This window comes from Ictidomys tridecemlineatus, chromosome 10 (genome assembly GCF_052094955.1).
Source record: "Ictidomys tridecemlineatus isolate mIctTri1 chromosome 10, mIctTri1.hap1, whole genome shotgun sequence".
Taxonomy (NCBI): domain Eukaryota; kingdom Metazoa; phylum Chordata; class Mammalia; order Rodentia; family Sciuridae; genus Ictidomys; species Ictidomys tridecemlineatus.
In genome coordinates this window covers 33527900-33650706 of record NC_135486.1, presented here as the reverse complement: position 1 = coordinate 33650706, position 122807 = coordinate 33527900, and the positions used below count along the sequence as shown (strand labels likewise).

Here is a 122807-nt window from a genome sequence, read left to right as displayed (position 1 = left end):
TTTTTTGGGGTTGGTTGCACCGTGCGATCCCCCAAGAGAGGTCTGGAGGGCGACGTGCTGCTGCGTTTTAGCATTGCGGAGAGCCGGCTGCGGGGTAGGGGCGGGGGCTGCGGTCCACGAGACACATGGTTTGGGCATCTGCTTGAGGGACGTTCCCTGGGGAGCCGCTCCCGGGATCCATCCATCCCCCACTCGCTATATTTGGCGGAGAGGGGGCACAATAGGGATGTTTATCATCACTGCTCTCACCCCGCCCTTAAATTTGCCTATTGTATTGTTTTCATCCCTTCAGTGAGAGACACAGATCCCTTCCAGGATACTTGGTCGAGTCACAAACCTATGCTTACAGTCAGCCGCAAATGGTAAGGGGAGGGTGTGATCTGCCCCATCGCTCCTTCCCCCAGTTTAAGTACACACCTTAAGAGTCTTAGGTTTAGGCTCAGAAATTAGACAGTATTTCACATTAAAGGACAATAACGTTAGAGTCCTTTGATTACTGTGAATGAGTATTGATGTCAGGAAGTTGATACAAACGGAAGAATACGCACGTAAACATCAACCAAACGGCTCTAGCTTGAAGAGAGCAAATGTGGGTTACCGAGTTATGGGGAGTAGTAATAATGACTGTCCGGGTTCAAATCGCATACCTGCTGTGTTTGCAATGGATTTTGCTTATCCAGCAACCAGTGGTTCTCAAGGTGTGGTCCTTGGACCAACAGCATCAACAACCCTGGGAACCTGAGAGAAAAGCAAATTTAACAGTCTATCCGAGGAATTCTAACAGGTTAACTTCCAAAGAGCTTTGACCTAGACTGTGGTGAAAGGCCTTTCGAAGTCCGTGAGTCACAGTGACGATCTCTGAAGGATTTTATAGTTTACCAATCTTTCTCACACCCATTGGGCCATTGTACCCTCACTTCAGTCCCAGTAGTCTATGAGTTTCCTGACTCTGTCTTCTTCCCATTCCAACCACTCATTTTAATGTGTATCCTAGAAGAGACTAAGTTGTTAAGAATTTACTACATGCAGGCAGCCACTTGCTAAACTAAGCAGCTCCTTTTTTAGAAGACAGAAATTTAGGATGGGCTGGGAATGCAGAACCACCCCCCACCACATCCACTACACAGAATCAGGCACAATTCGGAAACAGAAAGCTATAATCTTTAGCATTTTCAATGATGAGGAATGGCAGAATGCCAGTGTAGATCGTGGGCAGGACTAGACAGAAATGGTGGGAGCAGATTTCTATGGTGCAAGGTGTAAGGCAGAGGAACATATTACCCCCTTCCAGAGTTGGCCCAGAGAAGTGCAGAGGCCCCACAGATCCTGGACAGGTCTTCTGTGACAAGTGGTGATGAATGAATGATGAGCACACATTGACAGTGTTCATAACCTGACTCTAAATTGAAGAGAAGTGGAGGGATTCTTTGTGAATTTCTAAAGAAACAGAGAGCATTATAATTTTGAATTATGCCTCATTTCGTCTCCTTCTCTTCCTCCTTCTTTTTTTCCCCCTTGCAGTACCAGTGATTGAATCCAGGGTTGCTCTACCATTGAGCTATACATCCTCAACCCTTTTGTTTTGTTTTCTTGAGATAAGATCTCATTAAATTGCTCACTGTGACTCAAGCTTTCCTTAAATTTTCAATCCTTCTGCTTCAGCCTCCAGAATAGCTGGGATTGCAGGCATGGTCTGCTTTGGCGGGCAGGTATACCTCATTTCTATAATAGATTGAATTTGTTCTTAAGTTCAATTTTTATGTTAACATATACTTAGAACATGATGCCCAAATTTCTTGTTTGTGGCCATATCTAACAAGGTGTGATGCAGATCATCAAAAGTCTGGTGTGTTTTGGGAGGGGGGGTCTGAGGATTGAACCCAGAGTCTCATGCTGCTAAGCAAAGTGCTCTGCCAATAAGCAACACCCCAACAGTAAAGTCTTTTTAAAAAAACTACATTTATTTTATTTGTTTATTTTTACATGGTGTTGGGGATTGAACACATGCTAGGCAAGCACTCTACCACTGAGCCATAACCCCGCCCTAAGACCCAGCATAAATTCTTTATATCCTAATTCTCCAGTAGTGATAATCATAATATCTACCTTTTAGAGTATTGGATAGTATATGTAAAACACTTAGACATTGCCTGGCACAGAGTAAGACCGTAGCTATCATAACAGATGTCCAGTTTCTAAAGGGTCGCCCATTTCATTCCAATGATTCTCTCCTGGGAGTTCAAATATGTCCCACTCATTTAAAAAAAATATGCTATTGCCCAAGAAGTTTGGGTGGGAAGACTGTGCAGAGAGCTAAGAGACCTGCAACCACCAGTTCAAAGTAAATGGCAAATTTTCACTTGCCATAGTAAACTATTGAGTATTTAAGATAAATAGAACTTGAAAATACTTTGACTGAACTTTTGTTTGAAGGACTGGGTCATTCTATTGTTCTATTTATTTAGGAAAATATAAACAAGCACAAACTATGTTTTGATATTCAAGATTAAGATAAACATTTGCAGATTTACAGTGTAAGTGGTTATATTTGGTTTTTTAAAGTAGTATTTCCATTCCATTTTGGCACATCTTGTTAATTGTAAGTAAATAGCATGGTGTAATGGGAAGAGTACTAGTCAGAAAACTCATATAAGAATTTTGGTTCTTGGGGTGGGGTTGTGGCTCAGTGGTAGAGTGCTTGCTTGGGTTTGATCCTCAGCACCACATAAATATAAAATAAAGATATTGTGTCCACCTAAAACTAAAAAATAAATTTTAAAAAAAGAGAGAGTTCTGGCTCTCAAAAAAAAATTCTATTTTTCTTACTTTTGGTCTGCTTAACCTCTTTTTTTTTGTTTGTTTGTTTTTATAGTTGTAGATGGACAGCATGGCTTTATTTTATTTATTTATTTTTCATGTGATGCTGAGGATCGAACCCAGTGCCTCACACATGCTAGGGAAGCGCTCTGCCTCTGAGCTACAGCCCCAGCCCCCTGCTTAACTTCTTTGACCTTTGTTGTTCTTCTCATCTACAAATAGGGCTAACGACATCTGTCCCCATATGGTTGCTGTGAAGATTAACTTGACAATGCATGTGAAAGCGCTTGACACATGATATATGCTCAGTAAACCTGAACAAAACAAACATAACTTGTTGAAGCCCTTTTCTCTGATATATGAAAAAGGCAGAATTAATCTACTAAACTCAAAGCTTTTTGTGAACCGAAATCTTGGTTAAAATAATGTGTTGGACATGGTGGTACTCTTGTAATCCCAACAACTTGGGAGCTAAGCCTGGGAGCATCATAAGTTCAAGGCCAGCCTGGGCAATTTAGCAAACTGTGACTCAAAATAAAAAATGAAAAGGGCTAGGGTGTATCTCAGTAGCAGAGCCCCCTTGGGTTCAATCCCCAGTACCAGTGGTGGGCTGGGGGTGGGGATGAGAACACTGCTGGTAGTATCAGATTTTGCTAAAACCAGTAAGTATATAAACAAGGATGATAAAGAGCAGGATTATGAAATCTTGCTCCCTTGCCAACATCCAGGTCATGTACTTTGATAAACTGATGATTCATTATAAGGTGTCAAGATCAACAGGTAAGTATAGGAAGTTTTTTTTTTTTTAAATATTCATCTTTTAATAAGAGCAATTAGGTCAGAGAAATAAAAGCCTTCTCTTTTGCCAATAATAAGAGGCTTGCAGATTATTCAAGAAGTTCTGTTTTCTACCCTGTAGTAGTACTTTAAAAAAATTTTTAACATCAAATGGATAAGTAGTTGTCAGCTATTTAAGACTTAACATACTGAGTAGAGTGCTTAGAATGTAAAAGTACTTTCGAGAGGAACTAGATATAATTTTGATCACTGTATTTTGATACCAATATTACTGCAAATATTTCTTTGTTAATGTGACTTTCTTCCTTTTCTGTTATAGATTTAACATCTCCATTCAAGGCTTTTCCTAAAAGAAATAGAATTCTTTTTTTTTTTTTTTTTTTTTTTTAAAGAGAGAGTGACAGAGGAGAGAGAGAGAGAGAGAGAGAGAGAGAGAGAGAGAATTTTCAATATTTATTTTCTTTTTAGTTCTCGGCAGACACAACATCTTTGTTGGTATGTGGTGCTGAGGATCGAACCCGGGCCGCACGCATGCCAGGCGAGCGCGCTACCGCTTGAGCCACATCCCCAGCCCAAGAAATAGAATTCTGTTGGGTTAGGAGGAGTAAACTATGCAAATAATCATCAAGGAGATTGGCTGAATTGTCGATGATGTCACAATCCCACCACCTAAGTATAAGGTTTTTATTGGCTATGGTAAGAGGCAGGGAGAGCAGGGAAGACTCTATATACCAGAATCAGAGAGGGCTCTGAGAGTAAACGAAATTTTATTTATTTTTTTATTGTACCTGGAAGCATTTTACATGTTATTATATTTTCTTATTCTATTCCATATGCTATTACTTAGTCATATTCTGTATTACTTAGTCATATTCTGTATATGTAAGTAAACATTTTAAGTGACAGCTTAGCCATCTATCAAGTGAACATTTCTTTCTTTTTCTTCTTCCTTTTTTTAATTTTAAAAATTTTTTTTGCAGTATTGGAGATAGAACCCAGGGGTGCTCTACCTCTAAGTTACATGCCTGTATATTTTTTATTTGGATACAGGGTCTTAGTAAATTGCCCAAGCTGGCCTTGAACTTGTGATCCACCTGCCTCAGCCTATCAAGTACCTGGGATTATAGGTGTGCACCACTGTGCCTGGTTCAGATCATGGTTTATTTAACCACTATCCACTTTATTCTTAGTCACTAAGAATTGTCTCAAATTTTTCTCTTTTTTTTTTAACCCCCTGCAGTACTTTGAATTGAACTGGGGACACTTGACCATTGAACCACATCCCCATCCTCCCATCTTTTTGAGACAGAGTCTTGCTAAGTTGCTGAGGCTGACTGGAACTTGACATCCTCCTGACTCAGACTCCTGAGACAATTTTTTTCGACTTTAGAAATGAAGCTGCAATTACTATATTTATGCAGAAATAGTATATGTTATTTCCTCCATAGCACAGAGTCTCTGACATTTAACTGGCAGTATTTCAAAGGAGAGTAAGCAAACCCAGACTGCCAGCTTGTAATAATTTTTTTCTCGAAACAGCCATAAGACCTACACAGGAGATCCCAGTGTCTTCCTCATGAGAGGCTGGTGAATCTTCTACCTATATGAAAAGCCGGAAGCTTATGCTTCTCATTTCAGGTAGGATACATATTCCTTATTCTGGGTGCTGGGTGTTCCTTAGAAATGTGAGGAGAGTCATGATTATCATTTGAACAGAGAAGGTCTATAAAGCATATATTTAAACCCTGATTGTACTGCTCTGTGTGAAAGCCCCAGACTGGTAAAATGGCTGTTTTGTGTCCTTTCCCATCTCTATAGGGAATCCATGCAAAATTCTAGACAATCTGTTACTTAAAGCTTAAAATTCTAGACTTTAAAAAGGAAGAAAGAGAAAATTCAACTTTGCTTGAAGACAATCAGTTGTTCATTATTTTGCATCTGGAGATAAGTATCTAAGGCAGTTCTATTATTCTATCTGGTACTTTTAGATATATTAGCAAGGGCAAGTGTCTTTCACTTAAAAAGAACCACAGGTAGTAGGCAGTTTGCTAGGAACCTTGTGAATACTCCTTACTTAATTCCCAACAACCTTTAAGGTGTTCTTTCCACCCTGCAATGAGAAAACAGGCTCAGAGAAGTTACAGAGCTGTCATGGGGCTGAAACCTACTCAATTCTATTGATTTCAAAGCCTGAAAGCCTAAATAAAGTCTCATCTTGTAATTCTGAGCCACTTTTATGGTGAAGAATTATCAGTGAGTATTAAAAATCCACAGTTTATATGTATATATATATGTGTGTGTGTGTGTGTGTGTGTACATATGTATGAATATGTATTCATTAAAATATATTTCTTATTGCATCTTTTCCCATATTATTATTGGTGCAATGTAGTTATACATATTAATGGAACTTGTGGTTACTATTCGTGCATGCACACAGTATAACAATATAATTTGACCAATATCACTCCCTAGCACACCCCTGCTTCCCTTGGTCCTTTTTCTCTCCTGATCTCCCTTTGATTTTTAGGAGATCCACCCCCATTTTTGTTTTCCTTTATCCTCTCTAGCTTCCTATTATCACAGAAAATATATGACCCTTAACCTTCTGAGTTTGACTTATTACACCTAACACGATGGTCTCTAGTTCCATACATTTTCCTGCAAATGCCATAATTTCATTTGTCTTTATGGCTGAATAAAATTTCATTGTGCATACATAACACATTTTCATTATCCATTCATCCACCGATGGACACCTAGGCTGGCTCTATAGTTTGGCTGTTGTGAATGGTGTGCTTCAAACATGAGTACGCATGTATCTTCAGAGTAAATACCAAGGAGTGGTATAGCTGGGCCATATGGTGGTTCCATGCCTAGTCTTTAGAGGAGCCTCCACATATTCATTAAAATATATTTCTGAAAGACATCATGTACAAAGCCTTTACAAGATGCTTGTGTAAGATATAGAACAATAAAAGGCATTGATCCCTGCCTTTGGACTTAGAATCCATTTGGAGAGATGAGACACAAATAAAGGGTAAAATATCGCAAGATTAAAATGGTAATATTTGTCAACACTGCAGGGGGGAGAGAAGTACCACAGTTTCGATGCAAGAGATTGGTACCACAGTTCAGAGGCGAGAGATCGCTGTGATGGATCAAGACAATTATAAAGAAAAGTGTTAGCAGGCATTTATCCATATTTTGAGGATTAAAAGAAGCAAATGTTACTTTAAGACAATTCTCATTCCTTTAAGCAGATGAGAATGACATAAATCATATTAAAATGGAATCATTCAATATTGGGATCTCTTTAGTTTTACATCTGCATGCTTAGAGTTTTTGTGGCATATTAGTGTCAGAAAACTATTTTCTTCTTTTTAGTCTCAGAGACTTCAGGGAAGTGTTTCTCAAAGTATGGTTCATAAACACAGCAACATATTCACCTTGGAATTTATATATGCAGATTCCCTAGGCCCAAACCATAGAAACAGTTTCCAGGGGTAGAGTCTGAAACTCCCTCTATAGACAAGAATTCTAAGTGATATTTACATTAAACTTTGAAAACGACTTCCCCAAGGGGAAGACTTGATTAATCACAGGATTATTATTATTATTATCAGTTACTAGGGATTGAACTCAGGGGCATTTTACCACTGAGCTACATCCCCAGCCCTTTTTTATTTAGAAACAGGATCTCACTAAATTGCTTAGGGCTGGTAAATTGCTGAGGCTTGTGATTGAACTTGTGATCCTCCCGACTCAGCCTCCCAAGTCACTGGAATTACAGGCGATTATAATCACGGGAGTATGGATAGATTTATGAATTAAGCACTATATGTGTGCTAGGCACTCTTATTTAATCTGTGAAACAAAATTTATAGACAAATATCATAACCTCTATTTTATAGATAATGAAATTGAATCTCAAAGAGGATAAAAACTTGCCTGAGGTAACCTGCCTGGTTAAGGAGATAGTCAAACCAGTTCTGCTGGCTTCAGTGTTCATTCCTTTCCCATGATGCCTACTGCACTGTTACCTAGAGAATACTATGGTTACCACATGTATTAATAATAATAACATCTATAATCTGATTTCCTATTATGTGCCATGTAATTTTAGTTGTTGTTTTTGATATGATGATGATGATGATGGTACTGGGGATTCATCCCAAGGACATTTTACCACTGAGCTATGTTCCCAGACCTCTTTATTTATTTATTTATTTATTTATTTATTTATGCTGAGTCTGGCCTCAACTTGGGATCCTCCTGCCTCAGCCTCCCAAGTTGCTGGAAAGACTGGTATGCACTAGAGGACCTGGCCATATACTTTAAATCTAAACCTTTCAATTGTCTCAAATGGTATTCTTACCATGTATAATAATTAAGATGGAGAGATTTCTCAAAATAGCCTTTGAGAGTTGCAACAGAGCTTTCCCTCATTTTTGTGACTTCCTGACAGTTCCAGAAACCCTTCCCAGCTGTCAGGACTTCTTTTCCTTGGCATAAGTTATCCCAACTCTTTTGCAAATTTGGAATGGGAAATCAAGTCTAACTTTCCTGTCTGGGTGGAGAGCTGGTATCTGATTCAAGACAAAAATGTCAGTTGCTTGAAAAACCTTCTGCTGATCTTATGACTTCTAAAAGACAATTTCATCAAGGCAGCCTCTCCTAGGAAGGGGAACTCCCACCCTCCCGTGTGGGTCTTCTTCTGGAGTATGCATACTTAGGTCATAAATCATTTTCAGGAATCATTATAAGATCCTGGGGGCATACCCACGCAGACAGAGCGACAAAGGGCTGTTTTCATTAGTGGTTCCACCCGAGCTTGCCTTATCTCTCTCACAAGGGGCTGGTGATAGAATATAGTACTTTCTTTCAAGATACAGTGACACAGTAGGACTCTTTCAGAGGACACTTAAGTAACATATAGCTAGAGCCAAATAGATGTTGACCTTTTGCCTAGTCATACCCTCCTGGGAATTTATCTCCAATAAATAATTCAAAAGAAGAAAACAGGCTACATGTATAACATCAGAAATTCTTATAGCCGCATTGTTTACAATAAAAACCCTGAAGCAACCTAAATGTCCAAGGGCAGAGAGCGGATGAGTAAAAATGGCATAACAATATAAGGGGATGTCATGCTGCTGTCAAGAGACAAATATGACAATATAGAGAAAGAGCCACCTAATCTAAAATGAAAGCATTAGAATGCAAAATTATGCTGTGTTAGAAGAATTAGGGCTTTGGAGTTAGACAAATCTGTGTTATTATATATATGGATTCACACAAATCATTTAGCCCAAGTCTCAATTTTCTCATCGGTAAAATAGGGCTAAAGGGGCTGAGGTTGTATCTTAATGGTAGAGCGCTTACCTAGCACTTGTGAGGTACTGGGTTCCATCCTCATCACCACATAAAAAGAAATAAATAAAAGTATTGTGTCCATCTGCAACTGAAAAAAAAAATTAAGTAGGGCTAAAAACATCCATCTTTCCAGGGTCATTATAAGAATTAAAGATGATATTAACCATATGGATAAATTTTTGATAAACTGTGGATAAAGACAATAGGGAGTGCTAAGAAATAATCTTAAATTTTATGCGAGGATATGGGACTATTTGAAATGAATTTGTTTTTATGTCTTAAATGTAATATTGGGGCTCAGTGGGAGAGTGCTTGCCTGGCACAAGTGAGGCACTGGGTTCAATCCTCAGCACCACATTAAAATAAATAAATAAATAAAATTATCATGTCCATATACAATTTATTTTTTTTAAGAGAGAGAGAGAATTTTATTATTTATTTTTTAGTTTTCGGCGGACACAACATCTTTATTTGTATGTGGTGCTGAGGATCGAACCCAGGCTGCACGCATGCCAGGCGAGCGCGCTACCGCTTGAGCCACATCCCCAGCCCCCAACTTAAATCTTTTTTAAATGTGATACTATTTTCTCCTTTATTCCTCCAGTCTTAGAAGTATTCATTCTGGGGGGGGGGGCTGGGGTTGTGGCTCAGTGGGAGAGCGTTCGTTCGCCTAGCACATGAAAGGCACTGGGTTCAATCCTCAGCACCACATAAAAATAAATAAATAAAATAAAGATTTAAAAAAAGAAATATTCATTCTCTGTATGTAAGAAATATGTGAATGTAGCCTAGAAACTTACCACCAACCCCTATGTTGAGAAGGGTGTTAGATCAGTGCTTCTGAAGTCAGATCTGGAAAAATACAACATAAATACCTGTGAAAAGGTGGCTCTGCTAGGTGCCAGGGACTCCCCTCTCCATATATGTGTATGTGTGTGTGTGTGTGTGTGTGTGTGTGTGTGTGTGTGTGTGTATCTCCATGGACCTTTTTAAAATTTTTATATACGTGATGCTGAGAATCAAACCCAGTGCCTCACACATACTAGGCAAGCGCTTTACCACTGAGCCACAACGCAGCCTAGGGACTCCCTTTTAAGCACTTGGAGGTGGAGGTCTCCTTCTGAAGTCTTAAAGTATGTTCTCATGTTCAGTTGCCTTCCATCTACCTGTTTCAGAATCCTAACAGAGCTAGATTTATGAGAAAGAGGGATAGATAAGGGGATAAAATGAATATTTTGTTTCAGTTGATACATATTGAGTATGCAGTTCATGTGAAGCACATATGAATAGATATAGACCCAGTCAGTTGGAATATGTTTGAAAAATCAGGCTTCTAGAAAACCTCTTCTGAATCTTCTAGAAAACCGTTACCAAGAGGCTGGGGTTGTGAGTCAGTGGTAGAGCGCTCACCTAGCACTTGTGAGGCACTGGATTCGATACTCAGCATCACATAATAATAAATAAATAAAATAAAGGTATTGTGTCCATCTACAACTTAAAAAAAATTAACAACAACAAAAAACCTCTACCAAGACACTGTTGACATAGAAAAGGGTATTTGGTAGGTTATCATCTATCCATCTTTCTCCATCCAGGATTGGCCCAGAGATAAGAACATAACCCATTGTAAAGTTTCATTCTAGGTAGGTAAGAAAATAAACCAAAGGTGGGTCCCACTGAACTGTCAGGTAACATGGTGGAGAAAAGATCATAACTCTTTACACTTGGAAAAACAATACTGATCTTTTAATTCTACTGATGGACAAACGAGTTGTGGCAAAACTATGTTCAAGGCTATTTCTGCAAAGTTTTGGGTCAGTTACTACAAAAAAAATTCTGGAAAACCTTGTTCTTCAACTTGGCAGTAAAACAAAGATTATCTCTGGGGTTATACCAAATTCCCTTTAATTGATTGCTTTTCCTCCCCATGCTCTGCCTCCTAACAGCCAGAGATGCCACTGATGAAATATTCAGCATTGGGACAATACTTGATGTATAATTAAATAGGATGCATTGTGCAGTTCAATTTTATAGACCTTTAATCTTCAAGATGATAAAACTTCATGTAGGGAATCTCATAAGCAAAACCAAAATATTCTTGGAAATACTATCCTCCTTGGAAAAACTATATAATCTTGAATGTGAGTAATTACTAGATAGAAGACATTTTTTTAAGTTTTTTTAAACTGGTGCATTATAATTATACATACCAGTAAGATTTACTGTTATATATTCATACATACATATAACATAATTTGGTCAATTTCATCTCCCCAGTATCTCTCCTTTCCCTTCCCTCCTCCTTCCCTCTGTTCCCTTACCTTCTTTCTAGTGGTCTCCTTCTATTTCATGGGATCCCCTGCATTTTCCCCTTTTTCCTTTCTAGCTTCCACATATTAGAGAAAACTTATGACCCTTGACTTTTTGAATCTGTTTTTTTCACTTAACATAAAGCTCTCAAGTTCCACCCATTTTTCTGCAAATAACACAATTCTGTTTTTTTTATGGCTGAATAAAACCCTGTCATGTATATACACACACCATATTTTGAGAAGAAGACATTTCTTAAGCATGTCTATGTCTATGTCTATGTCTATGTGTAAGGTGCCAACAGCTTTGTACATTTTCATTTAACCTTCCCAGCTCTGAGATTAATACTTCATCTATTTGGTGAGGTTCCAAGAAATGGAGTAATTTGCTTAAGATCATGAAATAAGCAAGCAGCACAGCCATGAATTGAACTCAGGCCAGAGTCTCTTCACAGTGATTCCTTGCTTTTCCCTAAAATTTTACAGGATTTCTATTGCAAAGCACTTTCATTTGCTATGGCTCAATTTAGTCGCCTAACAATCCAGTGATGTTGATCACAAGAGACAGGATTCTTCCTGGTAACAGAAGTCAGAGGATTAGGATTGATACTGCGTTCATCCCCATCCTCATTGTCTCAATTACGTTTACAGGATGGCCTTCAATGTGTAGACTCTGTATTAAGCAGTTTTTGCGGGGGAGGGGTGGTACTAGGGATTGAACTGAGAGGCATTCAATTACTGAGCCACATCCCCAACCCTATTTTATATTTAGAGACAGGGTCTCACTGAGTTACTTAGCACCTTGCTTTTTCTGAGGCTAGCTTTAACTTTTGATCCTCCTGTCTCAGACTCCGGAGCTGCGGGGATTACAGTCATGTGCCACTGCTCCCCGCTGTCCTAAGAATTTTATACACTTTTTTCACTTACTCTTCACAATAACCAGTGAGGTGGGAACTATTATTATCCCATTTGATTGACGAGAAAACCAAGACACAGAGGAGTCAATGCCTTGCTCAAGATTTTACAATAGCAAATTGGGACTAGAACTCATATTTGTAGGAATGATTATATAACTGATAAAAGTAGCTGCCATTTATTGAGTACTTACCATATGCAGATTCTGCTTCTTTTTTTAAGAAAATTGTTGTGATGTAGTCTGAGATTAGTTGGCACTGTTTTTTCTTAAGTTTTTTTTTTTTTTAAACAAGGGGCTAATTCTTTTTTTAAGAGAGAGAGAGAGAATTTTTTTTTAATATTTATTTTTTAGTTTTCTGCGGACACAACATCTTTGTTTGTATGGGGTGCTGAGGATCGAACCTGGGCCGCACGCATGCCAGGCGAGTGCGCTACCACTTGAGCCACATCCCCAGTCCCCTTAAGATTTTTTTGTTTTGTTTTGTAGTTGTAGATGGACACAATATTATTTTATTTCTGTGTGGTGCTGAGGATTGAACCCAGTGCCTCATACATGTCAGGCAAATGTGTTACCACTGCAGCTTCTTCTTCTTCTTTTTTTTTTTTTTTTTTTTGAGACAGAGCTTTGCTAAGTTGCAGAGGCTGGCATTGAACTTGTAATCCTCTTGCTTCAGTTTCCTGAATTGCTGAGAATACAGGTGTGCACCTCCATCCCTAACTGGTACTGTTCTTTTAATACGCACAATACCCCTACAGAGTACTATTATTCCCAGTTTATTGATCAGGAACTAAAACTCAGAGAAAAATAAGAAACATCACCAAGAGCAAATTGGGAAGCATAGAAGTAAGATATGAATGAGGGTTTCTTTAACTACAAGATCCATTTCCCTAGGGTGGGGTTGTGGCTCAGTGGTAGAGCGCTCGCCTAGCATGCACGAGGCACTGAGTTCGATCCTTAGCACCACACAAATGTAAAATAAAGATATTGTGTCCATCTAAAGCTTAAGTATAAATATCTTTAAAAAAAGATCCATTTCCTTAACCACGAGGCTTTTCTGACTCTAGTACATCCTTACATCCTCAATGTTGGCACCACTTGTTATAAATGTGGGCTCTCAAGCACCACCACAGACTTGTTGAATAAAAAATATGTATTAAGGGGCTGGAGCTGTGGCTCAGTGGTAGCGCACTTGCCTGGAATGTGTGAGGCACTGGGTTCGATCCTCAGCACCACATATAAGGAAATAAAAAAATAAAGATCCATTGGCAACTAAAAAATTATTTAAAAAAATGTATTAATAAAATACCTTTGTGATTCATGTGCATGTTGAAGTTTGAGAAGCACTGTTCTGCAATACTGTCAGCAATACAAAAAGCAGGATTGTCTAGAACAATCTAGATTTGGGCATTCTCAAACATCTGTCCTTGGAAATCAGTATTTTTTTTTTTTTAAAGAGAGAGTGAGAGAGGAGAGAGAGAGAGAGAGAATTTTTAATATTTATTTTTTTCAGTTCTCGGCTGACACAACATCTTTGTTGGTATGTGGTGCTGAGGATTGAACCCGCGTCGCACGCATACCAGGCGAGCGCGCAACCGCTTGAGCCACATCCCCAGCCCCTGGAAATCAGTATTGAGTTGGGATAAAGTATGTTTTTGGTGCTCAGTTTGATAAGTGATCTTTTCTGGAATTGTAATTGTATCTTCTCATCTTTTCTTCCATAATTTTCCTTTCTTTTTCAGAACCCAATTTTATTTACCTGTTAGTAATTTGAAAAGATGACAATCAAGACAGGCATAATTGCTTATTGTACTGGATTTGTGATTGTGTGTTTTCCAGTAGAGAATAGTCAAACTTTGTTAGTAAACTTATTCTTAATTCATATGAGAGGGGCTGGAGTTGTGGCTCAGCGGTAGAGGGCTTGCCTGGTGCGTGCAAGGCCCTGGGTTCAATTTCTCAGCACCACTAAAAATAAATAAATACAAATAAAGGAATTGTGTACAACTAAAAGAAATAAATATTTTTTAAAAAATCAGGTGCTGGAGTTGTGGCTCAGTGGTAGAGCGTTCACCTAGCATGTATGAGACCTTGGGTTCGATCCTCAGCACCACATATAAATAAAGGTATTGTGCAACTACAACTAAAAAATAAATAAATGTTTAAAAAAATTCACATGACAATTAAGTGCTAATGACCTTTTTTTAGGTGCGGAGGGCAGTGCTGGGAATTATTCCCAGGGCCTCATGCATGCTAGGCAAGTGCTCTACTACTGAGCCATATCCACAGCTCCTAAGTGCTAATTGTTTTTGGTATTCTACAAAAACCCCAATTTTCATCTACATGAATGGGAGGATCAGGGCTTCAGAATCTCTTTAGAAATCATCTAAATAAGAATTTTTAATAAAACATTATACTTTTCATCTATTCCCCTTCCTCCAAATACAACATTAATAAATATAAATATAACCTACTAGTTCTTTCTAGATACTAGAAATATGAGTGGTTTTTATTTCATCCTTTGTGCTTTCCTGAATATTCATAAATATAAACAATGAACATTCATTCATTCATCAACTATCTAATGTTTTTTCTAGGTGCTGGAGATATAGGAGTGAACAAGTCAGAAACCCCCCCCCACCCCCCACCCAAAACCCAAACCTCTCTCTCTTTTTTTAAAAAATATTTAAAAAATTGTAGATGGACACAATACCTTTATTTTATTTGTTAATTTTTTATGGGGTGCCTCACGCATGGTAGGCAAGCGCTCCACCACTGAGCCACAACCCTGGCTCAAAACCTCTCTCTTAACATCAGTGTCTTTGGGCCTTTCCTCTTGGGCTGTTCAGATTCTTTGAAGAAGATACTTCAAGGGGAGAGAGGGGAAGGAGGTGCTGGGGAGTGATATTGGCCAAATTATATTGTTATATTGCATATTGTGTGAATGTACCAATAAGTAATAACAAATCCCATCAGTATGTACACAATAATGCACCGATAAAAAAATGTGGGGAAAAAAAGAGAAGACACTTTGAGTTTCTTCTTTTGGTACCCTTGATAGTCAAAGATTCAGGGAGTGAACAGAGAAAAAGAACACCCACTATCCATACATTCACTTAACTCTTCCTGTTGAAACAGAGAGGTCCTATTTAATTATCTGGAGAATAAATACTTGTCCTTTTTGCAGGAGGTTGGGGTGGGGTGGGACACTTTAAGAGGACCTGAGGATTTAACTGCTCTTAAAAAACTTTTGAAATCCTTGTTTTAATTCCTGTTCAGGGTCCCTGCACAACCTGCACATGCAGCTCTGCTTTCCTATACTTCCAAAGTAGGCATGGGGCAAGGCTACTGCCACCAATTCTGGATACTTGGAAAAATTGGCAGTATAAATCTGATTGGGTCTGAGTTTTTCTCACTTCGTGTTTAGGATTCAAGTTTCTTTAGGATGCTATCTTAATTAATATTTTCTTTCCAGTTTCCATCAATTTATTTTTGCTAATGGCTGTTTTTATTATTGTGACTTTATTTTTTTAATATTTATTTTTTAGTTGTAGTTGGACTCAATATCTTTATTTATTTTTATGTGGTGCTGAGGATCGAACCCAGGGCCTTGCACATGCTAGGCGAGCACTCTACCACTGAGCCACAACTTCAGCCCCTATTATTGTGACTTTATGCTTTTAAAAATCCCTTTACTGTTATTTTAATAGTCTTCTAGGAGGGAGCAGAACTAGATCTGTGTGTTTGTCTTCATTAATTAACTCTTCACTTTCTTTTTTTTTTTTTTTTTTTTTTTTTTTTTTTAGAGAATTTTAACATTTATTTATTCTTAGTTCTCGGCGGACACAACATCTTTGTTGGTATGTGGTGCTGCTGAGGATCGAACCCGGGCCGCGCGCATGCCAGGCGAGCGCGCTACCGCTTGAGCCACATCCCCAGCCCCCCAACTCTTCACTTTCTGAAAACACTTTTCTTCTAATTTAATTTAAATTAATTTGCTAATTTAAATACTCTCTTCTTAAAATCCAAATACTTAACTTTCCCCTTTTGTCTTTAGAATTAAATGTTTGAATAAAATATGTATTTTTACTGATAGATCTTTGGATTTAAGAGGGTTTGCTGTTGCATCCTTAAAGATTTAAAAAAAAATTTTTTTTTTTTTTAGTTGTAGATGGGCACAATATCTTTATTTTTATTTATTTTTATGTGGTACTGGGGATAGAACCCAGGGTCTCACACATTCGAGACAAGCACTCTACCACTGAGCTACAACCCCAGCTCAAGATTTTTAAGTAGCAAAAATGATCCCTTTTCTCAGCAGATAAAAAATGGGGGTGAGTATATTTACACACATTCAAAATGATGATTATAGAAAGCTAGCTACTGCAGCATTGTTTGCAATATCAAAAGACTGAAAAACCCTAAAGGTCTATCAATAGACATTATATTAAATAAAATATGCCATCCATATGGTAGTATATTATACAGTTAAAAAGAATGAGGCAGATCTTTATGTTCTGCTGTGAAAGTCTTGACATACTCATAATAGAGTATGTATAGTATGCTATAATTTGTTTAAAATACATACATAATCTGTAGTATAGTGTTTCCTGGGAAGGAAATTAGGTGACTGGAAGACAGGGAGACTTAATTTTTCCTTGTACCCTTTGTACTATTTGAATTCTATACCACATTCTTATATCACTTATTTCAAACATTAATTTAAGATATCAGTGAATAATTTTTGAAAGGGTGGGCTCCAGCTTGCTTAGTATGCATGCGGCCCTGGGTTCAATCCCCAGTACTAAGAAAGAAAGAGAAAGAAAGAAAGAAAGAAAGAAAGAAAGAAAGAAAGAAAGAAAGAGAGAGAGAGAGAGAAAGAAAGAAAAAGAAAAAAGAAAGAAAGAAAGAGTATGTCATTCCTGAAATGACACTCTGGACAACTCCAGTGGAGTGCTCTCTCATTTGATCCTTTGCCCTTTGCTGGAAATTATTCTTCATGGCAAGTCATTATGCATCTCTTTGTTACAGCTCTCCCATTTTTTTTTTTAAAGAGAGAGAGAGAGAGAGAGAGAGAGAGAGAGAGAGAGAGAGAGGAGAGAGAATTTTTAATATTAATTTTTTTTAGTTATCTTCGGACACAACATCTTTCGTCTGTATGTGGTGCTGAGGATCGAACCTGGGCCGCACGTATGCCAGGCAAGCGCACTACCTCTGAGGCACATCCCCAGCCCCCAGCTCTCCCATTTTTAAAAGTAACATTAACATTCTTGTACAAAAATTCCACCCTCCCTTTTTTTGGTATTTGGAATTGAAACCAGGAACAGTCAAACACTGAACTATATCCCCAGCCCCCCACCCACGTTTTATTTAGATATAGGGTATTGCTGAGTTGCTTAGAGCCTCCTAAGTTGCTGAGGCTGGCTTTGAACTCAAAATCGTCTTGACTGAGCCTCCCCAGCTGCTGGTATTACAGGCGTGCCCCAGTGCTCCCATTTTGAATTTTCATTTTTAATTTACTAAGCCTTTTCAGGGTGCATGGGGAATACAACTTTGCAAAGAAGAAGACTAGCTAGTGGAAAATATGTGGCTGAATATAAGGGAGGGAGTAAATGGGAAGAAGCATGAGGCTCCCATCATTTACCAAGTACAGGTTAATTTGGATTAGTGGCCATTTTTTATAAAATGTTAAAAGTCCCTGGAAAGGTAGAGCAGGACTCACAGAACCTAAAAATCAACTAGTCCAAACCTTTATTCCATAGATAATGAAACAGGTCTTGCCTGAGATTTCAACGCAAGGTATCAGGGAAGTCCAGATCCAAACTCAAATCTCCTCTTAAATTCATTTGAGGAAGGAACTACACCGTCCAGCCTCTCAAAGAAGAGGTCTAGCTCGATTCAAAGATGGGATCTTTTCACATAAGACAGGCATAGTGGACTCTGTGCCTGGTGAGCATGTGAGAGAAAGCAGAAAACAGGAAAAGAGGTGGAGGACAAGTTTTGCCTCTTCATGATTGTGTCTGGCGATAGGAGAGTTTGTGTCAATGGAAGTCTTCTGTATTGGCAGAAGCCCGGTTAAAGATAATCAGAAATGGGGTTGGAAGGCTACAAACCTCAACTTCCTCTTCTCAAACCCGGTCTCCCTGCTTCAAGAAACCAACTGTACTTTAGTTTATAGCTCTTATTGACCCTTTCCCATCCCCCCTCTCCACATTTGGAAAAAGAAAATTGGAAAAGAAGTATGCAACCCAAAAGAGAGAGTTCTTTATTCTCAGGGTATTTTCAGTGGATCCTCAGTATCTGCTGTGTCCGGAAAGTGAGACAGCCATTTAGGTAACCATGGAGATAGTGCTGTCCTCGGTCTTGTTTCCTTCCTTTTCTTTGCTATTAAAATCTTTCCCTCTGATTTCAGTAATGCATCCCACCTCTGCAGGCATCTGGATTCCTCAGCTCCTCTCCCTCTTCAAAGGCATTCGTGTAGGGAGCAGAAACACATTTAGGAACACATAAAGCTGTCGATGGACCTTTATTTTATTTTTATTTCTATGTGGTACTGAGAATCGAACCCAGTGCCTCACACATGCTTGGCAAGCACTCTACCACTGAGCTATAACCCCAGCTCAGGAACACATTTTTAACACAGAAGTGTGTGTAAGCGTAAGAACGAGTGAGGTTTTTATCCAAGAGGGATCAGTCCCACCTAAGAACTCCGGAGCTTCAGCCTCTCAGCCTCGGGGCTCTGGTGCTCGGCCTCAGCCCAGACTACGAGTCCCAGAAGACCGCGCGGTGATGATGTGCTCCATCATCCTTCCCTTGCTCTCCCGGAGCGCTAAGAGAAAGGTTCCGTGAGCGGCGCACTGTGCGTTGGTTTGTTTGCAACGGCAGTGACGGAGGCTGGCAGCCCGGAGGACTGCAGGCGGGGGCGTCAGGAGGCGGATTCCGCCTCCCTGAAGCACTGGGGGGCGGGAAGGAGGGGGAGTGGATCAGCGGCCGAGGACCCGGCAGAGAAGACAGTGCGCTGAGGATATGGAGGGCGACGGGCTGCCATGGGGCAGCGAGCCGGTCTCAGGTCCTGGCCCCGGAGGCGGCGGAATGATCCGCGAGCTGTGCCGGGGCTTCGGTCGCTACCGCCGCTACCTGGGACGGCTGAGGCAGAACCTGCGCGAAACCCAGAAGTTCTTCCGCGACATCAAGAGCTCCCACAACCACAGTTGCCCCTCCTCCCCCACCGGCGGCGGTGGGGCCGAGCCTGGCCCTGCAGACGATGTCGCCGAAACCGGGCTGCAGGCCGGTAAGGAGGACAGGCCTGAGGGAAATAGCAAATTTGAAGGCGAACGCCCTGCCCCTGCCCCTATCCAACAACCCTGGGAAGAGGCGCTAAGTGGGATTTGGGCTGCGTGGCGGGGCCTCGGGGCCTGGGCCGGCGGGATCCGTGACGCGGTGGGAGGGCATCCCTGGGGGAGGGGTACCGAGGGCTCGGCCGGGGACCTGGGAGCCAGGGGCGTCCCGAGTGCAGGAGCCAGGACCCAAGGGACCCGGCTGTGCGCGGGCGGACTGGGAAGGGCTGGTGCGTGAGGAGTGTGGGTGTAAATCCGAGGAGTGGGGAAAGTTGCTTTGAGTTGGAGGGGAGCGGTTGTGGCTCGGAGTCCCAGTTTAGGGATGGAGGAGAGACAGCAGTCAAGGTGTCCCAGGGTCTGAGGAAGCCTCAGGACTACAGCGGTGGGTGGGTGTGTGTTCAAGTATATTAAATGCCTGTACATCCCTCTTGAGGCAGCTCTGTAGAGAAGGAATGTATTCTAATAGGGTTGGGTGTCACCAAAGGAAACCATATCTGATGGGTGCCAGGGAATTGCCCAGAGATGTTGCTTGTGCTTAATGGTGAAGAAGTTAGAGGTTCCTTCCCTAACTTGAGCTCTTCCCTAGTCCTGAGCTCTTGGAGAAGTAGTTACTATTGCCCTTGTTTACATGATTCTTTCTGGGATGTGCCCGATGCCCCAGAGCACTTAAAATAATGCATGGTCTTTAATCTTTCCTAACTTATTGTTTTGTTGTTGTTGTTGAACTGGAGGGTCAATTGACTTCTGTGTCTTATTAGGATATAGACTGAAAAGGAGAAGGGACTGGCATTCCACATAGATATTTCAGGGACAACATTGGTTTAATTTAGTGATTCTTAAACCACAATGCGTATTAAAATCATACCATGTCTCAGGCTTTGTCTCAGATTCTGATTAAATAATTGTGGTAAGGGATCCTAAAAATCTGATTTAACATGAAAAGACCCCGAGATTCGGATGCAGGTGTCTGCTAACACTATCAGAAACACGAGTTTAGATGCCGATAGCAAATTTGAACAACTATTATGTTGAGAACTTGCATGAACTGCTTTGAAGTTGTGTGTTAGATCTTATTTTCCCAAAAGTGTGTGTTTAATATCTTGAATTTGAAATTCCAGAATTGGTAATAAAAATGAGCTCCTATCAGTTGCATTGTGCACACACACAACTGTAATCCCAGCAACTGGAGAGGCTGAGGCAGGAGTACTGCAAGTTCAATGACAGCTTCTGCATTTTAGCCAGGCTCTCAGCAATTTAAGGACACCCTGCCTCAAAATTAAAAGGGCTGGGGATGTAGCTCAGTGTGTAAAAGTACCCCTGGATTCAATCTCCAGTGGAAGGGGAGAGCTTGTAACATTCTGATAGTATCCTAAATTATACCATTTCATTTAGTTGGCCTGGATATCAATTATTAAAAGCTCTTATTTATCTTAGGGGATAAGTGGGATTAGGATGATAACTAGCTTTTCTGAAGTTGGGTTTTTGACATCTTATGTCCGGGGATTTGCTGTTCTAGAAATGAACTTGCAGATGGAACTGTTTTCTTTGAGGGTATCAGAAAACAGCTGATAAAATAACTAATGGTTTCGGAGAGGATCCCGGGAATGTGTACTTTCACCTTCTCTCTTAGCAGTGTTTTCCAGCATCTTTCATGCTCAGAAGCTTTTCTCAAAGTTTATCTTAGAAAGCTCTCTATTGCTGTTTTATTTTAGTTTAGTTAATAAGTATTTAAAATTTCTTTTAAATTATTATTATTATTATTGTTGTTGTTATTATTATTATTGTTTAGTGCTGGGGCTCAAACCCAGGACCTCTGGCAAGCAAATGCTCTACCATTGAGCTACACCCCCAGCCAGGCTGTTTTATTTTATTTTACTTAATTTTACTTTTATCCCATTTTACCATTGAACCCAGCGCCTTGCACATAATAGGCAAGTACTTCTGATGTACATTCCCAGTCCTTTTTATTTTATTTTGAGACCCGATCTCACTAAATTGCCCAGGTTGACCTTGAATTTGAAATTCTCCTGGTTCAACCTCAAGATTACAGGTGTGCACCACCTCACTCAGCTCTTGCTGTCTTACGTTACACAACTATTTTAGAATTATTCCTAAGAAAATCAGAGAATAGAGTCACCTTAGGGAGATGGACGTTTTCAAGGCATCTTTGTTGGCTCTTGTTTTTATTTTTTAAAAGTCAACTTAAGCAATACAATTACACCTTTGTATTTTGCCTCATTGACTTTTCTAGTTGACTGCATCATGAACTAATTTTGCGTATTTAGCTGTCTTCATCCTCTGGAATCTGTCCATCCTAAATAAAAACTGAGAGGGGCCAGAAGACAAGACTGGGGGCAGTTTGATTTGTTCCATGAGACACTTCCCTTCCTGTCGGTGTGGAGGGTCTTGTTTTGGGGAAGTAGAAAACACCAGGGAAAATTAGATGATACTTGCTATGTGTATTTAGGGGTGCCATTTTATCAGCTATTTAGGTAATTATGTTAGGAAATAGAAACTGCTCTGTAAAAGACAACTAGCTCTTGTTCTCTCTTTTTACAGGCTATCTGTGTAAGGTCAATGTCATTCAGAGACTGTCTCAACATTCTTTTGTGAATGCTGGTTTCTGATTAATAGGAACCTGGAATGTTAAGGAAAGGAACACTCAATTCTTAAGAAACTTCAAAAAAGTTTTAATCATTTCAGAATGGCAGTGACCTTCTGGGCTTGAGGCAGTATGGTATTTAAGCAGTTGAAAATTAGGGACAAACTATAAATTTGAAATTGTTGGACTATAAGGATGGTAACAATAGAAAAAACTTTTGTTTCTTTATATACTATTTATAGTGCCATATAATACCAAGAAGTTTTGTTATTTCACTTTCAACCACAAAGGATTGGGAAGAACCTCAAAATAATACTTCCCTTTTTTTTTCCCCCCTGGTACTGGGGTTAAACCTAGAGACCACACATACTACATCCCCAACCGTTTTTAGTTATAGGTGGACACAATATCTTTATTTTACTTTTATGTGGTGCTGAGGATCGAACCCAGTGCCTCATGCATACTAGGCAAGCACTCTACCTCTGAGCCACAACCCCAGCTCCCTAACCATTTTTATTTTTTATTTGAGACAGAGTCTCACAAAGTTGCCCAGGCTGGCCTCAAACTTGGCATTCTCCTGCCCCAGCCTCCTGGATAGCTGGATTTATAGGCATGCACCACCATGCCTGGTTTATTTCCCTCTTAATTTTGATAGTTGATGATGTCGAGAATATATAATATGTTATATTTCAGAAGTTAAAAATTTAGAAGTTTAAGAGTTAAAAAGTAGGTGGAATAGGACTCCAAAATGATTTTTTTTTAAAGAGTAGCTTGGTTTGTATAAAAAAAAAATGGAATTGTAAGTGAAGTTTCCTTTATTTAGTTCTGCTGCCCAAATGGGCCTTTTTTCCCATTTTACTATGGGAGATGAGACTCCCCTTATATCTTGATTTTTCATCAGAGGGTTCAGAAGTAATGAGATAAAGACTGAGCACTTCTGGAGAAAGGCAGGATAGAATATTACAAAACAAAAGAGGGAAAAGTGTTTTTCTTGTTTTATGATCCAGTTAGAGTTCCTGGTTTTGCAGTTTGTCATAAACCTCTCAATTTTAAGAAACTGGAGTGACTCAATTCATTCCAAAGGAATTCTATTCTTTGTGTTGCCTTCCTTCCATCCTGGTTCCACTCCCTACTAACTGAATGACAAACCACAACTGTGTTGTCCCATAGTCTTCATCTGGAGAAGGGAATTTGAATCCTACTTACCTGTAGGATTGTCAGGAGTTAATATATGCACAGGTTTAGAACAGGTGCCATGTAAATATTAGCTATTATTCAATAGAAATTTGAGTTCCTGGGATGTACTAGTCTGTGGGATATATGTGGGTAAAGCATAAAAGATGTCGGTTTTGGCTTTGGGCTAGTGGAGATTGGTCTTTTTCTTCTATGCTTTTCTCCTAAGAAAGAAAAATAATTATAATTATCCTCACTATAAAATACTTATTTGTTTATGTTGGATGATACATAAAAGAACAAGGTAGACCTGAACTTGGTCCTCTACAAAGGTGTAATCTAATCCAAACTTTATTCACCTGCAACACATAAAGCATGGGAGGTGGTGGGAACCATAATAGGAAGGTGTAAGATTATAGGAATTTTTCTTTTTGGTACTAGAGATTGATCCCAGGGGTGCTTTACGACTGATCTACATCCCCAGACTTTTTTTATTTTGAGGCAGGATCTTGCTAAGTTGCTGAGGGTCTTGCTCAGATGCCCAGGCTGGCCACCAACTTGGCTATCTTCTTGCCTCAGCCTCCTGAGTTGCTGGGGTTACAGGTTTACACCACTGTGTCAGTACCAGATTATAGGCATTTTATGTGAATTATAATTCTTAGGTTTTTATAACTCTTTTTGCCTTTGGTTAGCTGATAGCTATGTTTCCCCAATATTCTTCATTCCCTTTTTGGCATGTCTAGTATGAACTTGTTGCCAGAATTTTAAAGAAGGAAAAAAGCATTAATGCACTTATTTAAAACAGACATTATCTTAGAAAGTTGTATGGATGATAAAGTTTAAGTGGCAGAGCGACACTTGGGGGAGATACAAAATACTGGGAGAAAGGAGTTTCTTTGCAACCTGGTTTTGTATACCTGCCATCTTTATGGGGCTGAGGGTTGGGGAGAACAGGTTGTGGGGCAAAACACAGACGAGATGGAATTACTGTGTATTCTAGTAGTTTGTGATGTTTAGAAGAGCTGCCTATGAATTATAAGCTCTAGTAGAGATGGTCTTGTAGTTGTAGTTATTTATTTATTTTTATTACCTTAGATTAACAAAACCCCATCTTTTCAAGTATATATGAAACTTTCTCTTTCTCAATTTTCTACCCATGTGGAAGCAGTATACAGTGGTTAAAAGAAAGCATGAACATTTAATCAGACCTGAGTCCAAATTTAAATTTTCTCTGTGTGTGTGTGTATGTATGTACACACGTAAGTATTGGTACTGGGGCATTTTACCACTAAGCTACATCCTAATCCTATTTATTTATTTATTTATTTTACTTTGAGATAGGGTCTTGCCTAGTTGCTGAGGATCTTGCTAAGTTGCTGAGGCAGGCCTTGAACTTGTGATCCTCTTTCTTCAGCCTCCCCAGTAGTAGGGTTTATAGGCATGCACCATCACAAAACTGTGTGACTTTGGCAAGTTACTTAGCCTACTTGAGTCTTTTCTGTATAAAGGAGTGATACACAATGCCACATTCTATTTATATGAAATGTCCAAAATAGGCACATTTATGGAGACAGAAAGTAGATTAGAGGTTGCCAGGCATTGTGGGGAGAGGCAAATGAGGAGTGACTGCTGGTGGGTTTGAGGTTTCTTTTAAGGTGTTGAAAATGCTCTGGAATTCAATAGTAGTGATGGTTGTACAACTTTGTGAACATACTAAAACCACTGAATTTTACACTTAAAAAGGCATGGTATTGGAGCTGGGGTTGTGGCTCAGTGGTACAACGCTTGCCTCACACGTGTGAGGTACTGGCTTCAATTCTCAGTACCACATATAGATAAATGAATAAAATAAAGGTCTATCAACATCTAAAAAAAACTTTTTTTTTTTAAAGGCATAGTGTTGCACATCTATAAGCACTGTGATAATCCCAAAGACTCAGGAGGGAGGCTGAGGTACAAGGATCACACATTTGAGGCCAGCTTGGTCAATTTAGCAAGACTGTCTCTAAATAAAAACAAAAAGGGCTTGGGGATGTAGTTCCGTAGTAAATTGCCCTTGGCTTCCATCTGCCAAAAAAAAAAAAAAAAAAAAAAAAAGAAGTGGGAGTGGGGAGGAGGCTAATTATATCTTAATAAATAAGATGGGAGTGGTAATGCCAACTTTCCAAAATTGTGACATTTGGTGATAATGATATTAAAACTCAGGTGTATACTTAGTGCTAAATCTCTGTGTTTGTGTTTGTGTATAGTTAGTGAACACTGGATTAGGAAGCTGGCAAATGGGGTTGGGGAAAGAAAATGAGGGCAAAAAGATGGAATATGGGACAGAACAATTTTGAGTGGGAGCCAGATTTAGGCCCAGGTCTCCAGGCTCCCAGTCCAATTCTGCTTCTGTGACTCCTTGTTCTTTTTTGACCTGGCTGGCCATGGGAATACAAAGTGCACTCTGCAGTAGAGAGAATTTGTTACAAATGAGTCATAACCGAGGCTCCATAGCTTGTCATGGAACCATGATTTACTTCAGTGGGAGACTGTTTGATTCAGTGACTATAGTGTGATGTAGCCTACTCAGGCCCCTTATTCCAGTTTCTCCTCCCTGACTTTCAGGGCACCAGGTCTCCTTTTGCTGATTAGGAACCTGAGAGGAAATGGCTTTCTCAAGCACAATGGTGCTTCGCACCCTTTCCCTTTTTAGCCTTTTCTCTTCCTAATCTTTCTTTCCTGGAAAAATCTGTTTCCCATAGCTCAGGGCAAGCCTGCTTTTAAAAAGGGTTGTAAAATTCTGCCTGCTCTTAAAAAGAAAAAACATTATTGCCTTTAACTTATTATCAACTGCAATGTATTCAAGTTATTACTTCAGGGCTGGGGCTGGAGCTCAGTGGTAGAGCACTTGCCTATCACCTGTGAGATACTGGGTTTGATCCTCAGCATCACATAAAAATAAATAAATAAAATATAGGTATTGTGGTATTGTCCATCTACAACCAATAAATAAATAAATAAATAAATAAGTCATTACTTCAATATGGCTTGTGCTTCAGCCATGCAAGTGTTTTTAAAGGCAGCATAGAATTAGATGGGCCAGTGGTTTGTAATCCCAGCAACGTGAAAGGCTGAGGCAGGTGGACCACAAGTTTGAGGTTAACCTTGGCAATTTAGGGAGACCCTCAGCAACTTAGTGAGACCCCATCTTATAAAATAAAAGAGGACTGAGAATGTAACTTAGTGGTGAGGTGCCCCCCCTTCACCTGAGTCATAAATAAATAAATAAATAGGGCTGGGGTAAGGTGGTGAAGTGCTGCAAGGTTCAATCCCCAGTACCCCCTTCCACCCAAAAAATCCCCCACAGATTTTGATAAAAATCCAGTGTTAAAGTTTGTTTTGGTCTGTCCACTTTCTCCTTTGCTTTCTTCCTTTCTCTGTTCTCTGTTTCACTAGATTGAGAGAACAAAGGATCTTTCTGTGGTTAAGTACACTTAAAAAAAATCCTAAAAATAAAACTTCAAAGAATATTATTGAAATAAAGATAAATATGAATTTCACATTATATCTGTCTAATTCTTATAGGCTCTTGTTTTTATTTATTTATTTGTTTGTTTGTTTCTTTGTTTTGTATGATAGCTGTGAGTGTATTTGTTTTATCCTGCTGACTAGATTGTAAATCTTTAAGAATAAAGACTGTTTTATTTTTCTTTGTATTCCCTGCAATGCCTACCATGAGCAAATAAATATATATTAAATTATTTCCATGGCTGGTAGATGTTGGAATGATGTTTTGAAATTAAGTGCAATTTTGGGGCTGAGGTTGTGGCTCAGTGGTAGAGTGCTCACCTAGCACATGTGAGGCACTGGGTTCAAACCTCAGCACCACATAAAAATGAAATAAATATGTTGTGCCCACCTACAACTAAAAAATAAATATTAAAAAAAAGAAATTAAGTGCAATTTAATTCCCACTTCAGAAGGTGGTGGTGGTTGTTGTTGTTATTATTTTACCAGAGAAGATATGGATTTTTGTAGACTCACCCACATTTTACTTCTTGGGCCCATAAAAAAAGAACAATAATATACATTTGATAGATGATGAGTAGTCTGGCATTACTTCTTTTTGGAGACCAAGTCTCTCGATGTTGGCTACGCTGGCCTGGAACTCCTGGGCTGAAGTGATCCTTGTGCATCAGCCTCTTGAGTATTGTAGGTACACCTATAGGGACTGTAGGTACACCCCATGTGCCTGGCTAGGCTGGAGTTACATTCTATGCTGGTATCCCAAATAATGTTTTTCATGTCCCAGAGGATGAATTAGTTGCATACAATACCAATAGACCAGAGTTTCACTCTGATATGGTAAGCAAATTCTTTAAAAAAAAAAATTCTAAAAATATTAAAAATTTTTTTGTTGTTGTTGTAGATGGACAAATACCTTTACTTCATTTTTATGTGGTGCTGAGGATTGAGCCCAGTGCCTCACACGTGTAAGGCAAGCACTCTACCATTGAGCCATAACCCCAGGCCCTGGGAAGTGAATTCTTAATTTTTTTCCTCAAAAAATTATTATTTTATTTTCTGATTCTGTACTGGCACATGACAGTAGTGAACCACTCTGTCCAACTAACAGATTATTAATTCCAAAGCAATGTTATGAAAGAAGGATTGATGTTTCATTGCATACCCTCTAGGGAGTTGTCTACAAATTAGTTATCTACTTAACCAATAGCTTCTTTGATGGGGTAGGGCACATGGGAATTTGTAAGATTAAATGGCACTGTTAAGAATAGAAGTTGAGTGCTGGGGTGTAGCTCAGAGATAGTGCACTTGTTTGGCATATACGAGGCCCAGAGCACTACATCTCCAGCACTGCAAGGAAAAAAAGTAAGAGTTGAGACGTTCTGCTGACTATCTGACCAAGTACAAGAAAATTAACCTTCTTCTTTCTTTGTTAGAGTATTGATAATTGTTGTGTTTACAGGTTTCAAATGCAGGATGCATTCATAAGGATTACTGTTAGAGTTTCTTTCCATCTCCATATCTTTCTTAGAGATTACTTACAGAGAAACCAGTAGTGAGAGTGTAAGGTGTGTAGGTAGATGTGCTTTTCTCCCTAACAGTTCTAAGACCTAAAGTCAATTTGCTCCTTCTTGTAGAAAAATAGTCAGCCTCTAGGAATGATAGTTTTTTGCTTCCTACGTGGTCCAGGGAATCTGAGTGGTGTCATTTATAATGAGTATAGGGAGTGAGTCCATGTGGAATATGCAGTTTTTCTTTATTATTTCTTAGAGGTCTATCTGAAGTTTCCTGTGAGGATGTCCAGTCTCAGGCCATTTCTAGGTTGGCAGATTGATTCAGCTCTTTGCCAAATGAGGAGTTAGTGATGTTGGGGTCTTGGGATTTGGCACCTGAGCAGAGAAAATATATATATAAAAAATAATGGTATATTTATATATATATATATAAAATAGTGGTAGAGATCTGTGTTTCCTTGCTTTCTCTGTATCACTGAGAAAGCCTCCTTATGTATAATGTTCCTCCAAAGTTCAATCCAAAACTGTGAAGAAAGGTTGGTCAGAGCCTGAGGACCCATCTATCCCTTATGGACTCCAGATGAAATGCCCATCACAGGCAGTGTGAAAGGTTTGGATATGATCCCCTGCTGTGTGTCGTGTGGCTGTGGGAACCTTTTTACCCCTACTCTCTTTAGGGTTGGTTTTATTATGCTGTGCTTCCGTTCCCTGGGGTGCTGTTCTCTGGGCAGGAAGATGAGAAGTAGGACTGGAGAATTGTTTTACTTTTCAGTTGTCTAAATGATGTATCAGAATCGCCCGAAGAATGACTTCTTGGTTGTATATTCATAAAAGACTTTGATTTTTTAAAAAAATGCACATTTCTTTTTAAAAACTGCTTTTATTTGTATTCTTTTACTTGGATGTAAAAAGTGTCTAATTTTAGCTTCATCAGATTAAGAGCTTTAATGCCTTACTTATGCCAGACAGATTTCGGTTTGGTGTTCTTTTACCCTTTGTAGTCCATATAATGGGGACAGAATTTCCCAGGATTTCTTTGTTTTTAATAAAACCACTTTGCAAGGACCAAAGCCTTGTCATAAATGCAGCTAGGTTTACAGAACTAGTTTTGATAAAAATTCTCTCTAGATTAGAGGGACAGCAATTGAACTAGTAGCGTGAAGCTTAGCTTTTAGAAATATTCCAAAAAATGTACTCTAGCCTTAGTTTTTAATCTTGTGGTGATACATAAATGCGAGAAGAAGTTGGGGGAAAATAGCTTGTTAGAAGAAAAGTCATTCTTATTTTTTGGCATACAAGAATTCTAGTTAAAGCTATTTCAGTTTCTCCTGATTGAAAACTGTCTTGCTCTGCTGGTGATTGTCCTGTGAAGAGAAATGGAGAAGTTCTGCTGTTCCCACTTCAGAAATGGTTTTTAGCATAGAAGAAAAGTAGTTAAGAGTATGCTAAGGAAGAGTCCTACACTCCTGAAGAGGTGGCAATATGTTCTCTAACCCTGAGTAAACAGAAGAGGCCACTCCTGGCATTGCAAGGTCAGGCTTCTCTGGTGGCTTCTTAACAGATGAGCTTAATGGTTAGTGGTTACCTTCATCAGAGTGTCCTGTGCATGGTGTCGGTCTAGGCTGCTTAGCCTTGTGAATCTGGGTTCTAAGTCTGACCCTGAACTACTTGAATTAGTGCCCTGAACTCCCCAGTCCGAATGGGCAGCCATAAACCATCACAGGAAGACTGAAGACATGAAAGTATTATGCAGGGCAAAAGTGGGAACAATGAAGAAACTGTTATTGTTCACATCCTGTTATTACTGAGTAGGATGGATTTTTCCCTGCTGTTTTTCCTTTCAGGTAAAATTCTGTTTCTTGATCACTTTCTTCTGAGATCTAGAGCTGCATATGCCTTGCTAGGGTTTCTTTTTATCATTAAAAATAATTTTTAAGAAATTTCAAACACGCATAAATGTTAACAGAAAAATATTAAGAACTCTCATACCTACTTCCCGCAGATTTCCCAGTTGTTAACATTTTAACACATTTGATGTATAACCAGCTCACCCCACCTTCTGGTATATTATGTCTTGTCTTTTTCAGAACCTTTGAGAACAAGATGCAAATAGGTTGTTTCATCTGTAAACATTCAAACATTCTCCCGAACAAGGACATGCTTGTACATGTCAGTGTACAGCTCTCCAAATCAGGAAATTAACATGGATTCTATATTACCAACCAGTCCTCAGATCCCATTCAAGTTTTGCTAACTGTCCCAACAATGATTTTTTTTTTTTCTTTTTGATCTAGAATCCTGTCCAGGAGCACATGTTATTATGTCTCTTCAGATTCCCTTAATCCGAAACAGTTCCTTGGCCTTTTCCTGTCATTCATGTCTTCTGCAAATTTGTAAAGTAGGCCTTACATTCTGTAGTAGGCCCCTTCACCTGGATCTATATGTTGTTTCCTCACTATTAGACTTAGGTCATGGGCGTTTTTTGTTGTTGTTGTTGTTGTTATGTTTTTTTTTTTTTTTTTTTTTACAATACCTTTATTCTATTCCATTCATTTTATGTGGTGCTGATGACCGAACCCAGGGCCCCACACCTACTAGGTGAGCACTCTACCTCTCAGCCACAATCCCAGGCCCAGGTCATGGGGCCCTTAAGAGGACAGAGAGATGCTGTGATGCACCCACCTCACAGAGTGCAACCTATTTGCATCTCCCTCCTTGGAGATGTTAAGCTTGAAATTCTCCATTTCCCCCTTTGCATTTCATTAGTCCTTTGTGGGGAAGTGTCTGAGATTTCACTGATATTCATCCTATTTCCCCACAAACCTCCTTCCACTAGACCTAGAATCCACTGACACTCCCACCTGTCTCCATGTTCCTTCTGTGTCTATTAGTTGGCATTCTGCTGGAGAAGACCTTTCCTTTTCACTTCTTTATTTATGTCAATGGGGGACGTGTGAATTTTTTTCAATGGGTTATAACTCTGTCATTTTTAATTTTTATGCATAAATTATCCCCAATTTGGTCATTTAAATCCTCCTTCAGGTTGCTCCCAACGTTTTTTAATCTCCTAGAAGTACTCTACCACTGAGCTACATACCCAGTCCTTTTTATTTTCAGACAGGGTCTCACTAAGTTTTAGAGGCTGGCCTTGAGTTTGCTATTCTCCTACCTCAGCCTCCTAAGTCACTGGGATTACAGGCTCCATTGTCCTTCCCTTTGTACTGGGGATTGAACCTATTATGGGCAATCTACCACTAAAGCCAATTCACCAGCCCTTTTTATTTTAAGCTAGGGTCTAGCTAAGTTGCCCAGGCTATCCTTGAATTTACTATCCTCCTGCCTCAGCTTCCCAAGTAGGTGGGATTATAGGCATGCACACTATACCTGGCTCCAGTATCCTTTTGACATATTACCACTTTTGAATCATTCTTTGGTTATAAGCTGTTAAACACTTCTTTCTAAATTATAGAATCTAAGCTTTCTGTGAAGCCTGTACTTGATGTCTTTTGGGGAACCACTTCCATCTCTATATCCCATAAATTACAGCCTCATCTTCCAGCCACATTTTTGTTCCCCCTGTAGCATGAGCAGCTTCAGGAGCAGTTTCACCCAGAAAGGAACTTGTCAGCAGGATGCTGAGTGCCTTCTTCTCGTCTCATGTGTCTCCTGCCATTGTAAACTCCCCTTTTTCCTGGTAACAGGACAATCTGCTTAAAATCTGTTGGATCTGGTCACAGTGGCATACTCCTGGAATCCCAGTGGCTTGAGAGGCTGAGACAGGAGGATTATAAGTCCAAAACCAGTCTCATAAACTTAGTGAGGCCCTAAGCAACTTGGTGACACCATGTCTCTAAGGAAAATTTTAAAATGGGATGGAGATGTGGCTCAGTGGTTAAGTGCCCCTGGCTTCAATCCCTGGTACCAAAAAAAAAAAAAAAAAAAAAATCTGTTGGTAATCTGCCAAACAGTGGTGCATGCCTGTAATCCCAGTGACTCAGGAAGCTGAGGCAGGAGGATCCCAAGTTCAAGACTAGTCTCAGCAACTTAAATAACTAAATAAGTGAGGCCCTAAATAACTTAGTGAGACCCTGTCTAAAAATAAAAAGAGCTAGGCATGTAGCTCAGTGGCAAATTGTCCCTGGGTTCAATTCTCCATACCAAAAAAAAAAAAAAAAATTCTGTTGAAGCACTTATGACCAGCAGATAGGATAACTTTAGAGATGCTTCTGCCAGCTTGGCTTTCAGTTTCCAGCAAGAGCTTTAGCTACTTGAGTGTATTTCAGCGTTTAATCTCTGCACCCTAACCCCTTCATCAAAATACCTTGTACTGATTGGTCCTGACGATTCTGAAAGCAAGACTACCTAAGCATATGGTTTCCTTAAATCAGGTGCTTCCTGTGTCATTCAGAATCTTAAATTTTGCTGAAGGTCAGTGAGCTTGTTTGGGAATGATAAGTAAATGTTTCTTGTCTATACTTTCTTCTCTTTCATACCCCAGGAATTTTTGGAGCTGAATACTTTGAAGTTTATAGTAGAATTGATTATAGTAGAAAGACTATATAACATTCTTTTCTCAATTTAGGTTTTGTTCTTTACTTTTGGCACATATAGTTGATAGAAAATAAAGCATCATACTTATTTATGGAAATACACATTTATGTCACTGGTTGCTTAAGTTAATTATAAAATCCTTTAAATTTCTTTTGCTTTTAGAGAAGACTCGAGGTAGCTTGCCATAAAAGCACATATTGTATTTCAGGGAAATTCAATGTTAAAAGTGAGATTCAAAACAAAATAGGGTGGGGACTGTACCTCAGTGGCAGAATGCCTGCCTAGCATGTGTGAGGCACTGGTTTTGATCCTTAGCACCCCATAAATAAAGTAAAAGCATTTAAATAAAACAGTCTCCTCGAAGAAGAAAATTGTTTGGTACCAGGAACAAGGACTACAGTAGTAACTGTTGATATCTGAATTAACTCTGAAGTCCTTGTTTACCTTGAGTTTACAGAGATTGAAAAAATGTGACTGTCATAGGGGTCATAACCCACACTACTCTAAGAAAACACAAGATGACAAGAACAAAACATAACAAATTTATTTAGTCAAAGTTTTATATGCATAAAGCCTTCAGAAAGGAAACTGCCCCCAAGTCTCAGGCAAAACTATTAATGATTAGGTTTATTAGAGAATGAACATGAATGGAAACAGTAGAGAAAGGGATCTAATAGTACTAGACGAGGTGGACCCAGCAAAATCTGCCCAGATTCTTCTTGGTCCTTCTGTGTAGCCTTTCTTCCTTCCCTTGACCTCTCTTACTAGTGTAATTTAACTTCAAATCCAAATAGTAATCATACTGACTGATAAGAAGTATGTTAAGAATTTCTCTGAAAAGCACCTATAGTTTCTTATAGAAAAGAGACTCTAGAGATCTTAGGTAGAATAATAGTACCAATTTTGAAAATGTACCAGGTAGTGGTAATTCTGTTTTTCTCTTCAAAGTCTGTATTCCTCGTGGTTTGGGGCAACTTCTGCTTTAAATTTGGGTCTTACAATACTAAATTTTGTGTTTGGCTCCAGATTGAGAAATGATGTATTTGGGTAGTAGAGAGCATTGTCTGCTACTGAGTATTAACTTGGCCCCTGAAACTTTGGGGACATCTCCTGCACAGCCCTACATTTCACCTTTTATCTGCTTAGATAAGTAGAGGAAACTGGGCTGTTTCTTAGTTCTGATTTTTAAACTTATGTTTCCTCATTTATAAATGAGGATAAGAGGAGTCTTTGGTAGAGTTGTGAGCATTAAATGAGATTAGGCAAACAAAGTGATCAATATATAGAAAGGGTTCAATAAATGTTACCTAGGACAAATAAGCAAAATGACTTGCTCCTTCCATTGTTATTCTCTTCTTCCAACTTGAAACCTTTGTTTAAAAATAACCCCAGTCAAGATCATCTATATTTAAGTATAGCCACTAAGCAAAAGAAAAACAGAAAGAAAAAGAAGACCTTGGTTTGCACTTAAGACATTTGATATGAATTTTTCTGCAGCCAGAGTTGGCAGGGTTAATGTGCACCAGCTGAGAAGCCATGCTGTTACCTTCTGGCAGCCCATACACAGATGCTATTGTATTAATTACAGAAGAAAACACCATTAACTCAGAAGTCTTCTGACTGTCAGAGAGGCAGCTGCTCCATCTCTGAAACAGGTTTCCTTCCTCCCTCCTACTGTCAGTCTACCACTTTTGATCTCTTCTTTAGAGAACTGCTAAGACTGCGCTGTTGGTCCTCAGAGCTCCTGGTGAGTTCAGTCAAATTTTTCATCTGTAGTTAGAGGAGTCCAGGGAGAGCTTGCATAATTAAGTTCATATATAAGTTGAAGTAAAATAAATACAATCAGATCAACCTTCCATCTCTTCCCCATCCTTACTCTTTCAACAGTTAAAACTGACAGTAGTTTAGAATTGGAAAGGATGTTAAAGAAGATCTAATCCAACTTCCTCCATTTACAGGTGAGCAATTCAAGGCACAAAAAGAGCAAATAGACTGCCAAAGTCATAGAGCAAGTCAGTGACAAAGCCTGGGATCAGAACATCTGCCTTCACTCTCGTGTTTTTCCCACTTCTGTGTTGTACACTTCATCACTACTGACCTGTATGCCTAGAGAAGCAATAAGTAAAGACACCTGCGTTCAACTTCATTTCTCAGCCTGGCATGGTGGCACATGCCTTAATCCCAGCTACCTGGGAGGCTGAGACAGGAAGAGTGCAAGTTTGAGACTATCCTGGGCAACCATCAAGATCCTATCTCAAAATAAAATGATCTGGGGATGTAGCTCAGTGTTAAAGTGCCCCTGAATCCAATCCTGCAGGGGGGAAGAAAAAAAGAAAGCAATGATCATCTTCATTTCTTATGTCCATGTTTAAATCTCATAGACATGTTGGAGGTCAATGAAAAAAACCAAAGATATGTGGGGGGGGGGCAGGGACAAAGGGCTTGGATAGTGATATATTGAAAAAGAGAGATAGATGATTACGTCCATCTTGAAGACCTTTCTTCAGTCTAGTAGGTTGTGCTTGGAACCCTTGCAGAGTACCTGAAAACAGAGAATTAGGATGGGGCTCAACTTCAGCCTTGCACATTGAGCTGGTCTTTGGTTGTTTTGACAGTGGCAGTTTTATGTGTAGGTACTGTTTTTGTGGGAGAGATGGAGCAAAGGAGGTGATAATTTAGTGAGATGAATAATGGGGTGTGTCTCCCGTGATTTTGGCTGATGCTGCATGTTTTACTGGCTTCCCTATAGTTAGCACTCAGTCTCAGAGGTGTTGAGGCCTCTCCTTCTAGTTCTCAAAAGTAGTTTAGTTTGTTTTCTTCTGTAATAGCAGTAACAAAGCTCATGTAAATTTGCTGTTTTTATTTATTTTTTCCTTAGGAAACAACAACTTTTATTATAAGAATTTAAAGGTTGTCAATGTGAATTGACTCCTGATACATGAAAATCTGGGCATGGGGCATGGGAAAAGAAGAAAGCTGGGGAGAGTAGATGAGAGAAGATAGTCTGGCTGGACTTTGAATGGTCAGGTTGACACTATGGCAGTTAAATTCTGCCAGATGATTGAGGAAGGTTCTTTTCTTTTGTCCATATATACTTTCTGGATTGAGATAAAGGCATTTTTTTTTAAGGAATAATAGTTCCCCTTAACTATTCTTCATGATACTGTACTTTTTGAAATACTTTGTGTATTCACCGGTAGGTTTCTGTAGACAACTCTCTATGATTCTGGATTCTGACCAGAACAAACAAAAGTATAACTTTAAGCACTTCCTGTTTGTCAGTCATTATACTGTATGTCGAGGATACAGAGAGAAATAGGATGGTTCTTCATGGCTTTTGATAAGTATAAACAGATAATTAGTATAAACTATGATAAGTATATAATTATGAACAAGGTCCCTTTGTACCTTGTACACAAATGGATCTAGCCCTAGCCCATGCTACTTGCTAAGTGGCCACACAGACAATTGACGAAGCACCCTTGCTTTTAGATCATAGGAGAAAGATTAACCAGTAGCCTGGTATTTTGCTCTCATGCTTATTAGTAAATATCTTGCACCAAATTAGGCACTCAATGCATGCTTTTTTATTTTTCTAAGGAACCCATCTTTTCCTCAGGAGACTAGATTTCCTTGTTTCAGTGTCTGGTATTGCTGATGTTTATTGCAGGCCAGAGTGATGCTCATATAGACAGGCATGAAAGGAAGAGCCTCAGTGAAATGCATAGAGAGGCCTGCATGAACACATACCTTTTTAACCCTTTTGGTGGTGCCATTTGTGGAGGAGCAGGAAGGTTTGAAATAGTAGTAGGGTAGGTTCATCCTGAAGTAAAAACACTTTTGAAGTAAATCAGGCCTCTTGCTTCAATTTTATGAACAAATCAGTCAGCCTATCACTGGTTTAATGTAGTTTAGATAAAGTGACTAAAGCAATTACTATTTCGGTTAGTAGTACTGCCCCCAAAACTTAAATTATGATGTGTTTGGCTTAAAGATTGGCCTTTCTGAATCTTAGATATAGGCAGGCCCTGGAGCTGAGAAAGTGGGAAAGGATCAAGTTCAGGGAATCAACTTCTGGTTCTTTTTCCCCAAACAGAAGTTCTCTTGCTTTAGGAGGATTGTTGGTCTCTATTTAATAAATCTAGCATGCCTAGATTTTATCTCCACAGACAGTTCTTTCCCTTTGTCTTACTCAGGGTGTTGTCATCTATAAACAGAAGAAATATGACTTGATAGGAACTCTTGATCTTAATTGAGCACCTGATATTCTAAAAACAGATGACTTAGCAGCTGGGACATTGTCACCAGCTATCAAGAGAGATGAACTGGAAAGTAGTCTGGAGCTCATGCAGTCTTTAAAAACTTTTCATTTCACTCTAAGTGTATATACAGATCAGCTCGAATATTTAGTTACAAAATATGTCATAAATAAGGAAAATAAGCTAAAACATATGGTAGAGAAATGTAAAAGACTTGTACATGTTTAAACTTTGGGTCTTCTTCAGGAGGTAAGTTTTAATTTTCACACACTGAGGTATAATTTCTTCCTGGACTCATGTCCTAGTAATTGTCATTTTAATTATCTTGTGTTTGTGATACAGTTCTTGTAAACTTCTTAGGCTGTCTCTCCACTGGATGTAAAATAAGTGGGGAGAAGGGATCAGGTCACTGCCACCTTTAATAGCTTTTTCCCTGGGGATCAGCTGGGAAGGGACCTCTGTTTGGTATTTGATGAATGTTTTTTGACTGGTATGTTTTCCTGATATCTCCTTAAAGTGAAAGTCTTCTAAAAATTTTTCTTTTAGGTCCTGACAGCCTGAGTCTCTGTCTTCTCTTCTCATTCTTCTCTCTTTATTCCTTTTTCCTCCACTTTCCCCTTCCTCTACCAGGTCAGCTGAGCTGCATTTCCTTCCCACCTAAGGAAGAGAAGTACCTCCAGCAGATTGTGGACTGCCTCCCCTGCATATTAATCCTCGGCCAGGATTGTAATGTCAAGTGTCAGTTGTTGAACCTGCTGTTGGGGGTACAGGTGCTTCCCACCACCAAGCTGGGCAGTGAAGAGAGCTGTAAGCTCCGGCGCCTCCGCTTCACCTATGGGACTCAGACCCGGGTCACCCTGGCACTCCCTGGACAGTACGAATTAGTGCACACGCTCACCGCTCACCAGGGCAACTGGGAGACCATCCCTGAAGAAGACTTGGAGGTTCAAGAGGACAGTGAGGATGCTGCTCATGTTTTAGCTGAATTGGAGGTGGCGATGCACCATGCCCTCTTACAGGTACCAGTCTCATACCTCAGTTGTTCACATACATACTAGCTTTTATTTTGACTTCTTGAAAAAGTGTTTTGGCAATATGTACTCTGGGCTCTGAACAGCATTTTATGTAATCAGAGGAACAAAATCTAGAAAGTTGAAAACAGATAAGGGCATAGCATCACCCATCCCTATTTCTGCCCATTATATTGCAAGGGAGTAATTCTGGAAGAAAAGGAATATGTGGCTGCCTCTAATACCAGCATTTTAGGAGCCTTAGGCAAGAGGATCTCGAGTTTCAAGCTAGCTGAGGCAACCTAGTGAGACCCTGTCTCAGAATAAAAAGGGCAGGGCTGAGATTGTGGCTCAGTAGTAGAGTGCTTGCCTAGCACGTATGAGACACTGGGTTCAATTCTCAGCACTACAGAAAAATAAAATAAATATAGTATCCATCTACAATTAACAAAATATTTAAAAAATAAAAATAGAAAGTAAAAAGGGCTAAGGATGTGATAAAGTGCCCCCAGGTTCAATCCCTAGTACCCCTCCAAAGAAAATAAAAGGAATATGTGATAATCTGATGATTGCATCTTGGTAAGCTTTTATTGAATAGTTATCATCAAGGTTAGTTCATTTTTTTTTTTTCATTTCTTGGTAGAAGGATGTTGTTGGAATTGTTTCTTTCTCTTTCAAGAAGGTTAAGATGATAGACAATTAATGCTCTTATTGGAATTGAGACCACATGAAAATTTCTGTGGGTTTTTCCTTAGATCTAGTCATTAATTTACTGAGTGGGACTGGTCATTTCTCTTACGTTAGAAGGAATGCAGGTCTGGTTCAATTTAAAGAGACATAGTAGTCCTGTCATTTGAAGAATATCTTGGCTTCTCTCTTGAAGTAACCTCACTAAGAGAGCATAGGTGCTGTGTCATATCCTAGAAGATCAGGTGTCTAGCATTCTTACCTCCACTTGGAAGGGCTCTCTTTATCCCCCGGGCTTCCCTTGGAACAGGATAGCTAGGGCTAGGCATTTGCCTACACCAAATGATGGTCAGTAAAGCATGAGACTATGCCAGGGGTCAGGAATGGATATGAAGAAAAGAATGCAGTGATATTAAGAATGGGGAATTTATCAACTGGGGTAGCAATGCTGGGAAGGGTGGACTAGTTTGGCAAGATTTGGGAGAATGTTTTTTTCCTTTCTTATTACTACTTTATATACTCCTCTTGGTCTCTCAGTCAGTGAATGAACCCTTTGGTGTGGCTGTACCCTGGGATACTCTATAAGTAGAAACTGCCTTCTAATTTCCTTCCGCATATTTCTTTTATCTTCGTGTGCTAGAGGGGGCTGTGTAACAAGCTCCCACTTTTTCTTGGCTCAGTTTTAGTGGTGGGTTTTCTCTGTGTTCAGACTACAAGCTTACACTTCTTAGCTCCAGGTCAATGTGAAAATTATTTGATAACTCTTGACAGTAACTCTGGCAGTAATCCTTGTTTATTGATCAATACCTGTTCAGTTGATCCATGAACTTCTTCATAGTTCATCAATATTTGATTCATATTCAATGTCTCTGTGATATTATAGTGATATATAGTTCCTTTATGGTTTCATTCACTCAACAGTTTTCAAAAGTTTTTAGATTTTAATTCACTATAAGAAATACATTTTTAGTCCTGTACTCTGCCACACATGGGTGGACTTGGAGGACATTAAGTGATATAAACCAGACAAAAAAACAATACTGCATGATCTCACTTATATGTGAGATCTTTAAAAAAGAGTCAAACATACAGAGAGAATAAAAACAGGGTTTCAGTGGGTGGGTAAGAGAGTGGAGTTTTCGGGGAGGAAATAAAGAGATGCAGGTCAAAGGTTACAAGGTAGCTGATATGGGGCTGGGGGTTTTGCTCAGTGGTAGAGCCCTTGTATAGGAATATCAGTCCTGGGGTTTCATTGTGAGGTGTAATGTTGTGGGTTTAAAAACTAGCAGATATGTAGGATCTAACAGGTCTAGAGATCTAAAGTTAAGATAAGGACTACAGTTAATAAAATTGTATTGTGTTGGAGATTTTTTTAAAAATAACTAAATTTTAGCTGCTCTTATCATATAAGAGTAACTATGTGAGATGATAGATATGTTGATTTGCTTCACTGTAGTAATCATTTTATTATTTATGTGTTCCATAACATTACAATGTAATTCCTCGAATATGCACATTAAAACTGACTTTAAAACAAAGAGGAAATATATTTTCCATCAGGATCCAGTATATACATAAACATAGACATATGTTTTTGAAATGAAAGTTGCATGAAGCAATACTTTTACTTCCTAAAATGTACACTGATATTTTCTTCTCTATTTGACTTGATTTTTTAAAAAATAATGACAATAACCCACTAAATTGATGCATGACCTGATACACTGTGACCTCTGTGTTAACAAACACTGTCACAAGCTGAGTGCTATGGCATATTCCTATAATCCCAGCAACTCTGGATGCTAAGGCAGAAAAATCGCCAAATTCCAGGCTAGCCTGGGCAACTTAGTGAGACCCTATCTCAAAATAAAATAAGAAAAAGGGCTGGGGGAGTAGCTCAATGGTAGAGCATTTACCTAGCATGCATGAGGCCCTGAGTTCAATCCCCAGTATCAAAAACAAACAAAAACCAAGCCATTCTTGAATAGCCGAAATGACCCTGCTGTAAGTTGGGTGGTGATTTTTCCCATTCTTGCCTTACAGTCTTGGAATGTAAACAGAGCCATCTGCAGAAGAGGCAAGTTATTTGATTTCTCTGTGTCCTTTCATTTAAAAAATTTGGGTGGGGGGTGTTACTGGGGATTGAACTCAGGGGCACTCAACCACTGAGCCACACCCCCAGCCCTATTTTATATTTTATTTAGAGACAGGGTCTTACTGAGTTGGTCATGCCTTGCTTTTTGCTGAGGTTGGCTTTGAACTCGTGATCTCCTTCCTCAGCCTCCCGAGCCACTGGGATTATAGGCGTGCAGTGCTCCCAGCTTGTTCTTTTATTTTAAAAATTTAAATCCTTCTCCGTTGACATGGCTTCCTTTTTCCCTTCACTTCCCTTCCCTTCCAGGTGCTGTTGATCAAACCCAAGGCTTTGTGTGTGCTAGGCACACTCTACCACTGCACTATTCTCACAACCCTAATTGGTTTAAATTTCTAGTGCTCATTTACTTTTTTTTTTTTGGTCCTGGGGATTGAACTCAGGGGCACTCAATCACTGAGCCACATTCCCAGCCCTATTTTGTATTTTTTAAATTTGGAGACAGGGTCTCACTGAATTGCTTAATGCCTCTCCATTACTGAGGCTGGCTTTGAACTCGAGATCTTCATGCCTCAGCCTCCCCAGCTGCTGTGATTACAGGCATGCGCTGCTGTACCCGACTCTCATTTTCTTTTGTTCCATGGGTTGAAGTGATAAAAGAAAGTGCAAGCTGTTCCCCCAAGTATTTACTAAAAGTTCCCAGGGCTTTCTCCTGATATGTGCTAAGCATACAAACTGAGGTGATGAGGAATTGGAATTGCAGTGTCAAATCAGTTTTCTCTGGGCTCATTTAAGATGTAGATTCTCATTCTTCTTCAGGAATTCTATAGCCTCTCATGTTATTTTATGTGGTTGGTGGGGCTTCCTTAGCCAGTGTTTCTCCGGATCTGCTTTATTCTCTAGTGGTTTTGATGTAAAACTGGTAACAGACCCTAGTGGTCTAAGTTTAGAACCCCTTGATGCTGAGCACCAGAGGCCCTTCCAGCCTTTGTGGAATTCAGGCACTGCCCTTTGGCTATAATTGGGCTCCTGTCTCTGTAAACACATCAGAGGTGCCTCAGCTCACTATTGGAATCCGTGCATGGCTACCTGGAAGATTGTTCTACCAGTGAGAAAGATCTTTTTGTTTAGCTTCAGTTATTTAGGACCACTGAGTTCACTCTAAACAGCCCTTCTATTTGGTTTGTAAAGAGGGTGGCAAAGAAAGGAAGCATTTAGCTAAAGGAAATGAAGATTGAATTAGGGGAAATGGGATCTTCATTTTGAACTGTCAGATTATCAAAGCAGAGTTTCCCCTTGCACTCTTGTACAATGGCCATTCTTCTACGATATTATTTTAAAGTCCTCATAAATTAGCCATTTTCACTTTGTTTCAGAGTAGTCCAGTTCACATGGACCCGCACTGCTTGGTATTCCCAGCTTTTTAGTCTGGCTTCCGTGAGATTCTTGGTTCACTATTCAATAACAGAGGGACACTGTCAAGCTGTTAGTATCTGAAACCTGGTTTGGTGTTAAAATATATTGTTCTTTCAATTGTAACATATTTTGCCATTATCCATATTCACTGTATCTATTCTTTGTATACAAAAGTAATTCTTGGGCTGGGGTTGTGGCTCAGTGGTGGAGCACTCGCCTAGCACATTTGAGGCCCTGGGTTTGATCCTCAGCACCACATATAAATAAACAAAATAAAGGTATTATGTCCACCTACAATCTTAAAAAAAAAAAAAAGTACTTTCTCACCCTCAATCCCTCTTTCTAGCACCTTCCACCTTTCTTTTTAATTTCTTCTTATAGGTTTGATAGAACCATTGTTGGCGTCTCAGTTACTCAATCTTATTGTGTGTGTATCTTTTCTTTTCACCTGTGAACGTCTGTAAGAAAAGGAATACAAAGGTGTAAACAGCAGCCATAATTGGATTCTAATAGTGAGCTGAGTCACCTCTGATGTGTTTAACAGAGACAGGAGCCCAATTATGGTGGTTCAAGGTGTTTGGTCCACAGCTGCTGTAGCCTAGCAGTGTTGCTCCATTTACTGTGATAGTTAAACAGCTACAGTGTTCTGCCCTTTCCTCCACTAGGTACTTTCTGGCCTTTTGGACAAATGTACATGTCACCTGTGTCACACAGCTGCATGGATATTGGCTGATGGTGATACCTAGTGAGCTGATGAAGACTAATATTTCCAGGCAAGGTCAATGACTTGCAAATAAACTTATTTAAAAAATATTTTCAAATCTAAACTACTGGAGTAGTAAAGTTTTCTCTATATCACTCTGAATAGCTATCAATGGAAATAATATCTTAATATCATATAGATATTGATTTTGATTTTTAAAAATTTTGGTAATTAATGCTTTCACAATCCATAATGATTATAAAGGGATTTTTTTTTTTTTTTGAGAGTTGGGTGTATGTATCTTTACTACGTTGCCCATGCTGGCCTTGAACTTTCAATCCTGCTACTTTAGCTTCCTGAGTAGTGGGATTACAGGCATGTGCTGCCTTACACAGTTTATATAAGATCTTAAAATGACAGTAGCTTAGACAAAAATTTAACTCCCCATATTTCCTACACATTGTTTATTGCTAGAAAACTAGTTTTTCTCTGTTTTTATCTTTGATATTTAATGTGATGTCTTACAAGACAAATTTTATGTTACATTTAGTTAGATACCACATTGTCTCTTGAATGTAGCTAGATTTTAAAATGAGGTTTGATAGGTAAGAAGAAGGAAAGAAAGCCAGGTATGGCACACACCTGTAATCTCAATGATTTAGGAAGCTGAGGCTGGAGGATTACAAGTTTGAGGCCAGCCTCAGCAATTTAGTGAGGCCCAAAATAAAAAATAAAAAGGCTGAGGGGCAGGGGCTCTGGTTCAGTGGTAGAGCACTTGCCTAGCACGTGTGAAGCCCTGGGTTTGATCCTCAGTACCACATAAATATAAATAAATAGAATAAAGGTATTGTGAAAACAAAAATCTAAAAAGGGGGGGGTGCTGGGGATGTAGCTTAAGTAGAGCAGCCTTGGGTTTAATTCTAGTAGTGCAAGGGGGAGAAAAAAGAAGGCTCTTTGATGTTTTTCAAGGCAAGAAGATGGTCTTGGGAAGAGGGACATATTTGGAATTAGGCCCAAAATGGTTATTCCAAGGGAAAAGAGTAAAGGGTGTGGTAATACATTATAAGGCAGAGGAATACAGAATGATATTTTAGAGTATAATTAAAATAAAATAAAGAAACCATTGTAAAAAGAGTTGTAAAAAGGGAAACTAAACTGATGTGTTAAAAAAAGATGTGGGAAGTTCAGGCAAATGCTGAATTATAAATGCCTTATCATCAGTAATCCTATGTTCTTTAATGTAATCCTATGTTCTTTAATGTTTCTTTTATCTTTTTTCTAGCACACACCAGTATTATATAGTGAAATGTAATTACCTTGCATACATTGTTTTTTGCCAAAAAAGACCTAAGAATACCCTGTTATAGGTTAATATGGCTATTAAGGATGTGAGTAATTTAGAGGCAAGTTGTTTGTTTGTTTTTGCATCAGGGATTGAACTCAGAGGTGCTGTACTATTCTGCCACATCCCCAGCTCTTTATATATTTTATTTAGAGATAGAGTCTCACTGAGTTGCTGAGGACCTCTCTAAGTTGCTGAACATAGAATCCTCCTGCCTCAACCTCCTAAGCTGCTGGTATTTTCAAAAAATTTCTGAGCTCATCATAATAGCCTTGATATCTCTAAAGGAACAGCCTGAAGCTGGGACCTGAAGCTGTACTCAAGCTTTTAGGGAGAAAATCTGACAGAGATTACAACCTTCATCTTCCTCTTGTCTTTTCCTTTTGCTAGGACCCTATCTACCTACCTCTTTCCTGCACAAAATGGATTCCTTTCTGTTTTTCTATTAAAAAACTTGTTCCCATTCACCTCTGAGAAGAGGTGAGTCTTTCTTAACTCAGAACTTGAAAGGTAAAATATTTATTTATTTTTTTGGTGGTGCTGGGGATTGAACCCAGGGCTTTGTATATGTGAGGCAAGCACCCCACCACCTGAGCTATACCCCTAGCCCAGCAGAACACTTTTGTTGGGGCTTTAAAAAGTATTTCCTCTTGTTTTTTTTTTTTTTGGAGGGGGGGAGGTACCAGGGATTAAACTCAGGGGCACTCGACCACTGAGCCACCTCCCCATCCCTATTTTGTATTTTATTTAGAGACAAAGTCTCACTAAGTTGCTTAGCGCCTTGCTTTTGTTGAGGTTGGCTTTGAACTCATGATCCTCCTGCCTCAGCCTCCAAGCCTCTAGGATTACAGGTGTGTGCCACAGTGCCTGGCTTAAAAATATTTTCTTTCTCACTTCTTTTATGATGTCTCATCTAGTCCTTGGAGGATATTATCTTGTTTTTTAGCAGAGTCTTTGATCTGTACTAGCATATGCTTTTTATTTTATTTTAATTAACTAATTAATTTGCAGTAGTGGGGATTGAACCCACGGGTGTTCTCTAAGTGAGCTGGTCTCTAGCCCTTTTTATGTTTTATTTTGAAACAGCGTCTCTCTAGGTTGCCCAGACTGGCCTGGATCCTCCTGCTTCAGCTTCCCAAATTGCTGGGATTGCAGGGATGTTCACCATGCCCAGCTTAGCATATACTTTTAAACATAGAACCCTAGGATTTTTGGAATTTCTGAAATCATCTTGTCTGTCCTTTGCTTTCAGAATTGCCTGACACGATGGGTCTTCAGTGACTGATTAAATGTGGTCTTTATAGTTATATGGACTTGGGTTTATATCCTAGGTTTGTTATTTAGCTGTATGACTCATTTGTAAGATGGGCTAGTAGTCCCTGTCTTTTAGGATTGGTGTGAGGCCAACATGAGAGACTATGTCTAAGGCATCTAGCAGTGTCTGGCACATAGTAAGCCAGATCCTTCTTTCCTTTAAATGAATAAATCAGTGTCCTTGAGAAGAGGGCTTTCTACTCTTTCAGTTACCCTTCCCTTCCCAGATAACCATCCTTTTTGGAAGTCCTTTCTTTTGTCAAATTTAAGCCCTTCTTGTTTTCAGCTAACTTACAGTCACAGTTCTATCTTGTTAGAGGAAAAATTCTTCATAATTGATTATGACTTACTTTTATAATAAAATGAAAGGAGAAAGATGTCACAAAAGGTCATTAATCAGAAGTATATACAAGTTAAAAGATATGGGGTGGGGTTGTGGCTTAGAGGTACAGCGCTCGCCTAGCTCACGTGAGGCACTGGGTTTGATCTTCAACATCACATAAAAAAATAAAATACATTTTGCCAACCTATAACTAAAAAATAAATATTAAAAAACAACTTGTGCTGGGGTTGTAGCCTAGTGGTAGAGCGCCTGCCTAGCAAGTGTGAGGCACTGGGCTCAATTCTCAGCACCACATATAAATAAATAAAATAACTGTCCATCATCAACTTCTTACCAGCTTCAGCCTGAGTACATCACTGTTTTCTGTTTGAATCATCAATTAGTATAATCCCCTTTGCCACAATGGAGTTGGTAATGTGCTGTGAGTAAGAAGGCCTCACCAATAAGAGCCAGTATTTCTCAGGAAGGAGTCAGTAATTGAGTGACTGCTTCTTGGCCTTTCAAGTAGTATCATCTTACATAAAAAAACAAAACCAAAGCATCATTCTGTTATCTAGAGAGTAACAAGCACCTTTCTGTTACATTGTTTTAATCCTGCCAAGAAAATTGATGGTAGCAGATCAGCTTCTGTACATTACATGGAGTTGTACAAAATGCATTTTATAAGAGAAATCTCTTTTAGGATTTTACTGTGATTCAAAATGGGAATTAAGGATTTTTCTAACAATTCCCTTAGATTCTTTTTCCTTGGTAAGAACAAAATGCTTACTCAGTGCTTCATTCTTGGAGTGGAGGCAAACAGCAATATTCCTAAATGTGTGGGATAAGATGTGAGGGGTAGGAATTGAAAGAAATTTTACATTTGATGATTGAATGGTTTTGAGCAAGTAGTAAAGGCATCATTTCTTTACTAATTCATTGTACATTTATTTACTGCATGCTTACTAAATGCCAGGCACTGTATTGGGTTATAGGAAGGGTGGTCTTCTGAGTAATAATCTGAGGTCAGATTTGTGTCTCAGGTGGCTGTAATAGGGCCCAGGAGAGCTCTAGCTCATCCTCTCTATATTAATTAATATTATTTTTTCACTCCCTGTCTCCAGGAGACAGTGCTGGCTTCCCTTTTTGTTTATAACCATCCAGCATGAGTCATCCCTTCACTGTGAGTATTGCAGAATCACATACCACATTCCAGTCTAGTTTGTACTATTGCCAGGGTCTCAGCCTGCAGCTCTTTGCCTGTCTTCTGACAGTCATGAAAGAAAAGTAAGACCAACTGCACAAATGAATTAACTGGGGAAAGGAGAAGAGAGATATACCTGGTTTTCATCCATATTTGTTTAGTACAAGATATATTTAAGAATGGATATATTCTTTCTAGGTGTCAGTATATCATACCATGCCCTACCATTAGACAGCCTTGAATTTTTTTTTTTTTAATGAATTTGCACCTATGAGCAAATAAAGTCAACTGGTCTTTTAAAAGGGTCTTATAAGTAGATTTGGCAGTTTTAGCTGCTGGTTTTGTTGTGTACACAAAATGGTATTTTGAGGAAAACCTGAAAATATATTTCAAAAATTTAAAAAAATCAAACAAGCAGACAAAATTCTTCCTAAAAATTTTCAGGGCTGGGATTGTGGCTCAGTGGTAGAGCACTTGCCTAGCACAGGCGGTACCCGGGTTCAATCCTCAGCACCGCATAAAAATAAAGGCATTGTGTTGTGTCCATCTACACCTAAAAAATAAATATTAAAAAAAAGATTTTTCTAAATAATACATTGATTTCAGATATTTAGGTTTTCTTTTTATAGGTTTGATTACTTAATATCTTTGAAAATGTACATATTTATGGGAGCTTTACAAGATCAAAACATTGTCAACAATAATTCTCTACCTAGTATAACTGTTTTCATGTCTTGGGATTCCTTTTTCTTTATCTATTATATGTGACTATAATGTTGGTATTTATGCAATTGTATGTTCCATTCTAAATTTTGAAATTTGTTACATGCCAACTTTTAAAAAATGCCTCTCTGAAGTGACTCACACATCAGCATTTGTGACTCAGGGTAGCAAAAGGGGTTGTTTTGAACAGCAAGATGAGTGTCAGACTAGTTTTCCAACCAGAATACATTCTCTGCAGTTTCAGGCACAAATGAAAACAGCAAATTCCTCTTGGTCTGGCCTTGGGTAAGGAGTAGGTGAATTTATGCAGTGTTTGCTCCAATTATAAATGGGGAGATGCTAAAAGCACTTTAGCTTTTGGGAGTGTAAAGTGGCCAGCCAAGTGAACATCATGTGACCTACCTGAAAATGAAGGTTAGTTCTTTGTTTGAAGAAGGTGAGACATTTGTGCTTCCCTTGGAGTGGAAAAAATAAGAATAACATACATGCTGAGTCAGTGTCAGTGGAAACAGATACTGGATGTAATAGGCTGGCATTTCCCATTCCTTATCTAGAGAAGGATATCAGAAAGGTAAAAGACTAAGGTTTTATTTTTTAAAAATCTTTTATCAGAAAATACCTGCTCTTCAAATAAGGTAATGAGTGAAAGCAGATATTAATTTGAAAGGAAATAAACAAAATAAAATTGCATCCCTTTTAGGTTTTGAATATTCAGTCTGAGAACTCTTTAGGGTTTTAAAATTGAACAGATATGTGTTGAGTTGTCTTATAACTCAGTAAGTTCTAGAGTGCTATGGAGGGGGTTGTTTTGAGTTTACAAACCTCAGAGTACATCAAGAGCCTGTGTACTTATGATAGTGATATGGGCCTGAGTTCCCAGTCACCCTTTTGTGTAGACATTTTCAGAAATATGAGGAGTAACCTGTTCAGTAAATGGAAATAAGTACTTTAAGTGCTTTGAAATTCCTCAGGAAAGAAATAGAAAACAAAAATAAACAATAGCTTGGAAAAGGACTTGTGTAAGGTTTGTTTCTAAACCCAAGATCATTCTGGAATCTCACTTTAGAAACTTAGGATATAGATTAAATTGGATTCAGTTGTAACGTCATCACAAAAACAAGAGTTTAAACAAAGCAGTGCTTAATTTTTTCTCTTTCATAAAAGAAGTCCACAGCTTCTTTTTGCATCATGGTGCTTAGTGCTGGCTTCCAGCCTCAGGTTTGCCTAGGTCTGCAGCATGACCATTTCTGCTCCAGCTATCACATCTGCACTCGGGTAGGAAGATGGGCCAGGTCAACGGGTGTTGCTTCCTGGTAGAATCACCCTCCCCTGAAGAGCTTTCCTGGAAGCCCTACTCTATCTGTAGAGGACGTTGCTTTCCCAAAATACAGAGCCAAGATATTGGTGAGGTAGACCTTGATCTCTGTCATGCCAAGTGATCATATTCTTAAAAGTATTTCTAAGACTTAGGTGGCTAAGACCTACAAAATCTTAGAATGTTGTACTTAGCTTTTAGTTTGCTGCATAATTGATTGGTTCAACAATGTTGCGGACTTACTGTGTGCTCAACACTGAAGTTAAAATAGTGAACAAGATAAACATGGTCCTTGCCCTCAAAAAGGTTTACAGGCTAATGTAGAACAAAATGGATTTTAAATAAATGTATTATAAATGTGTTGAACATTAATTAGGGAATTAAAGAGTGTTTAGGATTGTGTAATAGTAAAGGCTCTGTAAGGCTCTGACAGTGTGTAGGGACTGCCATACACATTGATTTAAAGCATGCTTAGGAGTTATTAGCCAGGTTAGAAAACGGGAAGAGGGTTTGTGAAGAGCGAAATAGAGGGAGGAATTCCAGGCAGACTCACTTCCAGTCTGATAATTGCCACAACAATTCCCTTTTCTTCCATTATTTGTCTTATTTCTTCATCCGAGGGAATCAGTGGGAATTTCCAAGCAACAAAGGAAGGCAGGGACTAAATATTTGCTTTATCTGAAATGGCTGAAGGGACCGCCATCTTTCTACTTGTTGTTTCACTCTCTAGAGGAGGGCCTGCCCTCACAGGCTGTACAAGGGAGTGTTGGTAACCAAGGAAGGAGGTGGACATATGATTGGGGTGCACTGAGGTCCAGTTGCTCCACCGTGGATCTGGATTTTGGTATCAGTTGGGACTTTGGGGAGGCAAGGAATGGTTCTGACCCTGAGGTGCTGATATAACCCCCTTCCCCTTCCAGGAGGTGGACATTGTGGTGGCACCATGCCAAGGCCTCCGGCCCACAGTGGATGTTCTGGGTGACTTGGTGAATGATTTTTTACCTGTGATAATGTATGCACTCCACAAAGATGAACTCTCTGAGAGGGAGGAGCAGCAGCTTCAGGAAATCCGAAAGTATTTCTCCTTTCCCGTATTCTTTTTCAAAGTGCCAAAGCTGGAGATAATAGACTCCTCCATCAGGAGAATGGAGAGTGAAAGATCACCGCTATATCGCCAACTAATTGACCTGGGCTATCTAAGCAGCAGTCACTGGAACTGTGGGGCCCCCAGCCAGGACACTAAACCTCAGAGCATGTTGGTGGAGCACAGTGAGAAGCTGAGACACCTGAGCACGTTTTCTCACCAGCTGCTACAGACCCGCCTGGTGGAAGCGGCCAAGGCCTTGAACTCCGTGCACTGCCACTGCCTGGACATCTTCATCAACCAGGCCTTTGACATGCAGCGGGACCTGCAAATTACTCCCAAACGTCTGGAATATACTCGAAAGAAGGAAAATGAGTTGTATGAATCATTGATGAATATTGCCAACCGAAAGCAGGAGGAAATGAAGGACATGATTGTCGAGACACTGAACTCCATGAAGGAGGAGCTTCTGGATGATGCTGCCAACATGGAGTTTAAAGGTAGGTCCCTGCAGCTATGTGGGGTGCAGAATGTTAGGAGATTCCCTTTTCTAGCTGGAAACTGAGTTCATCAATTCTTAAGGTTCCAGCAGAAACCTCTCTTAAATCATGAAGCCTTGGTGGCCTCTGTTGTTCTCAGGGACCTTCTTGGAAGATTCCATGTCATTCCTTCCAGGGCCATTAGGCTGAGTTTTGGTAAAACCATCCTAATAGCTCTCCACCCTCCACTTTGCATCTGTCCCTGGGCCATAAAGGAGCTAGAGAAGAGCTGCTTGGAGAAGTTTACTAACCTCTCTTAAATCATGAAGCCTTGGTGGCCTCTGTTGTTCTCAGGGACCTTCTTGGAAGATTCCATGTCATTCCTTCCAGGGCCATTAGGCTGAGTTTTGGTAAAACCATCCTAATAGCTCTCCACCCTCCACTTTGCATCTGTCCCTGGGCCATAAAGGAGCTAGAGAAGAGCTGCTTGGAGAAGTTTACTAGGTTGTGCTTTTAACCTTTGCTCTATCAGTGTGGCCCACGCTTCTTCGTGGTTCTTCTTTTTATCTCATGGTCTCATTTTTCTTTTTTCAGCTGCTCCTGAAAGTAAACTCAGGAGGATTTCCCAAAGTAATGTTTTTTAGCTTTTCTGGCAGTCCCATTTTTCACAAATGGCTATTAACAAAATTGGGTGAAAGCAATTGGTCAGGTCTTTCTGTGTCTGAGGTTGAAATGCGCTGACTTTGTATGTTGACTACTATGTGAACCTCCATGTGTGAACATTAACTCTGCTACCTTTAATTGAAATGACTCAGTTTGCAAGGTGCTGTTTAGATTCTCAATCATAAGAAGAAATCCAAATCCCCTGAGAGGCTTTCTGAAAACACTGATGCTCAAGACTGCTAAACTTAGTCAGGACTTCTGACATGGCACCTAGTGTCAGTGTTTTTCCGAGTCCTCCCTAGGAGGATTCCACTTGTTTCCATTTTTTAGATGAGGGAACAAGACTTAAAATGATTAAGTACTGTGCCCAAGGTCTCACAACTAGTGAGTCATAGAGGTAGGCTTTGAAGCCAGACTGCCTGATTCCTCAGCCCATACTCTTAATTTCCATGCTTTACCTATTCTTAATTTCTTCCTTAATTTCTTTCTTTCACCACCCTCTTCTTGATAGCCAGCATCCACAACTCAGCAGATCTATTAACTGTCATCTTCCCCTTGTTCCCTTGTCTATCAGTTGCCAGGTAGTGATGAGTCTTCTTCCCTTTTCTAGCTGGAAATTGAGTTCATCAATTTATTTTTGAGATAGGTCTTGCTAAGTTGCCAAGGCTGGCCTTGAACTAAGCACAAATCCTACCTATTCTTCTATATCTTTTCTATTTCATTTTCCTTAGTCTAACTGAACTATCATTACCTGACTTCTTTCTGTCCTTTCTCCACTTCATCTTTATTGGATCTCTGTTCCTATAGATGGTTTAACTCCTCAGCCTAGTGTCACAGATTCTCCAAAGCTGAGCCCTTACCGACTTTGCTAGTCTTGTTTCCTACTCTGCATCTGCCTCTTGTTTTTATTTGGATTGATTTTAACTGCTTGCTGTCCTCTGAACACTCTCTTCACTTTTTCTTTGCTTGTGCCTAACCTTAAACCTGAAATGTCATTTATTTTCTGTGAATTTCCAAATTGTCCTATTTTTTAATTTTTTGGTTATGTGGTAATGCTGGACGTTGAACCCAGGGCATGCTAGGCAAGCACAAATCCTACCTATTTTTCTTTAAGATCTTACAGAGATGCCATATTTTTATGAAATCTTCTTGAATTTTTTCAAATACCTACTAACAATTGCAGTCATCTGAAATTCCCACAGCATTTCATCTGTAACTTATTTTTGGTGTATTTGACTATTTGGGGGAGGGGGAAGTCTTGAGAATTGAACCCAGGGGTGCTCTACTGCTGAGAGTATTCTCTTATTGATGGATATTTAAGCTAAGTTTGTGTGGCGGGGGGGTGGGGGGGTACTAGGGATTGAGCCCAGAGACTCTCTACCACTGAGCCACAACCCCAACCCTTTTTATTTTATTTTGAGATAGAGGCTCACTAAATATATGAGGCTGGACTTAAACTCTTATTGATGGATATTTAAGCTATTTCCTTTTTTTTTCCTTTTTATTTTGAGATAGGTCTTGCTAAGTTGCCAAGGCTGGCCTTGAACTTGCCATCTTCTGCCTTAGCCCTAGCCTCGAAATTAGCTAGGATTATAGATGTGCACCACCACTGGGGCTTCACTTTCTATGTTTTAATATAGTTATTTATTTTCTTTTGACTATTTTTTTTAAAATCCTGGAGTTTAAGAGAATAGATCTGGGTCTTACATCATCATATCCCTTGTAGCAAATAACACACATTTTTTTTTTTTTTTTGTGTGTGTGTGTGTGTGTGTGTGAGAATCTGGGGATGGAGCACAGGGGCTTGCCAGTGTAGGCAAGTACTCTACCACTGAGCCACATCCCCAGCCCTTGAATGTAGCAGGTCTTTGAAGAATGAAAGGGTTTATAAATAACGGTCTCTATGTCACACTTTTTACAAAGGAAATACAGTTGATTTTAGCAAGGATAGGATGTCTGAATTTTATAAGTCTTTCTAAAGATCAACAAAGGTACATCTTTGGTGAATTCCCACTGCAGGAAGGAATGGCTGAGAAATGCTCACTTGCAGTAGAAATACTAGAAAGTCCTCTCAATATTTAACTAAGGACATTGGAGCATCAATGCTAATATCATAATGTGCACGATGAAGGAAAGTTAGGGCAGCTAGGTTGAGCAGACAGTGAAATATTTCATTGTACTGTGCCAGGCATGCCATATATAGTGCCTGGGATATAGTGATTAGCTAAACAGACATGGGGTGATTGGGAACAAGTAGATCAAGTGTCTGACTCTGTTAACTTCCTTGTGGATTTGTGGATCTACTTACCTAGATGGAGATACATTAGACGCACTTTGTGTGTGTGTGGGAGGGGGTACTAGAGATTGAGCCCAGAGACTCTCTACCACTGAGCCACACCCCCAACCCTTTTTATTTTATTTTGAGACAGAGGCTCACTAAATAGATGAGGCTGGCCTTAAACTTGCAATTTTCCTGCATCAGCTTCCCAAGTCATTGAGATTACAGGCGTGTGCCACTGCACCTAGTTTTATTAGACACAACTTGTATGTTCAGTTCTTACTTTTTTCTAAGACTATTCTGAGTACTCTTTAAGCAATGATAAAAAGGTTTAAAGAAAGCAACCACATATCTTGTGGAGGCAAATTTCTTTTACTGGTATTTTTCTTTAAATAAATGTAATGAGGGTTAGGGTATAATTCACTGGTAGAATGCTTGCCTGGCATTTGCAGGCCATGGGTTTGATTTCTAGCAACACAAATAAACAAAAAATAAAAATAAATAGATATATAAGGTAACCCATGTACTCTGGATAATATAATATACCTACTTTATAGACTGTTTATATTTTTAAAGGATAAAACATACATATATACTACTTAATTCAAACACACAGAGGCACTGTCCCCAGCCATTCTGTTCCCTTCAGTATATTCTTTTGTATCTTGCCATTTCACCTTTTCAATGTATATCTTAGAGGGCTTTTCCCATAAATGTCTTCTTCTAATGGACATTTCTTAATTTATTTAACTATTCTCTTATTGATGGATATTTAAGCTATTTCCTTTTTTTCCTTTTTGCTGTTACAAACTTTATTGTATTAATCATCATTGTCCATAAATGTATTTCATATCTGTAAGGATACATTTCTGGAAAAAGAATTCCTACAAGCAGAATAGTTAAGTAAAGAGTATGTGGGTTTTTTATTGTTTGTGTAATTTTCACCCCCCAGTACTAGGGATTGAATCCAGGGAAATGCTCCACCACTGAGCTACCCAGACATTATTTTTATTTTTGTTTTTGTTTTTTCTGTTTTGAGATGGGATTTCACTAAGTTGCCCAGGCTGGCCTCGAACTTGAGATCCTCTTGCCTTACCTTCCCAGGTTGATTACAAGGCATGTGCCACCCATGTTTGGCATGATTGGTTTAAAATTTTGATAGATATGGCCAGATTTCTTCTGAAGAGGTGGTACCAATTTAAGTTTCCACCAATAGATTTGAGAGTTCCTTTCCAAGAGTAGATCTTTTTTGACTTCTTTTTTTTCTGTCCACTGGCCTATAAAATAGATTTTTAAATTCTGAGATGTAGTGGCATGATAGGGACAATAGTTGAGTTTCACTGTTTATTTAGTAATTGATTAGACTAGAATTCCTTCTCTTGGATTCTTCTCATTAATATATTGACCAGTGAGAAATATTACAAAGACATGAGGCTTTGGAATCAATAAGCTTGGGGTTCAAATGCTAGCTGAATTACTTCCTAACTGTACCTTCCCCTTTCCAGTGCCCACTTTGTCCTCTCTCTGAGGCTGTTTCCTGATCTAAAAAATAAAACTAATAATACCCATCTGTCAAAGTTATTGTGAAGATGAAATTAGATTGCATATGTTAAAATACTTATTATTATGTCTTTCAAATAGTTTGCATGCAATAAATGGTGTTTATCCCCTCCTATAAATTTGATATAAAAGTTAACAAAATCAACAGACTTGTTTTTAAACATAATTGCTGCTTCTCAGGATCTTGGTAGCCTTAAGTAGTTGAGCATTATGTGGCCCTGATCATGCTGAGGGTCAGTGTTTATCAACCAGTTGTGTCTTTTTATAGCCATTGTCCTGTGATTCATTGGCTCTGATTTGGGAGAGGCCTTTATGTAGTAGGTCTGCCCCTTTCCCTCACAGCTGAGTAGCTTATTTCTCTGCCTCCATAGATGTTATCGTCCCAGAGAATGGAGAACCAGTGGGCACCAGAGAGATCAAATGCTGCATTCGACAAATCCAGGAACTCATCATCTCCCGGCTTAATCAGGCAGTGGCTAACAAGCTAATCAGCTCCGTAGATTACCTACGAGAGAGCTTTGTTGGAACTCTGGAACGGTGTCTGCAGAGCCTGGAGAAGTCACAGGATGTTTCCATTCATATCACCAGTAATTATCTCAAACAGGTATGCAAAGAAAATGGTTCAAATAGAAAACCTGGAATAATTCACACACTAGTCCAACTTCAAATTAGCCAGGATTTTCCCTCTCAAATTTTTACCTATTGTTTGAATTTTATTGTTTTCCTACCAGTGACCATTGCCAATGGGAGGTGCTGGTGAGCTGTAAATTATAGTCAGTAAACATGAAGAGGAAGTAAAAAGGCCTAACTAGTCACAGAGTATGCAATCAACTTGAGTTAATTCTGTATATATATATATATATATATATATATATATATTGAGGGATAAATTTGGAAACCTTGAGACTGGACTGTGTTCTTGAAGTAAATATCCTGTATTGAATTTTCTTTGTGTATACTCTTTTAGATCTTAAATGCTGCCTATCATGTTGAAGTCACGTTTCACTCAGGGTCCTCGGTTACAAGGATGCTGTGGGAGCAAATCAAGCAGGTAGGCGTTGCTTTGAGGGACAGTTTTCAGTTCCTTATTGACTTACAGGGATCCTAATCACTCTAGGAGGGAGCACATGGCTAGGATCTCCTCTTAAGATAGATTGGCCTTGTGTTCTGATTGGTCTGCCTGAGAGAATTCTAGTTTGTGCCTATTAAATAATTATTAACCGTGATCCCTTTCATTCTTAAAAGTGGTAGGTTTAAATGATATTTCATGGAGCCATAAGCCTCTCCATCACTAGTTTTTTCATATTTTTCTTAAACAGACTGGATGTTTTCTCAGAATTAGTGGTGGTGTTGCCACAGGCCAAGGAATGCAGTTCCTGTTCTGGAATTGACTCTGTCTCTTGTGCTGTTATGTTATATTATGAAGTAGTTATTTACTGCTTCAGATTCGGACACTCCCCAAGACTGCATATAATGTATTGAGGGTTTGTGAGCATGTAGACTCATAGACTCAACCTACTGTTTTGTTTTTTTTGGCTTAGTGTTCTTTGATACCTTCCTCTGGGCTGAACCCTGATTGTGGGGTAGATAGGGCTAGATGGAATTAGAGAGGAACCTTGAACTTCATGAGGCTCTTATTCTTAAGAACCTACTGCTAATGGGTGGGTAATCCAGAAAAGGAAGGGCATCATTTGGACCTTCTAGTAGTTCCTTTCTCCATCCCTCAGTGATCTCACTGTCCTTATCTTGGCAGATCATCCAGCGTATCACCTGGGTGAGCCCACCTGCCATCACTCTAGAATGGAAGAGGAAGGTGGCCCAGGAAGCCATTGAGAGCCTCAGTGCCTCCAAGTTGGCCAAGAGCATTTGCAGCCAATTCCGGACTCGGCTCAATAGTTCTCATGAGGCTTTTGCAGCCTCCTTACGGCAGGTTGGTATGTAGGAAAGGAGATACAGCTAAAATAAGCAAAGGAGAGCTTCATCAAAAGAAGAATATTTTGCTCTTTTTTTAATATTTATTTTTTAGTTTTAAGTGGACACAATATCTATTTTACCTTTATGTGGTGCTGAGGATTGACCCAGAGCCCCAAGCATGCTAGACAAGCACTCTACCACTGAGCCACAACCCCAGCCCCAAATATTTTGCTCTTTGCTGTGTCCATATTATTTTGAAAAAAAAAATCACCATTGTATTTTTCTATTTTGTTAAAGATAATTCTATATTATAGTAAGTTTCACCAATAAAATTTTAATGTGGATATTTTTTTAACTCTAGGGAGAATGGAGGGAGCTCAGTTAATTTCTCTCAATTTCACTGAATGAGGAAAAAAAAGATACAGGCTCAGTTCCATGGCACACACTTGTAATCCCAGCTTCTCTGGCTAAGACAGGAGGATCGCAAATTTGAGGCCAGCCTGGGAAAGTTAGCAAGACTCTTTCTCAAAATAAAAATTATAAAGGGCTGGGGATGTAGCTCATTTGTAGAACACCCAAGGATTCAATCCCTAATACTGAGGAAAAAAAGAAAATAGAGGTATAGGAACTTTTTTGTAAGTTTATATAGTGTTTTTAGGAATGAATGACAGAGATGACTTTCCAATTTCCATTCTAATTCAGTTTCATGACATAACTTATGTGTGCGCATGTGTGTATGTGTGTGTGGAGAGAGTGGATAGATGTGACTGTGTATCCAAGAGAAAAAATTACTCTTTATTGAAAGTTCTGATTGTAACAGTCACTGCGCTAAACGTGCTTTTTAATTCTCACAGTTTCCCATTGAGGTAGATATTATTATTCCTGTATAACATGTGAGGAAGCTGAGGCTAAGGGCTTAATGTGTCTTTTATTATGTGTCTTTTCTCTGTTTCCCTCCTAGCTGGAAGCTGGCCACTCAGGCCGGCTGGAGAAAACTGAAGATCTGTGGCTGAAGGTTCGGAAAGACCATGCCCCACGCCTGGCCCGCCTTTCTCTGGAGAGCCGTTCTTTACAGGACGTCTTACTGCATCGTTAGTCCTTGTTTTTTGTTTTGTTTTTCTGGCTTCTGAGAAACCTAATGTCTCAAGCTACTTCCTTGTGGAGTTGCTTAAGCACTTATTGATGTGACTTTGAATTTTTTTTCACTCTTAATTTTCACTCTTTTAAAAAAAATTTTTTTTGTAACTTATTTACTTTTTTATGTGGTGCTGAGGATCGAACCCAGTGTTGCACATATGCTAGATGGACACTCTACCACTGAGCCACAAGCCCAGCCCAACTTTGAATTCTTGAAGTCTGTTTGGTCCTGCTACTTATTTTTGTTTTGTTTATTATTTATTTTTATGTGGTGCTGAGGATTGAACCCAGTGCCTCACAGGTGCTAGGCAAGTGCTCTACCACTGAGTCACAACCCCAGCCCAGGTCCTGCTATTTATATAGCTTAAATAACATTACCAAAGTTTATTTAGTTACTTTCCACTGTTTTAGAATGACACTAGAATTTCTTCCCCTGGCATGATTATGACTTCTGGTCTCTAGGCAGGCCTACATCTAAGAATCTTACAGAGGTTTCCCAGTAAGTTCCCTCCTTCCTTTTCTCTGTCTCTGTCCCATGTAGGTAAACCTAAACTGGGACAGGAACTGGGCCGGGGCCAGTATGGTGTGGTATACCTTTGTGACAACTGGGGAGGACACTTCCCTTGTGCCCTTAAATCGGTCGTCCCTCCAGATGAGAAGCACTGGAATGATCTGGCTTTGGAGTTTCACTACATGAGGTGGGTCCTAGTCTCATCCATCTCTCTGGGAAAGATCCTTAGAAGAGGCCAGAAACCGGGAATAAGTGTTGTACCAAAAGCTCCAGCTCCCAGTTTCTCCATACCTAGGTTTCAAAATGTTTGTGGGTCTAGCCTAGCCATAGGTACTCTTTAAGGACTTTACTATCTTGGTTTGGTCTTTTCTAGCCAGTTTAAATTCTTAGATTTCTCATTCCATTTAACTTTCTTTCTTTTTTTTTTTTTTTTTTTTTTTGGTATTGGGGATTGAACTCAGGGGCACTTAGCCACTGAGCTAACATCCCCAGCCTTTTTATTTTTTAATTTTTTTGAGATAGAGTCTCACTGAGTTGCTAAGACTATCTTTGAATATGGAATCCTCCTGCCTCAGCTTCCCAAGTTGCTGAGATTACAGGCATGAGCCACTGTGCCCAGCTGTTTATTTAACTTTCTTCCTTAGTCATCAAGGCTTGTTGATTTTTAGATTCCATGATTCTTTTTCCTTGGTGGAAAGGTTATTCTGTTAGCACTCTGTCTATACTGAGCGCATTCCCTATGGACCTAAACTAAGCATGGTCTTAAAGCTGTTCCTTCTTACCTTTTGACATGTTATGCGAGATTAGAACCCAAGTATTGTAGCCCAGACTTCTCTTCTTCCCACAGATCTCTGCCGAAGCATGAGCGATTGGTGGATCTCCATGGTTCAGTCATCGACTACAACTATGGAGGTGGCTCTAGCATTGCTGTGCTGCTCATTATGGAGCGACTACACCGGGACCTCTACACAGGGCTGAAGGTGAGGCAAAGCAGGGAGAGATTTCTATCCAGCTGAGGACTAGAACCTCTACTTCCCTATTGGCCTTTCATCTATTCCTGTTTATTCAGAGCCTCCTATTTTCATAAGATATTGTTGGAATTATCAGATTTTATTGCACTTATATCCAAAATCCTTAAAAATGTCTCAGACGTAAAAAATTCTTTTTTTTTTTTGTCCCAGTATTTATATCCAGAATACTGTCATTTACTGTCATTTATAGTAGTGATGAAAATTAGAAGAGCAGAAAAACTTCCTGGAACTCTGTTCCCCTTTCTCTCTTTTTTTGTTCTTGGTGGATAAAGCCAGTTTTATTTAGTCAATAAATATTTATGTATAACGCAGTGTATTAAGAACCATTAGGGAATATAAAAAAATATAACATCCAGGAGCTTTCAAAGGAATCACAGTCAATATTTCATGAGGATGTGGAGTTTGAGTTTGACACGCGTATCAAAATGGGTAAAATTTTGGCAGTTGGAAAGAAAGAATTGCTGTAGAATTCAAGTTTGTTTTAGACAATGAAAACTCCAGATTACACATTCTAACACAAGTCCCAATAAGGTTTAGAACAGAAATCATGGGCTGGGGCTGTAGCTCAGCGGCAGAGCTCTTGCTTAACATGTGTGAGGCACTGGGTTTGATCCTTGGTTCCACATAAAAATAAACAAATAAAAGCAGTCTGTCCATTTACAACTACAAAAAAAAATTGTTTTTAATCATATGATGTTTTTATGAATTGAGATATGCCACACTGAAGAATTTTATTTGAGTGAAGATGAAACTTTCAGTTGGATATTGCAATTTAGATGAGTTTCCCTCATCTAAAACCACCACCAAAAGGGAGGTTTCTTGGAGCTGGGAATGTAGCTTAGTGGTGAATTGCTTGCCTGGCATGCACAAGGCCCTAGGTTCAAGCCCCTGGGCTGAAGGAAAAAAAAAAAAAAAAGTGGTTTATTTTGTTTGTTCCCTACATTCAAGCTGAGGAGAGAAAAACAGATATCAGAATATCTAGGTAGTCCCTTCTTACAGATTCCTTTTCTACAAGTTTACACAGAATCTTCCAGAACTAGGGCAGAGAACAACTTAAGTGCTCCCAGGAGTCATGATGAATTGATTGGATGAAGAAAATGACTCTTCAAATGATCCCCTCTATTACAGACGAGTTAGGCTCAGAACGTCTGATGCTTTTGTACCTATGGACTAGCAGCCCCACTTGATCTTTTGGATGAATAATACAGTATTTTCCAGAACCCAAGAGCTCCTAAACTAAAGTAATATGAGTGGTATTTGAAGTCATTAAACAAAATCTGCAGTGACTAGGCCTGTAAAACATCAGAAATAAATCCACCTCTGCAGTTGAGGTGTTCAAATGTTCAAAATATGTTCATGGGAAGTTACACTCCATGTATGTATGATATGTCAAATTACATTCTACTGTCATGTATAACCAAAAAGAACAATAAAGACTTTTAAAAAGTGGGCTCATGGGCCAGGCATAGTGGCTTGTGCCTGGAATCCCAGAGGCTTGGGAGACTGAGGCAGGAGGATCACAAGTTCAAAGCCAGCCTCAGCAACTTAGAGAGGCCTTAAGCAACTCAGTGATACACTGTCTCTAAATATAATATAAAAAAGGGTTAGGGATGTGGCCAGTGGTTAAGTGCCCCTTGGTTCAATTCCTGGTATCAAAAAGAAACAAACAAAAACAAAAATCAGGGTTCATGGATTTAGTTATTTGGTTGCACCTCTCCTTGTCACCTCTGGGCATCATTCAGCTGGCCCAACTGCAGCCCCCAAGGGATTTTATCTGGCTTTGTGTTCTTTTCAACTTGCACTTCCTTGCTTTTCCTCCACTTCCCTCTCCTAACTGCTTTCCTCTTCCCCTTTTGTTTCTATTCGTTTTTCTGTCTTTGTGTGTCCTGATGTGGTCAGTCTTTTAGTTCCTCAAAGAATGAAGTCTCAGTTGGTTCAAGCAAGTTGGATTGAGGCGTTTCTCTGTTTGTGACAGTAAGTTCTTTTGTTTCTCCAAGGCTGGACTGGCCCTGGAGACACGTTTGCAGATAGCACTAGATGTGGTGGAGGGAATCCGCTTCCTGCATGGCCAGGGACTCGTCCATCGTGATATCAAACTGAAAAATGTACTGGTAAGTAGAGCTGTGTCCCCAAGAAGACACCCTGCTTCTGTGGGTGGAGGATGCACAAAATGTAAGTTTGATCCTAAGAAAAATCCAGATGGAAAGAAGTAGAGTTAACAGTATAGTGGATGGATGGTTTTCTTGGAATTTAAGGTTAGGCAGGAGTTTCAGTACAGACCTACCTTATAGTAGTATAGAGTTTTTCCCCCTGTACACTGTTGAAAAAATTTTAACCTTATAGAAAAAGTTAAAAGAGTGGTACAGTGAAGACCTAGATATCGTTTATCCAGATTCCTCTTCTCTATTTCTCTTCGCTCACTCACATTCTCACTGTTTGTATGTATACACTTACGTGCACAAACAGGCATACGTTTTCTCAGAATTTTGTGAAAGTAAGTTGCAGATAATACTTCATTTCTAAATACTGAAGCATGTATCTCCCAATAAAAAGGCAGTCTTACACAAAATTAAAATGTCATCACACCCAAGAAATTTACCATTAATACAATGTTGTTACTTAACATGCGGTCTGTATTAACAGTGTTAAAGTTTCCCCTAATATATCCAATTGCTCCAAATATGGTCTGTTTGTTTATTTGATCCAGTATCCAGTCCAAGTATCATATAGTACATTTTATTGCCATGCTTATTTAGTTTTCTTTAATCTAGAACAGACTACCTTTTTTTTTGCTTTTTATGATATTTACATTTTTGAGGAGCATAGGCCTTTGTTATTGCTTATGATGATATTGGATGAGAGCAGAGATAAATTAATAAAGCTTAAAAGGTAAGAGAGTCATGAATTCACTGGTCCTATTATCTAAATTATGAAGAATAATTTGGGCTAGAGATTTGGGGTATAACTCAGTAGTAGAGTTCTTGCCTAGCATGTTCCAAGGTCCTGGATTCAATCCCCAGGACTGCAAGAAAGTAAGAGGAACTTTTGACATATTCCACTTTTTTTTTCTTTTAATTTAGACATACTCCTCTTGAAAAAGAACCTTGTTTTGTGGTGCTTTGGATTAAACCCAGGCCCTCATGCACATTAGCAAGTGCTCTGCCACTGAGCCATACACACACCTAGCCCTCCAAAAATCTTTCAACATAGACCTCTTGTAAATATCTTAGAGTATCATTAAGGTATTTCTGGTAGCACTTCAATGATGTACAAAAATGACAGCTGTTTGAGAGAAGGGAACAATCTTACTAAAAGTATAAGTGAAATCTAAGAGGAAGGCTGATCATTAGCCAAAGTGTCCCTGTCCCCCCCCCCCCATGCTGCCCCACCTCTCCCAACCATGTTGTTGCTGGGGAATCTGCCCAGGGCTTTGAGTGTGCTAGGCTAGTGCATTGCCACTGAGCTACACCCCAAATGGGAGTCACAGTGCATTCTGTTGGATTTCTCTCTTGGATCTTTAGGAAAGGAAATACAGGAATGTCAGGAAGCTTCTAGGCTAACTAGAGGACTTCACCTTTCTGTCCTGGGGTCAGGTGAAGAATCCAGAGTTGAAATGTTTTCCTCATTGTTCTTCCATAGATCCTCACTTATTCATTCTTTCAAGATTTATGAAGATTCTCATAGGTGCCAGGCTCCATGCTAAGTGCCAGGGATACAAACATGAAAGAAACAGTTCCTGCCATCAGGTTGCTCACAGTCTCTGAGGAGGAGAGTGTGAAGGTGGGCTAGGTAGAGGCAGATTTTGTTAAGCACTACTTTTAAGTGCATATTTTGAACTTGGATATACAATTGAATACTACCTGCAAGCTCAGAGACAAGGTGAATTCTTCCCCTGCTTTCTTGGCAGCTGGACAAGCAGAATCGTGCCAAGATCACTGATTTAGGATTCTGCAAGCCAGAGGCCATGATGTCAGGCAGCATTGTGGGGACACCCATCCATATGGCCCCAGAACTTTTCACAGGTAAGGTCTGGAGGGCAGGGAGTGGATTTGGGCAGGGTCAGAACTACAATCCTGAGAGCTACTCATCAGACTAAGCAGTATGCACAAGTACTGCTGGCAGGTCTGGCTGACAGGGGAGAAACCAGAGGAGGGCAAACCTAAGGCAGGTAGGGGAAAAGTGAAGAGGCATAGAAGTAGGAAGGGAAGTGCAAATGGGGAGTCACAGTGCATTCTTTTGGATTTCTCTCTCTCTGGGTTATTATGCCATCATTGCTATAATCATTTATTTATTTGATCATAAATTCTAAATCAAATAACTCTTATATAATAGCAGTTGTCTTCTATCAATAAAGAACTTGCAATTGACAAAGAGGAATATTAAGAGAGGTAAAGTAATTTGGAACCATTATCCAGCAGCATATAATTTAATACTAAGTGAAGGGCTATATGATGTACCGTTGGTGTTCCACGATGGGAAAGAGGAAGGTTGAAATGTTTGACGGTTTGTGTTAGAGGTGAAATTTTAGGTATAACTCGAGTCAGATCTGGAATGTTGGTATGTGGAAAGGGAACTCATTTATTTGAGTATATACTTTGAGGTAAGCAGTGTGGGCATTTATACATTTTGTTCCTTTAATCTTCATAATTATGTGATAATGTTGGTGTATTTTTTTGTTCATTTCCTGGACAAAGTTGAATCCAGATTGATGAATTAACTCACCCAAAAAATATTTAGCTAGAAAGTAATAGATATGGGATTTGAATCTAGGTCTTTTCTGACTCTAGAGTCCAACCATGGATCATGAAGGAGAGAAACTTCCAGAGGCTGGAGAAGGGGAAATATTAAGGAATATTGTAGAATAGAAATAATAATAGAAATAAGTATGAAAAGATAGAAATAGTGACAAGCAAGATTGGAAGTGAATACACTGAGCTTGAAATTCTGGCGGAGGAGGTAGGCCTGCTGTGCAGGAGTGGGCAGCTGCTGAGCTCCTGAGGGGAGAATATAAAGAAGATGCTTATGAAAGATTAGTTTAGCAGGAGTTGGTAGAGGGGATTTGAGTGAGAAGAACCAAAAACAATGAGAGGGTTCTGTGGTGGTTATCTCCAGGATTAGGTTGGTGTTAATGCTAAAGCAAAAAGAGATAGATTTGAAATCAATTCAGAGGATGGAATAGACAAGATTTTTTGTTATTTACTTGATATGAGTGATGAACAGGGAAGAATGACTGAAAAATGACTGAATTTTTTTAAATATATATTTTTAGATGTACCTTTATTTATTTTTATGTGGTGCTGAAAGGATACAACCCAGTGCCTTGTACATGCTAGGCGAGCACTCTGCCACTGAGCCACAACCCAGCCCGACTCTGAATTTTTGAATGGGAGTGAGTAGAGAAGGGTTGTACTATATCAGGAAAATGGAAAGGTAATTATAGGTCAGTCATTAGAATTGATAATAGCTGAAATTAGCAGAGTATTTGGTTTTCTTTTATTTTGTTCACAAGTCTTCTCTCAACTCTTCATCAAGTAATGCTCTGAGGATTAGAAGTTAGGTAGACAGCTCTAGTCCTACCCACATCTGAACCAAGTAGTCACCATTTTTCTTTCCCTAAACTGACTTTTTAAAAATATTTCTATTCCTGTCACTATTATTCTACTTTGACTGCTTCTTATTTAAAGTCCTTTATTTCTATTATAGTCTACCCTATTTTTGTCAGAATAATCTTTCTAAAATATTTTTCACATCACCTCCTGCTTTAAAGTGTAAATGATCTGCTGCCCACTGGCTCCAGACTCCTCCCTGACTTAAAAGAATCTATTATGTTCTAGTTCCAGTGTACCCACCCACCTGTATTTCCCTGATGTGACCTATTAGGATTGATTTTGTAGTTACCCCATGAAAATGAAAGGCCTTCCTCCCTTTTCCTTCATCCAGTTCAAGTGTTGGTATGCTGTCAGTGCCTAGCTTTGGCCTCCCCGTGCCTTCGTGTTCATATTGTAAACATGCCCTGACTACCTGGCAGGGCTGTTTTGAAAGACTATGGATGTTAACAGCTCCAGAAAACAACAACAACAACAAAAAAAAAACAATATAAAAAGACCTGCTAATGCACGTGGATGGTCTTCCCTCTCTGGTTCACTAGTGTTCATCCCTTCTTGCTGTAGGAAAGTATGATAATTCCGTGGATGTCTACGCTTTTGGGATTCTCTTCTGGTATATCTGCTCAGGCTCCGTCAAGCTCCCTGAGGCATTTGAGAGGTGTGCTAGCAAAGACCATCTCTGGAACAATGTGCGGAAAGGTAAGAGCCAAGGCACTGCTCTGCCTCCACTCCTTTAGTGAGAGCAGAGTCTGGCATTGCAGCAGGGCCCTGTCTTCTCCACAGCAACACATGCATATTTAGATCATCCTGGAATCCAGAGAAGACATAAGTCAAACCTTTGCTTCCATGAAGCATTGTGTTGAACTATCTCAAAATGCTTTTTGTCTTAAAATTTCCTCTTCAATTTCCTATGTCGAGTGGGTTCCAGACTTTCTTCACTGTTCCTATTAGATTCTAACCTAGATGTCTGCAGTGGAAACCAAAGCTCCTTTTACTCTTTAGTTCCCTGAGGCCCAGCTGGCCTGGCCAGCTGGTTAGGTTGGGCTCTCTCTCACTGACTCTCTGATTTCCATGCTCCTTTCTCTAGGAGCCCGCCCAGAACGTCTCCCTGTGTTTGATGAGGAGTGCTGGCAGTTGATGGAAGCCTGTTGGGATGGTGACCCCTCTAAAAGGCCTCTTTTGGGCATTGTCCAGCCCATGCTCCGGAGCATCATGGACCGACTGTGCAAGTCAAATTCTGAGCGGCTGAACAGAGGACTTGATGACTCTACTTGAAAGCAAAGACCTTTCTCCTCCATTCTTTGTTTCTTTTTTCCCCCCTCACCTTTTGGGCATGGGGAGAATTTGACTTTTTTTTTTCATTATAGGGAGCTCCTGAGAGACTGGTGCTTGCTGGTCAACTTAAGACCTTCCTAGGCAGAGGTGGCTCCTGGACAGTGGAGAGTTGGATGACTGAGCATTCTGGGCGGGTCATGAATGCCCTATCCTATCCCTTTGTCAAAAAAGATTGTCTAAGATGTATAAAAGCTGAGGAATGTAATGTTCTGGCCTCAGAACTAAAGGAGGCAATTGTTACCATTGTCTATTCACTGTATTATGTTTTGAAGACAATAAGTGGGACACTGCAGTGGCAATAGTACTGAAAATGTATTATTTTCATGATTTCAGCACTAGCTAGGAATAGTTTGATTCTACCCAGTGGTAAGGACCACTTAGAAAATTTCAGTTTAGGTCAAGATTGTGTCAACATAGGGACACATGACAAAACTTGTGGATACCTGGATCCTGCTATCTGTAGCCAGGAATTTCAGGTTGTAATGGTCAGAAACCCCAGTAAGGGAGCTAGAAACAAACCTATATTTTTCTCACAGTGCCAGTGTGTTTACATGTATAGGGCTACACATTCCTGATTCCTGGGAGGTTTCACTATTACAATACTAAGAGACCAAAAAAGAAAGAAAAGAAAAAAGTGTGCATATGTCTGTATATACATAAGCTATTGGATTTTGAGTTACTGCTAACTCCAGAACAGAATCTGTTCTTCTACCCTTGGGTCTTCCTCCCATGCCTTCTTTTGATCTTAAGGTGGGAAAGCTTCAGATTACATGGTACTTAGGATTCATTGAGTAGAACTGACTTAAAGTGAGGCTGTGGGTAAGACCTGAGAGGGACAACGAGGGGAGGCCACGGCCTGCATACAGCCTGTTTGAAATGTGCATACCAGCTTATTTTCAAAACTTTAATCAGAAACTCTTTTGGGGGTTGAATCTAACACACTAATATTTTTAAAGCTTGACCAGTGGTTAAAAGGCCAAGGTTTCTTCTGTCCTTTCTTTACCTTATTTTAGATATAATCTGTTAGAAGAAAAAAGGAACCAGATGAAAGAGAAGAGTAGCTCTGTGGTAGCTCAGTGTGTTGGTGGCTGGAAGCTCTGCTCCCTTCTGAGTGGTCTTTGGTGGTGTTCTTATGAAGTACACATAGAGACAGAGATGGACAACTCCAGTCAGAGGAAAGGGGAACAACTTGACACTGGTGCATCTCAGGTCTTGACTTCAAGCCTTCCACCAACAAACTGTTCCATTAGATTTAGAAACACAAGTAGATGAAGAAATTGTGGAGGTGAGTAGCCTCCATCCATCTGTCCAGTCTCAAGAACTCTGGTCTGGCCCTTTGTGTTCATCTCCAAAGTGTGTGAATCAGGTTCCCAGTAGGTGTGTAAGATGAGTGTTACAGGATTGGAGCTGTAGCTCAGTGAGTGGCAGAGCGCTTATCTAGCATGGGCACTGGGTTCCATCCTCAGCACCACATAAAAATAAACAAAGACGTTCTGTACATTCAAAAAAAACTAAAAAGATGAATGTTACATTAGTTGCTGGGATTTTCTAGGTTTGTCTATAACCGAATGACCATCCCTTACATATTTACGGAGCATAAGTGGAGTCTAAAACATTTTTATGTAACTTTTATTAAAGCTCGATTTTAACTCTGGTTATGATGCAGTTGAGCACAATAACCCTTAAGCACTGCATCCCTTCAAAACTTATGTCATACTACAGACCTTTTTATTTGCAAATGATAAAGGGGACCCATTGTCTTTGGGTTCGCTGGTTCTGGCCTTGTTCTGGTAGAATGTTCAGTTTATCTCAGAACCTGAACACCTGTTTAGCTAAATACTTCAAGTCACTATTCTCAGCATGAATTTGTTGCCTTCTGGGAACTATGATGGGACTTACAGGAAGCCAGATGTCAAGTTAAAGGAGAAGCAAGTAGTCTCTACATGGGTGAAAATCATTATAATCTGTACTGTATGAAATTTCAAAGAAGTCTTATATAGTTAGTTCCTGTTGTCAGATCTTTGTCTTCTAAACCTCAAGTAATCAGAAGTCTGTACTTCCATTGTGGAGACTACATTCCTCACATTCTTGCAGAGTCTTAGCTCATACTCCAGTCACACATGGGAGGTCAGATTTTCCTACCCGAGTTCCTTTTCATTTTATCCCTGTGGCTTAGTCTGCTCTGATACCAGTTTTCTAGCAAGTTCTCTACATTTTTTTTTCCCAGTGGGAGGGAGGAAGGGAGAAACTAATGCTGAGTCAGGAGTTGTTTTACAGTTAATTTTTAAAAAGTATTCTGAGAAATGGTGCAAGATACTCCTGAAAGTCCCCAGGCTAGCCAAAGTCCACATGGATATTTGGGGGCGTTATTTAAACACTCAGCAGGCTGAGTGCAGGAATATATGTGTATGATGTGTGTATATTTTACTTTTGGTGTATAACTTTGTTAGCTGATTTTGAATTCTTAGCTCGTTGGCACCCATTATTATTATTAATGTGATGGTATGCCATGAAATGTACTGTATTGTATATTACTTGGGAGGACACTAGGCATTCAGAGAAGTGTGCAGCACTTAAATGATACAGGGCTTAGTATGGCTGAAGATTTTACCTCCCAGCTTCAGTTAGTTGTGTTCCCAAGTGGTAAGGTGAGATTGTGACTTAGGGAGGAAGAAGAGTGGCATGAAGAATTATCCTCACTGTATTCAGTCCTTCTAAAGAATTGAATGAGGGCAGTTTACCCTAGCCCAAAAATGTTCACCTGGCTATTTTTAATGAAAAATTGCTCATTTTGCTGAGCGAAAGGCTTCATGGAGAGCAAGAAATGATGGTGACACCTGGGGCCTGGGATGGCTGACCTTGTGCCTAGAGAGCTAGCAGCAACGTGGTTGCCTAGGAACTGCTGTTCCAAGAGGTGTCCACAGGCATCCCTAGTTCTTGAACCGCCTATTACTGCTCCAGGAAGGGGACTGCACTGATTGTTCCCAGACCAAAGAGAGTCAATTTTGACTCCCTCAACTTTAAGGGGACAGAGCTTCGCAGCAACTGCTCCTAACTTAACACTAAAGCTGGAGGAAACAGTGGAGGAAAGGATTCATTACTGATAGATAGGACTAGGGGAATGATAGAACTTTTGACCAGTACCTGTAAACTCCCAAATGCAGTTTTGTATCTTTGCTTGGGCTGCCAAAGAAAAGTTGGAGGGCTGGGGGTGTAGCTCAGTGGTAGAACATGTGCTTACCATAAACCTGGCGGGGTGGGTTCAGTTCCCAGCATGAACAAACAAACAAAAAAACCAGAAAAGGTAGAGTGTTTGGAAAATTTTTTCCTGACAGAAGTGGCTTAGGATGGCAGGGCTGCGGAGTGACAACTGCACTAAATGACACTTTGTTTTTTTGGCTTATTATTTAGCACTGAGAAGCCCAGGGAAGTGGTGATTACAGTAGCACTTTGGGAAACTGAGGTACTCTCTGGCCATGCTTTGGAGAGACACCATGCTTGGTATTCTGTCGGGCTCATCAGGAAGCCTCCAAAGTTCAGGTTGTATCAGAGCCGAATAAAGAGTCCTGGAAAAGTCCATTGCTGAAAGGGGAGTTACTTTAAGTTTTCAAATCTTGATTCTTGGGTTTGCTGGATTAAATAACCCACTTTTTCTTTAAAAGAAAATGAGGTTTATTCTAATGATGGGGGTGGGATGGTTTAGAGCTAGTGTGATAAGTGGGTAAGAAAGGAGTGATCTGGAGGCACTTGCTTTGAAAATTCCCCTGGAGGTTTTAAGTAGCACTATGGTTCTTAAGAGTTTTATTGTTAACATCATCTGCTTTGTTAATTTCTAGTCCAGTTGAGGAGATGGCAGAGACTGTTGAGAATATCTGACCTGGGGAGGCCAGCTTGCTCAGAGAGTCCATAAAGAAAATTGGCCTGGACAGTTTATGGTCTTTATGCAATGTTTTTTTGTTTATTTTAAAGAACTAATGTTTATTACAGTGTTAAATAAAAGTGTAACATACTAAGTGTGTAGAATAAAAGTGCAATAACAAGAGAAAATTACTTTGGCACAAACGTCAGTCTCTATACTCCCTTCTTTCCTATAATATCTGGCTTTTTCCAAATACTGTTACAGCACGACCACGATGTATGTATTTTTAAGAGATACAACTAGGGGTCAGGTCTTCATCAGTGTAATTTTGAATGGTCAGGTTTGGTTTTTTAGAGTATTCTGTATAATCATTAGGATGCACAAATACCAGATGTGCTATATAATAAAGATCATATTAACATGTTAGTTTTACATCTGTTTGGCTTTGGCTTTGATTTCACTACCCATGTGAATAGGATGCTCCCTGATGCATTCCATTCCACTGTTACCTGCGGTAAGTCTTGCCCTTTGCCTTAGGGGAGACTGATGCCACACGCCACTCCTCCAGCAGGGGCCTTATTCCGTAATGGTCATTACTCTTGGTAACTGAATATTTTGCGTTACTACTACTAGCAGTGTATTTTTCAGACCCTATCCTGAGGTGACCCCCTTTACTCCAATTTTCAGCACGAACTTGCAGCATTCAGAGTTTATACATGAGTCTAGTTATTCCTTATTAACTGTGAGCTAATTGGGGGCTATAATCTATGTACCAGTTTTTCTGCATTTGGAATACTTTCAGTTCATATAGGCCCACCCCACTGTTCAGGTTTGCTTGTTCAGCAGTGCCTGAAGGTGCCAGTGTGGGCCTCCACCTGAAGCAGCACTGTCTAGTCCCTACGGAAGGTCATCACATAGTGTGTGTCTTCTCCCATGGGTGTATTTGTTTTGGTTTGTTTGGGGTGACTGTATCATATTGAACATGTGGCTGAGTCACTGTTTGCAAAAACTGCTTGTGATTTGACTGCAGCACAAGGTTGGCCAGGAGATGGCAGCACATCTTAAAGAGTTAGCGAGTTTCTACTTAAGAGAAAAGTTCAAAGTGAACATCTGGTTGGTCCCCAACCTAGCCTACACAGCAGTGGTCACACAATGCTGGTAAGCCTCTTCTGCTGGTGAAACCTCACTAACTCCAGCTTCCCTTCTCAGCCAGTCATACCCTACCTTTTATGCACATACTCTGTATTCTCATATAAAGTTCAATGTGATTGAGCTCCCTTAACCTCCCCCCTTCCCATTGCTACATTGGAAAAAATAACATGTGGTGTACACATTTTTAGATTTAATATGCTCTTTTAAGCAGGCATGTTCCTTGAAGTAGGGCAACTTGGGTGGCCTTCCTGGTCCTATGTTTGAGTGAGGCTCAGAGGGGAGAGGCTACCAAATTTTTGAATATTATTAAATTCTTCAAAATTTCTACCTTTAGCAGAACTCCATGAGGCACTAATTGAATAGCCTCCTTTTGAAACAGTGTACTTATCACAAGTGGTCACATGCTGACTGAGGCTCCTTAGGATTCTTCTAGGGATAGCTTCTTCCTTAATACACTCTGAAGGAAGCACTTCAAGTCTGTGGGAAAAAATAGACTATTCAATAAAACTAGCTATCAACCTGTCTGTTCCTGTAACAAATACCACAAACTGGGTGATTTTAAATGATACACACTTATTGACAGTTCTGGAGGCTGGGAAGTACAGGGTCAGGACATTAGCAAATTTGGGTCTGGAAAGGGCTGCTTTGCTTCTAAGAAGGTGCCTTGTTATATCCTTTAGAGGAGACTAATGCTGTAGAAGCACTATGGAAGCACCGAGGGCAAAAAGGGATGAACATGTCTTCACATGGTGGAAGAGATGGAAAGACCAGACAGCTCTCTAAAGTCTCATTGATCCCATTCATGAGGACAGAGTCCTCATGGCCTAATCACTTCTAGTGTTAGTCAGGTTTCTGTTGTTATAACAAATATCAGAAAGTATTAACTTATGAAGAAGAAAGGTTTATTCTGGCCCACAGTTTCAGAGATTTTTAAGTGTACAATCTGCTGGCTCTGTTGTTGGTGAGGCAGCGTATCATGATGGGAGTATGTTGTAGAGCAAAATCATTTACCTAATGGCTAGGGAGCAAAGAGAGAAAGAAGGAAGCAGCCAAGGTCCCACTGGCCCACTCTAGGCATGCCTTAGTGATTTTGGGATATCCCACTAGCTCTATCTTTTAAAGCTTCCACCCCCTCCCAAAATCACTACACTAGGAACCAGGCCTTTACCACATGGACCTTTGGAGGATGTCCAAGATCCAAAATAGGGCACCTCCCAAAGTCCCCTAATTACCATCACCTTGAGTTTTAAGTTGCAACATACACAAGAGTCATATACAAACTGTAGCACCATCTGAGAAAAAATAGACTCAAATCCTCATCAGAACAAACAAATAGGAGCTGTGGCTCAGTGGTAGAGCATCCATGAGGTGCTGGGTTCGATCCTCAGCACCACACTAAAATAAAATGAAGATGTCCACTTACATCTAAAAAATATCAAAAATAAATTTTAAAAAAGCTCAGTTGGTGCGGTGGCACACACCTGTAATCCTAGCCACTCAGGAGGCTGAGGCAGAATTGCCAGGGCAACTTATCGAGTTTATGTCTCTAAAAGAAAAAAATAAAAAGAGCTGGGGATTTAGTCAGTGCCCATCATTCAATCCCTGGTACCAGAAAGAGAAAGAAAAAACATTATGAAAGTATGTTTGTTTATAGAACAGAGAACTTCTTCGAATGTGATGGAAAACCCAGAAATCATAAAGAAAAAAAATGATCAAAATGTTAAGTTATGTACAATCCAAGACACCTAAACCAATCTTAAGAGGATAATTGCAGTAAATAGCAAATACAAGGTTTACATACTTAGTATATGAAGAAATCAGTAAGAAAAAAGTTGTCTAAAAATAGATCACTAGTAATTATTTGAAAAGATCTTCATCTTGCAAGCAACTGGGTAAATGCATAAGAAAATGAAAAAGCTATTTCCATCTATTAATTTACCAAAATATACATACTTAAAAATCTCTGTTCATGGTGGTGTAGGGATGAGCACTTCCCTATGTTGGGAAGCTGCCAGAGCAGCAGAAGTGGCAGTACCTATAAACACTTTATTTTTTTATTTTTATTTTTAAAGAGAGAGACAGAGAGAGAGAGAGAATTTTTTTATTATTTATTTTTTAGTTTTCGGCAGACACAACATATTTGTTTGTATGTGGTGCTGAGGATCGAACCCGGGCCGCACACATGCCAGGCGAGCACACATGCCAGGCGATCACGCATGCCAGGCGATCACGCATGCCAGGCGAGCACGCTACCGCTTGAGCCACATCCCCAGCCCCCCTATAAACACTTTAAATGTATACTGTATCCTTTGTCCCAGAATGCTTTCTTTCTTTTTTTCTTTTTTTTTTTATTGTTGGTTGTTCAAAACATTACATAGTTTTTGATATATCATATTTCACACTTTGATTCAAGTGGGTTATGAACTCCCATTTTTACCCCGTATACAGATTGCAGAATCACATCAGTTACACTTCCATTGATTTACATATTGCCTTACTCATGTCTGTTGTATTCTGCTTCCTTTCCTATCCTCTACTATCCCCCCTCCCCTCCCCTCTTCACTCTCTACCCCCTCTACTGTAATTCATTTCTCCCCTTGAATTATTTTTCCCTTTCCCTTCACTTCCCCCCAGAATGCTTTCTAGGTGGTCCCTATCTGTAAAAATGTTTGCAGAAATGTGCAAATCTATAAAAGGGTGTTTATTGCATCATTATTGGTTGAATGAAAAAGTTATAGGCAATATTAATGTCTGGCAATTGGTGACAAATTATGGGACTCATCTCTTTCTCTTATAATTTAAGAAAATGAAGTCTGGCTGATTTAGGAGAAAGGAAGTATTTATTGAAAAGATATTAGGAGTTCACAAGATCAATAGGAAACGGAGATCAGGCTCACCGAATTGAGTAGGAAGTAGGGCAGCTTTGCAGGCTATGGCCAAGGTCTCCTTATGCCTGTGATGAACACCTTACTCCCTCATAGGACATGGTGTGGAGGGTTTTCCCAACTGGCCCTGCATAGGTCCCAGGCCCATTTCTAAACCTGTATTAGTTCAAAATTGGAAAAGATTTATCCCCTTCAGATTCCATGGTGGTGGCAAGAGCTGGGGACAGACATCTAGGTTTGCCTGCTTGCTAAAAACTGTATTTAGTGGAGATATCATTCCTGAAAGGTAATCAAAGACAGTTAGAAAAGGGACCTAGATTCAGGACAGGTCCTGGTGACAGATGGCAGTACAGATCACTTCTTGGGCAGCTCCATATCCATTTACTCTTCTGGCATGACTGTGGGACAAGATCATAAAAGAGGATTGACTGATTGGTGCCTTCATTTACATGGAGAAGTCCCAACTTGATCTTGGGAAGCACTGCTAAATCTCTCAAGATTTTTCATCGTAAGAAGACTGTTTGCTGGGCACAGTGGCATACGCCTGTAATCCCAGCAACAAGTTTGAGGCCAACCTCGATAGCTTAGGCCAACCCCAAGAATTTAGCAAGACCCTGTCTCAAAATAAAACATAAAAAGGGATGGGCATTGGGGCTGGGGATGTGGCTCAAGTGGTAGCGCGCTCGCCTGGCATGCGTGCGGCCTGGGTTCGATCCTCAGCACCACATACCAACAAAGATGTTGTGTCCGCCGAAAACTAAAAAAAAATATTAAAAAAAAAAAAAAAAGGGATGGGCATGTTGCTCAGTGCTAAAGTGCCCCTGGGTTCAATCCCTAGTACCAAAAAAACTCCATGTTCCAGCTTGGGACCTAGAGCAGCTAGACTCTGTCTTAAAAAATAAAAATCAGGCATGGTGGTGCACACATGTAATCCTAACAGCTAGGGAGGCTAAGGCAGGAGAATCACAAGTTCAAGATCACAAGTTAGTAAGGTCTTAAGCAACTTAGTGAGAGCCTGCCTCAAAATTAAAAATGGGCTGGGGATGTAGCTCAGCGTAGAGCACCCCTGGGTTCAATCCCCAGTACTACAAAAAAAAAAAAAAAATCTATTTTGTCTGATAATGATGTCATTATTTTATTATTTATATCATTTTACTTTCAGCTTTTCTGTTTTCATTTTACAAACTTTTTAATTATATCTCTCCTAAAACATGAATAGTTAAGTTTTTAGAATTCAGTCTGGAAACATGTGAGTTTTAAATGATGAGTTTTAGGCTGGGGATATAGCTCAGTTGGTAGAGTGCTGCCTTGCATGCACAAGGCCCTGGGTTCAATCCCCAACACAAATAAACAAACAAACAAACAGTGAGTTTTGTGCTTTTCAGTTGTCTTGATTTTTTGGGGGGTGGGGTGGGATGGGGGTGGGGTCTTATTTTGAAATAAATTTTTTGTCAATTCATCCCTTCTATGTGTTTGTTTGTAAATTGTACTTTCTCTAGTATGGTACACATGCCTGTAATCCCAATGACTTAGGAGGCTGAGGTAGGAGGATCACAAGTTTGAGTTTAGCCTCCACAATTAGTGAGACCCTGTCTCAAAAAATAAAAAGGACTGGGGATATAGCTCAGTGGTGAAGTCTCTGGGTTCAATCCCCAATGGTAAAGTGTCTCTGGGTTCAATTCCCTAATAATAATAGGGTAAGGATCTAGGTCAGTGGTAGAGTGCCCCTTGGTTCAATCCTCCCCAAATATTTTACTCTCTATTCTTTTGTTAGTTTATCCTGATATTTTGCCATGTATATATGATATAAAGTTTAAATATAATCTCTTTATTCCCTTCCCAGACCATTAAATGGTATAAATAAATCTCCAATGTTGTTCTTGTAAGCCTAAAATTACTATACAACTTTATTTTGGAGAACACCAGCTTGATAGAATGCTCTTTTAAAATTTCTACCTTAAAGACTTGTATACCTGGAAGATATGAACACATTTCATATACAAAGCAGAGTAATAGCACCATGATTATAATGATGTTTTTATATTAGTCAAGTTTAGCTTTTAAGTAACAGTATAATGCTCTAAAATAACAGTTGTTGTTTTAACCAGTTATTTAGTTTCTTTAAGATTACTTGCTCTAAAAAAAAAAAAAAAGAAAAGAAACAAAGCTTAATAAACAATGTTATGGGTAAACTAATGTTTTAAGAAATTTTTGTTTTTTTAACATATAGATCAAACTTTGGTTTCTATGAGTATTAGTATTTGACCTTAGGGATAAAACCTTAAAATAGCTTTGATTGTTTCACCTATATATATAAAACCAACTTACACAGACCTTCTTTATCATTTACTTAAACCCTCTTATTCACTTCATCATATAAAGACTTTCTTATCCAGAAACACTTTTTTTTCCCTTCTATTAAATGTTTTTCATACCTAGAACCTTCTAATTCCTCCTTTCCATCTGTGAGCCTCCTTTTCTGTTCATATTTTGAAACAATCCTTGTAAATTTCTGAATTTAGGCAAATTATTCATTTTAATAAAAATATTTTATTTACAGTACTCTTAGTTGAAACAGTTGAAACTTTTGGGCCTTTGTATACAGAAATCTTCTATAAACCTTTGTATATAGAATCCCATCTGTTTACCATTTTATGAAAACACAATGTTTAAGTACATAGAATTATACCTGTTGGGACTTTAAATTTTTATTAACCTTTTTCAGTGATGACAAAGCAACTTTAAATCAATTTTTCTTCATTTATCAATTTATGAAAACATCAATGTTACCCAATGGAATTCAGGTGTTATGAGTACTTGATGATATATTTAACATTTAGTGTTTTAACCTTGTAAATTAATTAGATGTCTAACAAAAATATTTATGAGTAATCCCATGTCAAATCTACTTTACTTATTTTACCAAAATATCAGACAAGTGTACTGAACAATATTAGCTATTTCTTCCTTGTTGAAGAAAAGTTTTAGAACCAAGGGATATTAGACAGTTTATAGACATCACATTTTATTAGTTTTTTTGACCACCTAGAGAGACTTGTAAATTTAATTTTGGAGACATCTTTATTTTCATCTATTTAACCAATTTAAATTGAACATTTTTTTCCTAGTTGGTATTTGGACAAGTTTGTATGGTGAAAATTATTTTCTATTAATTTTGAGAACAAAGCTATGATATTAAGCTCCTTACTGAGAAGGTCCATTATTTTGTATGACCATTCCTAGAGCCTCAATGACAAACAGGCTTAATTTTGCTCCATAGTTGAGAACAGAGGCTCAAAATAAGGCCCCATTTTAATGTCTTAAAGGCTTCCAAAACCTGTTAATAACTCAGAGGAGGAGTAAACTTTTTTTTTTTTTTTTTTTTTTTTTTGTAAATTTATCCTTTAAAAGTAAGTGGCCCTTTGTGGATTCAGGATTTAGGGTGGTGTGTTTTTATTGTCTCCCTAAATTTCTCCATGAAAATGGTAGGGCTTTCCTGGTGGCCCAGAGTAATCTCAGAGACCTTCCAATAGTTAATGGGCTTTTGCCTGATCTTCCTGAGGGCTTCAAGGACCAACATTTGGAAATATATCATCTTCCTAGCATCCTGTTCATCATTTGGGTCCCAGTCAGGATGCTTCTGGGAATTGCCTGTGCTCTAGATGAATAATTAGGTTTGTTTCTAGTTTGTGATGCTGGGGCATGGGCAAGATGTAGGTCTATCCCCAAATTCTTTAGCTACTTGCTTTAGGATGGTGGTCTCCTCCTTATTGGAGGCTAACGTTTGGCTAAGTAATAATATAATATCTTTAATATCTTTCCAGGTGAGGTCAAACACCTGGTATAAGTTTTGAAACATCCCAATATATGTATTTAGAAACATCCCAATATATGTATTTAGACCCTCCAAAAATTTCCCAGAATTTGTTAATAAAAATAAGTGTTTTAAGGGGGGTAGGTCCTCTTGATTTCTCTTCCTCAGTAGGTGATTCCTTAAGGCCTTCTCTTCTGGTAGACATTGAGGTTAGGCCTGACAACACTTGAAAATGAAGCACTTTCCTGATCATTTGTAATTTCCCAGTATGTAGACTAGTGGTCAATCTACAAACTGACTTGAGAGAAGCTCCCACCTGAATGATAGAAATTTTAGGGACATCTCCCTAAACTTGAGCTTCATTACAGTCAGAAAACCCATCTCTCATCTCCTGGCTTTGCCAAAGTTATTTCCGTCTTCCTTTGACAAAGTGCTAGATCCCAGTTTGCCCTGTGCCAGAGACCCTGAGAGGATTCAGACTTAAGGGCTACAGCTTTCCTCCGTGCCACTATAACTCCTGATTATAAAAAACCCATGAAAAAAGAGGATAATTGTATACATCTTAACCTTTTGTGCCTGTTGTCCTACAAACTAAAGGAATCACCAGAGTGTAAGGGGAACATCTATTGTTTGTTAAGTGCTTAACAAACACCATTTTCTGGAGGAATTTATGGGAGGAGTTGGTTAAAATAGAGTGCCTCCCTCTTGTAGCAATTTAAAAAAAAATACTTTGAAGTACATCTGAGCATAGGAACAGTAATGGGAGATTTTTAAACTGGCTTGTGAAGGCCAACTATGCCAACAAAGTCTTTCTTTCAGTCCTACAAGCTGAAGAATTGCTAGTGTTTTTGATTGGTGAAGGAAAGGAGCATCCAGGAGGGATTGGATGTGGGGGTGGGGAGTGTTGCGTGGCCCTCAGGAGGCAAATATAATTGGGACTTTCCCTCAGTGCCATTCATCTACCGATCACCTTAGATACCCCTTAAGACAGTGGGGAGGGGATTCGCGAGAAGGAACCTTAGGATTTTGGCCTGAGTGTAGCCCAGACCAGAAATTCTGCAGTTGTTCCATACTCCTTCATCCACCTCCACTTATCCAAGGCAGATTGGGACTAGGGACACTGTGTACTCACGCCAATTGCTCTCCAGGCTTGGACAGAAGAGTAGGAAGCGGCTGCAGCAGAACTAAATGCCTGCTCTGTATTGAGCAGGTGATTGAGAGCTACCCAGGCCAGGAAACCTCTCACCTGATGGCTGCACTAACTGCATTTAAATAGCTGACAGGTGCCCATCATCCTCCAAAATGAGAGAGAGAGAAAGATGCACCTCAAACAGATGTGGGGTGCATGGAGAGGAGCTTACCTTGGGGTAAACCTTGGTGGGACCTTCAAATATGATACCGCTGGTTACCAGTGATGAGCCCTGCTTCCCCACATGTTGAAGTTTGAACATTAGAGAAGCACGCGGAGGCAAGCATATGAAGCAGGGTTTATTTAAAAAGGGGTAACACAGACTTCTCCCACGAGGGAGAGGGGAACATGGCTGGTATCATGATATCCCAAGAAGTGAGATTTTCTGTCCTTTTATATGTCCTAGGCTTCCTTTGTTCTCCTGCCTTTCCCCCTTATCTTTCTCCTTCCAGAGAAGGTGACTAGGCCCAGGAATGCTCAGTGGGATGGCCAAAAGGTGGGAAACAGGTGGCTGAAGGGGGAAGGGCAGGGTGGAGAAGACAAGGACACATTAACAACCTTATAGATCCCTGTAGGGAGGGGAAATTTCTGGGACAGGTTACCTTGGCTACAGGTTGGAGCAGGGGCAGGTTCTTGATAAACTCTAAAGAAATGAACATTTCAATCCCTCAGGGGACAGTCTCCAACTTCCCAGACTCTCAAAATTGGCCTCCTTGGGCTGGGGCTGTAGCTCAGAGGTAGAGCGCTTGCCTATCCTAGCAGGGGTGAGGCACTGGGTTCGATCCTCAGCACCACATAAAAATAAATAAAGTTATTTAAAAAAAAAAATTGGCCTCCTTGATCTGACCTGACTCGATTTACCTATCTACACTGCCTAATTCTGGCTTCAGTGTCACACACCAGCAAGAGCACAGTCCTTCTGAGTTTCCCAGCAGTATGTGACAGGAGACTGCCTAGTTATAGCTGAGAGTCCTTGTGGAGAGGGACCTGTGGGAAGAGAGGAGCCTTGGACTTAAGGAATGGGGTGGGAGGTGTCCAGCATTTCTACAGTAGGCCTTTCGCTTTCTCATGATTCACTGATCAAAGTCCACTTTTCCCTTTAAGACTACAAGCAGAAGAGGGCAAGTGCACTGTACAGAAGTTTTGTTCAGTGTCTGACACGACAGGGACTTTTAATGCCCCCTGAGTTCACTCTTCCACTTTCTCACCCAGCTCCTGCCTCAGCCTGCTGGCCTCTGTGGTCTTTTGTCTTGAGGCTTCCAGTAGTTTCTTTTGGACCTGTTGAGGATATGGAAGGTGGCAGAAGAGAGGGCTGGGGAATTTTCATCTAGCTCACTCCCAGCCAGGCAGTGTTGATAATGCCTGCCTTCCTGTCTGATGGCCCTCTCTCCTTCCTGCAGCTGTGGATCTCACAGTACCCATTCTAGTAACCACTCTTCCCTGCACCCTATCAGGCCTAGGAGTGACAGCTTGCCCTTGCTGTTAGTCCTATGATGCTTGTTAAATTTCCCATAATCCTGCTTATTTATTTATTTAACTGAAGAGTAAATCTGGGCCTCTTACATGTTGGGCAAGACTTCCTACCACTGAGCTACATAACCAACATCCAACTTTTTTTTTTTCCTTTTGAGACAATGTCTAAGTTTCTGAGGCTGTCCTTGAACTTGTGTTTCTCCTGCCTTAGTCTTCTGAGTTACTGGGACTATAGACATGCTCCATCACACCTGGCTTGCTTATATCTTAAATAGCTTCCTTCATCAGTTCCCCCTTTTGCATATGCCATCTTTTTTCCTTCCAGGAACCTGATACAGTAGCAAAATAAATATATATTTGTGGTATACAAATATGTATGTTGTTGTGGCAATATTCAAGGAATCTACTGAGCCTTATAAAGGAAGCAGATTCTGATGTATACTGCAACATGGATGAACCTTAAAGACATGATTTAAGTGAAACAGCCAGACACAAAACACTGTATTGTATTATCCCCTTGATGTGAGGTATTGGAAAAAGTCAAATTCAAAGAAACATAAAATAGAAAGGTGGTATATTAGTATTCTTCAGAGAAATTAAACCATGTGTGTGTGTGTGTGTGTGTGTGTGTGTGTGTGTGTGTAAAGAGAGACACTTTGGGCTGAGTTGATAATGACTCACATGATTATGGGAATTGTCAAGTCTCCAATCTTCAGGGGGGCCAGCAGGTTGGAGACCTGGGGAAGAGCCCATGCTGCATGCCGTTCAAGCCTTCAGATTGTAAGGCTATCTGCTGCCCAGTTCTCCTCTTGCTTGGGGGTTTGGGGGTAAGATCAGTCTTTTGTTCCATTCAGGCCTTCAACTGGATGCTCACCCACATTATGAAAGGCAGTCTGCTTCACTCAAAGGCCACTGGTTTAAATGTTAATCTTATCCAAAACACTCTCACTGAATCATCCAGAAAAATGTTTACCCATGTATGTGGGCACTGTGGTCCAGCCAAAGTGGAGATAAAACCCATCACTATTGCTGCTAATAAGGGCGATGGGAGAAGAAAAAGTGAGCAGCTTTTGGATGTGTTATGTCAGTTTTAAATATGAAAAGGCTCTGTCACACAACAGTATGACTATGCTTAACACTACTGAACTGTACACTTTAAATGGTAATTTTTTGTTTTTTGGGTTTTTTTTTTTTTTTTGGATACTGGAGATTGAACTCTGGCACTTGACCACTGAGCCACATCCCCAGCCCTATTTTGTGTTGTTTTTAATTTAGAGACAGGGTCTCATTGAGCTGCTTAGCACCTTGCTTTTGTTGAGGCTGGCTTTGAATTTGCAATCCTCCTGCCTCAGCCTCCTAAATGGTAAATTTTATGTCACATGTTTTATTTTTGTTTCTTTACTGGTAATTGAACCCAGGGGTGTTTTGCCACTAAGTCACATACATCCACAGCCCTTTTTATTTTTTATTTTGAGATAGAGTCTTTTTAAGTTTCTTAGAGCATTGCCAAGTGGCTGAGGCTAGTCTCAAACTTATGATCCTCCTGCCTCAACCTCAAACTTGCTAGGATTACAGGTGTGCGCTACCACACCCTACTCCTATGTTATGTTTTTACTAAAACTTTTTTTTTTGGTAAGTGTGTGCTGGGGGCCAAATACATGGCCTTGTGCATACTAAGTATACCTTCCACTACTGTGCTACCAACCTGACCCCAGCCCTTGACTGCAGCTCATGAGGAGTAGTGAAAGGAGAAAGAATAGGTAGGTAAGGTGTGTGCAAGGGAAGAATTATACTGAAGGACCACAGAATCTAAGCTTCATAAGATGAGCAGAGAGAACATGAGAGGACTGGCAGAGAGCAAAATTAGACTTGAGGTTGTGGTGATCTTGATGAGACTGCAGACTTCTTGACTGTGAGTCCACAGTAAGTGAACCACAAGAATAAGATGTGGGGGTTGGAGGATGGGAATGTTTGAAACTGAGATTTCAAAGGTGGTACAGTTATTGATACTGACAAGCATATGATCCTGGGAGAGGCTGGAGTGAAGGAAAAAGTTGACTGGAAGGGAGAGGGCAAAGACCACAAGACCAAGGCACTGGATAAAATTACTTGGGTATGGAGGTCACCAAGAATTGTGGTAGAATGGAGCTGGGGATGTGGCTCAAGCGGTAGCATGCTCGCCTGGCATGCACGGGGCGCTGGGTTAAATCCTCAGCACCACATAAAAATAAAGATGTTGTGTCCACCGAAAACTAAAAAATAAATATTAAAAATTCTCTCTCTCTCTCTCTCTCTCTGTAAAAAAAAATTGTGGTAGAATATAAGAAATAAAAAATAGATAGAAAGGAAACATAAAGAAAGGGCAAAAGAAATTTAAAAAAAATTTTTTTTGGTATTGGTGTTGGAACTCAGGGGTGCTCTCCTACTGAGTTACATCCCCAGGCCTTTTTGTTTTGATACAAGGTCTTGCTAAGTTGCTGAGGCTGACCTCAAAGTTGTGATCCTCCTGCCCTAGCCTCCAGAGAAAGAAATATAATTTTAAAGTTCGGCATACTTTTCCAGGCCTGTCACTGCCCAAGCCAGTGTCTCTCCTAAGCCTGTCACTCCTACATTTCTGGGAAATCTGTATATCTCCTTGTGCACTGTCAGTTCACCCACCAATAAATAGATTAAGCAAAGGGAGATATGATATTTTGAAACACCTGTAACTTAGAGGGCTTTCCAGCATTATCTATTGATCAGATATTGGCGACCATGTCAACCTAAGATTCCTCAAAATGACAAGACTGCCATAAACCTTCTTGAGATTAACAGACTGATATCATTCTCACGTATCTTCTCATACCCACTCCTCACCAAGTTTCCTCTAAAAGAAGAGCTAGGAACCCTTGAAAATGTGTCTCTTGCTTTCCCTTAGCAGGGGCTCTTTTTCTCTGCATCATACCATTATCCTCTTAGAGTAGCTTGTTCCTTTACTTCCCTCACTTATCTCTTTCCTAGACAGCTGAGCTAGTGACCTCTAACAAAGAAAACCACTGATAAATGTGACTACATAAAGGTTCTAAATGTTTGCAACATAGTCTCAATCACTTTCCATATCCCAGAAATTTCTTAAAAATCTTGGGTTTGCTGATGGCATACACCTGTAATCCCAGCAATTCAGGAGGCTGAGTCAGGAGGATCACAAGTTTGAGTCCAGCTTGGGCAATTCAGTGAGACCTTGTCTTAAAATAAAAAGTGCTAAATGTAGCTTAGTGGTAGAGTCTCCCTGGGTTCAATCCCTGGTGTCAGGGGAGGTCGGGGAAAGCATGATGGGTTCACAGATGGTCCAGGTATCTCTAATGGATTATCTTTAAAAAATTCCATTTCCAGTGGATGTGGTGGCACATGCCTGTTTTCCCAGAAGTTTGGGAGGCTAAGGCAGGAGGATCACAAGTTCAAATCCAGCCTCAGCAACTTAGCAAGGTCCTAAGCAATTCAGTGAGACCCTGTCTCAAAATAAGTAAATAAATAAAAAATAAAAAGACCTGGAGATGAGACTGAGTGGTTAAGTGCTCTGGATTCAATTCCCAGCATCAAAACAAACAGGGGCTGGGGTTGTGGCTCAGTGGTAGAGCACTTGCCCAGCATGCATGAGGCACTGGGTTTGATCTCTGGCACCACATAAAAATGAACAAATAAAATAAAGGTATTGTGTCCATCTATAATTAAGAAAAAAAAATTAAAAACAAACAAACAAAAACCTCACCAACTCTGATTTCTCCAATAGGTATTAGTCTAGTTTTTACCCCCTCACACACTTTGGGAGTTAGCTTTGAAAGTATATAAATATTCCCAGGCAATCATTAATTTCCTCTGTTTTTGTAGTGTTGGGGATCAACTCAGGGCCTCACACATGCTAGGCAAGTGCTCTTAATATGTGAGAAAACAAAGTACGTCTTTAGCCTGGACCTCGTCTTTGAATTCTGAGCCAGTACGGTCACTTGGATTTCTCATTCACTCTTTAAACCTGACTTGTGTGAAACTAGAGTCTTCATCTGCCTTGCCAAAGGCATTCCCTTTCCTGCATTCTATACCTTGCAAATGCAGCCATGCAAACTACAGACACTGGAGTTATGTCAGACCCATGAGCTGCTATTAATTTTCACATATTAGAGGTCTCTTTTAAAAAATCAATTCTGCCTCCTACATCTCTCTCTTTTTGAGAGAGTTTTTTTAATATTTATTTTTTAGTTTTCAGCGGACACAACATCTTTGTTTGTATCTGGTGCTGAGGATCGAACCCGGGCCGCATGCATGCCAGGCAAGTGTGTTACCGCTTGAGCCACATTCCCAGCCCCATCTCTCTCTTTTTGAAATACTGGGGATTGAGCCCAGGGGTGCTTTATCACTGAGCTACATCTCCAGCCTTTTTTATTTTGAGACAGGATGTTGCTCAGTTGCCCAGGCTGGCCTTGAACTTGCGATCCTCCAGAGTCACTGGGATTGCAGTGGGCCACTGTGCCTGGCTCCTACATCTCTCTTGAATGGATTGCCTTTTTTTCTCCTCTATTATGTTTTTTTCTGGGGGGGTGGTACTGGGGATTGAACTCAGGGTCACTCGGCCACTGTGCCACATCCCCAACCCTATTTTGTATTTTAGGTAGAGAGAGAGTCTCACTGAGTTGCTTAGTACCTTGCTGTTGCTGAGGCTGGCTTTGAACTCATGATCCTCCTGTCTCAGTCTTCTGAGCCACTGGGATTACAGCCACAGCACGCGGCCTCTATGGTGGTTCTCCATCGTAGAAGGTCTTCCTCTTATCTCCATGTGACTTCAGCTGTAAACTCCTAAAGACTTTCCACCTCTCAAATCAATTCCTATTTGGCAATGTCCTTAAGTGTTTTATTTCTTATGCTGGAGGTGTAGCTTTCTGGTGGAGTGGGTTAAAAAAAAATGAAAAACATGTTAGGGCTGGGGATGTGGCTCAGTAGCAGAGCATTTGCCTAGCAGGCACGAGGCCATGAATTCTATCTTCAATATTGCAAAGAAAAAAATGCTTTATTTTCATTTTTATTTATTTATGGACTTCTTTGGAGTAAGCATTCTACCTCTGAGCTACACCCCCAGCCCTTTTTTGGTTTTAATATTATTTTGAGACAGGGTCTGGCTAAGTTGCAGAGGCTACCATACAATTTGTGATCCTCCTGCCTCCACATTCCTAGTAGCTGGGAGTTGCAGGATTATATTTTATACACACCAATCTGATTATATTAGCCCTTGCTTTAAAATCTCACAAGATTAATAGCCCATCCAAAAAATAGCAAAGGACACCAGCCACTTTTCTTTGAAGAGGAAAAACCAAACCAAACCAAAACAGGTATACACATGAAAAGTTGTTCATTCCCCCTCATCAGGATGTAACATTCTTGTTACAGGTAACAATGACATTTTTTTCCATTTATCCAATAGGCATTTTAAGAGACTTAATAACGAATGATTGCAAGAGTGTGCATAAATAATCCTATATACTACTGTTGGCATTTTAGATGGCATTTTGAGAATGTTTTGATATTTGAAGGAACACAAATTACCTAATATTTCTGGTCCTTAATTACAGTATCTGGTTAAATGAGGTTAACACCTACCCTAATGGTCTCAAGGAAGTGACAAAATGTAGGGGAAAATGACTTATAAATAACAGCTAATATCTATTGAGCATTTGCTATTTTAGGTGCTTCACATGTGTTAACTCATTTAATCCTCATGATAATATTTTTAAGTACTATTATTACGATTTCCTGAGAAACAGGGGATAAAAACATTGCTCAAGGGATAGAATGAGTTAGGGGTAGAGCAGGGACTATTGTATCTATATAGGAGACCAAGCCTGAGTTTCTGCAGCAACTTTCCTTTCTCCCCACGCTTTTGTTTTTGGGGTGGGTGGGGTGTAACTGGGGATTGAACCCGGAGCACTTTACCACTGAGCTATATCCCTAGCTTTTTTTTTTTTTTTTTTTTAATTTTGAGACAGGGCCTTGCCAAGTTGTTGAGGCTGGCTTTGAACTTTGTGATCCTCCTAAGTGTGCTACCGAGCTGGGTTCTTTCCTTTTCGTAAAAGCCCACGGCATCCGGGGTCGGAAATGGTTTACATAAGCCGTCCCCCGCCCCGCGTAGTTACCATCAGCTGGCCTTCGCTAATTGCTTTGTGTATGTCACCGCAGTTGTCTGATGGACCTCTCCCGGGGAACTCAGTCCATTTCTCCAATTCTCTTTCATAGTGTCCAAGTCAACTCTGGGTACAAGGTAAAACAAAACCTTAGGTAAAGGCCTAACAAATGTTATCAATGGCATATCTTTACAAGGGTGAAATAGTTTTCACGAAAATGAGTCAGATACATGATAACTATTCTACATACAGGGTAAGTAAGTGCCTTGACATTAGCGGAGCTCCAAGTCGCTGGCATTAGGGGCCGACCTTTCCCGCTTTCCTACAAGTAGCACCTGTCCGGAACCTTTCCGGCGGAGTCTGAGGTAGCCTACCCGGACAACGCCTCGGAACACACAACATAGCGAGAATTAGTGGGTTAACTAGATGCCCGAAATTTCTAGCTTAATTACATAGTCGCGACGGGAAAACCCTTAATTTTTAAAACGTTTTAAAGTCCTGGGTGAAGATTACATTTTTATACCTTAAAAAGATAGTAATTAGTTAATTCTAGGAGAATTTCTTTTTCTTTTTGTTTAGGCATGTATGTAGACAGCCACTCGAAACCAAGAAGGAAGGCGGGGGAGGAAAGCGGAAGCCGCGGGGCCTTCTAAGTCAGAAAGTCTCCAGAGCTTGCGCCTGGCTATTTGCGCCGCCCGGCACTTAGACGCGGGTCTTAGAAGCGGGCTGGGGAGACGGAGTTGTTGCCGGAGCTGAGACCGGGCGGCCAGAGTCCGCAGGGATGAACCTCGAGTTGCTGGGTGAGGAGGGCTATGACTGCGTCTTAGAGAACCCTTTGGTACTGGAAAGAGGGAACCGGGGCTGGAGGGGACTCAGGCTGCAACCTAGGGACTCTGTCCTGCGATGGATCTTTGGGCGCTAATGGTATGGAGCTGCTGCAGCAGGGGGAAATCCAGCTTCTGCCGGAATAGACTCTGCCTTGCCTTTGTGAAGCCACTTTCAGTTCAGTTGTGGAGCGATAAGGACACTTTGTGACTTAGCTGGGATTACAAGGGTCGCAGGTACTGAAGTAGCTCAGAGCAGGCAGAAGCATAGTTGTTGGAGATGAAATCTGAGGAAGTGAGGAGTTGGGGGAAGCTTTAAAGACCTGTCACTATTGAATGTCAGGACAGGTTAAATCATTTTGTAGAAACACGGAATGTCTAAGAAGGCAACTTGGAGAATTTAAAGTAAAAGTATCTCATTGAACAGCTTTGGGGGGAAAAAAGGTTCAGAGGGTCATGACTAGGCACTAGGCAAGTAACTGGGACAGTTGGCACTGGAATCCGGTTATCCTGACCGCCAATTTAAAATCCTAGCTACCATGGATGGTGTATACAGTACTAAAGTGTGAAAACAGAGGTAGTTGATTTTAGTTACCTTCTCTTTGAGACATTTCCCCCAACCCCTTACTCAAGTTGGTCCAATCTTTAAGGGTTTTATTAGGTTTAAGCTTTCGTTTAGCATGGCAGCTTAGGGTGTCTGGGATGTTTGAGAACTCCTACATGACTTGGTATCTTTATTGGTTAGGTTTCTCTTAAGAAAAGAAGGATTCAGAACATGTGTTGACCAAAGGGTTATAAAAATAACTTAAGAAATGGCCTTGCCTTTAAGTGTGGAGTGTAGGTGATTATGTAAATAGCCATATATTATGGCAGAACATAGGCTTTCACAAATCGTTACCAAGTGCTAAGAACATGTTGAAGAAGGAGTTAATAATATCTGTGGAGCAGGGGAGCTAAAACATCAGGGAAAACAAACCCTCCAAACCTAGAGGAGTTGGAGTGGCTGTTTAAAGGTGGTAAAATATTGACAGATTAAGTATGAAGATATGGGGAGAAATGCTTATAAGTCAAGTGATACAAGAACTAAAGAATTCCTTTTTGGGGTTGGTGCCATCTGTTTTGTGGCACTCTTGAATGCCAAGCTGAAAAGTCTGTGCATTTTAAAGAAGGGAGAGTAGGTTCATTGAAGGGTTTTGACCTGGTAAGTAACTCAGTATCATCTCTTGGTTTTATCTGACAGTAATGCGTAGTTGAGTCTGAGTGGAGTATAAAATCCATTTGGTGGGCTACAGTAGGTGAGTGATAAGGAAGCCTGAATTAGGAAATGGAAATAAAATGCATTGAGGAGGAAAAACTGACAGAATTTGAGAATTTATGGCATATAGTGATGATGAGGAAGAGAGTGAAATGAAAAATAATGGAAGCAAATAGGGGTGCTATTAGTAAAATTTAATGATATTTGGAAAAGAGAGTTAGGTTTGAATGTGTTGTGTACCTAGAGTTCAGAAGACAGGTTTGGATTTATGAGAGAGAGTTATAATTGTCATAGGTGGACTAACTGAAATCTTGTGAATAGGTGACTTGACCAAGGGGGGATGTAGGAGGGGCAGAAAATTGCCAAGGACAAAATATTGTATAATTAGGGGACAAGAGGAAGAATAAATGGTAAGAAATTAGAAACCAGTTGTTTAGTGCTTAGTATCAGCTAGGCACATTTTCAAGTGCCTTCCTTACATTTTTCCAGATAGGCGTAGAAGAGAAAATAGGTTACTGTGGTGCCTTCCTATAGAAGCCAGTTGTAGAGCAGTTGAGGTTGACAGCTGAGAAAGGGCTGCTCTATTTTGCTCTTAGACAGCTTGGGCTCCCCAGCAACCTGAGCTGATGGCAGATTACAATTAAAGAGAAAGTCGAGTCATGGGAAGAGGAGTTGTTTTTTTTTTGTTGTTGTTTTTTTTTTTGGTGCTGGGGATTGAACCCAGGGCCCCATGCATACTAAGCACATACTCTACCACTGAACTCTACCCAGCCTGGGAAAGGTTTTTTCTCAAATGATATAGAAGATTCATGAGGGGGAAACTGAGAAGGGAATATTTAGCATTGAGAGATTAGACAATTTAAATGAAGTATGTGTCCAAAAGCTACAAATCATTGTAGAAATGACTCAGATTTAAAGCCAAAAGATTCATATGTACATATAAAAGGGTGAAAGAAACAGTGATGTGATTGTGGGAGCATACTAAAGGCCACCTGGTCTGATAAAGGAGATGATAATGTGTGTTTCTTTTTTGGTAGAACTAGGAAGTGAACCCAGGGGTGCTTTACCATTGAGATACATTCCCACTCCTTTTTATTTTTTGAGACAAGGTCTTACCAAGTTCCTAGGCTGTCCTTAAACTTGTGATCCTCCTACATCAGGCTTCTGAGTCTGGGGGATTGCGTTGTATGCCCAGCAGTGTGTTCCTAATGTGGCCACTCAGATGGATCTTAGGTATGACACTAACTTTTGCAACCACTTTTTGAGCCCCTGCTGTGTTATCAAGTAGTATGCACAGGAGATACGAAGTTAATAAGACAGTTTTTCGAACTCTTTTACCACAACCCAAAGTAAGAAATATATTTTATATCACAGCTTATTATATATACATACACATATAACTTTCAAAATTATATGTAATCCTTGTTATGCTTAGTATCTTGATATTTCTTTTCTAATCTATTAATTTATTGAAATTCATTAAATTTATTTTCCCGTTTATGGTGAATTGAATTCTATGATTTGAGAAACACTAAAATAAGATACTGTCTTTGCTCTGGATAAACAACTAGAACTAAAAGGAAAGACAAACAAGTAACTCTGTGTTATAGGGAATCATAGCAAATTAATATATTATGAGAATCCAGCAACTGAGCAGTTAATTCTACATTACTGGTGGAACTGGCTGTAGGATTTGGGAAGATGTTATTAGAGGAAGTGTCAGTTAGACATTAAAGATGGGGTAGGGAGCTAGGGCTGCAGCTCACAGGTAATGTGCTTGCCTAGCATGTGCAGTGCCCTGGGTTCGATCCCGGTACCACCAAAACAAAACAAGCATCCAAAATGGATGGAGTAGGATTTTTCCAGAGAGAAGTTGAAGACAACTGCAGGGACAAACAAACCTCCCAAGCATGATGTGTATACATTATGTTCAGGAAGTACTAATATGCAGCTGCTGCTCAGGATGAGTAAATTGAGGTTCTTTTCTAGATGGCCAGTGGATAGGGAATTAGCCAAAGATAAATTGGAAAATACTGGTTGGGGTCTGAATGAAATTACTTTTGAAATTATATTTAGTAGTTTGTACACTGTTTAGCTAGAAAGGTTTTTATTCAGGTGAGAGATGTAATCTGGGGCTTAGAAAGTCAGCTCCAGCAGCTTTGTGAAAGATTGAGGGGCAAGACTGGAGTTAGGGAAATACAACAATTACTGTGTTGGGATGCGGGTACAATGGGATTGTCATGGCAGAAGAGATGTCTCTGGGGTAAGGTCCGGAGGAGTTTCCAGAGAGGAAAACTCAACCCAGGATCCATGAGATCCTTGACATACATGTCAGTAGAAGCACAGAGATTTATTTAGGAGAGTAAGGAGCATGTATTCAAGGGAGAATGCAGGCCATCTTCAATGAGAGATACATTTTTGGGGTTCTTGGCTCCTCTTTTAAAGGAAACTTGGTGAGGGGTGGGCATGGGAAGGTATGTGAGGATGACATCAATCTGATTATTCTTAGGCTGATGTGAACTCCATTAAGTGATGAGAAGATAACATTGGAAAGTCCCTAAAATTGTAGGTTTCTTAAAATGTCATAGCTCTCTCTACTTTTTGTTTATTGGTGGGTTAATTAACAGTGTACAAGGTAATTGTCATAAGTGAACAAATTGAGGGTTAGATTTTTTTTTATAAAATTTTTTTTGTAGTTGTAGATGGACAGAATGCTTTTATTTTATTTGTTTATTTTTATGTAGTGCTGAGGATGAAACCCAGTGCCTCATGCATGCTAGGCGAGCGCTCTATCACTGAGCTACAGCCCTAGCCCATGATGGTTAACTTTTAAGATTTATAGATTTCCTAGAAATTTGGGGGTGATAGGTGGGAGAGTGACTAGCTTAGGAAGTGACAGGCCTGGAAAGGTTAGTGTAACCTGAGATTAAAATATCTTCTACTACTTTTTTAAAAAAAATTCTTCTATCCTTATTTCAGTATCAATTATCTAGACATTTCAGTTATATTTCTCTAAAAGAAATACTAATGGACCCATCATCTATTAGAGGAAGCAGGATGGAAACTGCTGTTCTGGTCCTAAACTAATGTAATAGGGAGTAACTGGTTTGCAAGTGGAAAACAAAAAAGCTATTGGGAGAAAAGGTACATGATATTTTAGAGCATATGATAATTGAGACTTTAAGGAGGTATATGTGATACATGTAATGAAGGAAAAAGGCTAGAGAGGCTTAGAAAACCACAGGAAGTTTGGAGAAAGAATCCTAACAGGAAAAGGAAGATCTGAAGGGGTATTTGAAGAAGCCATGTGGTTGCACTGAAAATTGTTTAAACTCAGATTCCAGAATGACATGTACCAAAGAGGGGCACACAGCTACAGGTGGACATGTGAGAGTGACAGGCTTTTAAGAATAGAGATAGGAAAGGGAATGTGATTGAAAGCCAGGATTGTAAAAATGGAGTCACAAGAAAGGGTTTTCAGTATTTTGAGTAGTATGAAGAACAAGGACCTGTTGGGCTGGATGGTATAACACCAGAATTATTCATTTAACATTTAGACAAATATCTTGTGTACCTACTATGACCTTTGTAGGCAAGGGATAAACATAATGTTTAAATTCTTATTTTTCTTTTGCTTCTATGGCAAAAGTATAATTTTTTAGAGTAAAGTGAACATTGGTTGTTGTCAAGAAAAGCTCTCAATTGGTCAAGATATCACATGGATATCCTACATGTGAAACAATTCCTTGCATATATACTTCTTAGAATACACCGTAAAGAGGGGCTGGGGATGTGGCTCAAGCGGTAGCGCGCTCGCCTGGCATGCGTGTGGCCCGGGTTTGATCCTCAGCACCACATACAAAGATGTTGTGTCCGCCGAAAACTAAAAAATAAATATTAAAAAATTCTCTCTCTCTCTCTCTCTCTCTCTCTTAAAATAAATAAATAAATATTAAAATCCTCTCTCTCTCTCTCTCTCTTTAAAAAAAAAGAATATACTGTAAAGAGCTACTATAATAAAATCTTTTGGAAATTACATAAACAAATCCAAAGATAGGGCTGTTGCCAAAATTAGACTTCTGACAAGTAGATAATATACCATTACAATAGCCTAAAACGTTCATTACTAACATACAAATACCAAATTAACATAGCAAATGTATAATGTGTGTATCAAAGCATTATTTACATAAGAAATGAATATAGAGAATTGTGTGTTTAACCAACTACCAAATTATGTTACAGCCTAAATGCTTTTACAGTATTTTACCCCTTATCAGTGGCAGGGCTGAGGGAGGTTGAATGTAATTCAAGAGCTCCAGTAGATTTTTGAAATTGCTAATAGTACCAAATCCTATATGTACTGTGATTTTTCCTATGCCCATGTATGTAACAATGGTACTTTGAGGCCATTATTCAGTAAGATGAATGTTGCTTGAGCATAGGCAGTATGATACTTAAACGATTATCTGATATTGAGGGTGGCTACTAAGTGACTACGGGGTGGGTAGTATATACATTGTAGATACTTTGGACAAAAGGATGATTCACATCCTGGTCAGGCAGAATGAAGTGGGATGGTGCAGGAATTCATCATGCTACCCAAAACTGTAATTTAAATTTAGAAATCATTTCCAGAATTTTTGGGGCCATGAATTAACTGAAACCATGGAGAGGCGGGTAACTACTATATTAGCCAGGAAGAGGAGTGAACACTGCTGATTGATTGCTGCTTTATTAAGGATTTCAGAGAGTAGTTGGGGCTTGAGATAATTTGACTGATTTGATTTGGTTCTTTCCCTTCATTTTAATAAATAGGAAATAAATTATGAAAAGCCTGAAGAATGTGGTGGGGAAAGACTGATGTTAGACCTGGATATATTAACACGCCTTCAACTTTTTGATCTTAGGGTCCCTTTATACTTTAAAATTTAGTTTCATAGGTGGGCTTCATTGCTTGCAGTTGACTGTAATGATGGCTAAATTGTCATCTGGGATTTCTTGACAAGAGGAATTGCTAAAATAATTAGTGCATACATTCATCCGGTCTGTTCTTTATGATAAGGAATTTTTACTTAAAAAAAATTTTTTTAATGGTGCTAAGGATCAAACTCAGGGCCGATTAATATATTAAATATGAGTTAAGATAGAGGATTGAATGGTGACTATCTACTAAAAAATAAATTGAAGATTCCCCAGCTGAACGTGGTGGCACCAACCTATAATCCCAGCTATTTGGGAGACTGAGGCAGTAGGATGACACTTTCGAGGCCAGTCTGGTCAAGTTAGTGAGACCCTGTTTCAAGATAAAATAAAAAGGGCTGGGGATGTAGCTCAATGGTAGAGCACTTGTTTAGGCTCTGATTCAATCCCCAGCATCACAGAAAAAGAAAAAAGGGAGGGAGGGAGGAAGGAAAGAAGAAAGAAAATTAAGGATCTCTGAAGATGCTTTTGTTTATGTGGGATATAGCTGCTGATATTTCTAATTTAGAAGTTAAAACATATTTTTAAAGCTTATTAGTTAAATATAACCATAATAACATGAGGTGTTTATATGAATATTTTGTTTTTGAAAACAAAAAATATATTGTAAGAAGAATGGCATTGTTTTGTATTTTCACAAATCTTTTTAATGTTGCCTAAATAGAAATTGGCTGGATTCATACATCTGCTTCTGCATTCACTTTGTTGAAATGTCACAGATCACATAGCCTCAGGAAAACTCATCTGCATACTTGGAAGATGGGAGTAAAGAAGGCAGATACCATCTGTGCATGATAATGAAAATAGTTGTGACCTTACAGAGTTCCAGAAAGGGCAGCAGTTGCCCCTTCACTTGGTTAACCTCTGCTCTGTACTTTTCATGAGCTGTATGATCCCTGTACGTGGCGCATATTTCATCAATCTCTTTCTTTTGCTTTGTTGCAGAGTCCTTTGGGCAGAACTATCCGGAGGTAAGAGTATAGTTTTGTCATACTTTTAGGAAAATCGTTATTGTGTAGTGATTATGTTGGTTGACAAAATAACATTAATTGTGATAGATCGCTATGATAAGGGATAAGGGATTAGATGTAGATGTTTAACTTTGAGGGGGGTTAAGTAGATAAATAATATTAGCTAAAAATTTCACCATAATGTTATAAATCTTGTCATTTGCCTTTAGGTTAAAAAAAAAGCAGACACAATTTTTATAAAAAATTTTTTTTGTAGTTGTAGATGGATACCTTTATTTTATTTATTTATTTATCTATATGTGGTGCTGAGGATTGAACCCAGGACCTCACACATGCTAGGTGAGCACTCTACCACTGAGTTTACAACCCCAGCTCCCCAAAACAGAAAATTTTAATTGAGTTTTTTTTCCATCACTTGTACATACATTTTTTTTGTTCCTGTGGGCATTTATTTTTACATAGTAATAATCAATATGTATCGGTGTGCTTTTACAACACTTAAATATGTTTCACCATAGCTGTTGTTATTTTAAGTGGCTTAATACTGACATAAAATAATTATTTGATTTTCCTAATGTTACCTAGACTATTATGTGTTTTTGGTTTTTATTCTTAAATGGTCAACAGGTATGACTCTAGTGGTTTTTCTTAGATATTGCCCATTTGGCCCACAAAGTTTATACAGTTATAGTGGTATGTAAGGGATAGATCACATCTGTTTCCAAAAATTCATGGTTAGTTTTTATAAATATTTCTTCATTTTGTATAATTGAAAGGTATAAGAAGACATATAGAGACTATTTCCATATTCATTATTATTTAAATTCAAGAGAAATGTCATAAATGGCAGAAAGCCTTTAAGAAATAATTTAGATGCCTGGCCATTATTGTCTATATTTCTGTATTTGTTTTAATTTTTAGGAAGCTGATGGAACTTTGGATTGCATCAGCATGGCCCTGACTTGCACCTTTAATAGGTGGGGTACATTGCTTGCAGTTGGCTGTAATGATGGCCGAATTGTCATCTGGGATTTCTTGACAAGAGGCATTGCTAAAATAATTAGTGCACACATTCATCCGGTCTGTTCTTTATGGTAAGGAATTTTTATTTTAATTTTTTTTTGGTGGGGAGCTGGGGATATAGTTCAGTTGTTAGAATGCTTGCCTCACTGGGGATTGTGCAAGGCCCTGGGTTCAATCCCCAGCATTATGAAAAAACAAATCCATCACCTGTACATAGAAAAAAATTTTATGTGTTTTTGTTTTTTGCTTCTGGGTGGTGCTGGGAATCGAACCCAGGGCCTTGCATTTGCTAGTGGAATACTCTGCTACCGAGATATACCTCTAGAAATTTTTAGGTTAATATGTTAAATACAAGTTAAAATAGAGGAATGAATGGTGACTATGTATCTGCCATTTTCAATGTAGATATTTTAATATTTAAAGTTTTAGATAATCAGCCTTCAGTCATACCATCAGTTAGGGTTGTAGCTCGTAGTCCGTGTAGACCCTGAACCCATACTGTCCTTAAAATACCTTTGTAGGGAGACAGTCACTATAATAGGGATTTTTTTTTTTTTTTTTTGTACTGGGGATTGAACTCAGGGGCACTCAACCACTGAGCCATATCCCTAGCCCTGTTTTGTATTTTATGTATTTTACCACTGAGTTGCTAAGTGCCTCGCCATTGCTGAGGCTGACTTTGAACCCAGGATTCTCCTGTCTCAGCCTCTGGAGCTGGCATTACAGGTGTGCTCCACTGCGCCTGGATATCATAGAGATTTTTTTTAGTCAGGTTCCTTCTGGGAATATTGCATTATTGAAATGAGATAGTGTAGCTATAGTATAATCATTACATGACTTTTCATTTAAAATAAAGTCATGGTTAGGATTAAAGCTTGGAAGTCGTCTAGTCCAACTTTCAAGTCTTGTTCTTGAATTCAAATATATTTGATAAGGTTTATTATCAAATACATTGGGCTGATATCTGTTATATAAATTCCCATTGACTTCACTCTTACTCTCTGAATTTACTTTATTCATGTCAGAAAATTTGGGGACTGAATTTTTTTTTTTTAAATGAACTTGGTGCCCTTAAAAAGCACTTAGTCAGATCAGGGTTATTTAAATTATAATTATTTCCTGTTGTCTCAATGGGGGCAGCAGTATTTTAAAGCACTGGCTTGGGAATTGGCTTGAATGCCTATCTGGGATCTAGGAACGATGATTGGTCAAACTTTGATTTACAAAATGGCCTGGCCTGGATGATGTGTTAGGTCCCCTCCAGCTCCTGTGCATTTCGTTTTTGCTGTTGTATTCTTACAATAAAGATTTAAATAGATGCATATATTTTTAACAGCATTAGTAGGACAGATATAATTCATATAACATAAAATTCACCCAGTTTAAGTGTACAGTTCACTGTTAATTTTACTTTAAAAGTTGCATAGCCATCATCACAATCTAATTTTGAAACTACTACTTATTAAACTATGTGTACATTTTAATTATGAAGAAATATATATTCATCATTTTAGAAAATAAAACAATAGAACTACTCTTCTCCTTTGTCCTATCATGTAGATATTACTTCTATAAATGTTTTCATAAATTTCTACATACAGTTTTTTTAAAGTTAATGCTATAATTTATTTTATATTTTGCTTTTTTTCCTCCCTAACACTATCTAAACATTTTCCTACTTAATAACTTTTTTATGGCTACATGTATTCTGACAGTTAAACTTAGTTTTTTTCCCTTTTTGTAGTGCTAAAATCAAATCCAAGGTCTTGCATTTTATAACTTACTTAACTATTTTTTTGTGTTTTTTTCCTCCCTGTTACATGATGTTTAGTGTATGTCTTTGTCCATAAGGTTTTTCTCATATAGTCATTGATTGATTCAGCAAACATTTATGTCCCAGGATTTATGTTTGGCATTGGGAATCCCAAAACAAATGAACAGTTATTGTTTTATTATTTATTTATTTATTTATTGCCATGCTGGGCATTGAACCCAGAGGCAAAATTCTTGATTTTCAAAGGGAAGTGAGTGTGCAGGCAGGTGCATGTAATAAAGGTTCTATACTAGAACTATATTTAAGATTTAGTGGAGGCAAAGATATAAAGGAAGAAGTGTCAGTTGTACCCATGGAAAAGAGTGTTCAGAAAAGCCTTTGTAGATGAGGTGGTTTCTAGCTCATACTTGTAGTTTGAGTAGGCATCTGCCAGGAGCATTCCAAGCATAGGGCACTGCATATCAGCCTTAAACAAGTATGATAAGATGGAACAAAGATATTTCAGGAGAGCTAGATGATGCTATGGGAGATATGATATGACAAGAACAAGGTAAGATGAGATATTCATGGAAAGCCTTGTGTGCCATATTCATGAATTTGAACTTTATCTTGGTACTGTGAAGTCATTAAAAGATTCTCGGCAGGAAAGTGACTTGATGAGCTTTTATTTAAAAGGTCTTTAGAGCAACATGTGGAAAAGAGATCGAAGGGGACAGTGAATGAAGATAGGAAAATTGCACTGCAGAAGAGTGTTGCAGAGGGAAGCGAGGATCAGGAAGCAGAGAGAGACTCCACTCTCCAGATACAAAATATATACCCGATAGCCACGCATCCAGTGAACAACTTGCTCCAGCCACACCCCACCTGCCTATAGCCACCACTCAGTTAATCCCATTAGGGATTAATTCACTGAACAGGTTAAGGTTATAACCCAGTCATTTCTCCTCCAAACCTTCTTACATTGTCTTACATGTGAGCTTTTGGGAGACACCACATCTAAACCATAACACAGTCAATGTAAGTTATAAGTGAATATAAGTCATAGGAAAACAAATTATTAGCTTAGAGTAAAGAAGAGCTTCCCAACAGAAATGCCATGGATGGGATAGACTGCCCAAAAAGAACAGTGGGACTTTCCCTGCTAAGGCTTTCTGTCCCCTCTTGCACATTGGGAGGGGGCCATAGGTACAGCTAAATAATCTTTACAGCTATATAGTCTTGGTCTGGGGGTGTGGCTCTGTAATGGAGTGCTGCCTGGATTCCATCTGCAAAAACCAAAAAATTTAAATGATCGTTAAAACTCTTAACACTTTTAGTAAAGATCTATCTTTTTTTTTTTGCAAAGATACAAAAATTTCAGATGTCATAATCCCTAATTCTTGAGTTTATAGAATTTAAAATTAAAGAATTATTTTTATTTTATTTTTGTGCTGCAGATTGAACCCAGGGCCTTACATGTGCTAACTGCACTGTACCATTGACTATACTCTCAGCCAAGAATTATTTTTTTAGAAGGGAAACCTCTCTCAGTTTTCACTTCGATTTATAACATAATTTTAAAAATTAGATTCCCCTCTACTATAACAGAAATATGAACTCATTTTGAAAGACGGAAAAATGCTATAGTGCAGAAAGGTTTAAAGGAAAATGAAATCACAGCCACCACTGTTATGCAGTCAGATTGTACTAAAAAGGCTTAACAAGAATAGCACAAAAGCTGTCCTTTGTTTATCCCTAATCTTGTGGCACTACCAGTCTACTGCCATTTTTGGGAACTATTTCTTTCCTTTTTTTAATATATTTTTTTTAGTTGTAGAAAAACACAATACCTTTATTTTATTTGTATATGGTGCTGAGGATTGAACCCAGGGCCCTACACATGCAAGGCGAGCGCTCTACTACTGAGCCACCACCACCCTCGCCCCCAACTATTTCTTAGATAATTTATCTTTTTTCTTTTTTCCAGTACTAAGGATTGAACCTGGGCATTCTTCTATCACTGGGCCATATCCCCAGCCCTTCTTATTTTACTTTTAAATTTTGAGATAGGGTTTCACTAAGTTGCCTCAAACTTTCAGTCTCCTGACATGTTTCTCACATTGCTGGGATTACAGGCATGCTCATTATGCCCTGCATTCCTTCTGTTATTTATTTCTCTGATTCCTGCTTTCCTGAGGATTACTTGAACAAGGTTTTACAGTTCTGTTTTTTATTTATCTATAATGGTTTTATTTTTGTTTCTTTATTTTGTTTTTCAGTTGTACTGGAAATTGAATCTAGGGTTGTTCTACTAGTACATCCCCAGCCCTTGTTATTTTTTTATTTTGAGACCGAGGCTGGTCTTGAACTTATGATTCTTCTGCTTCAACAACCTGAGTTGTTGGGATTACACTGCACCTGGCTTACTTAGCTTGAATCAGTAGGTTTTAATATCTTTTTACCTAATTGGAAGAAATTTCATCCAGTTTCTTTAATAGTTTATTTTTTTTAAGTATTTGTAAGTCTCATTCTCTTTGGGAATCTGATGACATGAATATTAGATCTTTCGTTATAGTCCTGCAGGTACCTGAGGGCAATGGTCATTATTTTTTTTTTTTTAATTTTTAATTTTTTATTCTGTTTTCTTTCTATTCAGTTTGGGTATTTTTATTATTCTGTCTTTCAGTTTGCAGATTCTTCATTTGATCTTTCTCCATTGGTTTTGAATCCATAGAGTTTATTATTTCAGTTATTATATTTTTCAGTTCTTGAATTCCATTTAGTGGTTCTTTTCTTCTATCTTCCATTACTTTGCAGATACTGCTGGGTGGGAGTAGAAGCATGGATCTCCACTAGGTTTCTGCTGATACCATCCTGTGTGGGAAGGATAAGAATGCCTTGTTCTTCTCCTTGTGGCCTCCACTAACACGATGGTGATGGGACCTCATTACTGTTGTTGGTTAAAAAAAAAAAAGTCTTACTTGCCACTCAGCCTTCTCTGACAACACCCTTGTATGGAGTAAAGGTGTCCTATTACAATTGGGTAAAGGTAGAGTCTGGGCTATCTGTCTAGACCTTGAGGACTGGGGTACAGGTGGGCTGCAGTGTTTTTTCTGGTGTTCATATAATGTTCAGGGTATTTAGATGTGCTTAGCAGGAAAAATTCATTCTTCCTTTTCTTAATTATTTTTAAATAACTGATACTTTCTTTTTGTTTTGTTCATGGTGCTACTTCTGGGATAACTTCAGAAAATTCAGATACTTTTCACCCCTGAAACCAGCTCCCACCCCCTGACAAAATCTCTGTCTTTCTCTCTTTCTTTTTTATTATTGGTGCTTGGGATTGAAACTAGGGCACTTTACCACAGAGCTATATCCCCACCCCTTTTTAAATTTTTTATTTTGAGACAGGTTCTCAGTAAGTTACTTAGGGCCTTGCTAAATGTCTGAGACTAACCTCCAATTTGTGATCCTCTTACCTTAACCCCTGGAGTTGCTAAGATTACAGGTGGGTGCCACCATACCCAGTTTGAGTATACTTTAAAAAAAATATTGACCTGTGCAATTAGAGCAATGTGTGTGACTAACACGATTTATCTACAATCATGGCACATTAAACTTTAATCTCAAATATGTGCTAAATTACCTATTTTTTTTTTCCTAGCTGGAGTCGAGATGGCCATAAGCTCGTGAGTGCTTCCACTGATAACATAGTGTCACAATGGGATGTTCTTTCAGGAGACTGTGACCAGAGGTTTCGATTTCCTTCACCCATCTTAAAAGTCCAATATCATCCAAGAGATCAGTATGTTTAAGCTGTTCCTTTCCTAGGGTGGGGTCTAATTCTAAAAGGATTAGCTCTGGGCTCATGATAATTAAAGGTTTTAGAAGGCATATGCACATATCTTCAAATCTAAATAAAATAATCTCTTCATATAGGTTGGGCCTTCTGGGTACATTTTGAGGAGATTGTGATTGTATTATATAGTTAAAAACTGGCCAATATTAACTTTAGAAATGAGCAAACGTGAGAATACATATAATAACTGGGCCTTGACTTGGGGCATTTCCTTCCTTGATTATTTGGATTTCTTTAGCATGGGGATGTAGTTCATACTAAAACTACCTTTAAGAAAAAGAAATATCTACATTCCATTACCCAGACAGAGCTACTTTTATTTCTCTGGGTTCTCTTGTCAGCTTCTCTGTAAGTATAAAGCTTATTATTTAATGCTTTGTAGCTCAGTCCATATTAAATGTACCTAAATATGCATTTTTTACATAGTTGTAATCAGTGTTTTTTACTTTATTTCATATTTTACTAGTTTTTTCTATCTTCATATTTATTTTTAATAATCAGATTTTGTTAAAATAAGATCGCATAATTTTCCTAAATTTTTTTTTTTTTTTTTTTTTTTTTTTTTTACTGTTGTAAGACATGTAGATTATTTGCTTTTTCACTATTTCAAAGTTGGTCTGGGAGAGTTGATGAGAGTAGTGAACAGGGATCAGTGAAAAGGACAGGGAATCAGCCTGCTGATACCAAAGCAATAGCCAATGTGCTGTTCATATTTTTAAACAGGAACAAGGTTCTCGTGTGTCCCATGAAATCTGCTCCTGTCATGTTGACCCTTTCAGATTCCAAACATGTTGTTCTGCCGGTAGACGATGACTCTGATTTGAACGTGGTGGCATCTTTTGATAGGCGAGGGGAATATATCTATACAGGAAATGCAAAAGGCAAGGTAAGCCAAGAAGCCTAAAGGTTGGTGAAAGGATCGTGTATCTTTGCATTGGCTCATTTTATGTGTACTTGTTCTACTTCTTTTGAGTTTTTAAAACATTGCTGGATTAAGCATGGCTTTTGCCTGTAGTAAATGTAGCTTCTTTTTCTTTCTTGCCTTAATAATCACTTCTGTTCTTTAGATTTAGAGTGGGCAGAGGTTATTTGACATAGAAAAGGGTCATTACTAGATGCTAATGAAGGGCTATGACTAAATTATAAAACCAAATTTAGTAATCCTGTCACCAGCTGGAACACTGCTGATGAAAACATCTTCACAGCTAGTTGTATACAACCTTGTGTGGGGCTGGGGTTGTAGCTCAGTGGAAGAGCACTTGCCTAGCATGTGTGAGGCACTGGATTTGATTTTCAGCACCATATATAAATAAATAAAATAAAAGATCTATTGACAACTAAAAAAAAATCTTGTGTTATTCAGGCTGCCTTAACCTGCAGTACTGAGACTTCATCATCTTTCTTTTTCCCTTCCTTTTAAACGTCTAACCTTGCCTTTTGGAATGTTTGGAAGGTGTAGGCACTCCTTCCTGGGATGCATTGTAGTAGGTGTTTCTTCTGTGGAATAAGAAGTCAAGTTAGGTGAGCTTTCAGACTCTTTTTATGCTTTAAGAGTTTGTAGTTGCATTAGGCACCTTGTGGTTTTTTGTTTTGATGGGGGCATGAGAGCTAGTGTAATTTCATGGTGACTTTAGAAATGATAATTTTTTTTAGAAATGATGATAAAAGGCACATAACATAAAATTGACCATGTTAAGCATTTTTAAATGTGAAGTTCAGTGGTATTAAGTACATTCAACCCTTACCACCATCCTTTCCAGAACACTCTTTATCTTGTAAAACTGAATTACTGTGATCATTAATAATTTGCCAGTCTCTGTTCTCCCCCAGCTCCTGGCAATCATCATTATACTTAGTTTCTGTGAATTTAACTACTCTAGTTACCTTTTAAGTGAAATCAGATCTTATTTTCCCATCTGTGGCTGCTCATTTTCTTAGCATGATGTCCTTAAAGGTCATCCATGCTGCAGCATTTGTCAGAATTATCCTCCTTTTCAAAGTTCACTAATATTGTAGATATATGTCACATTTTGTTTTTTCATCTGTTGATGTATACTTTGGTTGCTTCCACTTTTTTTTCTTTTTAGCCTTATTTTTGGAGACAAGGTCTCACTAAGTTCCTTAAGGCCTCATTGAATTGCTGATTGTGGCTTTGAACTCGTGATCCTCCTGTCTCAGCCTCCCAAGCCACTGGGATTTCCGGCATGTACCACCATGCCTGGCTCCACTTTTTGACTATTGTAAATAATGTTAAATATTCTATTATAATATGTCCTAAAGGACATATAAATAAATTTGAAGAGGGAAAAGGGACTATCAGTTGCTCAGGTTGAATACATGGGAATAGAGATGTTTGCATTTTTACCCAGTCTCTCACAATATTTACTCTCCCCCCCCCTTTTTTTCTTGTAAACCTTAGATTTTGGTCCTAAAAACCGATTCTCAGGATCTTGTTGCTTCCTTCAGAGTAACAACTGGAACAAGCAATACCACAGCCATTAAGTCAATTGAGTTTGCCCGGAAGGGGAGGTGAGTGAAACCTTGTCTTTTTAGGGAGTGTTTTAAAAGTAAGAAGAATACAAAAATTTGAACTTTGTAGTTTTTCTATATATTAAACTTTAAAACTTTTATTAAAGTTGTTAGAAACTTTCATTATCTGGTTCTTGGTTCATAATTAGTCACATTTTCCTTATCTGATAGTTATCAGATAGTTCCTTTACAGAAAAGATATTTGAGTGGTTAGTGCTTAAAGCCAGAATGCCTGGCATGTATTAGGCACTTAGTATTTTATGCTTTTTAGTGGTGCTAAGGATGGAACCCAGGGCCTCGTACATATTAGGCAAGTGTTATGCCACTGAACTTAACCCCCAATTATAGTCAGAACTGATGTCATAAAATTCACGTGGTAATTGAACATGCATTTACTGAAAACCTGTTTACCCAAGTTAAAAGTAGATATCAACAGAAACAAAAATAAATTGGTTGTCAGAAAACACTCATCCTGTTCTGTTTGGGGATACTCATATATATTTGATATTCATGTTCAAAATGCTCTTTTGGTCAGGCATGGTGGTGCAGGCCTGTAATCCCAGTGGCTCAAGAGGCTGAGGCAAGAAAATTGTGAGTTCAAAGCCAGTCTCAGCAACTTAGCGAGCACTAAGCAATTTGGGGAGACCCTCTCTCTACATAGAAATATAAAAAAGGGCTGAGGATGTGATTCAGTGGTTAAGCACACCTGGGTTCTATCCCATGTACAAAAAAAAAAAATGCTCCTTTGTTGGGGATTGAAATGAAGAAAACTATGTTATGTGCATTTATGAGTATGTCAAAATGAGCCTCACTTATGTTTAACTATAATGCACTAATTTTTAAAAATGTTGAAGCACATGCATGTACAATGTGTGTATGTGTGTGTGTAGTTCTGGGGTTTGAGCCCAGGGCCTTTGCATGCTAGGCAAGTGCTTTAATACTGAGCCACATTCCCTGTCCCTCAAATTGCTCTTAAGAAAAGGTTAGTCAATAGGATCTATAAGAAAGTGATGAGGGCTGGGGATAGCTCAGTTGGTGTAGTGCTTGCCTTGCATGCACAAGGCCCTGGGTTCAATCCCCAGCACCACAAAAAAAAAAAAAAAGAAAGAAAGAAAAAAGTGATGAAATAGGCCTGAGGATATATCTCAGTGAAAGGGTGCTTGCCTATTGCCAGACTGCAACAACAACAACAAAAAAAAAAAAAAAAAAGAAGAAGAAGAAGAAAAGTAAGTGAAGTGATGTAAGTAATGAAATAATTTATTTTAGACAGATTTCTAAGATTTTTATTGTCCTAAATGTAAAAAGTTGGACATTTTAAAATGATATATTTATTTAACTCATTAAGAAGGACATATTGTGTGTATGAACAGGCCAGAGAAATGAACTATTTATATACATGTTACATAAACTTTGAATTTAGCAAGCTGGCTTCAGTTTAGAGGTCTTGGATCTAGTTAAATACTGACAGTTGGAACATTTGGATTCATAGATATTTAGAAGGGATAAAGAACATATATTCTCACTTCACTTAGTTTTGAAGGTGACAAGAAGATACAAGAATTCTACACTTATATTTTTACTCAGATTCTCACCAGTTTGTTTTGTGGTACTATTCTACATATCTGGTATTTAATAGGAACAGATTTCTGACCTCTGCTGTCAATGTTTTTCCTTTCTTTAGTTGCTTTTTAATTAACACAGCAGATCGAATAATCAGAGTTTATGATGGCAGAGAAATCTTAACCTGTGGAAGAGATGGAGAGCCTGAACCCATGCAAAAATTGCAGGACCTGGTGAATAGGTATGTATCACAGCTTGAAAGAGTATATGATAGTTAGTTCTTCACTGTGACTCAGGTTCCAGTTCCCCGTGGGGACTTTCTTTGTTCCTTAGGACCCCATGGAAGAAATGTTGCTTCTCTGGGGATGGGGAGTACATAGTGGCAGGCTCAGCTCGGCAGCATGCCCTGTACATCTGGGAGAAGAGCATTGGCAACCTGGTGAAGATTCTCCATGGGACGAGAGGAGAACTCCTCCTGGATGTAGCTGTGAGTAGAGCAGGGCATTGTTGTTGTTACTCACATAATCCAGAACATCTTGAATCTGTTCTTACAGCCAATTTTTCTTTCCTTCATTAAAATTTAGTGGCATCCTGTTCGACCCATCATAGCATCCATTTCTAGTGGTGTGGTATCTATCTGGGCACAAAATCAAGTAGTAAGTATTTTTCTGGTTGACTTGCTTTGAAACTAGATACTTCTCACACATAGTAAGGTAGTTCTTACATATAAGAGCCTTACACTATAAAAGGCTAGGAACTTACCTTATTTTGTTTTCTTAATCTGGTATATGATTTCTGTCACCCAGTTATGTTCAGTGTGTCTCATTTCACTCTATTTTGATTGGAAGGTCTTGGTTCCCAAGCTAGATTACTAGCTCTGTTTTCATGGAGAAAATCTAGTGTATTTTCTGTTATATTTTTCTTTCTTGAGCTATGTTTTTCTTTTTCTTATTTTCACATCCTGGTTTTGCTTTAAACACTTTTATACTGTATTTGTGAAAATTTAACAATTCACCTCAAAATTACATCTTAAAATATTAAAGAAGGCAGTTTTTGTGAAAGAGCCACCATTTAAAACTTGGAATGTTTAAATGGGAAGTACTATAAGATAGGAAAACCTCCCACATTTAATCTCAGACTTCTGAGTCTCTTTCATGCTTAACTCTTTCATTTTTATCATTAATATCTAGATTACAGATTATTGCTTTCTTGTGTGGTTTTTATTTTGTTTGTGGTGTAGGAAAATTGGAGTGCATTCGCACCAGATTTCAAAGAGTTGGATGAAAATGTAGAATATGAGGAAAGGGAATCAGAATTTGATATTGAAGATGAAGATAAGAGTGAGCCTGAGCAGACAGGTAATATTTCCAAAAGGAAAAAAATGATTGCTTTACTTAATACTCTTGTATAAATTTATTTTAGCACCTAATCTTTCACCTTTTTTCTTTAAGAGTACAGTTTTCACAATGTCTGGGGAGTCTTAATTATATAAGACATTAATTAAGGGTTTACTAAGGCAATACTAGGGCTCAAGCAGCCCTCTTGATATCTCACTTGTATTTTCTGATTAAGTGCAGATGATTGTTAGGATTTACTTGCTACACCTAGCAGAGCACCTAGATGTGCTGAGTGCTCAGCTTATATGGTGTTCTGTCACTTGTTTGCAAGGTCAAGGACATGGACTCTAGAGTCTGACAGCTTTGAACAAAAAATTTAATTTTAATAGTTTAACTTGAATTTCCTCAAATATAAGATAGGGGTTATAAGTTGGGTGCAGTAGCACGTGCCTGTAATCCTAGTGGTTCAGGAGGCTGAGGCAGGAGGATCATGAGTTCAAAGCGAGCCTCAACAACTTAGTGATACCCTCAGTGAGACTCTGTCTGTAAATAATATATAAAAATGGCTGGGGATGGAGCTCAGTGGTTAAACGCCACTGGGTTCAATCCCTGTTACAAAAAAAGCAGGGGAGGGTGGAGCGTGTAATAATAGTACCTGTCTTTTAGGATTATAGGAATAAATGAAATAATTCATGTAAAGCACCTAGTATCTGACTAGGCTGTAATAAGTACCCCAATTCTTTTTTTTTTTTTTTCTTTTTGGTGGGGTGGTACTAGGGATTGAACTGAGAGGGGCTTCACCACTGAGCTATATCCCCAACCCTTTTCACTTTTTTAAATTTTGAAACAGGGTCTCACTAGGTGGCTGAGGCTGTCCTCAAATTTGCAGTCCTCTTCCCTTAGCCTCCCAAGTAGCTGGGATTATAGGTATGCATCATTTGTGCCCTGTTCTTTCTTTTTTTATGGTGCTGGGAACCAGACCCTTGAGCATGCTAGGTGAACACTGACTACTGAGCCTTAGTCCCTAATTTATTTTTTTATTTTGGAGAGGGGTGTCTTTTTTTTTTGAGATAGGGTCTTCTCATGCTTGTCTTTTTTTTCTTTTTTCTACATACTGGTCTTGAACTCGGAGGCTCAAGTTATCCTTTCACCTCCATTCCAGAGTAGCTGGCACTATAAGCATGAACCACTGTGCCCAGCTTAAATGTCATTTTTTATTATGATTATGACTGTAATCTTATTTTGCAAGATGGGGGATCAAACCCAAGACCAGACACATGCTAGGCAATTGATCTCTTATTGATCTGTATCCCCAGCCTAATCATTGTTATTTTTGTCTTCTGAATCTCTAGATAGGACCTCCTTAAAGATAAAAATAAAGATTTCACTTTTTATCCTAATGATCTTTAAACAGGTTTTTACATGTAGTAAGGATTTGTGTATGTGATTACAATTAGCAATCATTGACTCCACTGCATGGTGCCAGGAACGAAGGAATCAGGAAAATTTTAGTTCTCTACCACTCACGTTAGGTGTTAGATAACTTGTGTGCCTCCTGTCAAATAGAACCCCTCCAGGGTTGCAGAATGTTCTGGATTATTTTGGCATTCCTGGATCATTTCCTGTGACGTTCTAAGATCTACATAAATTACTCCTTCCTTCTTGTAAGCACATTGCAAATACTTTTGTGTTAGTGTTTACTATATTAAATGGAAATGATCTGTGAAGGTTTTACTGAAGAACTTTTCACACCTTTCTTGGTCATCATACTCTTCCTAGTGCCTAGCATATGGTGGAAGTTCAGCACCTGTTTGTTAAATGATTAAGTGTACTTGGTTTTCTTCCTTTGTTTCTCCTGAATTTCAGTTATGAAATCATTAAGCTGCAAATAAAAAGTCGTTTTCTACTTCTCCTCAAACCTCTCCTGTGTTTCTGTCGTGCAGGAGCTGATGCTGCAGAAGATGAGGAGGTGGATGTCACCAGTGTGGACCCCATTGCTGCCTTCTGTAGCAGGTGAGCTGGCATGGAATGCTGGGCATCTGGGATGCTCCTCTTTAGTCTTTGATAGAGTATATAACTCTGCTCCCTTGACTGCCCCTCAGTCCCATCTGCATATTAATTGAAAGAGAGAACTCTTTTGGTACAGGAAAAACAATTCAGTCTTTATTCTCTAGTCCTACTTTCTCTTCCCTATCTTCCTGATACAGAATTTAAAGAAACTGAAGTAATACATGTAATCTGTTTATGATTATTGAATTTTGATTTCCTGTGATTCGTGTTGTCTGATTTCCTGTGATTCCTCCTGGCTTTCCTAAAGTTCTAGATCTATACCTGTTGTGTATGCTAATATGGGCACCAGAGGAAGAGGGCTTATGGTTTAAGCAACTCTCTCCTCTTTTTTCCAATCCCTTGTCTGATCCTTTTCCAAATAGTGATGAAGAACTGGAAGATTCAAAGGCTCTGTTGTATTTACCCATTGCCCCTGAGGTAGAAGACCCAGAAGAAAATCCTTATGGCCCTCCACCGGATGCTGTCCAAACTTCCTTGATGGATGAAGGGGCTGGTTCAGAGAAGAAGAGGCAATCTTCAACAGATGGGTCCCAGCCACCTAAGAAGAAACCCAAAACAACCAATATTGAACTTCAAGGAGTACCAAATGACGGTAAGAGCTGCATCTCCCTGCTGCCCAACAGGCACCACTTTTAATTTTTAAAACTGATCGTTTCCTATTTGAGCAATTTTTGCCTTAAGGAAATTTTCCCATGAGTCTTTATTGTGCTTTACAGCTTTTTAATGACCACATCTGTGTTCACATCTCTTTTAAAATGGAAATTCTGCCCTTTGGTACCTCACCTAAGATGACATGCTTTAAGTCTTCTGACTCATGGCTCAAAATTTGTTTCCTTGTTATATTCATCTTCTTTTTTAATCTTTTCCCATAGAGTGGTCTGATTAGGTGGTAAAGTACTAGTCAGACCCTGACAGTCTTTTTATTCTGCCTGCCTGCATTTATAAGCTGAGTTTACAAGCCTTTATTATCCTGTGTTGGGATGGTTAGGGGAATGGATGGAAGTGGGTGTGTGTGTGTGTGTTACTATTGGGCGTCCTCCTTTCTTTAGCTACAAATCAATTAAATATGCAACTGCATTTTTCCCCGATGCTCTAGATTGTGTGTGTCTGCCCTGTTCCAGGCACTGTCATGTAGTTTATATGCTCCTGCTGACTTTTACATCGGCTCTGCAAGTTCTTTTACTCTCCCTACTTTAGAAAGGAGAAAATTTGAGCCGATATTATGTAACTTGGTCAAGGTCTTACGGAAAGTGGTGGAGCCAGGATTCTTGCTCTGATCTTTCTAAATCCAAAGCTCATCTTTTTCTTTTCTTTTTTTTTTTTTTTTTGGTGCTGGGGATTGAATCCTGGGCCTTGTGCATGCAAAGCAAGCACTTTACCAACTGAGCTATATCCCCAGCCCCAAAGCCTATTCCCTTTCTGCTCCCTCATACCAGAGCTTGGTTTAATATACTATCAGTGTGTCTTTCAGTTACATTTTCAGTTTAGAGTTGCTATGGCTTGGTGTGAACTATATATAGGCTGTGTGTTCCTTTGGTCAAGCAACTATTTGTCATATAATATATAGTCTTATAGTTTTTTTGTTTTGTTTCCTCCCCCCCCCTTTGGTACTATAGATTGAAACTAAGGGCCTTCTCTGACTAAGCAACATTACTAGTCCTTTTAAAATTAAAAAGAAAAATTTTAAGACAGGGTTTTGCAAAGTTGCTGAGACTAGCCTCAAACTTGCCATCCTCCTGCTTCAGCCTCCTGAAGCTGGGATTACATGCGTGTACTACCACAATTAGTATAGTTTTTTAAATAATAAGGCAGACTTTTCTGTTTATGATATTAGAACTGGGACACAAAAGCACTGTTTTTGCTCACAGAGGTCTGGTGGGGTGCTGAGACTGTTATTGTGTGGATCCCTTTCCATCCCTATCTATTCTTGTTCTACAGAAGTCCATCCACTACTGGGTGTGAAGGGGGATGGCAAATCCAAGAAGAAGCAAGCAGGCCGGCCTAAAGGATCAAAAGGTAAAGAGAAAGATTCTCCATTTAAACCGAAACTCTACAAAGGGGACAGAGGTTTACCTCTGGAAGGATCAACGAAGGGTAAAGTGCAGGCGGAACTCAGCCAGCCCTTGACAGGTAAGGACACATTGGGAGCACTGTCTGGCTTGCTTTGTGGCCTTGCTTTGTACAATCCCTGACTTCCTATAACTGCAGCATTCCCCTCCCCCCTTTCCTCCTTTTTTCCAGCAGCAGATAATGCCTGAATTTTAAGCTGCTAAGGGTAGGCTAAACCTCAATTGGCTTAATTCAGTGGCTCTTAACCTTGGATCCATAAGTAGGTTTTAGAGGGCCTTCATTCCCCTAGTAGTATATGCAAAATATTAGGGAGATATTTTTCTGGGGAAGATACTCATAGGTTTTATCAGATTCTTATAGAAGAATCTCTGACCCAAAAAGGTCAGAACACTGGCTTAATTCATTTCCTCATAAATAGCCAGAATATAAGCTTTTAAAATATAACCCCTGTCTGTAGCATCTTTTCTTTACATATATTGTTCAAATTGCACAAAGAGCACCATCATGTAAAGAAGAAAATGAGGTTTTTACATAAAACTCCATATCTGAGAACAGGAGGAAATTACCCAAAAGACAGAAACTGTGCTCTTTGTAGCTTCTTAAGCCTAAGCCTTTTGATATATAACATTTGGTTTTCTCATTTGTATATGATTTAGATTTTTATTGGAGGATAGAGAGCCATTTTAATTTCCTATCAAATATTTGTTAACCTAGACTATTTGTTGGAAAAATATTAACCAGATTGGAATTCATTTCTATTAGATGTTGAATTTTGGAGTGTAGTATTTTATATATAAGCATTTCTTGAGTTAATATAATACTTTCAATTTTTTAGGCTAATTGAGTAGTCTCAAAGCAGAATTAATAAAATATTAGTGTTGTATTCAGGTTTTTTCCCTCCTACTTTAAAATTTTAATCAAAAATTTTAACCCATATACAATGAAGCACTAGAATGCTAACAGAATTCCTTAATTATACCTTGTCAGTTAATCATTGTATATGAATATGACTTTTCTTCAACAGAGAAGCAGAAAACAGAAAACAAATTGAATTAGTCATTATTTGCAATATTCCACCTCAAGTTTGCTAGATTTAGACTTTAGTTTTTCATAACCTGATATCATACCACTCTGTGCTAGTATTTTTTCCTCCATCAACAGTATGCTTCATTGTTATTCAATTACCACCATCACATTCAATCCTCTTAATACTCTGTCTATATTGGAAAATATACCCAGCAAAACTAAGCTTCAGAATTGATGGTGAAACCGTGATGAATAAAAGTTTAAAGAATTCACAGTTCAAAGCCTGCACTGTAACACATACTCAATAAAATATTTCATGAAAAAGAAATGAAAAATAAAATTGAAAACCAGCAAAGGGAGGAACACACTAGAATAATAGTCAAATAAAGGAGAAATTAATTCAAGTGTAAAACAAGAAATAAATCAAGCAGACCGGGCTATGACAGGGGATAAAAAATATGATTTATCGATAATAACATTGAATATAAATGGCCTACACTCATCAATCAAAAGACATAAACTTGCAGATTGGATTAAAAAACAAGACCCAACAATGTGCTGTCTCCAAGAGACTCACCTTCCAGGCAAAAGACATCCACAGACAGAAGGTGAAAGGATGGGGAAAAAAACATATCATTCTCATGGATCTCCTAAACAAGCAGGGTTTCTGTCTTCATGCCAAAGTTAATCAGAAGGGACAAACAAGGTCATTTCATACTATTTAATTATACCTCCTGTGCATCTAAAACTAAAAATAAAAATTAGAAATGTGACCAAAAGGAATTTAATTCATTTAAACTCTTTAGGACATAGTCTCCCACCTTCTTTAAACTTTTCTGTAATTAATCTTGTGTTTTCTGTAGGAAGTGGTCGTAAAGAAACCATTTTAAGTTTGTTTTTGTTTTTATTTTAAACTCACATTTTCTTCAGTAATACAGTGTTGTCACTGGGCAGCAACTGTCTAAATGAGAATTAAAGTAAACCATGTTGAAAAGTTTTAATTCCCTAAAATTCTCAAATGCATTAGTATTATTATCTTAGTGACAGAAGAAAGTTTGTAGTAAAAATTTGAACTAAATGTGGGATATACGTATTATAGTATTTATATAAGTTAGCATTTTAAAGCCCCTTCTAGGAAGAGTAGATACTGCTATTGGGGGGCAGGGAGGGGTGGCTATTACAAGATTTTTCACACTGACTTTGTTAATAAAGTTAGGAGGTACTCATCTCGCTTGTGTATTATAATAGCAGGGTGCTTCATTCTGGACTATTATTTTCTACTTATTTTTGTTAGACACCATAGTGGATCAACCTTAAGCAGAGGGGCAGCTCCTTTAACAAGTTTACCCCTTACAAGGGCTAGAGGAGGCTTTCCTTTGAAGGGCCAGAGTGATGATACATTTTGTGATAGAGACAAAGCAATGCATAGATGACTGCAAGCATTTCGCCAGTTCCTCATGGTTGCATGCATTGCATACTTACCCATCTGATTTATCTGTCCCTCCCATTTTCTCCTTCCTTTTTTTGGCCTTGGTTCCTCAACCTTATCCTAATGGAAATCTCCAGAACAGATACGGCCAGTGTAAACTTCAGAGTGGACAGGTGTTGCTTCTGGGGGCCAACAGACAGAGTAGGATCATTTAAAAAAACAAACCAAAACAAAAAACCCCCAGCAGGGTCTTGCAGCCTTTGAGGTTCTGGACCCTCAGGAAGGCTGCAGTAGCTTTTGTGGCTAGTTGCAGTGTAGTTTCCATCATTATGAAGGCTGCAAATTTGGGACAGTGTTGAGACTAGATAACCTGTGGGAAGTCTCCATTTTAGGACACTTATCAGATCTTGGGTGTGGGATTCTTTGATTGAGGATTGGGGTTCATCCATTGGCATGGTCATCTTGAGGACCCTGAGCAGGCAAAGCTGATTAGCACACAGCCCTTCAAGGCCCCTGAGGGAAACTGGGATCTGGATCTCATTCTTCCACAGAAGATTTTTCAATAAAAGATTACCTTCAGGCTTTTCCATAAAAGTCCATATGTAGTCATCGCTTTCACAACAGGTACCAAGAAGTAAAACCTAATTCAGAATATCAGAGGCCTCTTTAGAAATCCATCTAGTCTGAGAGTTTTCATGTTTTGTAAACCCCCTTTATTTAATGGAACAGCTTTTGTTTTTAAAACAAGATTGTTTGAAGGCAGGGTCTTAGGTGTAGGTTGTGATGCTACCCAGGCTAGATGGGTGGCAACTGTTTGCTCATATCTGCAATTAGCCAGTTGCTATAGAACCTGTTCCACAAAACCCTGTGTGTGTTGAGATACGGTGCATTTCAAGGGAAAATTGGAAGACAAATGAATCACCATAGAATTCACCTGGAATCTAGAGCTACAGAACATTCTTTCCTATCAAACAGCTCATTAGTATTGGATTAGCAACTGAGTGCCTACATTCATGAAGATATAGTTTCTGTATTGAGTGAGGACCCATCAATGAAGCATGGCAGGAGTAACCCTGGAGCTCGGGACTTCCCAGGGAAAGGCCAGGCTGGCGGATCAGTGCCATCTATCAAATGTCTGTTCTTTAGTACATTAGCTACTCTCCAGAGGAGAGTCCTAGAAAGAAACAAGATGTGAGCAGACTCGCGTTTCCATGTAGCCTAAGAAATAGGGTGGTGATTTTGGCTTATCAGGAGCAAAGTAACTCAAAGTTTTGGTCTATCACATACATGGCCTAAAGGCCTCATGGGACAGTGAGCATGAGGGATTGGTGTGCACCTGGGTCTGTTCTGGGTAGCAAAGGCCAAAGTGAGCAGAGGTGTTGCTTCTGGGGGCGGACAGACACCATTGCAGGTTTTCCTGCCTTGGGCCATTCTGCACTACTGCTCCCTGATGCTGTCCCATCACCTACAAGTCACAGAACCCAATTGTTTTAATCACTTGTTAATGAGTAAGGTGTGTGTTTTGTTTTCTTTTTTTATGAACAGTCTCAAAGACTGATTTTATGAAATCTTGCTAAACTCGGCGAGTTGGATATTCTTTCTCATGTGATCTTATTAGCTGAATAAGGTAGAATTTGAAAATCATGACCCTGCATTCTCTTAAGCTACCCTGGATGAGACTGCTATTAGGAGGTACCAAAAATGGCTATTCATCTTAAACTGAACTCCTTAATATTATATTACTGGAGATTTCCTTTATGTTGTAGCTAAACAGTGTGTTCCCTTCAGGCAACTGCTGCGGGTCTTCTGTGTTGCTATTTCTGTGTATATTACCTTGCTTGGTATCGTATGCTCTGGTTTTGTTCTGTGCCTAATGCCTCAACAAGCCTATGTATGTATGTTTGAATTTTATGTCTTTTCATAAGGATGTTACTGAAACACAAATTGCACAGATAATCAGTATAAGGTGCTTAGTCATTTTGAGTGTCCATTATTAAGGCTATTGATTTTTTTTTTAATATTCTTCAGTTTTAGGTGGACACAACATCTTTATTTTACATTTATGTGGTGCTAAGGATTGAACCCAGTACCTTATGCATGCTAGGCAAGCTCTCTACCTCTAAGCCACAACCCCAGCCCCAAGGCCATTGATTTGTGATCAAACCACTTTCTCCCATTATGATTTAGAATTACAGTGGCAATATTGTATCTCTTTCCAAATTGTTAAAACTAAATTGATCAGGGTACCTATGGGAAAAATCAGTGAGACTAGCCTTTAAGTGGGTAAACGCACAATATTGAGCTTTATAGTATATTCTTTTATCTTAAGATTTTTTTAAAACAAACTCAAATTTATTATTATGTTTTATTTTGGGAGTGATCTGAAAAACAGGTGCTACATAAATTTTTTAATTTGATTTAACAGTGTAGTATTCAGCAGATTGTGTCAGTGAGAGAATGTTGTATCTTGTCCTGATTTCAGGCTGTTCTCAGGCAAATGTGAATATATTTTTATAACACTAATTTCATTTATACTGGAACTTTAAAATCGGTTCAAGCTAATTTTTTTTATAAATGGATAGTTTTCCTTCATAACTTGGGCAATTTTTTTTTTAAAGCTTTTTACCCTTAAGCAGTATATTTTCTTCCATTCCAAGTGACATCTGGGAGGGTTTTCTTCACCTTGTTCTCTTTTTATGCTTCCTAGTTTATAATTTTACAACAGTTCATTTAAGGACATCCCTGGGAGGTTGAACAGCTTCTGTAGAGTAACCAGGGAAGTGGTCATTTGATTTTACTATTTAGGATTTTGTGTATCAGTTAGTTATTGGTGTGTAGACATATGGACAATAGCTTTAATTAACATTTCACTTTATTTGGGATTCTCAGGTAATGGAAATGTCACTTAAGGAATAGTGGTACTTGGACAGGGTTTCTCATTGTTAATCATTTAGTGACTGTTTTAGTCTAATATAGAAAAAGTTCAGTACTTTTCCTTTTTTCTGTTTATCACATCCTTTTGATTGCTAAGCATTCTTTCTAACACCATAGAGAATGGTCAGCAGCTTAGCACCTTCCACCCCCATCCCTTTGGAACAGTACTGAAAAGAGTGTTGGGGAGGAGATTTGGGGTTTAGTTTATTTGTTGCTTCAATAAAGAGTAATTAGGAGTTGGAATTGGTTATAACTTTTCCTTAAAGGGGGGGCATTCTTGGTGCATATATGCTTGGAGTGCAGCATCCATCAGTATTTCTGTTCTTAGAAGTAACTAATCTGAATTGATGGTAAAAGAATTCTTTTTGTGTCTAATCTCTTTAGCAGGAGGAGCAATCTCAGAACTATTATGAAGACCTTGAAGTTCTTCGTTCTTCCTCACTTGCCATCAGGTGGCCTCTGGACAGTGTGGTCAGTTATTTGAGATTGACTTTAACTTAAAACAAAGGCCTCTGCCTCCCACCCAGGAGGTGGAAGGAGTGAATTTTATGTTTGAATGAAGAAGTGAATTATGGAAGAAGAGTATATGTCCCTTACCTTCCCTTTCAAGCGTAAGTCCAAATAGGCTCTCAGGAACGAGGATTTGTGAAGGCATCCAGTAGGAGATTTGACTCATATAAACTTCAACGCTTGGTTGTGTTGCTGGAGAAAAGATACCTATGTTTTGTTCATCTAGCTATTGTACCCAGAATCATTTTGACATATCATTTCCTGTCTCCTGATTGCCTTCCGTCCTCAATGCATGTCCTCGAGTGACTTGTTCTTATCTGAAATTTTGTTTCCAGTATCCTAGGAAAACTTCTGTTGCATATTCTCTTTCATTTTTAAATGTACCTTATCTCAGATAACTCCTGTATTTCCATTTAGTGTACAAAGGTTGGGCAGAAAAGAACGTGCTTGAAAGATTTCAAATTTACAGGAAAAGAAGAAAGATAAGAAGTCCCCCTCTTCCTGTCATACATTTTGCTCAAGAAGCTGGGCAGTAGGAGATTCAGGGTTTTTCCTTGCATTGCATGTTTCTCCAGTATTGGTTCAGTCTCATTAATCATGGATTTTGAAGATAACTAGTTTTATCCATCTCCAGCCAAGAATCATCAACAGTTTATATTACCTTATCTGTGCTGGCTTCCAGAGTTGGGAACAAAACAAGGTGTTTCTCAACAAGCTTCTTTTTTATTGGGGTGGGGGAACCTGTGCAAGGACTAAAGTACAGATTCCAAAATCAAAGCAGCAAAACAGTTCAAATCAAAGATCAAGGTAAATTTTTTTTTATTATTATTATTGCATATAGAAACCTGTCCCCATCAGCCAGTGCATCTTTCCCCTCTTGCATCCATGCATTTGTGCTCCTTTTTCTTGCTGTGTTTCCCAGTCACTTCCTTTCTGTGAAAGGTTGCTTAGCTTTTTTTTTTTTCTATTGTTTAAATAAAAAGTAGCAGATTGGATGGATGTGTACATTAGGTGTTTGAAATTTTCTGAAACTCCAGAGTGAGGAAACCAGGTGTGGAAGGGGCTTAGTAGCCTGTCTGAGTAGAGCTTTTAGCTGACCCAAAGTGCTTACCCTGGATCATCATTTTCTCAGTATTTTCAAAGGAGAATTTAAATACTGCGATTATTGGGAAGTCTTTATCAGTTGGTGGATGCTCCTTTAGGTAGCCAAACACATTGATTATTTTTTAGATTGTAGGATAGAAATCAAAGTAGAACACATCAGTAAGGGCCTCTTTTTCCCATCCCATCTTTCAGAATATATATATTTTTTATTTTTCCCAGAAGTCAGAACTCTTCCTGAATTTTTTAGTTGCCACTGCTACTTCTTCAAGTGCTCATTTCGTGAATTTCACGTGAATTGGACAGTGGTTAAGATTGGCAGATGGCTCACTGGACATGTTTCTGTTTTGCAGACATTATATTCATTCCCGTTCTCTGTGATGCACACTGTAGTGTGGAGACTGATACAGAGGGTTTCTGCCTTACTCCCATGTATAAAGGAGTTTGGTTTCCTCACCTGGGCATTTTGTGTTTATACTCTGTCCAACTCCTCAACTGGCTACTGAGAAAATCACGTCCTGTCAGATTATCTCTGGCAGCAGCTCCTGATAATTATTTATGTTTTGGGGATTTTTTTTTTCAGCCCCTAAAACTGTCTGTCCATTTCAGTTTGAGTTTCTTGATTTGTGTAATATATGTATATTCTCTTCTTCCCTTTGTCATCTTCTCCCTGCCCACCATTTTGTTTTTCAAATGTTCTGTAGTTTTGTACAAGATAAAAACGTAGCCTTGGGTACTTCTTGCTGAAGCTTTAATGCTTTGTAAATAAAATCGGATGTTTATTAAAGAACAGGTGCAGATGTTCGTTTGTAAACACTGATCACTTCTGGAGCTCACCAGCCACTTTCATATACTGGGGAATGTGACTTCCTGTGATGGTGTTAGAGCCCTGTATGGAACTAGAGAGCTGGAGAGTGTGGTGGGGTGGGGGCACAGAGTCTAAATTTCTGCCTTTATACAAGATCATAAATAAATTTGAAACAAAAGGTGTTGTTAATCAAAAAGATCATCTAGGAATGATCTCTTCAGATTTTTAACTCAGTGTAAGTTTGTTTAATTACCCTAAAGAGGCCATAGTTTAAATTCTGGAGGCTACAAAAATGCATGCCAGGAAATTCCAGGCTTCCAAGGGACCTTTCTTAAATTCCTCTTTATTCGTCTTTTTTCCTGTATTAAATAGCTTTAAAATCTACCAACTACTCATTGTCTCCTCAAGAATAAGATCTTTCAAAGTCTGATTTTAATCACTGCCAAATCTGAGTGTCTGTTTATTAATTTTTTGTCATATTACTGAGAACTTGTCTTTGACCTCATAGCTGTTTCCTAGCAACCCTCATGAACATAAGGAATCAGTGAGCCCCTTTGCTCTGTGGGGCAAAGGGAACAGGCCCAGAGGCAGCAGCTTGCATCCTTTGGCCCAGCCCAAGTCTTCAGTACCCTGAGACAGGAGAACCTTCAGCTTGGAGCGGTGCTACTTTTGACAGCCTCTCTTGCTCATCTGATAGGGCGTCTTGGCCCTTGCCTTCATGAATTTTCTTTCTTTTTAAAGATTCCTTATACCCGACCAATGTGTCACACTTCATAGAGTGTTTTCATGTGCCCTGCATCATTTGATGGTCAAAAGTGATCTCCCTGAAATAGGTGGGGAAGGCTTTATATATGGAGGAGGAAACAATTAGAAATTCAGAAAGGGTAAGTCACTTGCCTCCCAGTCCAGAGTTCTTGATCCTTTTTATAGAATCTTTAGGACCACTCATAGTAAATAATTCAAGGTATTGAACTGGAACTTAATTTGCTTAACCATCTCTTCTTTTTAGACTTTGGTATTTTTTTTTTTTATTTGATCAGATTCAACTTGGGAATCCTGAAATCTTTAATTATCCCACATGGAAGGGGAGTGAAAGGGTAGGAGAATGTAACTTCACTTGGAAATTCACTTGTCCATCTGTGGGGATTTTTTGTTTGTTTTTTGGAGTGCTGAGGATTGAACCCAGGGCCTCATACGTGCTAGGAGAGTACCCTACCACTGAGCCAATCTCCAGCCCTCCATCTGTGTCTTTTCAAGAGGTGGATTTAAATCTATTAAGAGGATATGAAAGGAACGGAGACTGGTAAGGTGGTCATTAACAAGCATAGATAGTAAAGCAGCAGCAACATTGTGATTGATTTTTGTTGTTTTTTCTGCCTTGGGACCTCACTTGTGAGTAAGGACTGAGATTTTGTGTATTTGGTTGCATTGTTTAGTTGACAGTGCATGCATCATATATCTCTTGACTTTGAAGGACATCCCATGTTGAAGGAATTCATTTATGATGCAGAGAGAATTCAACTGGAATACCCAGAGGGCTCTGGCTAAGGGTGGTGAAATGCCTGTGGAGACATGAAGACTTCGGCCACTGGTTTCATCCTCACAAGTCTGGCGTTGACTGTCTACCCGCCATTGGTGGTGACTTCACCTAAAACACTGGCCATCCCTGAAAAGCTTCAGAAAGCTGTAGGGAAAGTTATTGTCAATGCTACAACCTGTACTGTGACTTGCGGCCTTGGCTATAAAGAGGAGACCATCTGTGAGGTGGGCCCTGATGGAGTGAGGAGGAAGTGTCAGTCTCAGCGCTTGGAATGTCTGACCAACTGGATCTGTGGGATGCTGCATTTCACCGTCCTCGATGGGCAGGAGTTTGAGCTTAGCTGTCTGAGTTCAGACATCCTGGAGATTGGACGGAAAGCTTTCCGCTTCACCTGGAGACTTGCACGGGGTATCATTTCCACTGACGATGAGCTCTTCAGACCCTTCAGAGCTGAATCCTATTTTTTGAGGTTTAAACCTGTCCAGGAGTATGATTCTGGGACATACCGCTGTGATGTGCAGCTGCTAAAAAACTTGAGGTTTGTGAAGAGGCTCTATTTTGGGCTGAGGGTCCTTCCTCCAAAGTTGGTGAACTTGAATTTCTCTCAATCTCTTACCGAGGAACAGAAGTTAGTAGATGAAGGCTTGGAGGTTAATCTGGACAACCATTCCAAGCCTTTCCGGCCAAAGTGGCAAAAGAAGGTGACATTGGCCTTGGGAATAGGAATTACTGGTGGAGTGGTTGGTGGTATTTTGGTGAGCATTGTCCTCGGCAGTATGTGGAGGGGGACTGATGGCACTTGGAGCCACAAGAGCTTACAAGCCTTGCTCCCGAGGGACTGCCACCCAGAAACCCAGGCTAGCTCTTCAGGGAATGCTCTGGGTGTCAGGTAGTGAATCGGCTAGGAGGGAGGCTCCTACTGCCAAAAGGTTGGGTGAGGGATGTGGAAGGAGCAGCCTCTTGTTAGCTGTGGGCAACCATCACCAGCTGCTTTATGTCCCACGTGGGTCTCTGCTCCACATCTCCCTGGCTCTAAGTTCTCAGGAGACTGCAGGCAAACTCCTGTTCCTGGGAAGAGTTCTGTCTTCCAAACTTGCATTCTCTCTAACCTCTGTGCTTTCTCATCTCCATCTCCCCTCTCTTGAGCAGCGTACTCATAGTGAAAACATTTTTTTCCTCTTCAATAAAAGTAATTTATATGGAAACCTAGCATTTTTCTTTCTTGCATTTGTTTAAATGGTCCCATAATCAGTCTGGCTTCAATTTCCCTTGGATTTCTTAATAGTAGACAATGGACAAATTGCTTTGTAGAGGGCCCATGCCCATAGGTGGCAGAAGTTGTTAGTAATGACACCTGACTCAGGTGTGTAACAATCCCTAAATGTTACCTGCCCTCTCTGCCCTCCCCAGGTGAACCCTCTATGTTCAATGTTAAATTAAATTTCCTTGCAAAACAGAGATACTTCACCTGATCATTGAAGCAGTTCTGTGGCTTGCTCCCTGCTCCTTTATTTTTGCTTACTCAGTGCCCTGAAGTTTGTGCTCCTGGAAAGATCAATGTATAGGTCTCTGATAGTAGCCAAAGCTCCCATGGGAGGACTCGCACCTTATTCCTCTGTACAAGATTCAGTGTTAAGACTTTTGGGGACCATTGAGACTATCCAAGATAATTGGGTTATGGAACTGTCAGGAACCAAAGACTGGTGGTTCTCTCTCTCCCTTGAGCCATGTGTCAGAATCACCTGGATGACTTTTTTGGAAAATAGATTCCTGAGCCCCAACTCTGGAGATGCTACTTCACTTTAAATTATGGTCAAAGGGTCCTTAT

The 122807-nt window shown here is 39.2% G+C and overlaps 3 protein-coding genes and 1 long non-coding RNA gene across 9 annotated transcripts; 3 read left to right on the top strand and 1 right to left on the bottom strand.

Moving 5' to 3' along the window:
- Positions 1 to 19045: 19045 nt before the first annotated feature.
- Dstyk (dual serine/threonine and tyrosine protein kinase) lies at positions 19046 to 71170 on the top strand. 2 transcript variants are annotated; one of them, XM_005329509.4, is made up of 13 exons: positions 19046 to 19501; positions 37784 to 38172; positions 50202 to 50865; positions 55717 to 55949; positions 56313 to 56396; positions 57099 to 57275; positions 58221 to 58350; positions 58938 to 59094; positions 59755 to 59887; positions 61936 to 62049; positions 63846 to 63960; positions 66109 to 66243; positions 66632 to 71170. In XM_005329509.4, the coding sequence occupies exons 1-13, from the start codon at positions 19237 to 19239 to the stop codon at positions 66817 to 66819; spliced, it is 2784 nt and encodes a 927-aa protein (XP_005329566.1). In that variant the 5' UTR covers positions 19046 to 19236; the 3' UTR covers positions 66820 to 71170. The 2 variants fall into 2 exon arrangements, with proteins under 2 accessions (XP_005329566.1, XP_040133791.1); XM_040277857.2 differs by lacking the exon at positions 57099 to 57275.
- A 3541-nt stretch (positions 71171 to 74711) lies between these two features.
- Positions 74712 to 87784, bottom strand: LOC106145018 (uncharacterized). Of its 2 annotated transcripts, XR_002484443.3 has the most exons (4): positions 87648 to 87784; positions 87410 to 87523; positions 85927 to 86161; positions 74712 to 81056 (listed from the first exon to the last, which is right to left on the bottom strand). It is a non-coding gene; the product is annotated as an uncharacterized LOC106145018 (long non-coding RNA). The 2 variants fall into 2 exon arrangements; XR_013426487.1 differs by having other exon boundaries at positions 74712 to 86161.
- Positions 87785 to 88020: 236 nt separating this feature from the next.
- Positions 88021 to 119421, top strand: Rbbp5 (RB binding protein 5, histone lysine methyltransferase complex subunit). Of its 4 annotated transcripts, none has more exons than XM_040277859.2 (14): positions 88021 to 88197; positions 95405 to 95430; positions 96352 to 96524; positions 101871 to 102011; positions 102789 to 102951; positions 104485 to 104594; positions 106276 to 106395; positions 106488 to 106641; positions 106739 to 106810; positions 107395 to 107512; positions 109435 to 109504; positions 109924 to 110153; positions 111500 to 111577; positions 117408 to 119421. In XM_040277859.2, the coding sequence occupies exons 1-14, from the start codon at positions 88179 to 88181 to the stop codon at positions 117431 to 117433; spliced, it is 1500 nt and encodes a 499-aa protein (XP_040133793.1). In that variant the 5' UTR covers positions 88021 to 88178; the 3' UTR covers positions 117434 to 119421. The 4 variants fall into 4 exon arrangements, with proteins under 4 accessions (XP_040133793.1, XP_077878817.1, XP_005329570.1 ...); XM_078022691.1 differs by having other exon boundaries at positions 111500 to 111691; XM_005329513.5 differs by having other exon boundaries at positions 88022 to 88197; positions 117405 to 119421.
- Positions 119422 to 119577: 156 nt separating this feature from the next.
- Tmem81 (transmembrane protein 81) lies at positions 119578 to 122188 on the top strand. Its single transcript, XM_078022692.1, has one exon. The coding sequence runs from the start codon at positions 121012 to 121014 to the stop codon at positions 121870 to 121872; it is 861 nt and encodes a 286-aa protein (XP_077878818.1). The 5' UTR covers positions 119578 to 121011; the 3' UTR covers positions 121873 to 122188.
- Positions 122189 to 122807: the final 619 nt, after the last annotated feature.

Bases quoted from the DNA above. Each gene is read 5' to 3' on its own strand.
- Dstyk (XM_005329509.4), top strand. From the start codon at position 19,237: ATGGAGGGCGACGGGCTGCCATGGGGCAGCGAGCCGGTCTCAGGTCCT. The intron at 59,095-59,754 runs GTGGGTCCTAGT...TTCTTCCCACAG, and splicing joins TTGGAGTTTCACTACATGAG to ATCTCTGCCGAAGCATGAGC. The intron at 66,244-66,631 runs GTAAGAGCCAAG...TCCTTTCTCTAG, and splicing joins CTGGAACAATGTGCGGAAAG to GAGCCCGCCCAGAACGTCTC.
- Rbbp5 (XM_005329511.5), top strand. The intron at 106,396-106,487 runs GTATGTATCACA...TTTGTTCCTTAG, and splicing joins TTGCAGGACCTGGTGAATAG to GACCCCATGGAAGAAATGTT. The intron at 107,513-109,434 runs GTAATATTTCCA...TCTGTCGTGCAG, and splicing joins GAGTGAGCCTGAGCAGACAG to GAGCTGATGCTGCAGAAGAT.
- Tmem81 (XM_078022692.1), top strand. From the start codon at position 121,012: ATGAAGACTTCGGCCACTGGTTTCATCCTCACAAGTCTGGCGTTGACT.